Here is a 116307-nt window from a genome sequence, read left to right on the forward strand (position 1 = left end):
GACATACATAAGTGGAACGTCAAGAGGCAGTACAGAAGTTCAAGAAGAGAAGACAGGACTAATCAGATATCTTCTCGAATATCTCTGGACTAATAATTATAGTAATGAGTAACTTGATATTGCTTGATATGTTGAATTTGTGTTAAATGACAGCCATTTTAATTAAGAGCATGATATCTAGCCAGTGCATATGCATGCCTGTCAGAGAAAGGGAGCTAGAGCTGAACAGTGTGAAGTACATAGGTGCTCTGCCCCCCAGGTTTTCAGAGTGGGGGGGGCAGTTGCCCCCCAGCCCCCCTGGCTCTCACGGCCCTGTAATGATATGCAAAGCTCTACTGCGAGATATAATTATATTACAAGTCATAGTGGGTTTGGTAAAGATCATTAGTGGAACAACTTCGAAACAGATAACCTGTGTCTAGGCACAAAAATAGGGGTTGTGATAAAACAGGGAATGAGAAATGAGGAAATGAGGAAATAAGAAATAGGAAATGAAGAAATGAGAACGAGAAATGAGAAACAAGCTGTTAGGCAGAGCATATCTATGGGCAGAGCAAGTCTGAAGACAAGCTAACATCTACTGAGCTACCTGGTGACAAGTCTCCTGGTGCTCTGCCACCATACAGAACTTATGTTCCTCCGGTACACGGTGTGACACTCTCTACCTCTATATATCTACTTGTGTGCCATGTACGACTGGCATGGTTCAGACATCAGATCTACCTACGTAACGGTACTTACATGTACTGTCCTACAGTCCCACAGTCTCAAACAATTTACCTATGCATGGCTATACTGGCAATACATTCACCGATTTCACAATCCGGTGGGCAAGTGATAGTCAATGGACTGGACTCAATGTCAACATCTACATGTAAGTAACAGCAAAGAAACTTCCAAAACTGTTTGTCAAACCAAGTAAATTCTAATCTGCCAGTCCTGTCGTAAAGCTGCAGGAAGTAATGACATTAGTACACTGTACTGGTATCATATCCAATCTCGCTACAGGGTGAAGAAAGCAATTCCCATTACCATTCTCACAAACATCTGAAGCGATGGTAAAATTTAATTCTTACAATGTGTCTGACAACCTGTACTGTGTGGAGGTGCCACTATATATTTGATAACTAAATACTTAGTCACCTACTAGCTTCTTGGCTGATATCAGTCATTACTTTTGTGCATCCATATAATAATTATTATTATAACAATGTCATAATTATTGTGATGAAAATTAATGCCATGGTGATGATCATAACCATAAATTATTTTATTTCTCATTTCCTCATTTCCTATTTCTTATTTCCTCATTTCTCATTCCCCTGTTTTTATCACAACCCCCAAAATAGCGCCGACTCAGCACATTTATAGATATTTTGCACGTGATCTCAACTTCCTTCCAACCGCCTCTGGCCTTTCTCTTTTTGCGGCCTGGAATCGAGGCTAGTGCACTTGTGCACATGTCACAACTATCTTAATTGGTACTAACAGCTTGTGGGTTGTCTCATACATTCCATTACAGCCTCTACTCTCTCTATCTCTGCCAGTGTTACAGCCTCTACTCTCTCTCTGCCAGTGTGACAACACTGGTGCTGTGGTGGGAGGAGTGGTGGCCCTGGTAGCAATGTGGTGGTGATTGCAGTTGTATTGATGACGATAACTGAACTATACATTACTCAAATTCCTTCATAATGTCTCAAGTTTGTTTTGAATTGTATTTTTAGTTTATGCAGAGCATATGCAATTATATCAGCCTTTCTCACATAACGTTTACACCACACTCTGCCTGTTTTTCCTCTATTGTAATGCAAAAAAAAGGAAAGAGGTGGAGCGTTGTCAGAAGAGGTCCGACATGATCATGTTAAATTCCGAAGTTACATTCCGAAGTTACATTCATTTTCCCATGTAGATCTATACAAAATTATGTTCCTTGATAATTAAGTGCTTTTATCAGAATGAAAAACTTGGAGATATAATAATTTAGCTTGGTATTGGGCGCGGGGTGAACTGATGAGATATTTACTTTTTGTCACTGTGTTCAACCGTTTAGAGCACAGAGACTTTTGAGTAGTCTTGTGTACAAAATAAGGCGACTTGGATTCGAAGCTAAAAGTACTCCGGAGTGTTGTTTATCATCTCAGCATCTCAGCTAGAAAGCATGGATCATCAGTATGTGCCACATAAAATATCATTATGGGATATGAAACACTTTAACATCCGTGTAGGCATAGGTACACTTTACAGTATCTATGCCTACACTGTACTGTACGCCGTGAATAAAGCTGCTCAAGATAAGTGGTGAGTGTATTAGATCTAAACGCTTGTGTTCGGGGACTAGATCTATAATAATTAAAATGAATGTGTAGGTTAAAATTAATGATGGAGGACTTTGTAGACTAGTGCTGATAGTCAGAATTAGCTGTGTATCTATGTGCGTGCAATAAACTAACATTTGTGACATGAAGCTTTGTACAGTATGTTGTACTAGCTAGAGTGTGTAGACACAACCGTTGTTGGCATTCAGTGTTCCATATGTCCCTAGCTACGTTATTTCTTTACATAGGGCTAGGGTGCCGTTGTGAGTGTGGGTGTTATCACAGCGTAGCTTAGTGTTTGATGATAATGGTCCAGTAAGCATCACTGTATTGACAGATAGGAGGTGTTTGGATGGCTATAATAACTATAGGAGTCAATTAAGTTGCTATTATTTTGGTTGCCGTCTCCGTAATAGTTCACAATATTCGAGATTACTAGAAAGTGATTTGAGCTTGCTCGAGAGCACAACAGTAGTAGATCTATATACCTGATCTATATATACACTGACATCGAAGGAAAGGTTAAAGGTCAATATCCTAACGTAAACATTGTATATGCCACATGTGACGCATGTCCCATCTCCTCTGGTGTATGTGTGTAGTCAATCAGTACTGTGATTGTGATGCTATACACATGTTTCTATTAATGCAGCCAATGGAGAGTTTGTTGACTGGTCTTCTCTTGTTGGTCTCTACTCACTATCTCCTGGTGGATGCTCAAGGTGTGTGTGGGTGCATGTGTAGGGTTAGGTTAGAATATATAGTGCCAAATTCACAGCAAATACTAATAATCGTGCTACCTGATTTTGGCCCACGTGGATATATAATTATGTCTGTAACGGATGTGGGTTGGGCTCCCCCCGGGGGCGCTATAAGGCAGTAAAGAAGCAAACGATGCACTTGCCTAGATGGGCGTGGCCACCTCGTACTGCAACTCTGGCAACTCTGATCTGCAAGCCAGTGCTCGTAGGCTTTTAGCTGTCTCTATGCTCTATGTGCAGCAAACAGAAGGGAGGGACAGAAGAGCCAGAGCTAGGCGACAGTAGGCAGATCAGCAGAGGTCAGCTAATTATTATATCACAAAGTAGATCTATACTGAAATAGTGTCATGCCTGCCAGTGAAATTTTGGTGCACTCCCTATATATTAAGCCTATACTGTAGCACACGGGAGAACTTTTCATTTCTTATTATCAAAAATCAGAGCTTCCCGCAAGGCGCCTGCGTATAATTATGTATACGTATGCCCTAGTATACTTGTGGTGGCCATTAATTTACTGTTAGTTTGGTGATCTACACAGACCCACACAGCGCGCCCTCCCACCCACCCACCCACCCACACACACACACACACACACACACACACACACACACACACACACACACACACACACACACACACACACACACACACAGCTGATGGGGTTAGCTTTAGTCTGAGGGGAGAGAGCTACTCACACAATGACCTGGTCAATATAGAGGGTATAGGGACTGGTGATAATGGCCTCATAGCTGCCACTACATACAGGCCTTGCTGTACTGGCACTGGTAACTGGTTCTTGCCTGGAGCAAGCACAGCACTAAGCTCACAGGTAGCTCAAAGCTTCTATCAGAGCAGGAGTGCGAATGGAGAGTTGGTGTTGAATAGAGGGGACTTTGTACCTAACACAGCAGGTCTGTTCAGAGTCAATATCCCCAACACTAGTGGTGGCCTCACTGATGTCTATATTGGCCTCTACACCAACACTGGAGGTACATATGTATGACATGCTGTACATAGTATGTGATCTAGCGGCAACTAATTAACAGAGGGCAATAGGTGTTACATGTGTATGTGTTGTTTTGTGATTATACTTGTAGTGGCGTTGTCTCTTCATATTTAGCATGGATAGCCCACACACACCCACACACACACAGGGGAGCCCACTGTGACTAGCCTCACATACAACGCCTCCACACTCACCTTAACCTGTTTGTCCAGTGGGGGGCCGGCCACTACTGTCGTGTGGCGTAGGAACTGCTCCCCCCTCACAATAGGCACACCCTCACAGAGCCTCACAGACAGTATTGCGGGGGCGTACACCTCCACCCTCACACTTCTCACACCAGCTAAAGACGGTGTCTACAGCTGTACAGTGGAGAATAGGAGAGGGAGATCCAGTAGCACAGTCACTGTCGGAGGTAGGGTAGGGGTAGGGAGTGGGTAGGAGGGTAGGGAGGTGGGGGATGAAGGGTACAGTGTTTCCTGTGTATTATTGTTGTGTTTGCTTCCTTAGCTGTTACCTTTGATGTCACCATCACTCCAAGTGAAGCTACACCCATCGCTGGTCGACTTTTGACCCTCACCTGCAGCCACAACAGTAGTGAGGACCCCGCCTCTGTCAGCTTCCAATGGTTGGACACACAGGGGACACCTATCAGTAATGACTCCACTTTGACTTTTGACACACTGAGAGAAAGTCAGCGAGAGTACTATTGTGTGGTTACCGTGGGAACTGAAGTCAGCTGTGGCGAGTATTATAGTAATGTACAAGGTGAGAGTACATGTACTATTATAGTAATAACGTACGTATATGATACTAACTAGCTGCTCCTTCGTCTAGTTCCTGTGTTTGGTGTTGGTATCAGTGATGTTTCTGGAACTGTTAGCATGGCAATAACACTCACCTGTACCTTCTCCGACTCCTCTGTTACCATGGCAATGTACTACTTCTTCAAAAGGGGTGTTTCCGTGGGTAGTAGCTCCACCCACATGTATACCATCCCCATGGCTCGGGTGTCTGATGCTGGGAATGACTACACGTGTCAGGTGGTCATATCTCTGGATTACCTTGACCTCTCCAGTCCCCTCACTCTGAGCAGCAACCAACCAGCCACCTTATCATTGAAAAGTGAGCGGTAGTCTTGTATTGTACCTGTAAACCATTATCCAATATAATTATATATATACAAGTTTTGTGATTAGTAGCAATTTTAACAAAACAAAGGCTATATGATTATACACGTATATGTATTATTTAGAACACACCTAGCCAAGATTAATCTGCGTGCCGAGGCCATCCGAGTGCACCAGCATTAAAACGCGTGACTTGGCTAGGTGTGTTCTAAAGGATTTAGTGCTGTCACGTGAGCTCTAGCCTCGTGGCAGCTACATTTTAAATCAGTTGCTGGTGGCTAGCTAGCTAGCTAGACGTAATAGCAAGTTTTAGTAAGTTTGTAGATCCAGTAACTGATGCAAAGGAGAAGGAGATATGATCTAAAGCTATCTAGACTGACTGGGCATGTTCTCGACTGATTTCTCCTGCTGACCAACAGTCCCACTACTGGATATGCCTCCAGGTGATCTGGCTTACTGGATGGGAAACTTTGTGCGCAAACTAAATGGCAATGAGTATCTGGTTTGCTCTTTTGGAACGCTATGATATTCGAAGCACCTTTGATGAAACGATTACATGGATTTGGCTTAGGTACAGGTACTTCTTTGAAGCATATTTCTCCAGACGAAAAAGCGATGCTATGGTCAAGTCAGCAATTCGGTACATTTACTACACATGAAACAAGTCGAAACAATAACATTCAACTTTCTAATACTTTTCAGCTTTGCTTGTGTACATATTCAATCTGCTTGTATTATTATGATGACATTCAGATTCAATCTGCTTGTATTATGATTGTTTGATAAAAAGTGTGCATTAATAAACTTAAAGCACACTTAAGTGTGGATTAAGTTATTTAATCCATGGTCACCTGACTACTTTTGATTGGCTGGAGATCATGTGATCAGCACTAAATATACATAGCCTTACCCTTTTTTCAAATTTCAACCGGCCGTTAGGGTATCTTTGTGAGCCTGTAATTTGTGTTTAGAGATGTCTTAATTATCCAATGCTGCTTGTTCTGTCTATAGTCCAAGATCCCAATGTTGCTATCAGTGTGTCCCCCTCCACCCCCTACACCAGCGGGGATGCTACTATCAGCTGTATCACCACCATTAACACGCCTGGTGTTGACGCTATAATTAAAATGCTAAGAGTGGAGAACAGTGTAGAAACAGAGGTGGTCAGCACAACAAAGATAGCAGCAGGTCCAGTCATGGAGATCATTAGTGATTTCGTCTTCCAACGATTCTACTCCTACTCTCCTGCTAGTAGGATTGCAGACTCTGGTAGCTATGTGTGTGAGGGGACCATCACTCCTGAAGATACCGGACTAAGGTCCTTTATCACTGATGGTACTAGCAGGTCCACAGTCACAGCCATTGATGTTGTTGGTGAGTACCTTCTGCCCAATTGTGTGGATTCCAGAAAATGCTTAAGGCTATAATTATATATAGCGCTATGGCCAGGAGTTCTTTATGAACTCCTGCTGTAGCCCATGGTTTTTTGTGAAATAGGCTGTTTTTGGTCCCCCACCAGAACTTTGATCTGAGCACATCATATGTGATAGGGTTAATTGTCTAGAGCTACAGACTGATATTTTATTGCGATTATGACCTCCCAAAGTAGATTGCCAAATTGTCTTTTTTTCAGAACAATACTTTTGTCTAGATACAGAATATATTGTGGGTGAAAAACCTTTGCGAATGAGCCAAATCAGCAGAAAATTTGACCTTTTGCGATCTAACTATTGCGTTCTGGCAACTAGTAATAATTTAGGTTTTGCGATTTTATTGTTGCGAATTGATCAACCCTCGCAAAGTTTGCATATATATGTTGATACTCGTAAAACATTTTAGTAATACGGTAGGCTGTTTTTTTGTCTTTTTCTGGTGATATATACATTTCACTTCCCTGTATAGATCCAATACTGGACATTGCTGTCACCATGGTAACTGGTCGTATACTAGACATACCTCCGTACAACACCTATGTTCTCACTTGCACGGCTTCATCAAGAGTTCAAAGTACACTCACGGCCATCAACAAGACGATAGAGTGGAGTGTATTCTTTAACAGTGGAGCTGTTACCATAGTAACAGAGGGGGTGGTGACTAATGACCTCACCATGGCAACTAGTTCCAGCGTCCTGAGTATAGCAACAAGTGTGTCTGGAGAGTATGAATACAGGTGTGGTAGCCAACTAGAGCTGATGGGTGTGGCTGACAGTGTGGAGGGGGCGGGCACATCAAGTGTCACTGTGTATGGTAAGCGCACACACACTTGTACCATAGATCTATAAATTACATGGATATAAAACGACGGTAGTTTCCAGTGTTTTGGCCATCGGATGTAGCGGAAGTTTACAGTATAGTATACGATTATTCCAAATAAAAATGGCTACTCAAAGAGAGTCACTAGTTGTTCCAGCACTGAGAGCGTTAATTGAGAGAGTTTTGACGAATTTATGAATGAGAATAATGATGATGGAGGCTCTGAGATAGCCTTGAGTCATGACAAGGGATGCATTTTACATTATAGATCTCAGAATCTAATATAGAATTATTAGTACAGTAGAACCTCGCTAATCCGGACCCCTTTAATCCGAAACCTCGCAAATCTGGACAAAATGGCAAACTGAAAAAGAGGAGGGGCTGTCAGAATAGAGTACTGCGCATGCGCAATGTAAATTGCTTAGCTGAATCAGCAATGACAAACTGCTCAAGACAATGGCCACTGCAAAGAAAACGAAGAGAGCTCACAAGACTCACTGTAGTTGAGATAAAGACTATTCTAGCTAGCAGCTTCCCTTCTGGCCACAGTAATATCATAATACATATGTACAAAAGTAATGATATTTATAATCAATTAATAACATCTGTTAATCCGGAAATTTCATGTATTCAGATGGGGTCTGGTCCCGCTCTATTCGGATTAGCGAGGTTCTACTGTATAATTATATTGATTATAATATTACATGAATGAATGACGAGTATGCTTGGCTGTCGTAATTGTTGATATGGAGTAGAGGCTTTGAACTCAAACGACACTTTCTCATGTCGTTCTTTTGCCGGTCAATGAATGGTTTTCCTTCTCTCTTAATCTCGCCAACTTCTTTTTTGTGACGTGTAGTCTGGCTGTAAAAAACAAAGTTAACAGTATGACATTGTGTAACACTACGAAAGAATAATCTCTAGCTACTGTACTGTACTTCAGAATTATAAATCAACCACAATATTCATTGAAGGTGAAAAACATCTAGTACCGTATAGCGCGAAATTTTCGAGGGGCTTAATTTTCGTGGATTTCGTGGGTTAGCAATCCTACACGAAAATTAAGTCCACGAAAATCGTTCTTTACCTGCTATAACGTGCAAGATTTAAAGGCGTGGCTTCCGGAAAGCAGTCATTCCGCGAACATTGTGTGCAACGAAAATACTTTTAGAGGCCAATCCACGAAATATAAGTGCCTCGAAAATTTCGCGCTATACGGTATGTTATAGTTGTGACACATGCACGAGTGCCACATGGGATATATTGGCTCAGTAGTGACTAGGCCGAGGGCCACAGGCCTCGAGGGAAAAGGCACTACTGAGCCCCAATATATCCCAGTGCACACAGTGAGCTGTGTAACAACTGATTTGTTGCATTCCTTGTTGCATTCCTTTCCGTGTACACATCACTCCTTTTATAGGACAACTAGTTTGCAACTACTTGTGGTAGGCTGTGGAATGCACCAGACGCATGAAAAACGTTTTCTGCCTACCACTGAATCTGTTAACAGTGTTATACTATAAAAGGGACCGTCTCAGGTTATTGGGTGGAGGTTGGGCTTTAGGTAACTTCAGCCGTACTGTGCCAGTATCAGTTCACCATTTGACCTGTGCCATATATGGCAGATATTGGTACAGTGTTTCCTTTGATCTGCCCACTCAAAATGCAACAAATTTTGTTGATTTCTAGCCACAATGAGACAACAGCAATACTAAAACTTTCTGCAAGGCATGAAGATGCCTTTAATTGTAGGCATTGAAGGCTGATGGTCATATAAATTAAGTGACACAAAGAGACCTACTTGACGTACCTATTGTGACAATTTATCCAGAAAGTTACGGCAGATACAAAACTAAACCATATGGAAGGCACAACAATATATATTAGCTAACTGCTTGATGTAAAACAAATACAGCAATCTTCTTATAAGCCAAGATTTCGAGTCACAAAGGTTGAAACCACATTACACAGTAAAACATCCTGATTAATCAGCTGTAAAAGCACTAAGCGAGCTAATCACGGTTACTTTAGATAGTTAGTTGCAGAGTCAGTCGTGTTTTAGTTAAATTTGCAGCTCTTTTCATACAGCTATAGCTCTTTTTTACTCTGTCTAACTCATTGGCAGCGTGGCAATGAGTGTCCCAGAAAAAGTCCGCATACTGACCGTAGTTTCGTTTCATATCCATGTAATTTATAGTATCTATGCTTGTACCATGATGTGCTCTGACACTAAGGAATATCCATTGAAACTCTCAGGATACTCCAGGGTAAAAATCCCATGTACCCTAGGTACATACTTGTGGCCAGCCTAAAGCCCACCCTCCACCCTTAAAGGGCTCTCTCCAGAGGAGGTTGGACACATATCATCATGACGCCTTAATAATAATAATGTGATAATTATAAACCTTTATAGAATTCCTTTGAGGTCAAAGGTGAGAATGTAAAAGCTTATCAGTGCAAGTAAGAGCTAGAGAACGCTAAAGAGAAACAGATTAATGGTGCTCTGACCTCCTCTGCTCATATAGATCATAATCGGAATCCTGTTAAACAAAAATTGGAAAAGTGTCAAAAAAATCTAAATACTAGTCTAGATCCATCTTGGAATCTTTTCAGCAGTGTAGGGAAGGTGAGAGGGCGGTGGGAATGCTCCTAGATACTTTTGGCTACTTGCAGTGTCTCTGTACAGCCTACAAAACAGTGGAGCATCGAGGTGCCTAATGGTGCCTAATCGGCCATTTTAATTAGATTCTTATGAGCGCACGTGATAAAACCTAACGGTGATGACGCGCGTCCAACCTCCTCTGGGCTCTCTCTTTTATAGGACACTATACTGTGACACATTGGATCACATTGTGAAGATCAATTCTTCAGTATCCAATCAGATTCACTAAAACTACCGGACCCCATTGGAACTGGGGTGTTAAGTTGTAAATGTGGTTTGTCAAGTGCAAGCACACCCACACAAATGTGCACACAAAATGTGCACAGTACATGCATGGCAGGGATCAAAGCAGTTGTAAATGGGTTGGACAACAGCTTCTAATTGCTTCTAATCAATATGTGTTCATAGTACAAGCTATATACCTGTACCATGGATATCTGCGTGTGTATTGTTACAATAACAATACACACGCAGATATCCATGGTACAACTATTACATGTACAGCTATATATATATATATACTGCCGCCCACTCCACAGGCCCCTCCTCTCCTACCACGCCCATGTCACTGACTGTATCCATGGTGAACCATCAGTCGGCTAGCTTCGAGTGGGTGGTGATGACTGTTGCCTATGACAACGAGAGTTACATAGTGACATATGGCCTCGACTCTAATGACCTCAGCATCTTCAGTGCCACTCAACCTGGCTCCAGTGACATCAGCCTCACCAATAGTGTAAGGCAGTGTGTGTGTGTGTGTGTGTGTGTGTGCGTGCGTGCGTGCGTGCGTGTGCGTGTGTATGTGTGTACCCACCTTGCAGGTGTACAGTATATCTGTAGGGGGTCTACAAGTGAAGACAAGGTATTATTATCGTGTGGTGTCTACCAACTCAGCAGGCAGTACCCAATCAGAGCTGGCCACCTTCAACACCACTGGTGTTGGTGAGGGAGTGTGTTGGCTTCCTATAGCTACAACACTACATTTAACACTAACTTCTTGGTAGTGTGTGTGTATATAAATTGTACACTGCATGTACATGCATGTGCTACAGTAGCACAGTTGTGTGTATGCTTGACCACCGCTGCAATACTGCAGGTCCGACTGCTCCCCTCTCCCTGAGCTATATTATGACCACACCCACTAACCACACCTTCTCTTGGCTTCTTCCCAACGATACTGATGTTACTGTAAACCAATACACACTCACCTGCCAAGGAACACTCCGGTACCTAATTATAATGACTGTACAATAATGTACTATAATGTGTTGTACTACTGCTGACAGGAATGGGGACCCTCTGGATACTGTCATCATAGTAACCGTCATGACCAGTGTGAACTCTGACCTCGTCCCATGGGCCAACTACACATGCTTTGTAGTTGCTAGTGACAAAGATGGCTCCTCCCCTAGTAGCAACAAGATCAGTTTCATCACTCCTGAAACAGGTGTTTCTTTACTTGAATAACCTCCCCAACCAGCAATCACCTACACACACATCACACATCACGCTCACATTCCCTACCCCTCACAGCTCCTAGTGGACCCCCTGGTAACTTTTTAGTTGGTTTGAATCCTACCGGAGGGATGATACCATTCACCTGGACTTCACCACCTTCTAACCAAAGAAATGGATTCATCATTACATACTCTCTGGAGTGTAGTGCAGGACCAACAGATACCGTTGTCACAGTGTTCCCGCCATCTCCTAGCAACCAGTACACGGCCATCAACTACTCTGCCCTCACTACCTACACTTGTAGTGTACGAGCTAGGAACAGTAAGGGGGAGGGGCCACCAGCCACACTAGACGTTACCACAGGAGAGGATGGTACATATCATGCATGTGATAGGTTCGGGACATTAATTGTGTATTGCCTTTGACCCCTGTAGTTCCTGGAGCTCCTCCGATGTCGTTCACTGCCACCGCTCGTACTGACGGGACGGTGCTCTTTAATTGGAGTCCACCCCCCTTGGCACAACAAAATGGCGTCCTCACTGACTACATTTTGACCTGTACCCCGCCACTTTCCTTCAACTATGGTCCTAACGAGGTGGGCGGGACTGGTGAAGGGTTTTCTCCTGCTACACGCTACACATGCACACTCACTGCCAGCACAGCAATCGGAGATGGTCCATCAGCCAGCGTAACCGTAGTAACATGTAAGTATATAAGCATGCCTAAAGTTATATAGTAACTGTGGATCCTCCCACTTCTTGTAGTTCCGTCAATACCAGCTGTGAGTGTTATCTCTCTATCAAGTACTCAGCTGGGGGTCAACTGGACCACACCCCTTAATGCACTCATCACAGAGCATATTATATATCGGGATGGAGTGGAGTTTGGCCGCTCCCAGGGGTCAGAGTTTATTATCAGTGGTCTACGCCCATACACCGAGCATAATGTGGGGGTCAGTGCTAGTAACGAGGCAGGAGAGGGGTCAGTCAGCGAGGGACAGATTGTCAGGACACTAGAGGATTGTGAGTGCACGGGTATCAGTGTGTGTATTAGGAGCCTTTGTGGATCATAATAATTATACAGTAAGTATTTAGTGCTGCTCTAAGAAAACAAATTATCGTTAGTTTGTGGAGACTTTTATTGATCATCATTATTACAGTAGGGTTAGCAGCTTTTCCCCCCACCATCATAACTTTGAATCACCATCCCTATTACCCTCCACAGTGGGCGTGTGTAGTGTATAGCATTATGCTGTTACCCCTCACAGTGCCTGGGCGTGTGGAGTGTGCCCCTCGCTGGGTGTCTAGCTCCTCCACTTTTGTCACTGTACGTTGGGCCCCCCCCACTCAAGAGAACGGCATCACCCTCGCCTACCACATCCGATTGGTCCGTTATGGCAACTCTGACTCCACCCCCCTGGCCGAGGCTAACATGACTAGCTCTGATAGAGAGGTGACACTAACCCCCCGTGATGACTTGGTAGGGGGTGTGCCCTACACTGTCCAGGTAGTAGCTGAGAATAGCATCGGACGTAGTACTGAGATATGCCAATCCATTGACTTCATTGCTCAACTTGGTGAGTGGAGATTGATAGCTACTAAATTTTTGAAATTGGTTGATCCAAATTATAGTCATGGCTATAGTCTTTGCGAAATGCCTCATTTTAAGCATGGCTATGGCCTTTTTGTTTTGGTAAAGTTTGATGTCCCCCCCACAGAGCCCCCGTCCCCCTCTAGCCTGGGGGTCTCACGTACTGTTGATACTATAACACTGTCCTGGGATGTGCCTACTCTACTGGAGGCTAGAGGCTATGTTAGCTACACAGTGACCTTTGGACCCAGCGTGGGGGCCCGCAGGAGACGACAGACACCTGATGAATGTAGCCTGTCACCTTGTAATGTCCCCGTGGAGAGAGGGGGTGTGGTCATCAGTGGCCTAGACCCTGGAACGAACTATGACCTCACAGTTACACCATCCAATGAGGACAACATTACTGGAGTGGCTGCCACGGCAACAGCTCCAAGTAAGTCTTAATAATGTCTCCTGTGCCGGTAAATACAATGTGCAGGATGGTGGTATTTTGCACACTATACTATAGACGGCAGTCTTACTATTATACCTGTGTTCCTTGCCCGGCCCCCTACAGCATTGTTGTGTGCCCACTATTGGCATACATGTACATGTACTATACAGTTTGTAGTCGTGAGCCTAAACCCCGGCAATGAAGAAAGTTAGACTGGCGGCAACAGCCCCTCGCGTGTGTAGTGCGAGGGACTGGCAAACTGCCTATCAGTCACTCGTCTCAGTTGCAACGAGCATTGAAGCCTATCAGATTGCTCAACGTCATATTAGCCCTGTAATTGTAACCGCACTTACACTTCAGGGGATTCAGTACATTCCATGGTAGCTAAATCTCATACCAAAATTTAACCACATTATCTATAATGATATTCATGTTTGGTAGTGTCATAATTATGATCTATACACTTCCGCTGAGACGAGTGACTTATAGGCAGTTGGCCAGTCGCTCTATTGCCGCCAGTCTAGAAGAAAGTTAACATATAATTTGTTATATCTCATAGCTACAGTGAATACACAACCCACAAATCCCCCACCCACCTGTTCTGACCTGATTGCTCTGACCAATGGAATGATCAGTTACAACATGGGACCTGCTAGTAGTCCGAGACCAGTGAACACTGTGGCCACCTACACCTGTGACACTGGCTACACTCTTGATGGAGGCACTACCAGGACTTGTGGGAGTTCTGGAGTGTGGAGTGGGTCAGCTCCAACGTGTCAGCGTAAGTAGAATGAACTCTGTACTGTTTGTGTACGTCGAGTGTATCTATTCCCATGCAGCAATCTGCTCTGACTCACCCTCTCTGCCTAATGGAGTCATTTCCTATAATGGTGGATCCACTGACATCAGACCTATCAACACCATAGCTACACACAGCTGCAACACTGGCTACACTCTCAATGGAGACAGTGTCAGAGTGTGTCAGAATGATAGAACATGGAATGGCTCACCTCCAACTTGTCAAGGTGAGGACAAAATTTATAGTAGTTAGTTGATCCCTGTTTACAGTTTCCTGTGGCCCCCCTCCCTCTATTACCAATGGGTCTCCTGAGACACCTACCAGCACAATAATTGGAGGAGAGGCGACCTATATCTGTGACACTGGATTAATTCTGATTGGCTCTGATACCATCACATGTTTGAGTACTGGAAACTGGAGCAGCTCACCATCTTGCCAGAGTAAATAGCACTTTCTGCATTTATAATTATGATTATGATTATTATGACCCCCATGCATAGTCCCTCCCCCTGTGTACTTGTCCCTCTCCTCCACGAACTACTTGTCTGGGCTCTCTGAGATCCCCCTGTCCTCTGTGGGAGAGGGGAGTGGCCTCGTCTGTCATACTGACCGTGCTGGCTGCTGTGAGGGTGGCACTGGAGATTGGTACTATCCTAACGGCTCTATTGTTATGGAGGATGGAGTGTTGTATGTTAGCAGAGGTCAGATGAGTGTCAGTCTGATGATGAGTGGAACAGCTACTGCTGCTGGTGGCCTCTACTGCTGTGTGGTGCCTACCAGTGGAGGGATGAGCACAGCGTGTATTGTGTTAGGTTAGTGCTAACAACAATCATTGTCTCATGCAGTCCATGCATCCATTACAGCCTCTACTAAAGAGAGATTTCTCTGTCAGTGTGACAGCACTGGTGCTGTGGTGGGAGGAGTGATGGCCCTGGTAGCAATGGTGGTGATTGCAGTGACTGTAGTGATGGTGACCTACCTAGTGCTCCGGTACAAGAGAGGAGGGAAAATGTGAGGTGCTTTGTGTGGTTTTGTGTACGTTAGGTTAAGTCAGAGATTGAAGAGAGAGGGATATAAAACTTGATGACATGTACATACAATCCGTGTTGCCCAAAATGGGCGTGGCACATTAATTGTCTTTACTGCAAGTTCTATGTAAATCATGTAAAATACTTTGTGGGACTGTATCTCTAGACTTGCTGCTACATATAGAACAAAGTTGATATTAATTTAAATGCAAGAGTGGACTGTTGGGAAGTGCAACAGCTCCTCAGCTAAGATAGCTTGTTCGATCACTTCAACTTTTTTGACCTCTTGTACTTGTCCTGGAGCAAAAGTTTGCAAAATTGTACACTAAAAATCGATTATACTTTCAGTATCAGAGCGACCTAGCCTTTGAGACAGGCACCATACCTAAAATACATAGCTAACATTAAAACCCATCACTGAACTATCTTATGAAAACCACCTTGCTTTCTGCTACAGTCCCACAAAGGCTAGTATAGCCAATAAACCAGGGAATCTGGCGTTTTGGATTTTATTGCCATCAAATATATTTTAAAACAATCTGTGGCTAGTCAATTATATGATCATAATTCTTCAAGTGAGTCATCCAGCTTCCCATGGGCCTGTTTTGTTTTATTTACAAATTAAACCGGCAAGGCGGAGTGCCTAAACTTTTTACTCTGTTTTACATTGAGCACATAAGCTCACGTGATCTAGTTTCATATCCCCTTCTTTTCAATCTCTGGTTAAGTATAGACATACTTTGCAGTGGCGGATCCAGACAGGTTCCATGGGTTCCATGGAACCCCCCTTTCACACAAGAACACACTGGAGATCAACTTACTAGCTACCAACTCAGCTTGAATGATGTGATCTGTATAGTTACTAGGCTGATGTCATGCAATTGATATGTGGGCAGGGCTCTCCAACTCTGTAATGTGCATGCTGATTGCTCAGGAAAAGGAAAAGTGATGACCTTTTTTTAACTGTTTTGGAACCCCCTCTCAAATTCATGGATCCGCCACTGCTTTGTTCAGTGTAAACAAGCTTCGTATGAACTAAAAAACTGAAAGCTTTTATTGCATCATTTGTTTTCTCCACACACAGGACTGTTCCTCGAGATATCCCCCTTACTGACCAGGGTCAAAGTGCAACTGCTACCTACGAGACCGACCCTGCCACTTACGAGGAGATCCCAGCCTCCAGAGAGGTCAAAGATGACTACAGCTACTCACAGAATGATGCCTACTTGACTGTGAGTGGGAGTGAGGCTGAAGGAATATACGATAACTGAACTATCACATGACTCAAACTCATTCATCAAAGTTAATTGTTTAGCTAGCTCATGCATAGCATGCAGATATACGTAAATCAACCCCTCCCCTTCTCACAATGTTTCTCATCTCAAAAAATTTGAGTACTGACAAAAATATAATGTTATTTTATGATAGAATAGAACTACTGTTCCAAAATTATGCGGGTGGGTAAAGATTGTTAACGAAACAACATCAAACGGATAGAAGGAAGCATATTTTCACAGGTAGATTTGCATGTTTGCGATTTCACTGTTTAACTTTGCTGGTACTACTGCTAATTCTTGCTCAAGTTGTGATCTATAATGCACCTATCAACGTGTTGCCCCACTACCCCCCCCGGGACATACGGGGGAATTTGACTCTAATTTGACTTGAAATATTGGCCCCATACTGGCTGGGGATTTGACCTGGCTTTGCGTAGTAAACACTGCTTTTATAACTTGTTTTGATGTGTGGAACTGTTGACTGGGGGATATGAACACAGAATCCTTCCCCCTGGTGGGCCATAATTATATGTGGGAAGGATTCTGTGTTCATATATACCGTATAGCTAGAAATTTCTGCGGCCAAAAATTCTGTGAATTCTGCGAAATATTATCTGCAACTTCTTATTAACCACGCTTAATTTAACAGTTGAAAGTGAAATATTATCTGCAGAAGGTCTTTTTACAGCTATTCACAGAATTTTGGGGCCGCAGAGATTTCTAGTTATACGTACCTCAATGAGAGATGAGATTTAATTGAAATTTTCGAGTACACATTTTTGCGATCATTTGCAGTAATAGCAGAAATTACCATTGTTCTGTGCCGTTTTTATTCTATTTTAACGTTTGTCTTGAACTCCCTTTGGGTGGGTAAATATCGTTAATGGAACAACTTCCAAACAGACAAACTGGAAAAGGAGAGGTTGCATGCAATGGAGACTCAAGGTATTCAGCTTCTGCTACTGTTGCTGTTGTGTACTGTGTCCACTTGCTGGGGAAAAAGAAAAGGTATATTGTAGATGATAAGCCTATTTCTAGCAGCTAGTTCTATATTGTCAGTTTTTGTCAGTCAGTATAATTATTAAAAAACCAGTAGGTTTTACATAGGATTGGCAGTGTTCAAACTGTTCTATCTCTAGCCAAATCAATAAACTGGCTGGACAGATAGTTTATTTGGCCTTCACTCTGTGTGTATGTCTCAATTTATTATTCATGTATGAATGTTTTAAATTGCAATTCCAATCCGTTATAACGTCATGAACATGTGCAACTATAGTGTTGATACATTACATTGTAGCATCACAATTGACATTTAATACTCTAGGAATAATTATTGAGGATATGTATAATTATACTGTGTTCCAGATCCATGCATGCATCTATATATACCATCAGCTTACATCTACCACATTATCATCCATACGTGTCACTATGCATGGATGGACTGTGTATATATATGCAGGGCCGTAGATAGCTTAGGTTTGCAGGGGTGGCAAAATAACAGCTGAAAATTTTTACTAAAAAAAAGGTCAACTGTTATTTCATATCCTCTGAGTATGGCAACTTCCAACTTGCTGTGGCACCAACCTAGACCAACTAAAACAAGGTAGCTTGAGCTAGAAAGGTATACTCCTGCTTCCAGAGGCGCAGTGGAGCTCAGAATTTTACCTAAAAAAAGGTCATCACTCGTTCTCAACAGTCAGCATGTGCATCAGATAGCCCTGCCCACATCTCAATTTCAATAAAAGCATTGGGCATGTGCAGATCAGTAATTTTGGCAGATCTAGAATGCCAGGGGGGCAGTTGCCCCCCCTGCCCCCCCCCCCCCCACTGTCTACAGCCCTGATATGCCTGTGCTCAATACTGTGTTAGGGAACATCAAATCATTATGATTATGCCCGCAAATTCCAATGTAGGGATCGGTCATCACCCCACCTAAAATTACCAGCGAAAAATTACATGTAAATGACGGATTGGAGTTATGCTCTTGTCTGATTTCTTGTTTTCACACTTTTTGGTGTATCCCCCGACCAATCATAGCATATTGCAAATGTTTATCTAATCGGATAGAGTTTACATTTCTCCTACTTTATATACACCTATCTCACACCCTACACATGCATTGATCACAGAACCCACCACCTGCTCTGACTTACCCTCACTGACCAATGGGATGATTACGTACAGTGCTGGATCCCCTAACAACAGACCTGTCAGCTCTAGTGCTGTGCACTTATGTAACACTGGCTACACTCTCACTGGAGGGAGTTTCACTGAAGGTACCACCAGGGTCTGTGTGAGTGGAGGGAACTGGTATGGATCACCTCCAACTTGTCATGGTGAGTTAACTCTTGTACAGTTTGTGTGTTTGTGAGTACAATAGTAAACACAATACAAAGACTGTGTGAATCAAATTTCGGGTTGTGTGATAAGTAAAGGTAGTTATGTTGAGAATCTCACACCCTAACACATTGACCACAGAACCCACTACCTGCCCTGACTTACCCCCACTAACCAATGGGATGATTACGTACAGTGGTGGATCTACTAACAACAGACCTCTCGAATCTGGAGCTACACACAGCTGCAACACTGGCTACACTCTCACTGGAGGTACCACCAGGACTTGTGGGAGTGATGGAATGTGGAGTGGGTTAGCTCCAATTTGTCAGCGTAAGTGGAATGGACTCTGTAGTGTTTATTTGTTGAGTGTATATCGTCTCCCATACAGCTAACTGCCCTGACTTACCTACACTGACCAATGGGATGATTATGTACAGTGCTGGATCCACTAACAACAGACCTTTCCTCTCTAACTCTGTGCACTCCTGCAACATTGGCTACACTCTCACTGGAGGTGCTTTCACTGTACTTACCACAAGAGTCTGTGTGAGTGGAGGAAACTGGGATGGGTCAGCTCCAACTTGTCAAGGTGAGTTATGAAACAGTTTGTGTACACCCAAGGAAGACTGTATAAATCACAAGTATTGAACATTATGGTTGTTGGAGCCTGGGTGAAACACTCGTACACACTGGCACAAGTATTGTGATTTTTTACATACGTGGTAAACGAACATGGTGGTTGTTTGTGTTCTGTTGGAATTGAATGCTATTTCATACTGTGTGTGCATGTGTGTGTGTGTACGTGTTCTGGTTGTAAGCTTGCAAAAACGACTATATTATATCCATACTTACCACAGGACCCACTACCTGCCCTGACTTACCCCCACTTACCAATGGAATGATTACGTACAGTGGTGGATCTACTAACAACAGACCTCTCGAATCTGGAGCTACACACAGCTGCAACACTGGCTACACTCTCAATGGAGGTACTGTCACCAGGGTCTGTGTGAGTGGAGGGTGGAGTGGGTCAGCTATAACTTGTCAAGGTAAGTGGAACTGAATTTGTACAGTATATTGTTGAATGTGTGTTCACTGTAGCAGGAACTTGTTTTGATTTCCCACCACTAATGAATGGAGTCATTGCCTACACTGGTGGACTTACTGACATCAGACCTATTAATACTTTCGCTACCTTCACTTGTGACAATGGCTACACTCTAACTGGAGAGGGTTTCAGAGTTTGTCAGAATGGTGGTACCTGGAGTGGAACAGCTCCAACCTGTCAAGGTGAGTTCCACTACATCTTAACAGTTGCTTTACCTTTCTTGATACAGTGAACACAGGACCCACTAAACCACCCACCACCTGTCCTGACCTCACTGTACCAGCCAATGGAATGATCAGTTACAATATGGGGACTGCTAGTCTGAGAGCAGTAGAAACTGTGGCCACTTACACCTGTGGCACTGGATACACTCTCAATGGAGGGAGCACCACCAGGACTTGTGGAAGTGATGGAGTGTGGAGTGGGTCAGCTCCAACATGTCAGCGTAAGTAAATGGACTTGTATTAATTGTTTGTTGCATGAGTGTATCGACTCCTGTGCAGTGATACCCTGTTCTGACTTACCCCCTTTGACCAACGGGATGATCACCTATAGTGCTGGTGAATCCACTGGCATCATACTAGTGGGCAGTACAGCTACTCACTCTTGTGGCAATAGCTACTTTCTGGTCGGAGAGGCAGTGAGGACTTGTGGGAATGATGGAAGGTGGAGTGAAACAGCTCCAGTGTGTCAGAAGCGTAAGAAGAATTGAATTTGTAGTATTTATTTGTTGAATGTGTGTTCACTGTTTCAGGAACTTGCTTTAATTTACCACCACTAATGAATGGAGTCATTACCTACACTGATGGACTTGTTGACAGCAGACCTATTAACACCATTGCTACCTTCACTTGTGACAATGGCTACACTCTCACTGGAGGGAGTTTCAGAGCTTGTCAGAATGATGGGACCTGGAGTGGGTCAGCTCCAACCTGTCAATGTAAGCTAGTAATAATAATACTGTATAGCGGATTTGTGCAAATTATGAACCGGCCAATAAAATTTATACAGCTCAGGATAGTTACATTGAACGTATTGCAGTAGAATAAATTCTTTTCGTATGATGCTCTACAATACCAAAATGTTCACCATACGTTAATAACCTGCTCTAACAGACTAACAATCCCCCACCCCCACAGTACCTCCTGTCTACGTCTCCATCACCAACTATGCTGCTATGAACTCACAGGTTGCCATAGACACCATCGGATATACCACTGAGACAGCATTGACTTGCAGAACCGACTCAACTATTTGCTGTACAGGACAAGATAATCCCAATAGTGCCAATGGATTAGGAGATTGGTTGTTTCCGAATGGAACAGCTGTCGTACGAACCCAGGACATTACTGATTCAGACACTGATCTACTGTACAGTGTTGGAGATACAGGTGCACTCAGACTCCATCGTCGAGGGTCTGTGTCAGGCCCCACTGGCTCCTACTGCTGTGTGATTCCTGACAACACTGGAGTAGATGTGACATTCTGTGTGCAGTTAGGTAAGTGGGTCTGTGTTATGTTTCTTATCCATTGAATGATGTTGAGATGAGCGCAGCATGTATTGTGGTTCTTGTCATACATTCCATTACAGCCTCTACTGATGAGAGCTTTCTCTGTCAGAGTGACAACACTGGTGCTGTGGTGGGAGGAGTGGTGGCCCTGGTAGCAGTGATTGCAGTGACTGTAGTGATGGTGACCTACCTAGTGCTCCGGTACAAGAGAGGAGGGAAAATGTGAGTTTGCCACGGTTTAAAGTGGTTTTTGTAGAGTGTTGTTAGTTTAAGTAGACACACTTTGTTGTGTGTAAACAAGCTTCATATGAACTAAACAAACTGAAAGCTTTTATTGTCATAATCACTACTAATAGTAATATCATCTGTTCTCTCTACACACAGGACTGTTCCTCAAGATATCTCCCTTACTGAGCAGGGTCAAAGTTCAGCCGCTACCTACGAGATCGTCCCTGCCACTTATGAGGAGATCCCAGCCTCCAGAGAGGTCAAAGGTGACTACAGCTACACACAGAACAATGCCTACTCGACTGTGAATGGACGGGAGGCTCCTGCTGCTGGAGGAATACAATAACTAAACTATCACACGATTTATTAAATGTCTCGTTTAGTTTGTATTTTTACTTGATGCAGAGCATGTAGATATTATTAAGATATATATTATTATACGTACTTCATCAGCCCCTCTCCTTTTCACTGCATTTTTCACCTCATGGCGTTTAGTACAACGTTATTTTACAGTTGATAAAGCAAAAACACTATTTTTCCCTATCAAAAGTGCATGAATTATAATTATTCATGCACCCCTGGCCCTATACATTGTTGTATATATAACTGGCCTGAAAAGTCAGATCTAAATCATCGACATCAGCACAGGCTTGTGGGTGGGTAAGTATCGTTAATGGAACAAAACTGTGGTGAAGACTTGGAGGTTGCATGCAAATGGCTCAAGGTGTTCAGCTTCTGCTGCTGTTGTTATTGTGTGCTGTGTACACCTGCTGGGGACAAGGTACTATTTTGTTGATAAGCTATTTCTAGCATTTAGTTCCTTTAGTCTGTTAGTGTATTAAATCCTGTTCCATTTTTATAATCTCTTGTACTTACACACCTATCTTACCACTGCTTTAGCCACATGCTCTGATAATCTCCCGGCCCTCACCAATGGATCTGTAACCTATACTAATGGACAAGCTAACAATAGGCCAGTGGGTGCTACAGCTACTTACACCTGTATTGGTGGCTACACTCTGGTTGGAGTGTCAGTAAGAACCTGTGAGAGTGATGGAGAGTGGAGCTCAGTAGCAGCTCCAGTGTGTCAGCGTAAGGAATGACTGAATGTGTAGTACCGGGGCATATTACTAGAATGTTTTGCTGGTGAAAAAAAACTTTTGCGAATGAGCCACATCAGCAGAAAAGTTGACCCTTTGCGATCTAACTATTGCGTTCTGACAAGGATCATGTGCATTTACTAGGTTTTGCGGATTATTGTTGCGAAGTGATCAACCATCGCAAAGTTCACAAATGTTTGATACTCGCAAAACATTCTAGCAATACGGTAACGTGTACGTTGAGTGTACCTGATCCCATAGTGATAACCTGTTCTGACCTGCCCTCACTGACTAATGGGATCATCATCTATGGTGGTGCTGGATCCAATAACAGCAGACCAGTAGACACTGTGGCCATCTATACTTGTGAGGCTGGCTACACTCTCACTGACGTCAGCACCAGGACTTGTGGGAGTGATGGAGTGTGGAATGGGTTTGCTTCAAATTGTTGGCGTAAAAGTGGAATGGACTTTGTAATGTTTGTTTGTTGAGTGTATCGTCTCCCTAACATAGCTAACTGCCCTGACTTACCCTCACTGGCCAATGGGATGATTATGTACAGTGCTGGATCCAGTAACGACAGACCTTTCAGCTCTAGTGCTGTGCACACGTGCAACACTGGCTACACTCTCACTGGATATACTCTCACTGAAGGTACCACCAGTAGAGTATGTGTGAGTAGAGGGAAATGGAGTCAGTCAACTCTAACTTGTGAAGGTGATCTCTGTAACTCTTGTACAGTTTGTGTTTATACGCATAAACCCGAATTATTGTGTGAATCAAATGTTTGGTTGTGAAGTGAACGTAGTTATGCAGAGGTGTATAGGATGTTTTTGTGTAGGGGTATATATATGTTGTGTGTGTGGAGCTGATCGACAGATCATGGAGTAGTTCAGCTCTTACTTGTCAATGTGCACAATGCTCTAATAACAGACTTGAGTAAATAGAACATTCAGTGTGCAGGTATATAGATATGTCCATTTGCTCTGCTTATACTGTTGTCTGTGACTGAAGTTATCACTATACCTCTGCAAGTAAGGGAACTATTATATAGATTGTTAGGTACGTAGGTCCTTGTGGGTTGTCTCATGCATTCCATCACAGCCACTATACTGACGAGAGCTCTCTCTGTCAGAGTGACAACAATCATAGTGCTGTGGTGGGAGGAGTGGTGGCCCTGGTAGCAGTGCAGAATCTATTATTTAATACTGATAATTTACACCAAATTTGCTAGAATTAATCTCAGGGAATGTAATTATTCGACTACCTTCCTCAGCACCCACTTAAAAAACCTTCCTACACCTCTGGAATATTATTATTATTGCGTTACTTCTGTATTTTAAAAATTTCAGCCATCTCACACCCTACACAGCGGACACTTATTAAATTTCTTGTATTAAACAGGTTATAGTGTCATTGTCGACGAGCTGATGATGGCAGCACCAAGTTCTCTAGCTCACACTCTTCACTTCATATTAATGATGATACTATAGTCTACCTAGATCTTTAATACCAAATATACCTCTTCCCTTGTTGTTCAGTCTTCAGAATAATGTTTTCTAAGCTTCAGAGAAGAGAGAAGCTTCAGCTAAGAGCCATTCCATTAATAATAAAACGGGAACTGGCTTCTAGTACACGATAGTACACGAATATAAATGTCACGAAAGTGAACGAGAATATCCATTCGTCAGAATCTAACGAACGACTGACGCATGCGCAGACAACTAGTACCAGGCCTAGTTGTTCGCCTAACCGTTATAAAAGCGAAAACTCGGCCTGGGATCGAGGCTAGGGCCTGGTGAACTTTCTATGTAGAAGTTGGTCGACACGCCGAAGATTTCTTGGCGTGTTAACCGCTGCGGTCAATTGGAAGCAAAAAGAAGGAAAAGAGGTTATGCAAAGCAGCATACGGTAAAGCTGACTGTGTGTGTGTGTCTGTCTGTGTGTCTGTCTGTCTGTGTGTGTGTCTGTTCCAGCTGTAACTGCTCAACGGTTGCAATGCGACGAAAGCTAACAGCTTCTATAGGCTTCTAGCCACGTTCTCTTGGATTTTGATTCGTGGATTAGCAAACTAAAGCTTCTTCCTCGAGTTATGGCTAGTTTGACTCACATTGAAGGCTGTTACAGTCTCTTCAGAATCTTTTATAGCATCATCTGTCCGCACAAACTTTCTATTCAACATATGAGTTAGCCTTGCACTAAAGCGCTAGCTTTTTGTTAGCTACAATACTCAGAAAATATCTGTTAAAACAGCTAGCTAGTAGCCATTGATCTCTTTGGACACACCCTTTAATTATTCCTGTGGATGTAATGCGCATGCGCACTAATTCCCCACGTGTGAGAAAATAATATCCAAGATCCAGATCCTCCGCAGAATCATCTTTGTCTTGAGGGCCTGGTAAGCCACAAAACACTACCATATAACAATATAATAAAGATAACAATATGCATATACACAGGTCTAGATATTATATACACTGAACTACAGATCCTGGAAGAATCAATTTTCTTCTTTCTTGAGGTCCTGGTAAGCCACATAATACAATAAATAATAACAACAATAGATGCATGTAAATAAGTCTTTTCTTCTCAGTGACTTTATATAGATAAGCTAACTTTAATATTATAAAAACTAATATAATACTAATACTTTTGAGCGAAAGCAAAAACATGGCGAGAGGATCAGTGGACCAAAGTGGCCAACTTGAATTTAGCACTGTGACCACAGAATCTGAAATTAGCTTTTGGCTATCAGCTCAGCTTTCAGTCAGTACAGTGGACCTAGGTGGCCAAGTTGAATTTAGCACTGTGACCACAGAATCTAATGCGTATGAAATTAGATTTTGACTATAAAATTATATCAGCTCAGCTTTCAGCTTTTGGCTTATCAGCTATCAGTGAACCAGATCAGATCATCACGCTGAATTTTGCATAGAAATTAACTTTTCGCGTTTTCGCAAGCAGCAAATTAAATCAGCTAAGGCTGTAGCTAGCTATCAGCTCTCTGCATGGCTATATATCTCGCTGGCCAGTCCCACATCTAGTTTGACCACGGCCAGTCCCACATCTAGTTTGACCACGCCCTCCTAATGAGGCTGCAACATTACTGCTAGGATTTTCTAATCATTAATTTTTTTATGCATCCATGACATAATAATTACATCAAAAATCAATCCATAACTTATTAATTAATTAGTATACGTAATTACCAAGTATCGTAATCTAGGGCGACAGGTTCTTAGTGAATCTGAATAAAGTTAAGTATGGCATGAAGGGAATGCTTATTGTCACACATCAGTTTGGTGTACTTCCAACATAATGATTAATACTCAGCTAGTTCAACCTGCAAACGTTTGTTTGTTTGATCACCTTAATTAAGGTTGTTCCTGGGATAAGGGCGTGTAAAGGGTGAATTTGCCTCACCACACTGCACGTTCCAGTCTCAATCAAGCAATACTCGACATGGGGACATGAGGAGCCTAAATCAAATCACCTATCGCTGCAGGTCACACATACATAGGTGGTTTGATTTAGGCTCCTCCTGTCCCAACTGTCGAGTATTGCTTGATTGAGACTGTGACGTGCAGTGTGGTGGAGCAAATTCACCCTGTACACGCCCTTATTTCCCAGGAAAAACCTTAAGGTGGTCAAACAAACAACAAACATTGAACAGTTGCAGGTTGAGTATTAATCATTGTGTTGGAAGATATCTGTATACACCGAACTGATGTGTGACAATATCCCTTCAAGATGCCATACACTTAACTTTATCCAGATTCACTAAGAACCTATCACCCTAGATTACGATACTTGGTAATACTTTATTGAGTTATGGATTGATTTTTGATATGTCATGGATGCATAAAAAATTGAAAGTCACATGGTTAGGTTAAAATCCTAGTATAGTTAATGTTAGCAGCCTCATTTTAATTTAATTGGGGGGCGTTGCCAGACTAGATGTGGGACTGGCCATGCAGAGAGCCGATAGCTAGCAGAGGAGGTACGACATCCGCGTGTCAAAGGAAACGTTTTAGACACACATTCCTTAGGTCAAAGTTCAGCGTGATGATCTGATCTGGTTCACTGATAGCTGATAAGCCAAAAGCTGAATGCTGAGCTGATAGTCAAAATCTAATTTCATATGCATTAGATTCTGTGGACACAGTGCTAAATTCAACTTGGCCACTTAGGTCCACTGTATACTGACTGAAAGCTGATAGCTGATAGGTGAAAGCTGAGCTGATAAGCCAAAAGCTGAAAGCTAAGCTGATAGCCAAAAGCTAATTTCAGATTCTGTGGTCACAGTGCTAAATTCAAGTTGGCCACTTTGGTCCACTGATCCGAGAGGCATCAGCACAGCGCCAGCTTGAACACTAGTTTATGCTGTAAGACTATAATCCCAGAAGATCACAGAAAGAGAGAGAAGTTCCATGGGTAGTTGTACAGAAGCAAGAGCTTAGTTGTAGATATTTAGCTTCAATGATGTCTCCTACTAGATCTATACCTGAAACCAGCATTCTATATTCAAGTGGCAGTACTGCAAACAAGATTTGATTTGCATCTTTTGCTCTGAGAACTGAATCCATGCCATTGAGAACCTTGAAACTCAAACATAGCATGCCTAGTTTAAGCTCAGTCTAGGTCTTTCTAGTGACTCTGAGTAGTTGCTATAGCCTCTCTCCTTCTTGCATGTGTAGATCCATCCTGATTTAAGCACTGAGCACCGAGGACTCTCAGTCTCAACTACATAATTTATTTGCAGAACTCTGGTTTTCACATTACTCTGGTTTTCACATTATTGTAACCACACTGTGGTCATCAACCATGAATAATATTATTTGTGACCACTATTTACTATCACCCTCATCTTGCCCTCATGATAGGAAGTTCTCCAGACCCAATTTTTAATCGGGACTGGTGCGAGACTAGTGTTCACTAGCACTAGTGTTTTCTCTTTTGGCCTATTAACAAAAGATGTCACTAAAAGCGGCCATTGTGATACTGGTAGTTCTGCTGGTGACCTTGTCTTTGTCAAGTGGTGAGTGGTTGGTGATTGTGATGGAGAAAATGTTGTTTATGGAGAGCCCAAATTTTGTCGCCTATTTGGGAGGTAATCATATTTTTTTATCATTGATATAAATATAAAAGCGTGAGGTTTTGTCTTCATCCTGCAGATCAGATAACAGGTGAGAACATTGGTAGCAATGTGACTGTGTACTGGTCCAAGGTGGTGCAGCCATGTGTCATTACCTCAACCAGATGGGCCGCCATATTTGGTAACCATGGTGAGTTGAAACCTGTTTTTCTCAAGTGTGTTAGTTGCATGTTTTCAGTTTGTTAAGATTTTCACTCATTCAGATGATTTAAGTGCGTCCGGTGGTACAAGAAAAGACCTTCTGTCGTTTGATACGAAATATACACTCTCCTATTCTCAGTTTGGGCCCGGTGAGTGATCACATGACGATCACATGACAGTATGAAGTATATATCCCCTTCTTTTAGTCGAACCTTCACGGACTTACAAACTACTATCTCCTAATCTTCAGCACAGAAACAGCCAAAGTATAATTACCCGAGGCGCGTGGGCGGCCACGGGTATAGTAGTCTGTTGGTTTGTTTGTTTGTTTGTTTGTCTGTTTGTCACGAGTGTATCTACTCACCTGGATGCCACAGCACTGCGTTTACAGCATGGATAGCCTTCACACAACAATATCTTGGTTTAAATAGTGACAGATTGTGATGTTAAAGCTTCTTTGTCGAGCAAAAGCTAAGAAGCTTGAACAAGCTTGTGACTGGGTCTGCTTATCTGGATGCTCTAGCACTGCGTTTACAGCATGGGTAGCCTCCACATAACAAGTCAGTACTTCTAATAGTGGCAGCTTTCGGTGTTAAAGCTTCTTTGTCTAATAAAAGCGAGCAAAATGTAGCTTGAACAGAACTTGCGCATGCGTTACTTATAACTGAAGTGATCCTGTACCAGGTCCAGAAACAATGGAACAGGGTCACTAAAGTAGAAAGCTGTATATACCAGGAACAATGGAACAGGGTCACTAAAGTAGAAAGCTTGCTTTAGCTGACTGGGATCCATACAGGACAGACCTGGAGCCATACTTCTCTGAGACTCTAGGCTTCTTTGCTGTGATCCTAATCCACAGTGCATATTATCTATAGTACTACTTGTTCTCAAATGTTTCAGCATGCCTCCAGTCTGGTTTAGTTTTATTGCTCCTGAGTTGCTGTGCAAGTCATGCATGATGATGATAACAACATCACTATAATTATGCTATATCATGTCACCAGCCGAGGGTTTGCACTTCAGTGCTCTAGTTTATTATAGGAGTTAGTTTGATTTAGATACCTGTATAAAACAGTATTGTATTGGATTACATACCTGTATTGATGTCATGTGACATACTGTGTAGACGCCCTCCTGAATACTGTACATGCTCGACAGTGGAGGAGGGAGTTACCAGGAGCTGGTGTATGACGATCAAATCAAATGGTGAGTCTTCACTTATACGATAATTATGTGTTAAGATAATCTCCATCTTCTTCTAGGGTTGTGGATACGTCCAGTGAACTAACTGCCAAATATGGAGACATTCCTGCCATTGCCTTTTTCCATATCCCAAGGTAAATACCATTACCTTATAGTGTTCTCATAATACTGTGTTTTGTTTGACCCCTCTCCCCTTACCTGTGTGCATGTCACTGTCCCTACCCCCCTTGCAGTACTGGATACCAGAAGGTCTACTACCCTAACTTGTGTCAAGTCACTGCCAACGATACCGTCTCTCCACAGACACAGGCAAACAGTGAGTGTGTTCCTATCTCTAGTCTCATCCCCACACCCAATATATTCGCTCTCATTAACTGCCTAGAGGCCTGTGTAGGAGGCTAAAAAAAGACTGACTTCAAAATATAATTTATAACACATTAATTTTATTCCCCCCCCCCCACACGCACACACATTGTAGAGTTGATATCGACTCTGTTTGCTCAGGCCAATGTACGCATGACTGTGGTGGGTCATAACTATGGCAACGACTGGTGCTGTCCCGTCCTAGGCTCAGATCACATGATCTGCTACGCCAGACACACTGGCTATGGGGGCTATGGAACGTGAGCTAGTACACAGTAGTACAACTATGATCAATCTCTGTACATCACTTTGACCTAACAATTACGCCCTTTTGGTCATTTCATGCATTAATTTTGCCTCTGTTTATCCTACTGGGCTGGCCCTGCCCAGTTGGTGTGATATACATGTAGCACAATTAATAGTTTTCAGTTAGTTAAGTACTGCATGATTACATAAGTCTGAATGCCTTACACCCCCTCTAGGTGGATGAGGGGATCACGTGTGTTGGTACTCACGGAGCAGGGACAGTACAGCACTTACGTCAGGATGGAAGATGGCAGGGTCATCTGATCCATAATTATGGACTAATACATGACTGTTAGTATTTATAGCTACACTGATCAATTCTCTGGATGAAGTTCATAATTTGCAAATGATATTTCAAATAGTAACCGATCTTCGCCAGATACCTATAATCGGCGGCTATTGCTCGAAGCACAAGACGATTTTGCTAACTACATGGACCTACAGATGGGTAAGAAAGTAACAGCTACCAAAAATTTAGAAAGAATAACTCGACTGGTGGTCATGAGAAGTGAGCTGCCGAATTGATCAATTGTCGTCAGTGAGACATTTATCTCCGTCTTTGCACACTTACTAAGCACTGAAACTACCAACACTAAACAATACTTCTTGGCACAACTCTAACTAGTGAGCACTACTTGCAGCAGATCGAGCCCCACCCAGCTAGGCATGACAAAAATGTTGCAAATAATGCTGATTCAGCAATAATTATGCACATACCGTATTCTAGTGTGTAATTTTCGTGGGGCAAAATATTCGTGGTTTTCGTGGTTGGAGGTCTGACCTAGCCTCGATCCCAGGCCGAGTTTTCGCTTTTATAACGGTTAGGCGAACAACTGGGCCTGGTACTAGTTGTCTGCGCATGCGTCAGTCGTTCGTCAGATTCTGACAAATGGATATTCTTGTTCACTTTCGTGACATTTATATTTGTGTACTATCGTGTACTAGAAGTCAGTTCCCGTTTTATCATTATTTGGAATGGCTCTTAGCTGAAGCTTCTCTCTTCTCTGAAGCTTATTCTGAAGACTGAACAACAAGGGAAGAGGTATAAAGCTTTGTCAAGCTTGTTAAGGTCAGATATTTTTGTGTGGGCCCTATGGCCGGCTATGCTATCAAGTCTTGTTCATGTTTGGCAAGAATGTAGGTAGACTATAGTTTCATCATTAATATGGTGGATCAAGTGAAGAGTGTGAGCTAGAGAACTTGGTGCTGCCATCATCAGCTCGTCGACAATGACACTATAACCGAGAAATTTAATATGTATAGATCTACACGTATTTAAAATGTCTACTTCTCTGTACAGGAGCAATGGCTAATATCCAGCTATCTCAACAGTGCTCCTCTTGGCTATACTAACGGACGAGACTGGACAGTTTGAGGTAAGGGTTTAACCGTCTTTGGTTTCTTTTAATATTGTCCTATACTCACAGACACAGGACTGGAGTATGACCTGCTCATTCGAGCGTTGCTGGGTAGCTCAGAGACATCAAGAGAATCTACGTTTTCTCAAGCAATGAGTTACGAGTTGGGGCCTAGAATCAGAGAAGTCCAGCAGCCTGCTAAATCTTTTTGAAACGTAATTTGAAGGCATTCAATCATCCTGAAGTTGCCCTGGGTCACTGTAATTGTGCTGCAGCACAACTGGCAACTCCCCAGGCCTTTGTGAAGCAGCTCCCTATGTGCATCTTTTGTGTACTCACTCTGTGCATTTTCTGTGTACAAATTTCTATTATTGATTTATTAAATATTTTTGCCGACCACAAATATACAATGAAAATTTGACGCATGCGCAGACAACTAGTACCAGGCCCAGTTGTTCGCCTAACCGTTATAAAAGCGAAAACTTGGCCTGGGATCGAGGCTAGTCCCCAATGGTGTCCGTTTTATGGAGGTTCCACTGTAGTCGGGCGCCGCCGCCCTCTACCGTTGTTCTTCAAGGAGGGCGGCGACGCTCGACTAGGCACCGGATCTGCACCGGATATGGAAACGCCCTAATTTTATATTATTTTCCTAAGCTAACCCGAACCCCTCCCCCTTCAAAATTACATCCGGTGCCGTATATGCCACCTGACGTACCTGTCTCAAGTAGCAAGCAATGGAGACTCAAGGTGTTCTGCTTCTGCTTCTTTTATTGTGTGCTGTGTCCACCTGCTGGGGACAGCAAGGTAATCCTGTGATAATGATTGTATTGGTGGTAGGTGCTATTCTGGGTGAGTAGATTGCACAAGTCACCATAATTATCATGCATGTGAATCTAAATGGTTAATAGATTGTGCTGTCTCCACAGCCACCTGTCCTGACCTCACTGTACCAGCCAATGGAGTGATTATCTACAGCTCTAGTACCTCACCACGCCCTCAGGGAACACTGGCTACACAGAGCTGCTTGAATGGATACGTACCCTCCATTACCAGCACTGCTACCAGAGTGTGTCTATCTAACAGATTGTGGACTGGAACAGCTCTCACTTGTGAAGCGGGTAATTTTATTGAGTCTAAGCTAGTTTCGATGGTAGATAGATTGTACTGCCCCCCACAGCCATCTGTCCTGACCTTATTGTACCAACCAATGGAGTGGTCATCTACAGTCCAGCTACCACCACCAGACTAGAGGGAACCATGGCTACACAGATCTGCTTGAATGGATACGTACCCTCCACTACTAGCACTGCTACCAGAGTGTGTAGAGCTGACAGATTGTGGAGTGGAGCAGCGGTCACTTGTCAATGTAAGCTAGTACAATGAACTCTAACAGACTTACAATCCCCCACCCCCACAGTACCTCCTGTCTACGTCTCCATGGGAACCACCAACTATGCTGTTATGAACTCACAGGTTGCCATAGACACCATCGGAGATACCACTGAGACAGCATTGACTTGCAGAACTGACTCAACTATTTGCTGTACAGGACAAGATAATCCCAATAGTCCCAATGGATTAGGAGATTGGCTACTACCGAATGGAACATCTGTCACAAGGAATCAGGACATTACTGATTCAGACACTGATCTACTGTACAGAAGTCGAGATACTGGTTCACTCAGACTCCATCGTCGAGGGTCTGTGTCAGGCCCCACTGGCTCCTACTGCTGTGTGATTCCTGACAATACTGGAGTAGATGTGACATTCTGTGTGCAGTTAGGTAAGTGGGTCTGTGTTCTGATCCATTGATTATGCTATGTTTCAGTGACTGAAGTCATCACTACCTCTCCTCCCATTACAAGTAAGTCAGTGGTACTATTATTGAGATGAGCGCAGCATGTATTGTGTTAGGTACTAACAGCGTGTGGGTTGTCTCATACAATCCATTACAGCCTCTACTGCTGAGAGCTCTCTCTGTCAGTGTGACAACACTGGTGCTGTGGTGGGAGGAGTGGTGGCCCTGGTAGCAGTGATTGCAGTGACTGTAGTGATGGTGACCTACCTAGTGCTCCGATACAAGAGAGGAGGGAAATTGTGAGTTTACCATGGTTTAAAGTGGTTTGTGTAGAGTCAGTGTCATTAGTTTAAGTAGACACACTTTGTTGTGTGTAAACAAGCTTCATACAAACTAAACAAACTGAAAGCTTTTATTGTCATAATTACTACTAATAGAAATATCATCTGTTCTCTCTACACACAGGACTGTTCCTCAAGATATCTCCCTTACTGACCAGGGTCAAAGTGCAGCCGCTACCTACGAGATCGTCCCTGCCACTTATGAGGAGATCCCAGCCTCCAGAGAGGTCAAAGGTGACTACAGCTACACACAGAACAATGCCTACTCGACTGTGAATGGACGGGAGGCTCCCGCTGCTGGAGGAATACAATAACTGAACTATCACACGATTTATTAAATGTCTCGTTTAGTTTGTATTTTTACTTGATGCAGAGCATGTAGATATTATTAAGATATATATTATTATACGTACTTCATCAGCCCCTCTCCTTTTCACTGCGTTTTTCACCTCATGACGTTTAGTACAACGTTATTTTACAGTTGATAAAAGCAAAAACACTATTTTTCCCTATCAAAAGTGCATGAATTATAATCATTCATGCACCCCTGGCCCTATACATTGTTGTATATATAACTGGTCTGAAAAGTCAGATATAAATCATCGACATCAGCACAGGCTTGTGGGTGGGTAAGTATCGTTAATAGAACAAAACTATGGTGAAGACTTGGAGGTTGCATGCAAATGGCTCAAGGTGTTCAGCTTCTGCTGCTGTTGTTATTGTGTGCTGTGTACACCTGCTGGGGACAAGGTACTATTTTGTTGATAAGCTATTTCTAGCATTTAGTTCCTTTAGTCTGTTAGTGTATTAAATCCTGTTCCATTTTTATAATCTCTTGTACTTACACACCTATCTTACCATTGCTTTAGCCACATGCTCTGATAATCTCCCGGCCCTCACCAATGGATCTGTAACCTATACTAATGGACAAGCTAACAATAGACCAGTGGGTGCTACAGCTACTTACACCTGTATTGGTGGCTACACTCTGGTTGGAGTGTCAGTAAGAACCTGTGGGAGTGATGGAGAGTGGAGCTCAGTAACAGCTCCAGTGTGTCAGCGTAAGGAATGACTGAATGTGTAGTACCGGGGCGTATTACTAGAATGTTTTGCTGGTGAAAAAAAATTTTTGCGAATGAGCCACATCAGCAGAAAAGTTGACCCTTTGCGATCTAACTATTGCGTTCTGGCAAGAATCATGTGCATTTACTAGGTTTTGCGGATTATTGTTGCGAAGGATCAACCATCGCAAAGTTCGCAAATGTTTGATACTCGCAAAACATTCTAGTAATACGGTAACGTGTACGTTGAGTGTACCTGATCCCATAGTGATAACCTGTTCTGACCTGCCCTCACTGACTAATGGGATCATCATCTATGGTGGTGCTGGATCCAATAACAGCAGACCAGTAGACACTGTGGCCATCTATACTTGTGAGGCTGGCTACACTCTCACTGACGTCAGCACCAGGACTTGTGGGAGTGATGGAGTGTGGAATGGGTTTGCTTCAAATTGTTGGCGTAAGTGGAATGGACTTTGTACTGTTTGTTTGTTGAGTGTATCGTCTCCCTAACATAGCTAACTGCCCTGACTTACCCTCACTGGCCAATGGGATGATTATGTACAGTGCTGGATCCAGTAACGACAGACCTTTCAGCTCTAGTGCTGTGCACACGTGCAACACTGGCTACACTCTCACTGGATATACTCTCACTGAAGGTACCACCAGTAGAGTATGTGTGAGTAGAGGGAAATGGAGTCAGTCAACTCTAACTTGTGAAGGTGGGCTCTGTAACTCTTGTACAGTTTATGTTTATACGCATTATTGAAGATTGTGTGAATCAAATGTTTGGTTGTGAAGTGAACGTAGTTATGCAGAGGTGTATAGGATGTTTTTGTGTAGGGTATATAATGTTGTGTGTGTGGAGTTGATCAACAGATCATGGAGTAGTTCAGCTCTTACTTGTCAATGTGCACAATGCTCTAATAACAGACTTGAGTAAATAGAACATTCAGTGTGCAGGTATATAGATATGTCCATTTGCTCTGCTTATACTGTTGTCTGTGACTGAAGTTATCACTACCTCTACAAGTAAGGGAACTATTATATAGATTGTTAGGTACGTAGGTCCTTGTGGGTTGTCTCATGCATTCCATCACAGCCACTATACTGACGAGAGCTCTCTCTGTCAGAGTGACAACACTCATAGTGCTGTGGTGGGAGGAGTGGTGGCCCTGGTAGCAGTGCAGAATCTATTATTTAATACTGATAATTTACACCAAATTTGCTAGAATTAATCTCAGGGAATGTAATTATTCGACTACCTTCCTCAGCACTCACTTAAAAAACCTTCCTACACCTCTGGAATATTATTATCATTGCGTTACTTCTGTATTTTAAAAATTTCAGCCATCTCACACCCTACACAGCGGACACAGAACCCACTGATCCTCCACCCATCACCTGCACTGTACTGACTGCTCCGACCAATGGAATGATCGGCTACAATATGGGGACAAGATCAGTGGGCACTGTGGCCACCTACACCTGTGACACTGGCTACACTGTCAATGGAGACACCACCAGGGCTTGTGGGAGTGATGGAGTGTGGAGTGGGTCAGCTCCAACATGTGAAGGTAATGAGTACAAGCTAGTGTGTTGATGGTTGTGTTGTCTCCACAGCCACCTGTCCTGACCTCACTGTACCAGTCAATGGAGTGCTCTAGCACCTCACCACGCCCTCAGGGAACAGTGGCTACACAGAGCTGTACTGAGGGGTTCGGACTGTCTGGTGGGATAGAGAGAATGTATCAATTTGACAGAACGTGGAGTGGAGTGATCATCACCTGCCAACAATGTAAGTTGGTATGCTAGTCATTCCACCATCAGCTCCTGTATACGTCTCCATCCTTTTACTACATTATGCTGTGTTTCAATGACTGAAGTCATCACAGTCATCACTACCTCTCCTCCCACTGCAAGTAAGTGGCACTATTATTGAGTTATTAGGACTAGATTGATACAAATTAGCAGCTTGCAATCCATTACAGCCTCTACTGATGAGAGCTGTCTCTGTCAGTGTCCCCAGAGTGACAGCACTGGTGCTGTGGTGGGAGGAGTGGTAGCCCTGGTAGCAGTGAGTGCAGTGACTGTAGTGATGGTGACCTACCTAGTGCTCCGGTACAAGAGAGGAGGGAAAATGTGAGTTTAAGTTGTTTGTGTACATTAGTTTAAGTAGACATATTTTGTTAAAAGCTTTTATTCATAATTTCTACTAAGTATAATCTATGTTCTCTCTTGACACAGGAGTGTTCCTCATGTTCCTCGAGATATTCCCCTTACTGACCAGGGTCAAAGTGCAGCCGCTACCTACGAGACCGTCCCTGTCACTTATGAGGAGATCCCAGCCTCCAGAGAGGTCAAAGGTGACTACAGCTACACACAGAACAATGCCTACTCGACTGTGAGTGGGCGTGAGGTCCCTGCTGCTGGAGGAATATATGATAACTGAACTATCACATGACTCAAAGTATAATTGTATTGCATGTAGAGATATACTACGTTTTTCATCAGCCCACACATAAAAATTTGATGGCTTTTATATACATTTGTAGTACAACAAAATGTTTTTGACAGATTTATGTGGGTAGGTAAAGATCGTTAATGAAACAACTTCCAAACAGGTTGGAGTTAGTCTCGCGCCAGAGGAGGAACGCCAGGGTCAATAGGGTCACGTTTAATGAAGGATTAAACATTCTTGTTCTGGGTTCTTGACCTTTGCTGCATATAGCAGCTTAGCGCTTCTGTTCATTATTTGCCTGCTTGGAAAGCTTACTATACCTAGATCTATCCAGTGCAGTGCAGCCATCCCCGGATGTTTTCTATTTGAACGCTAGGTCGATAACATGGGTCTGGTGAACTTCCTATGTAGAAATTGGTCTACACGCCGAAGATTTCTTGGCCCAACTTACTACAGTTTCCAGCTAGATGCAACTGACAATAATATTATAATAGCTTATTATTTTATGCTGTAAGACTATAATCCCAGAAGATCACAGAAAGAGAGAGAAGTTCCATGGGTAGTTATACAGAAGCATGAGCTTAGTTGTAGATATTTAGCTTCAATGATGTCTCCTACTAGATCTATACCTAAAACCAGCATTCTATATTCAAGTGGCAGTACTGCAAACAAGATTTGATTTGCATCTTTTGCTTTGAGAACTGAATCCATGCCATTGAGAACCTTGAAACTCAAACATAGCATGCCTAGTTTAAGCTCAGTCTAGGTCTTTCTAGTGACTCTGAGTAGTTGCTATAGTATAGCCTCTCTCCTTCTTGCATGTGTAGATCCATCCTGATTTAAGCACTGAGCACCGAGGACTCTCAGTCTCAACTACATAATTTATTTGCAGAACTCTGGTTTTCACATTATTGTAACCACACTGTGGTCATCAACCATGAATAATATTATTTGTGACCACTATTTACTATCACCCTCATCTTGCCCTCACGATAGGAAGTTCTCCAGACACAATTTTTAATCGGGGCTGGTGCGAGACTAGTGTTCAGTGTTTTCTCTTTTGGCCTATTAACAAAAGATGTCACTAAAAGCGGCCATTGTGATACTGGTAGTTCTGCTGGTGACCTTGTCAAGTGGTGAGTGGTTGGTGACATACAGCATATCAAATGCGATAAACACTTATACATGTCGATGCAGTCTGTGTATCAAGCTTTAGAGTGTTAAAGGCGTCTCCTACACTGTACACACACACACAATAAACATTGACACCCCACCTCCCACACACACGCTAGGAGCGGGGCTGGTTCTAAACCTGGACGAGCCCACTCAAGCAATACCGGGCAGTGTGCGACTGAACGTGAACGGATCTCGTACTATAAGCTTGGTGGGGGGAAGCTCGTACGTCATTAGTTGTCAACTCCCCTCTGGCGGCTTCCAACAATCACAGGTACGTAAATAGGTGGAGTTTTATATCGTCAGAGTTAGTTAAAGGCACATCATTTCTGATTACGGTGTCTTACATTACACATCACCAGGAGTGTATGAAGAGGAGTATGCGACTCCCACGCACATTCCATTCTACATCTAGGACTGATAAATGTGGGCTGGAGGTACAAACCACAACAGACCATGTGCATGATGCTGATACCACTACACCTACGCACCCACTTAAGATGCGGTTTGATAGTGACGTGGTATGACATACTCATACCGTAACCTGGTTTACACTACAACTGCTACAATTGGATACTCCTCTTCATACACTCCTGACATCACATAACACTTCACTGTGGTGTACAAAGCAAATTTCTCATCAGTTTACAACAATTGTTTCCATGTACTGTAATTTTTTGTACAGAGATCGAAGGAAAATCTATGCTAACAAATGTCATAACTCAGAGGAGGTACGACACGCGTGCCTCGATTAGGCTAATTGCCTCTGCAATAACGTTGAGCGTGGGCGTAATTATGCCTCGATTATCTACCCACGCTCAACGTTATTGCAGAGGCAATTACAGTAGAACCTCGATTATCCGGCCCTCCATTATCCGGAACCTCGATTATCCGGCTTGGCAGTTTTCTTTTTAATCAGATTAAATAAAAAAAATGAAAAAAAATGGGCGTGTCCCTCAAATGCGCATGCGCGTTGCAGCTGTTACCATGGAGACATGCCTGCTTATCTTCTGCGCATGCGCAGACAACCATATGGCACTGCTGTTTATCAATAAAGTGGGTGGATCAAGGCGTGGTTTGTCTATTCGATTATCCGGCATATTCACTTATCCGGCCTGCTTCTGGAACCAAGGTGTCCGGATAATCGAGGTTCTACTGTAGCTTAATCGAGGCACGCGTGTCGTACCTCCTCTGGTGAGGATCTACAACTGTAGTAACTACAGACAGTTTTATTCTTGCAACTGTAATGTCCAGAGCTATTCTTGCAACTGTGGTGTTATTCTTGCAACTGTAATGTCCAGAGCTATTCTTGCAACTGTGGTGTTATTCTTGCAACTCAATGTCTAGAGCGGAAGTACCTGTCATGTGAACAATTACTAACAAGATTCTGGCCCAATTAAACAAATAACCACTAATTGATCTCATTGGTCAACAGCTGTATAGAAAAATATCATACAGCACCAGGCATGCACAGTTTTCAAATTTTTTGTTTGTTTTTTCATTTGTTCAAGAAAGTAAGTAAAGAGAAAAGAGCCACTCAAAGCAATGACAGAAACACAAAGCTGCTCTCCAACAAGCTAAGATAGCTAAGCTCCATGGGCGTGGTTTAGATACATTTTATCCAAGAAGAGCTTGCAACTCCAGTAAGGGGCGTCGAATGGTCCCAAGGAAGCTCTTGAGCATCTGTAGGAGTCGACGTGTTGCTCAACTAGCTCTTTGACGGCTGCAAAATCCGGCATAGTCTTGTTCTTTTTGCAGTCTGCATCGTGAATTGAATTGTTGCTAGGGGGAGGTCCCTTTATAGTGCTGCGGTCACGTGGTATAAGTTAGATTATGCCACACCTCATTTGGAGGAAGTGCACCCCATATATCCTCTTAGGTGTGGTATATCCTATACATCTTGCAAACAAAGGCTTTGTTCTCGAGTAAGGGCTAGTTTTGCTTACCAGTACATTGAAGGCCATTGCAGTCTCTCCAGAATCAGGAATAGCAAAATATGTTTGTAATTATACTTTGCCTTGTAGTAGCTGCAAGAAGCTGCAAACTACAAACCAGTTAATGCACCGTTTTACGCGAGGCATTAACTAGTACATATACAGCTCTGGTAGGTAATCAAAACCTCAATGTTAAGGTAACCAGTGTGTCATCTATGATTGAACCAGAGATAAAGGAAAGAGAGAGATTGGAAACGGAAGTACCCTCAAATGAACATCCGCTCTTCCTCGCAGTTCAATCGAGGCTATCTTTAGCAAGCCATCTGTAAGGGGTGTGGCTTGCGAGGTAGCCAAACTGATGCCTATTTCTACACACTGTGGAGAATAAACCACTAGCAGATGTGCTTTTTCTGTACAGCCCACTGATCGATCTATAGCTATTTTAGAAGTTACAACCAAGACGCTTATATGTTATAGCAATCAAAAACCCTAAAATATAGCACTTTGAAGCTTATAACTTGACTTGAATGTCTCCTTTTACTGGGTGTGGTCAGTCATGAGCTCTGACTATACATGGCTTACAGAATAGGCGTGTTATAAATTGCTGAAGGAGATGATGTCTCGAGGAAACACAACTTTTTTATTTCGAGCGAGTTACCCGGCAAAAAATGGGACAAAAACGGATGGTTTTCGAGGCCTCTGTGTAGAACCAATGTTAAATTGTCACGTGCATCACTTTCAATCTCTCATCCATGATTGACCATACACAAATACTTTACTATAATTGGAAAGCCAAGAATGCAAGCTTGGTGACGACTCTAGCATTTTTATGTTGTACAGGTTTGGTTTAGGGATGGCTCTGCTGTGGAGATCAGAGTGATGGGCAATAGGACAATGACAGCTGGCGTGTATGCTATATCGGAGAACAGCAACCGGTGGGATCTGGTCTTGAATGTGTTTGGCTCTAGCTCCACTGGACGGTATACTTGTCAAAGGATGGACGACCAAGTCTCCCTAGTCATTGGAATGAGTGAGTGACAACTGTTAAGGAATTAATTTCACATAATTCGCAATCAAAAGAACTGCAAAGAGAGTGAGTATGCGCATGCAATTCGAGTGTTATTCACAATCGATTAACCTCTCGCATTAATTTGAAACCCGATATATAACAACATCGTAAGTATGTGTATATTCTAGGAGATCATGCAGATAAAACTAGTATATGTAAAGTGCATGAAAGTGTATAATTATTATTTACTTGTGTGTTTTGGCCAAAGATCAGCAGATGTTTTGATTTAGGCATATATAGTATCCTATTATCTATTACTTTGTTGTCCACCACCTCTTAGATCATGTTTGTCATAAATACTGCAATCTGATTGGTTAGAGGAAATGTTCTATCCAATTTAGAAAATCATGTACTTTAATAGAAAATCATGTACTTCAATAGAAAATCATGTAGCAAAGATTTGATCAAGATAAGATAATAACCATAATAAAAGTACATAATAATAAGCAATACTTGATGTCAATGAGTGTTTCTTTGGTATTGTTTCCTTTCTTGCTTGTTCTACTTCTTTACTTGACTTTGGGGGAGCGAATTTCTTGCTTTCTTTGCCACTGGAGCAGTAAGTAGGTTCTCACTGGCTGTGAAGGAGAGCAAATAGTCTACGAACCTTCGTCTTGCAGGTCAGAGAGAGCAGATAGGAAGGTGGGGCTGGTTGCTGCAGCAGATATGGAGGTGGGGCTGGTTGCTGCAAAGACAGAGTTGGAGGTATGGCTGGTTTGGAAGGAAGCAGGGAAGGATGTGGGCTGGGTCTCAGTACATGTAGTTCGAAACCGTGTAATAGGCGACTCAAGAAAGCGTTCGGCACAGGAGGAGGCTCAGAATCCATTGTTTGTGCGTTCAAACCATTGTTGTCAGGCGTATGAGCGTTGTTGCTATGATCTAAAATGCTTAGACACTGTTTAGGAAGTTTCTACGTGATTTAGAAGCCCAAAGGGCGTTCTGTAGAACCCTGAGGACTTCTAAATCATGTGGAAACTTCCTAAACAGTGTCTAAGCATTTTAGATCATAGCAACCATGAGTATTTAGCCAATCAGATTTGAATGTTCTTATCTAATCTTTGCTACATGATTTTCTAAGTGAAGTACATGATTTTCTATTGAAGTACATGATTTTCTATTGAAGTACATGATTTTCTAAATGGATAGAACATTTCCTCTAACCAATCAGATTGCAGTATTTATGACAAACATGATTTGTAGTAATACTGCAATCTGATAGGTCACTGAGAGGTCCATTATTTCACTTATGGACCTGAGGTCTTCTAAGTAGGTCTATTATACTGATTATGCCTACAGGCAAGATGATGTCAAGATTAACTTGTATGGAACATGGCAACATCACACAGTTTATGTTGAAGTCATAGTAACGATGATACAGTGCATCATTAAAAATTAATTTTTTTTAAAGTTTTGCGTTCTGCAGTGCCGCTTTGCAGCTTTTATCTCTCTCTTGCAGCTACAATAGCTAGTGCTCTAGTGCAGAGCTAACTACTATGACAATAGCAACTTTTTATTTGCAATGCGTGATTCTCAAGAAACAGAAACTGCCTTCATCAATGTGAGTTTTTTTATGTAGACTAGCCAGAGCAAAGCTTTAACGTTGCTTGAGGCTTGTAGAAACTCTTGGTTTCAGAGTCTTCTTTGTGTTAATATAGCCTAGCTTGCTTAGCACTATTCTAAACCAGTTATAGGCCTCGTCAACGGTCACTATGGAGTTTTGAGACCCTCAGGCCCTTAGTATAGCACCCTCGCTACGCTCGAGATGCTACAGCCTCGGGCCTTCAGTCTCAAAACCCCATAGAGACCTTGGACTCAGTCTATAACTATTATATGGAAATAATTATGTGTTCTGCACTGTGTGTATACTGCATCGGGTTGTTTTGTTTGAGACACTGCGGCTGTTTTGGCAATTGTGCGTAATCAATTATGTTATTGTGTTGAGTAGTCTACATGCATGCATACGTACCACCAAGAGTAGCTATACAATAGAGAGAGAGTATCAAACGTAGGCATACTGTGCATCATGCAGATGTATGCGGAGAGTAACGTGACTTCCGCATACATACATCTGATATAACCAAAATTAGTGTTTGCTACATATATAGAATAACCACAAAAACTGGCCCCCAGACAATATAGCCTGACCCAGAGCAAAGGAAGTTGCATGGTCACATTGTCAATTAATCTTCTTGTAATTTCCAATTCCTACAGTAAATGCACAGAAACCATAGAAGGAACCCCAACCTACCCAACCCACTGACTCATTTCATTTTTGCATTCCCTAATCATTCTTGAGTGTTTATCTTAAAACTATCGTTGCTACACCTGCTACATTAAGACAGGAGTCAAAGAAACAAGGAAAGTGCAGCAACAACTTGTTTGTGGCTAATTTAGTTTTTGGCTCATTGCTCCGAGTTTGACTATTCTATTTACTTTATAGTATCACTGAGTGTTGTTAGTATCATTTCCTACTAGTATAAAAGGCTATGACCGTTTGCAGCTTTTTGGCTTAGCTATATAGGATAGCTACTTTTCTCTGCAAGTTTCCATATATCTTTTTTCTGTCTTCGTGCACACACATTCTTCCGTAAACATTTTGATATGTGACCAACTTCCTCTGCCCAGAGGAGGTTGGTCACATATATCACATGTGCTTCAGTAATTAACAATCCATGTTTAACCCCCCCCCCCTCTGAGAGCTTTAACAGAAGCATGAACATACATGTAAAGAATAGCTAGCTTACCAACTTAAAATTGACTATGGAAATAGGAGACTTACTATAGGTGGTTACCCAATTCTCCCAATTCTCTGGTCAGATAATTAAGGCAGTTCCTCACAATTTATTCTTTTCTTTCAACCCCTCCAACACACACACACACACACGCACACACACACACACACCATACACACACACACACGCACGCACGCACACACACACATACACACACACACACACACACACACACACACACACACACACACACACACTACTATCTATTTAATGCCTTGTGCTAATTCTACAGTGGTTTTCCTTACCTTTGCAGGCTATACTGCAAGAGCACTGCAACCACAATGTAGTAAATATAGTATTTTGGTTGGCTTCTGTTATGATTGTTAGTAACAAGCCAACAAAATTACTTGCTATGGCCTGCAAAATGCAAACTGTAACTGGTTTTAATTTGGCAATTTCAAAACTGCCAAATTAGTGGACTTAATTGCTGTAGTAGTCTAAGACGTCAAATTAAAAATCGCCAAATTCTAATAGCTCACTCGCCAAATAATTATAATAGCCGCTAAATGTTCCAGGTGTCTCATATTTTGTCTGACTGAAGTGATGGTAGCTCTGATGGTAGCTCAGCTAACTTGTTGCTTGTTCATTGTGGCAAAATGATATGAGCTAAAACTTGTATGTATAGCTATAGGGAGCGGAGGGCCTATATTTACTAGGCTCAAAATTGGATATTTCCGAAAGCAGTTTGTTGACCTCAAGCATTATAATTATAGAAGGAGTGCTGTGAAAGTAGAGTAGTAACCCCTTGAGTTGTGTGAAAAGTCTGCAATAGCCAGTATTTTACTCATCATTGATTTTTGTGATGTGTGGTGAACTAAAATAACACAGACAGGTAATCACTACATTGTGGTTGCAGTGCTCTTGGAGTATAGCCTGCAAAGGTATGGAAAACCACTGTAAGAACCAAAATTAGAGGTTAATGATTGTTTTGTGCTTGCCACCTATAGAAGAACCACATAGACCCATCCCCATTATCAGATACTACCACCACAAAACCTGGCCCAGACAATACCCTTATAAATTAAGCCTCCCTCAAGGTCAGATTTAGTTTACACAAGTACACAGCCATGCACAAGCTAAGTTGAAGTATTACAGCAGCCTATATATCAAGTCTAAGATAAGTTCTATACTTTATGTCAGCATTACCTCAAATGTGAATATAGCTTACAATCAGCATGGCCCCAAGTGAATAGCTTCCAATAATTATTCAGTATACTAGTTGTTCTGAATGCAACAGATGAATGGGGAGGGTTGGTGCACCGTTAAAGCATAGATAGAAGAGGAAGGGGATTGGAAACGAATCACGTGTGCCGAACACTCCTTGTCTGCCGGAAGCATGCATAGATCGAAGAGGGAAGTGATCACTATACTTAGAAAAAATTTGCATATTCAAGCTTTGAAGTGGCCACTGCTAATGAGGTGTCTATCCAACTAAGAAACCTGCTAGCAGGTCACTATCTGAGTTAGTGACCTGCTAGCAGGGCTCTAACTAGTACCCACAGGTTTCTAACTAAAACCACAGATGCATGAAATAATTAAATTCAGACAGATTACAATCAGCACAAAATTACAAATTGATTGTTATATTACTTCCACGCCTTCCATTCTCTTTGAGGTGGCGCTGTAACCCACAAATTAGTTGGTATAAAGTGTTAGGAGGGTAAGGTTGTTTACATCTTTGTTTCCTTACTTCTAAAACAAATCTTGAAAGCCAAAAATTCATTTCTGCCGAGGTGCTGAATGCGTTTTCTCCAGCTAGTAGTGCTTTATTTCTTGACATAGCCCAGTCAATCCATAACGTGACAGCCCATTGTGTACAACTCTTAGTTTTTTGCGGAATGCTGATATTTTTGTTTTTTTGGGGAAGCGTAACGAGAAACTGTAGCTGTAGTAGAGACAGCAGTGACAGCAGTGGTGGAAGTAGTACCAGTAGTGGAGTCAAAGCTTGCAGTTTGAGAACTGGTTATAGCAGCATCAATTAAATAGTCGACTTGAGTGAGCAAATCATCACTTATCGGAGTGAAATCCAATAGATTTTCTTCAAATTGGTTTAAATACTCGTTAGTTTGTTGCGTTGACAGGGCCTTGTAGGGATCGCCCATTTGGGAGCTGGTCACTTGTATTCCACCAACGATACGGTCATCTGGTTCATCAAAAAGTGACTCCCAATTAAGTCTGATGGGGTGCTCCACTCTCCAACTACAAAAGGTGCATCCAGGACCAGTACAGTCGTGGTACAGTGAGCTAAAATCTTTGGGCTCTCTAAATTTGAAAGACATCTCTTTTTACTAGCTTGAAACTCTCTTTTTGCATGAAACTAATCTCATTATACGCATTTTCTAAGCGAGATAGACCATGTGTAGTACGGCTTCTTAGCTGGATAGTAACCCTCGGGATTAGTGGCTTCTGCAAGTCACTAATTGTCCTGGCTGCGCCTCGGGTCAATTAGTGACTTGCCTCAGCCACTACACTCCCTCAGGTTTACTATCCAGCTAAGAAACCTACTACACATGGTCTAACTAATACTTATACTTCCTCAAAATAAAAATTGTGTTCCAGCCAGCTGATTTCGAGTATATGGTTTTCTAGTTCTCAAGAATGGCTTTCTAGCTCAGGTCTACATTTGCACTGTACAATGGAAAGTATAGTGCTCCGGCTCCATTTCAGAGTAAGTGGTGTTGAACTGTTTGTTAATAATAAATAATAATTAATTACTTTCCATTTACTTTCTTTCCTTTTCATGTAAATGCAGGTAGGTTTAAGGAAGCTTTTAAGACTGTTTTGACAGAGAGTACATAGATTCAAAGCTTCATCACCAGAGGAAGCAGTTGCCTTCAACACAGCTTCTGCGTTGATAGTTTTGTTGGAGGGTTCTGAACATAGTGTGATGGTTCGGGATTTTACTGTGAAATTCTACTCAGAATTGAAGTCGTGACACTCTGCAGCATCATTTAATTATCATGCACAGTTAAATTTATAGAATTGAACAATTATTTATCACAGTTAAGAATTGAACATGTGAACAATTGATTTCTCTATACAATATTATGCTGCCTTCTTTTGGGAAGGGGTTATTCTCATCACCTAGCTGCAATGGTCGTCTTCTGTTGTCTTTCAGCAGTTGCCTCTAATTGTTGCACATGTGCTGTTGATCACCCGAAGAGCCTGTGTTCTTAGCAAATTCACTAACATTCGGGTTCTCGTTGGATTTACCCCTCTGTCTTTGTTGGCCAATTTAACGGGGTCCTGGCACAACCTGTTGCTGATGACTCCAGGTACGTATTGTGAACAGATATCTAACCATCTCCACAAATGACCTCACTGCAGGTATTGTTATAAAAGTATAGTGTGGGCAATAATCAGTACAGCATGCTTACCAGCAATCCTAAATTCATTCTTTCGTGAATGACGATTCAAAATTTTCACGGCATTTCTGTAAGTGCAAACAAAGACAATGCAAAACTTCAAATACTCCTCTAACAGTATATTAGCAGAATATATTCAACTAGCCCTTTTTAGAGATGAAAAAAGGAGACAAAAAACACTCCTGAAATACTTTATTAGTATGAAAGTTTCACTTGTATCATTCAAAAAGTAATACTTACGCAAAGCACTAGGACCCAAGTATACAGTTTGACACAAGTACAAACTGCAAATCGGCTTTACGTACATATGTGCTAGAGGGAGACATAATTTTGACTATCACCTTACCCTACAAAACTGGCCTATTATTCTGCTTCAACTCTACTGAAGTGAGTTTCTAACTTACCAGGTATGAATACAGTTAAGCCACGGACATCTGGCCTAACCCAGAAGTCTAAGTTAGACTCTAACAACGTCTGCAAGAACTGAGTCAGAGAAAATCTTTGTTACAATCCCGCCAGAACGTGATTACGTAACAAGGCAAGGAGTGTTTCAACGGATATCATTGAAATTGTCGTTCGTTTCCAATCCCTCCCTTTTCTATCTATGGTTAAAGACTCTTTAACCCATCATTCTCGACTCTCAAGGTCGGGCATCTGTTTGCCTTTTCTACCTGTATGGTTTTATGCTGTTTGCTCTTTTGTTCCTTTTTTTTTCTTTTGCTCGCCTAACTAGATAGGATAATACAAGGTATCAAGGATCCACCACTATAATATTAGGACATCAGATGCCAACCTTTTTAAAGATTAATTTAAGTGAGCATTCCGTTTGAGCTAGTAACGCAAACAGTTGACACAATTTATCCCACACAAATGATACTTTTTGTATACCCTCAAACGCACACACACACACACACAGGCAACCCAGTGGCCATTGCTACTGTTCCCACCCTCTCCCTCACTCTTGGCAGTCAAACCCTTTTTCATGCCTTGATAACCTTTGTGTCAGGTTCCCCACATCCTACTATGGAACAGATCACATGGACAGTGAATGGAGCTCCCTCAACCGTCACTGGCCACGTCTTCCAACTGCCCCTCAATATTAACTGGGACCACGCAGGACTGTATGTGTGTAGTGTCACCACTGCTCAAGGAGCTGCTACCGCTGAGTTCACAGTCACTGTCAATGGTAAGTCTTAGCACATAAATGATTGTTGCCAGTGGGTGGCTTCTCTGTATGTATATAAGGAGGCGGCTGTACGATACTGTACTGGGTGCCTTATTTCTAACGTGATGCTAGCTATACAACCTCCCCTCTCAGTGCAACCCCAGGTGACCCTGTCCCCCGCGACTGTACCCCCGGTAGAGAAAGGCGGCTCCTTCACACTGACCTGTGCTGACCGTGAGGGTACACCCCCTCCAACCTTTGAATGGAGTAGAGACAATCAAGTCATCTCAGGTACCCTCCATCCTCCTAGCAGATCAATTTATATACTTGTACACTGTATTAGTACACTGTATCAGTACACACAATTCTGTTGCCTCTTTTATGTAGTAAATAGGCCTAAGAGGTGGTTATTTTTTTCCCAGTGGTAGTTGTTTTTGTCTAGTAAGAGGTATTGGAACCGAACAATTTTGTGTGAAACATTCCGCGTTTTAGAGTGTGACAAAAACTATGAAGGATTATATTTATAGTCAGTATCAAGGCCCCCGTAGTGCGTCTAAAAGTATACTAGAAGGACTATACTGCAAACGTTTATAAACAGTACATAGCATGAAGCCATTCTATATAGCACTTAATAACTAAGTCGAGCGATGTCCTTGCTGTTTCGGCTTCACAGCAGGGAAAGAGAAAAGTTGACATAGTTGACAGTTCAAGCTAAGTCAACGAAAAGAGACTATTTTTAAGACAACGGACTTAGAGCCGCTAGTACCAACCACCACTGACCAGTGTGGGGCATATCTAATTAAATGCGTGTATACCGTATAGCGAGTATATTTCGAGAGGACACATTTTTACAGAAAGACCATTACAGTAGAACCTCGCTAATCCGGACAAAATGGCAAACTGAAAAAGAGGAGGGGCTGTCAGTAGAATGGATTACTGCGCATGCGCAATGTAAATTGCTTACGTGAGCTGAATCAGCAATAATTTTACTGATAAACTGTCAAGACAATGGCCACTGCAAAGAAAACGAAAAGAGAGCTCACAAGACTCACTGTATTGGAGAGAAAGTTGAGATAAAGACTATTCTAGCTAGCAGCTTCCCTTCTGGCCACAGTAATATTATAATACATGTACAAAAGTGTATTCGTTAATGATATTCATAATCAATTAATGACATCTGTTAATCTGGAAATTTCATGTATTCGGATGGGGTCTGGTTCCGCTCTATTCGGATTAGCGAGGTTCTACTGTAGAAAAGTTTTCGTGGTTTTAATTTTCGCGGAATAGCAGCCTTTTTTGCAGCATGCATGCAATATTAAATTTGTGGGTATAAATGTTTGCGGTACATGCTTATAAGCAAAAACTGCGAACATTTTATACCTGCTACATATACAGGAGTTATAGAAGTTACCCCTCTCCCCCTCTCCTCGTGTAGGTGATGGTTCTCGTGTGCTCGTGACTGCCTCTGTTGAAGATGTTAGCTCCACCCTCACCATAATGTCAGTAGAGCTTGGTGATGCTGGGAGCTACAGTTGCACTGGGGCCAATGGAGCCGGAGCATCCACACGGCGCACTGACGTCATTGTGTTGTGTGAGTTGCTCATCTGTAGTAGTGGTCCATCACTATCAGTGCATACAATCACGATTAGATCAGCGATTTCTTTTGAGCGCCAAATTTTGTAAAATTCACTTGTCATACCGGGGGGGGGGGTTAGATTTGCACTTTATCCCCAGTATAGGGGGGAATTTGTTTGACAAGTGCATAATAATATTGTGTTTTTTCGGATTTTCGGAGCTAACTTTAAGAGGCCATAATTTATTGAGTTTGTTAAAAACTAAAGGATGCATCTGGTAGCTCTTTGATAGCTTATTAATATTACCTCCACCACAGATGCACCTATTCTTACTCCTATCTCTACTCGCACCATCTGGGTTGTTGGGCAGACGCTTCTGCTGGAGGCTTCGTTAGTGGGGGCTGTCCCCCGGACCATCGACAGCGTGGCCTGGACTAAAGACGGTGCTAATAGCAGGGGAACCCCCTCCAGCGAAGGGTCAAAGTACACTCTAACGGTTCCGGGGCTGACTTTGGGTGATGAGGGCATGTACGAGCTGACACTAACCAATGAGATTGGAGCAGGAATTCCGCTATCATTCAGTATCACTGTTAACTGTGAGTATAATCGTAATAAATTAACAGGGGCTCATTGGAGTATCCCCATTACCATAATGACTACTGCATTACCTAGGATACAGTGATGCAAAATAACATTGTTGTTGCATTGCTTTAGCAATCTAACAGAGTTACAATCCCCCACCCCCATAGTACCTCCTGTGTACGTCTCCATCACCAACTATCCTGTTATGAACTCACTAGTTGCCATAGACACCATCGGAGATACCACTGAGACAGCATTGACTTGCAGAACTAACTCAACTATTTGCTGTACAGGACAAGATAATCCCAATAGTGCCAATGGATTAGGAGATTGGCTATTTCCGAATGGAACAGTTGTCACTAGGAATCAGGACATTACTGATTCAGACACTGATCTACTGTACAGTGTTGGAGATACAGGTGCACTCAGACTCCATCGTCGAGGGTCTGTGTCAGGTCTCACTGGCTCCTACTGCTGTGTGATTCCTGATAACACTGGAGTAGATGTGACATTCTGTGTGCAGTTAGGTAAGTGGGTCTGTGTTCTCATCCTGTTACTGTATTATCCTGTGTTTCAGTGACTGGAGTCATCACTATATCTCCTCCCACTACAAGTAAGTAGTACTATCATTGAGATGAGCGCAGCATGTTTTGTGTTAGTAACAACTTGTGGGTTGTCTCATGCATTCCATTACAGCCTCTACTGATGAGAGCTGTTTCTGTCAGTGTCCCCAGAGTGACAACACTGGTGCTGTGGTGGGAGGAGTGGTGGCCCTGGTAGCAGTGATTGCAGTGACTGTAGTGATGGTGACGTACCTAGTGCTCCGGTATAAGAGAGGAGGGAAAATGTGAGTAGTTGGTTTAAAGTAGTTTGTGTCAGTAGACACACTTTGTTCAGTGTAAACAAGCTTCATATGAACTGAAAGCTTTTATTGTCATAATCACTACTAAGTAATATCATCTGTTCTCTCCACACACAGGACTGTTCCTCGAGATATCTCCCTTACGGACCAGGGTCAAAGTGCAGCCGCTACCTACGAGACCGTCCTTGCCACTTATGAGGAGATCCCAGCCTCTAGAGAGGTCAAAGGTGACTACAGCTACACACAGAACAATGCTTACTCGACTGTGAGTGGGCGTGAGGCTCCTGCTGCTGGAGGAATACAATAACTGAACTATCACATGACTCAAGTAGACTAGTAATTTATTTCTTGTTTACATTTCGGTTACTTTATACAGAGCACATAGATATACGTACTTCATAAGCCCCTCTCCTTTTCCTTTTTTCACCAATATCAGCTTTTTTAGTACAACAAAGTAATATTATACAGTATAAAGCTACATGTATAGAATCAAGATTTTTGGTAAGTCTGAAAGTTTGCATCCTAATGACAATTTATTGGCAAATCAGGTGCCTGGGAACGTTTGGGTGGGTAAAGATCATTAATGAAACAATTTCGAAACAAATAACTATGTCTCTGGAAAAGGAGAGAAGATTGCAGGCAATGGAGACTCAAGGTGTTCTGCTTCTACTGCTGTTGCTGTTGTGTACTGTGTCCACCTGCTGGAGACAAGGTAATCTAGTGATATGTATAACTAGTTTCCTGCTGTTAGTACAAATGTAGCTAGATCTATCAGAATTTTATGAAATCGTTAAAACATTTTAACTTGAATCACCTTGTATCACAACAGTCTCACTGACACTGGAATCTGGCCCTGTCATCACTACTAACAATGTAGATATCCACTATTGGAGAGGGTGCTAGTCTCCCTTCTCTCATCTGTCACACTGACCTCACTGCCTGTTGTAGAAGTGCTGCTGACAACAATGGTAATGGAGGACTAGGACAGTGGACGTATCCTGATGGGAGTGTGATACTGGGCAATGGTTACTCAGCGACTGCTGGACAACAATTCTACATTAATAGGAATGGTCCTCAGCTCATTGGACTGGCTCGTAGAGAGACTACCAACCCCCTCACTCCAACTGGGTCCTACTGTTGTACTGTACCAACTACTGAAGGAGATATGACCATCTGTGCTAACCTGGGTGAGTGGATAAAAGTATTATCATTGTATTATGTCAGCCAGTATGTGTTAATCTTCATGAGTTTATGAAACCATCATAACTCACTTGTATCATGCATAACCTTATCCCCCTCTTACAGTTGCACCTACTTCAGTCACATGTTCTGATAATCTCCCGTCCATTCCTAATGGAGGCATAACCTATGCTGGTGGGTCCACTAACAACAGACCAGTGGGTGCTACAGCCAGTTACAACTGCGTCAATCCCTACTGTCTGGTTGGAGTGTCAGTGAGGACTTGTGGGAGTAATGGAGAGTGGAGCTCAACAACAGCTCCAGTGTGTCAGAGTAAGAAATGGCCGAATGTGCACGTTGAGTGTGTACCTGTTCCCATAGTGATCTGCTCTGACTTATCCTCACCGACAAATGGGGACATTGACTATGGTGGTGCTGGATCCACTAACAGAAGATCAGTGAACACAGTGGCCACCTACACCTGTGACACTCGCTACACTCTCACTGGAGGCAGTACCACCAGGACTTGTGAGAGTGATGGAGTGTGGAGTGGGTCAGCTCCAATGTGTCAGAGTAAAGTAAATGAACTCTGTACTCTTTGTTTGTTGAGTGTATTCTCCTATACAGCTGACTGCCCTGACTTACCTTCACTGATCAACGGGATGATTATGTACAATACTGGATCTCCTGACAACAGACCTATCAATGCTGGAGCTATATACACCTGTAACACTGGCTACACTCTCACTGGAGGGGACACTACCAGGACTTGTGTGAGTGGAGGGATCTGGAGTGGGGTACCTCCAACTTGTCAAAGTGAGCTAAACTCTTGTACAGTTTGTGTTTGTGAGTACAATAAACTTTTGCTATTCCGGCTCTCTGAAGTACGGCCACCTCGATATATACTGGCCATTTGGTTTCACGGATTGCTAGCTTGCACAAAACTCGCCCTGAAATGCGGTCACTCGTTATTCCGTATCTCCCAAAAAATATACACTCTCCTATTCTCAGTTTAGGTCGGTGAGTGATCACATGACGATCACATGACAGTATGACTTACAAACTACTATCTCCTAATCTTCAGCACAGAAACAGCCAAGGTATAATTATAAGAGTTAGTTTGATTTAGATACCTGTATTGTATTAATTGGATTACATACCTGTATTGATGTCATGTGACACACTGCATGTGTAGACGCCCTCCTGGATACTGTACATGCTCGACAGTGGAGGAGGGAGTTACCAGGAGCTGGTGTATGACGATCAAATCAAATGGTGAGTCTTCACTTATAAGATAATTATGTGTTAAGATAATCTCCATCTTCGTCTAGGGTTGTGGATACGTCCAGTGAACTAACTGCCAAATATGGAGACATTCCTGCCATTGCCTTTTTCCACATTCCAAGGTACTTCTCATAATATACTGTGTTTGTTTGACCCTTCTCCCCATCTTTGTGTGTACCAACTGTCCCTACCCTCTCCTCCTCCTTGCAGCACTGGATACCAGAAGGTCTACTCCCCTAACTTGTGTCAAGGCACTGCCAACGATACCGTCTCTCCACAGACTCAGGCAAACAGTGAGTGTGTTGAGACAGTTCCTACCTCTAGTCTCGTCCCCACACCCAATATCCGCTCTTATTAACTGCTTATAGAGCCCTGTGTTGGAGACTAACAAATACTGGCTTTATTCCCTCCTCCACACACACACACACCCATTGCAGAGTTGATATCGACTCTGTTTGCTCAGGCCAATGTACGCATGACTGTGGTGGGTCATAACCATGGCAACAATTGGTGCTGTCCCGTCCTAGGCTCTGATCACATAATCTGCTACGCCAGACACACTGGCTATGGGGGCTATGGAACGTGAGTGCATAGTAGTACAACTATGATCAATCTCTGCATGTGTACATCACTTTGACCCAAAAATTACGCCCTTTTGGAAAACCTCATTTCAATTTCACTTCTGTTTATCATACTGGGCTGGCCCTGCCCTGTTGGTGTGATATAATAGGCATAATAGATTACCTCACACCCTCCCCCCCCCCCTCTAGGTGGATGAGGGGATCGCGCGTGTTGATACTCAAGGAGCAGGGACAGTACAGCACTTACGTCAGAATGGAAGATGGGAGGATCATCTGATTCATATGGACTAATACATGACTGTTAGCATTATATTTTAGGTATAATTATGTACACTGATCAATTTTCTTAGAATCTGCGATGACGATTCAATTATATTCTCAACTCTCATATTTGGCTATAATTATTTATTTCTTCCGTTAATTAATTACAAAATCGTTCAATTATTAAATTAACAGTCTGTTTTTAGGTAGCCTCCCCTTCACCGGCCTTCCTTCCAGACACAGTTATCTGTTTCCATTATTAAAGATCATTAATGGCATTAATGATCTTTACCCACCCAAAATTAGCACCCTAAAAACTAGCCTCGATCCCAGGCCGCACTTCCCACTTCTCTTAGCGAAGTGGCTAGCTAGACTGCATGCAATGGAGACTCAAAGTGTTCTACTTCTGCTACTGTGTGCTGTGTCCACCTGCTGGGGACAGCAAGGTAATCCTGTGATAATAATTGCTATTGGTAGATCTAGACTAGTAGGTGCTAACCTGAGTGAGTGGATTGTACAATGGTTACCATATCCATATCACCTTCTCACAGTGGTGTGTTTGTTCCTCCCTACCCCCACCAATGGAGTGATCTTCTACTCTGATACAATACTGGGTGATGGTACTGTGGCCACTTACACCTGTGACACTGGCTACACTCTCAATGGAGGTAGTACCAGGACTTGTGGGAGTAATGGAATGTGGAGTGGGTTTGCTCCATCTTGTCAGCGTAAGTGGAATGGACTTTGTACTGTTTGTTTGTTGAGTGTATTGTCTCCCATACAGCTAACTGCCCTGAATTACCTACACTGGCCAATGGGATGATTATGTACAGTGCTGGATCCACTCACAGCAGACCGATCAGCTCTAGTGCTACACACTCCTGTAACACTGGCTACACTCTCACTGGAGATGCCACCAGGATATGTGTGAGTGGCGTGTGGAGTGGGTCACCTCCAGTGTGTCAGCGTAAGTGGAATGGACTTTGTACGTGCAGTTGAAACTGTTCACTATTTCAGGAACTTGTTCTGATTTACCACCACTAATGGAGCTTCACCTTGTTTTATACAGTGAACACAGGACCCACTGAACCACCCACCACCTGTCCTTACCTCACTGTACCAGCCAATGGAAGGATAAACTACAATATGGGGACAGCTAGTCCGAAACCAGTGGACACTGTGGCCACCTACACCTGTAACACTGGATACACTCTTGATGAAGGCACTACCAGGACTTGTGGGAGTGATGGAGTGTGGAGTGGGTCAGCTCCAACTTGTAGACGTAAGTGAAATGGAGGACTCTGTATAATTATACTGTTCATTTGTTTAGTGTGTATCATCTCCCATACAGCTAACTGCCCTGACTTATCACTGATCAATGGAATGATTATGTACAGTGCTGGATTCACTAACAACAGACCTTTCAGCTCTAGTGCTGTGCACTCCTGCAACCCTGGCTACACTCTCACTGGAGGTACCTTTAGGGTCTGTGTGACTGGAAGGAGATGGACTGGGTTACCTCCAACTTGTCAGCAGCGTAAGTATAGAATTGAATTTGTACTGTTGAATGTATAATGTTCACTATTTCAGAACTTTGTTCTGATTTACCACCACTAATGAATGGAGGCATTATCTACATTGGTGGACTCACTGACAGCAGACCTGTTAATACCGTTGCTATCTACACTTGTGACACTGGATACACTCTCAATGGAGGTACTTCAAGGGTCTGTGTGACTGGTGGAATGTGGAGTGGGTCACCTCCTGTGTGTCAGCGTAAGTTATGAAATGTATAGACTATTCTTTTGTTGAAGTGTGCCTGTTTTTCCAGGTATCTGCTCAAACTTACCCCCACTGACCAATGGGATGATCTCCTATAGTGGTGAATCCCCTGACGTGGCCACCTACACTTGTGACACTGGCTACACTCTCAATGATGGAGACGCTACCAGGACTTGTGGGAATGGAGGAGTGTGGAGTGGGTCATATCCAGTGTGTCAGCGTAAGTTGAATGGACTTTGTACTGTTGTGTAGCTAGATCTTACCATGGCTAGGTCTACATGCAAGTATACCATAATTATGAGACTAAAATGTTTTGCGAGCATCCAACATAAGCAAATTTTGAGAGCAGTATTTGTATAGCAACACACTCCTTGCCAGAACGTAATAGTTGGATCACAAAGTGTCACATTTTCTTGATTTGTCTCATTCGCAATGGTTTTACACCAGCAAAATATTCTATAGTAATACGGTATTCTAGCAGTTAGTTCCGGTTCAGTGTGTTTATTGTTGAGTTTACCTGTATTGTATCCCATACAGCTGACTGCCCTGACTTACTCCCACTGATCAATGGGATGATTATGTACAGTGCTGGATCCACTAACAACAGACCTCTCAGCTCTAGTGCTGTGCACTCCTGCAACCCTGGCTACACTCTCACTGGAGTGAGCACGATCAGGTTCTGTGTGACTGGAGGGAGATGGAATGGGTTAGCTCCAATTTGTCAGCGTAACCGTAAGTGTCTGTACTGTTGAATGTATAATTTTTACTATTTCAGAGTTCCACTACATCTTAACAGTTACTTCACCTTTCTTGATACAGTGAACACAGGACCCACTGAACCACCCACCACCTGTCCTGACCTCACTGTACCAACCAATGGAATGATCAGCTACAATATGGGGGCTGTTAGTCTGAGACCAGTGAACACTGTGGCCACCTACACCTGTGTCACTGGCTTCACTCTCAGTGGAGGTACTTCAAGGGTCTGTGTGACTGGAGGAGTGTGGAGTGGGTCAGCTCCAGTGTGTCAGCGTAAGTGGAATGGACTTTGTACTGTTGTGTAGCTAGATCTTACCATGGCTAGATCTACATGCATGTATACCATAATTATGAGACTAAAATGTTTTGCGAGCATCCAACATAAGTAAATTTTGAGAGCAGTATTTGTATAACAACACACTCCTTGCCAGAACGTAATAGTTGGATCACAAAGTGTCACATTTTCTTGATTTGTCTCATTCGCAATGGTTTTACACCAGCAAAATATTCTATAGTAATATGGTATTCGTTCCGGTTCAGTGTGTTTATTGTTGAGTTTACCTGTATTGTCTCTCATACAGCTAACTGCCCTGACTTACCCACACTGACCAATGGGATGATTATGTACAATACTGGATCCCCTGGCAACAGACCTTTCATATCTACAGCTACACACTTCTGCAACACTGGCTACACTCTCACTGGAGGTACCACCAGGGTCTGTGTGAGTGGAGGGAGATGGAATGGGTCAGCTCCAACTTGTCAGCGTGAGTTCTGTAACTCTTGTACAGTTTGTGTTTGTGAGTTATAGGTACATAAACCCAAGGAAGATTGCATAGGTGGAATTGCTGTTGTAATATTTATGTTCACTATTTCAGGAGCTTGTTTTGATTTACCACCACTAATGGATGGAGGCATTGCCTACACTGGTGGACTTGTTGACAGCAGACCTATTAATACCATTGCTATCGTCACTTGTGACAATGGCTACACTCTCACTACTGGAGGTGGAGGGAGTTTCAGAGCTTGTCAGAATGATGGGACCTGGGATGGAACTACTCCAACCTGTCAATGTGAGTTCCACTACATCTTAACAGTTACTTTACCTTTCTTGATACAGTAAACAAAGTAACCACTGAACCACCCACCACCTGTCCTGACCTCACTGTACCAGCCAATGGAGTGATCAGCTACAATATTGGGACTGCTAGTCCGAGACCAGTGGGCACTGTGGCCACCTACACCTGTGTCACTGGCTACACTCTCAATGGAGGCAGCACCAGGACTTGTGGGAGTGATGGAGTGTGGAGTGGGTCAACTCCAGCTTGTCAAGGTAAGGAGTACTAATCTAAATGGTTAATAGATTGTGCTGTCTCCACAGCCACCTGTCCTGACCTTACTCCACCAACCAATGGAGTGATCATCTACAGCTCTAGTACCTCACCACACCCTCAGGGAACCGTGGCTAAACAGATCTGCTTGAATGGATACGTACCCTCCACTACCAGCACTGCTACCAGAGTGTGTGGAGCTGACAGATTGTGGAGTGGATCAGCTCTCACTTGTCAATGTAAACTAGTACAATGAACTACCAGAGTTACAATCCTCCACCCCCACAGTACCTCCTGTTTACGTCTCCATGGGAACCACCAACTATGCTGCTATGAACTCACAGGTTGCCATAGACACCATCGGAGATACCACTGAGACAGCATTGACTTGCAGAAATGACTCAACTATTTGCTGTACAGGACAAGATAATCCCAATAGTGCCAATGGATTAGGAGATTGGCTGTTTCCGAATGGAACAGTTGTCACTAGGAGTCAGGACATTACTGATTCAGACACTGATCTACTGTACATTGTTGGAGATACAGGTGCACTCAGACTCCATCGTCGAGGGTCTGTGTCAGGCCCCACTGGCTTCTACTGCTGTGTGATTCCTGGAAATACTGGAGTAGATATGACATTCTGTGTGCAGTTAGGTAAGTGGGTCTGTGTTATGCATTAATTGATTGTTGAGATGAGCGCAGCATGTATTGTGGTACTTGTCATACACTCCATTACAGCCTCTACTGATGAGAGCTCTCTCTGTCAGAGTGACAACACTGGTGCTGTGGTGGGAGGAGTGGTGGCCCTGGTAGCAGTGATTGCAGTGACTGTAGTGATGGTGACCTACCTAGTGCTCCGGTACAAGAGAGGAGGGAAAATGTGAGTTTGAGTTATTTAAGTGGTTTGTGTCATTAGTTTTAAGTAGACACACTTTATCGTGTGCAAACAAGCTTCATATGGACTAAACAAACTGAAAGCTTTTATTGTTATAATTACTAACTAAGTAATATCTGTTCTCTCCACACACAGGACTGTTCCTCGAGATATCTCCCTTACTGATCAGGGTCAAAGTGCAGCCGCTACCTACGAGACCGTCACTGCCACTTATGAGGAGATCCCAGCCTCCAGAGAGGTCAAAAGTGACTACAGCTACACACAGAACAATGCCTACTCGACTGTGAGTGGGCGTGAGGCTCCAGCTGCTGAAGGAATATACGATAACTGAACTATCACATGACTCATCGTTTAATTTGTATTTCTAGTTGATGCAGAGCATGTAGATATTATAATTATTATACGTGCTTCATCAGCCCACTATGTTCGTTTTCTTTTAGTAAACGTTATTTTATAAAAATTGATAAAGCATAAACACTATATAAATTGTACTACCGTGTAGCACGAAATTTTCGAGGCCCTTATATTTCGTGGAATGGCCTCTAAAAGCATTTCGTTGCAGTGGAATGACTGCTTTCCGGAAAAGCTACACATTTTAAACTTCAATTTTCGTATATACTAACCCACAAAATCCGCGAAAATTAAGCCCCTCGAAAATTTCGCGCTATAGGGTATGTTAACAGGCATGGGGTGGGTAAAGATCATTAATGGAACAACTTCCAAAGATTACTGTGTGTAAGAGGTTGCATGCAATGAAGACTCAAGGTGTTCTGCTGTTATTGCTGTGTGCTGTGTCCACCTGCTGGGGACAGCAAGGTAAATCCTGTGATAATGATTGGTAGTAGGTATGAGCTATGACTATGAACTTGGTTTGAACCTTGTATCACTCAACAGTTTCCCTCACTCTGGGATCTGGTCCTGTCATCACCACTAACAACACGGAGATCTTTATCACTGATATTGGAGAGGATGCTGTTGGTGGTCTGCCTTCTCTCACCTGTCACACTGACCTCACTACCTGCTGTAGGAGTAACGCTGACAACAATGGCATGGGGTCACTAGGACAGTGGACGTTTCCTGATGGGAGTGTGATGCTGGGAAATGGTGCCTCAATGACTACTGGACAGCAGTTCTACTTCGTAAGGAATGAACCTCAGGTCATCAAACTGTCTCGTAGAGATAACGTCAATCCCCTCACTCCAACCGGATCATACTGTACCAACTATTGGAGGAAATATGACCCTCTGTGTTAACCTGGGTGGGTGAGTGGATTGCACAATCGTCAGTAACCTGTACACAGTGGTGTGTATGTCCCTTCCTCCCCCTACCAATGGAGTAATCTCGTACTCTGACCCTACAATGGGTCTGAACACTGTGGCCACCTACACCTGTAACATTGGCTATGCTCTCACTGGAGACACCATCAGGTCTTGTTGGAGTGATGGAGTGTGGAGTGGATCAGCTCCAACTTGTCAAGGTGTTAAAATTGGATCGAGATACATCAGTGTGCTTACATGGGAAATTATTTTCATGCTATAATTTGATACTTTATCCCCCCACAGTCGCCACTGTCACCTGCTCTGATGATCTCCCAACCATCTCTAATGGAGGCATAACCTATATGTTTGGGTTCACTAACAGCAGACCTGTGGGTGCTACAGCCACTTACATTTGTTTTAGTGGCTACCGTCTGACTGGAGTGTCAGTAAGAACTTGTGGGAGTGATGGATTGTGGAGCTCAATAACAGCTCCAGTGTGTGAGGGTAAGGAATGAATAATGTGTACGTTGAGTGTATCTGTTCCCATATAGTGATAACCTGCTTTGACCTATCTTCACTGGTAAATGGAAACGTCCACTATGGTGGTGCTGGATCCCCTGGCAGTAGACCAGTAGACACTGTGGTCACATACAACTGTAACACTGGCTTCACTCTCACTGGAGGCAGCACCAGGACTTGTGGGAGTGATGGAATGTGGAGTGGGTCAGCTCCAACTTGTCAGCGTAAGTGGAATGTGTTTGTTTGTCGTGTGAATCTGTTTCCATTCAGAAATCACGTGCACTGATCTGCTCTCACCGCCTAATAATGGAGCTATTTCCTATAATGGTGGATCCACTGACATCAGACCTATCAACACCATAGCTACACACAGCTGCAACACTGGCTACACTCTCAATGGAGAGTGTGTCAGAAGGACAGAACATGGAATGGTTCACCTCCAACTTGTCAAGGTGAGGACAAATAGTTACCAATAGTTGTTAGTGGACTCCTTGTTGACAGTTTCCTGTGGCCCCCCTCCCTCTATTACCAACGGATATCCCGGACAACCAACCAGCACAATGATCGGAGGAGAGGCGATCTACACCTGTGACACTGGATTCATTCTTATTGGCTTTGAAACCATCATGTGTTTGAGTACTGGTAACTGGAGCACCTCACCGTCCTGTCAGAGTAAGTGCGGCAGTTTTTTTATTTTATTATTACCACCGCCCTATAGCCCCTCCCCCTGTGTACTTGTCCCTCTCCTCCACCAACTATTTGTCTGGGCTCTCTGAGATCCCCCTGTCCTCCATGGGAGAGGGGAGTGGCCTCGTCTGTCATACTGACCTTGCTGGCTGCTGTGAGGGGAACACAGGAGATTGGTACTATCCTAACGGTTCTGTTGTTATGGAGGATGGAGCGTTGTATGTTAGCAGAGGTCAGATGAGTGTCAGTCTGATGATGAGTGGAACAGCTACTGCTCCTGGTGGTGTCTACTGCTGTGTGGTGCCTACCAGTGGAGGGATGAGCACAGCATGCAATGTGTTAGGTTAGTGCTGACAATAATTACACTGTTGGGTTGTCATTGTCCCATATTCCATTACAGCCTCTACTGATGATCATGAGAGCTCTGAGTCTCCCTCTAGATCTGACAACACTGGTGCTGTGGTGGGAGGAGTGGTGGCCCTGGTAGCGGTGGTGGTGATTGCAGTGACTGTAGTGATGGTGACCTACCTAGTGCTCCGGTACAAGAGAGGAGGGAAAATGTGAGTTTGTTTAAAGTGGTTTGTGGTTTGTGTAACTTACGGACTAAACAAAAGGAAAGCCATAACTACTTCACTTATTTCTACACACAGGACTGTTACTCAAGATATCCCCCTTACTGAGCAGGGTCAAAGTGCAGCCGCTACCTACGAGACCGTCCACGCCACTTATAAGGAGATCCCAGCCTCCAGAGAGGTCAAAGGTGACTACAGCTACACACAGAACAATTCCTACTTGACTGTGAGTGGGCACGACAACACAGAGACTCCAGCTGTGGAAATATAAATTATGATAACTGAACTTCATTATGTTTTTAGCTCATGCAGATGTGAATATAGTTTCAGTGTACAATATTTAGCTACTGTAGGAGCTCCTCCCCTCATCCTCCTTCTCACAAATGATGCATGTTTAGACAACATTTTCAATGAAAGTGGTTTCACGATAAGTTCAAAGTCACATGACTACACAGCTGGATCATAGACTTGCCTGTTGAGGTCGTAGTGTCATTCCAGCACTGGAGGCTCCCTTGTTGGACCCGTACTGAAGACTGGTCACCATGTTCCCCTCTTGAATCACCTCAGACGAGAAGTCCCTCTCATTCTCTCAGCTTCTTTTAGCCGAAAAACATTCTTACGAGCAGTATACGGCTCAAGGCTATGATCCCAAACAGCACCTTCATATTAGTGTGTGTGCATGTTGACATTAAATGCATTTCTCTACAGTGGACACTATATACAGCCATTTCCTGAACAGTGGACTCTAATCTTTGATCTTTGATAATTACATTTGCCTGGTATTGTGGTAAGAGGTAATTAATTATTTTATGTGTCATTCACCATCACTATTGCTGCACAATCCTTATAAGAAATAATTATAATTATAATCAGAAATAGCCAAGGTATATATATATAGATGTGCATACCTGTATTGTTGTCATGTGACACACTGCATAGACGCCCTCCTAAATACTGTACATGCTCGACAGTGGAGGAGGGACTGCATGAGTTACCATGCAGGAGCTTAGTGGTGTATGATGATCAAATCAAATGGTGAGCCATTCACACAGTCTGTGTTGAGATAATCATTTCTTCCTTTAGGGTTGTGGATACGTCCAAGGAACTAACTGCCAAAGTAATTCCTGCTATTGCTTTTTTCACATTCCAAGGTAATCATATAATTATTACCATTACCTTATAGTGTTCTCATAATATCTGTGTGTTTTGTTTGACCCCTTCCCCCTACCTGTGTACTGTACCAGCTGTCACTACCCCCTCCCCCCACTCCTTGCAGCACTGGATACTAGAAGGTCTACTCCCCTAACTTGTGTCAAGGCACTGCCAATGATACCGTCTCTCCACAGACACAGGGCAAACAATGAGTGTGTTCCTACCTCTAGTCTCATCCCCACACCCAATATCCGCTCTCATTAACTGCTTAGAGGTCTGTGTAGGAGGCTAACAAAATACTGGCTTCAAAATGTGTATATAATAAGTCTATTTATTCCCTCCTCCCCCCCCCCGCACACACACACACACACACGCACACACACATTGTAGAGTTGATATCGACTCTGTTTGCTCAGGCCAATGTACGCATGACTGTGGTGGGTCATAACCATGGCAACAATTGGTGCTGTCCCATCCTAGGCTCTGATCACATGATCTGCTACGCTAGACACACTGGCTATGGGGGCTATGGAACGTGAGTGCATAGCAGACTAGTACAACTATGGTACACACTTTGACCCAAAATTATGCCATTTTTTCACTATTTGGGCTGGCCCTGCCCTGTTGTTGTGATATGCACAACTAAGAGTTTTCGGTAAAAATGTATTACATGACTACATAAGTCTGAATACCTTACACCCCCCCCTCTAGTTGGATGAGGGGATCGCGTGTGTTGGTACTCAAGGAGCAGGGACAGTACAGCACTTACGTCAGAATGGAAGATGGCAGGGTCATCTGATTCATAATGACTGTTAGCATTTATAGCTACACTGATCAATTTTCTGTTAAAAAGTACATAATCTGCAATGACATTCAAATATTAAATCTACATTCTCAACTCAGCGGTTAGGGTGGGAAAAGTGTGTGTGTTTGAGTGGCTAAGGTTGCTGGCCATGTGGGTGGGTAAAGATCATTACTGGAAAATAACTGTTTTGGATGTGTCTCATACAAGATGCAAAGAATGGAGACTCAAGGTGTTCTGCTTCAGCTACTTTTGTTGTGTGCTGTGTCTACCTGCTGGGGACAGCAAGGTAATCCTGTGGTAATGATTTGTTATGGTAGTAGGTGCACAATAATCCTATCACTTTCTCACAGTGATCTGCTTGTCCCTCTCTCCCCCCACCAATGGAGTCATCTCCTACTCTGATACAACACTGGGCAATGGTACTGTGGCCACCTACATATGTACCACTGGCTACACTCTCATTGAAGATACCACCAGGACTTGTGGGAGTGATGGAATGTGGAGTGGGTTTGCTCCAACTTGTCAGCGTAAGTGGAATGAACTTTGTACTGTTTGTTTGTTGAGTGTATCGTCTCCCATACAGCTAACTGCCGTGACTTACCCTCACTGACCAACGGGATGATTATGTACAGTGCTGGATCCACTGACAACAGACCTTTCAGCTCTACAGCTGTGCACTCCTGCAACCCTGGCTACACTCTCACTGGAGGTATCAGCAGGGTCTGTGTGAGTGGAGGGAGATGGAGTGGGTCAGCTCCAATTTGTCAGCGTATACGTAAAGTGGAATTGAATTTGTACTGTTGAATGTATAATTTATGTTCACTATTTCAGGACCTTGTTTTGATTTACCACAACTAATGAATGGAGGCATTACCTACACTGATGGACTTGCTGACAGCAGACCTATTAATACCGTTGCTACCTACACTTGTGACAATGGCTACACTCTCACTACTGGAGGGAGTTTCAGACAATGTCAGAATGATGGCACCTGGAGTGGGTCAGCTCCAACCTGTCAATGTTAGTTCCACTACATCTTAACAGTTGCTTCACCTTTCTTGATACAGTGAACACAGTACCCACTGAACCACCAACCACCTGTCCTGACCTCACTGTACCAGGCAATGGAATGATCAGCTACAATATGGGGACTTTTAGTCCGAGACCAGTGGACACTGTGGCCACCTACACCTGTACCACTGGCTACACTCTCAATGGAGGCAGCACCAGGACTTGTGGGAGTAATGGGACCTGGAGTGGGTTTGCTCCAATATGTCAGCGTACGTGGAATGGACTTTATACTGTTTGTTTGTTGAGTGTATCGTCTCCCATGCAGCTAACTGCCCTGACTTACCCTCACTGACCAATGGGATGATTATGTACAGTGCTGGATCCACTGACAACATACCTTTCCTCTCTAGTGCTACACACTCCTGCAACCCTGGCTACACTCTCACTGGAGGTACCATCAGGGCTTGTGTGAGTGGAGGGATCTGGACTGGGTCAGCTCCAACTTGTCAACGTAAGTGGAATTGAATTTGTACTGTATAATTTATGTTCACTATTATTTTCAGGAGCTTGTTTTGATTTACCACCACTAATGAATGGAGGCATTACCTACGCTGGTGGACTTGTTGACAGCAGACCTATTAATACCATTGCTACCTTCACTTGTGACAATGGCTACACTCTCACTGGAGGGGGTTTCAAAACTTGTCAGAAAGATGGGACCTGGAGTGGATCAGCTGTAAGCTGTCAATGTGAGTTTCCACTACATCTTAATAGTTGCTTTACATTTATTGATACAGTGAACACAGGACCCACTGAACCATCCACCACCTGTTCTGACCTCACTGTACCAGCCAATGGAATGATTGGCTACAATATGGGGACTGCTAGTCTGAGACCAGTGGGCACTGTGGCCACCTACACCTGTAACACTGGCTACACACTCAATGGAGACGTCACCAGGACTTGTGGGAGTGATGGAGTGTGGAGTGGGTCAGCTCCAACTTGTCAAGGTAAGGAGAACAAGATAATCTAAATGGTTAATAGATGGTGCTGTCTCCACAGCCACCTGTCTTGACCTCACTGTACCAGTCAATGGAGTGATCATCTACAGCTCTAGTACCTCACCACACCCTCAGGGAACCATGGCTACACAGAGCTGCTTGAATGGATACGTACCCTCCACTACCAGCACTGCTACCAGAGTGTGTAGAGCTGACAGATTGTGGAGTGGATCAGCTCTCACTTGTCAATGTAAGCTAGTACAATGTACACTAACAGACTTACAATCCCCCACCCCCACAGTACCTCCTGTTTACGTCTCCGTGGGATCCACCAACTATCTTGCTATGAACTCACAGGTTGCCATAAATACCATCGGAGATACCACTGAGACAGCACTGACTTGCAGAACTGACTCAACTATTTGCTGTACAGCACAAGATAATTCAGGAGATTGGCTACTACCAAATGGAACAGTTGTCACTAGGAGTCAGGACATTACTGATTCAGACACTGATCTACTGTACAGTGTTGGAGATACAGGTGCACTCAGACTCCATCGTCGAGGGTCTGTGTCAGGCCCCACTGGCTCCTACTGCTGTGTGATTCCTGACAATACTGGAGCAGAACTGGCATTCTGTGTGCAGTTAGGTAAGTGGGTCTGTGTTCATCCATTAATTTAATGATTATGCCATGTTTCAGTGACTGAAGTCATCACTACCTCTCCTCTCACTACAAGTAAGTGGCACTATCATTGAGATGAGCACAGCATTTATTGTGTTAGGTTGGTTCTGAGTTGTCTCATACATTCCATTACAGCCTCTACTGATGAGAGCTCTCTTTGTCAGAGTGACAACACTGGTGCTGTGGTGGGAGGAGTGGTGGCCCTGGTAGCAATGGTGGTGATTGCAGTGACTGTAGTGATGGTGACCTACCTAGTGCTCCGGTACAAGAGAGGAGAGAAAATGTGAGTTTAAGTAGTTTGTGTCATTAGTTTAAGTAGACACACTTTGTTCAGTGTAAACAAGCTTCGTATGAACTAAACAAACTGAAAGCGTTATTGTCATTTACTAAGTAATATCATCTGTTCTCTCCACACACAGGACTGTTCCTCGAGATATCTCCCTTACTGACCAGGGTCAAAGTGCAGCCGCTACCTACGAGACCGTCCCTGCCACTTATGAGGAGATCCCATCCTCCAGAGAGGTCAAAGGTGACTACAGCTACACACAGAACAATGCCTACTCGACTGTGAGTGGGCGTGAGGCTCCTGCTGCTAGAGGAATATACGATAACTGAACTATCACATGACTCAAGTAGAAAACATTTGTTTAGTTTATTTTTATTTGATACAGATATACGTACTTTACCTCTCCTTTTCACCCACAAAAATGTTATGGCACAAAACAATAATAATGTAGAATAAATTTATGATGGCTTTTAAAATAATGATAGAATAGAAAATTGATTAACAAGGAAAACTATGTGTGTAGGTAAAGATCGTTAATGGAACAACTTACAAACAGATACAATGAAGAAGTTGTGCATGCAATGTAAGGTGTTCAGCTTCTGCTGCTGTTGCTGTTGTGTGCTGTGTCCACCTGCTGGGGACAGCAAGGTAATTAAGTAGATATATTCTAGCAGTCAGTTCCATAGAGTTCTCGTCTGTGTGTTCCTGTTGAGTACCATAATCTCATATCTCGATCATATGTTGTTGAGTGTAAAAAGTGGGATTAAGTCATTAATTTCAGCAGCGAAATAACAAACTTTAGCACACAAAATGTGGTTTCAACATTGATTTAACTAACATACTACCATGTAAAATGTGGGCGTGTTTTGAGCTAATCACATGTGCAACTCAATGAATATCATTAAACTATTTTCACAGTCCCTATTATTCAAATTGTAAAAAAGACTGCCTATAAAAAATTATTCCGGAATATTTGGCACAGGCCTACCCACTCACTGATCAACAGGATACAGTGCTGGATCCACTAGCAACAGATCTTTCCTCTCTAGTGCTATGCACACCTGCAACATTGGCTAATAGTATATAATCTCACTGGAACTAGATCTACTTTCAATGCAGGCACCAGGTTCTGTGTGAGTGGAGGAATCTGGGATCAACACCATAGCTATGCATAGCTGCAACACTGGCTACATTCTCAATGGATACAGTGGAATAGCTCACCTCCAATTTGTCAAGGTGAGGACAAAATTACAGTAAATACCCAGTTTCCTGTGGCCCCCCTCCCACTATTACCAATGGATCTCCTGGACAACCAACCAGCACAATAATTGGAGGAGAGAGGCGACCTACACCTGTGACACTGGATTCAGTTTGCATGAGTTCTGGCAACTGGAGGCTGAGCTGCTCACCGTCATTGTCAGAGTAAGTCCCTCTCTAGTGTTGTCTCAAGTGTTGCCACGGCCACTATAGTACTAGTTGGGCGGATCTATGGGCGGATCTAGCAGAACGTGTGTAGTATAAAGGATTCAAGATTCATTGTCCGACCTCCTCTGGAATTTATGTGGCTTTCATGCACACAATGTAATCACCAACCTATGAATTAAATTATTTGTCACTGATTTAATAGATGATTTTGATATAGAATTAAGTTCTCCAGACCCTATTTTTAATCGAGGCTGCATGGTGCGAGAGACTATAGACCTCTAACACTATGACATCGTAGCTTGTCCAGATGTAATATGACATTCAACTGAACTGCAATAATTATAGGATTGAATTTCATGTGCACATTTCCTTTTCACTTCCTTATCAATGACTTCTATTAGTCTACAATTTGATATACCTGTGTGCATATGAATTTATTAAAAAAAAATATATATCTAAGCAATATCATCTACAAGCTATTAGCTAGGTAATACTATTACCAGTATAATGAGAATGTTCCCCTCAAGGTTATTAGTTTGCTGTCTGCTGGGAAGTGTTTCCCTAGTGTATGGACAGCAGACTTTAATAGGTGAGTTGATATAGGAAGTGCAGCTATAGCTATATGTGAGTTGATATATACAGTGCATTTAAATATATAACAGCAAAATTTTATCCTAGATCTATAGATTTACTGGTACGGTCCTATAGTAGCCGGTACATATTTGGTATCAGAAAGTGTATTAATGGTGCAGTGCAACTGGCAGACCCCTCCTGGGGCTCTAGCATTAACCACACTGAGGGAGATATCATCTCATTCTCTGATATTGGATCAGGAGATGGCAATATATCAAGACCCCTTGATCTGCTCTTTGAGTACCTATTATGGTGTAGATCTAGTGAGGTGGCAGTTTCCTAAATGTGACAGGCTCTGGGAAAACCTGACATTTGGAGCAGAATTTGGTATTGAGCTATAGCTAAATTTGTGCCTACAGTGTAAAATCTAAAATAAAATGTTATTGGTGTATAAGTATCTATAGTCCTTCTACTACCTCTCTGTAAAATCTGATGCTCTAAATCCAAATCTTTCCATCGAAGCGCCTCATCCAAACTTTCACTATTACCTTACTTTTCCTAATTGAGCAATCTTTGAGAGGCGTTTTTCTTGATACTACATTTTACAGCTTCAAGTTTCTAACGCGCATAACTCGGGTATGAAACTAGGTATGTGAACACTAAGCATATCATTATGTAGGCAATGCTCTGCTCTATCACTTGGTACATTAATCAACGAAATTTTAGTCTGCTCCAAATGTCAGATTTTCCCAGAGCCTGTCACAAATAGTCAAACATCATTAATTTTAATTCATGAACAAGTTACGCAATTAAGGTACGATCGCTCTCAAATACTGTTCAACTACTGAAATAGTTGCCGATATTTTTACTGAACGTCTCAGTCGCGAAACTTTGCAAAATCCGGAGTGGTAGAACCAAGTAAAGTGAGGAGAAGTGTTGAATGCACCCGTAATTAACACTAATTAGAGTGCCTTTCTGCTCATTGTTATCCTGAAACTCTGTGCAATTCATCGTTTGCTAGCTAGATATAGCTCAAACTGTTGTGCGCATCAGCCAATACATCTGCACAGTATAATTATAGTATAGCTATCATTAAAATAACTGAGTGTACATCTGTCCGTAGTTTTGTAGATGCTCACCACAGATATCCAGCGGGTTCTTCTGAAGCAAGTCTTTCAAAATAGCTAAAGCATGGTAAAAAGCAGAAAAAGGGTTACTTCCATGGTCATGCAGCTGCTGCATGCAACATATTCAGAGTCTATAGCTAGATAGTCTAGCTATTTCATACTAATTTATTGGCTTGTTCATTCTGTCATTGTGGAGCATGCATGCATGAACAGAGTTCTATAGCTGTCAGCTTTTATTGTAAATAATACAGTGCATCCAGCTTAGAGAGTAGATTACCACAAATGTGTGAGTATAGTTGTAAATGTTTGGAACCTTTGGTGCATTAACACTGAAAAACTACACCTTTTTGATACAGTGAACACAGGACCCACTGAACCACCCACCACCTGTCCTGACCTCACTGTACCAGCCAATGGAGTGATCAGCTACAATTTGGGGACTGCTAGTCTGAGACCAGTGGACACTGTGGCCACCTATACCTGTGTCACTGGCTACACTCTCGATGGAGTCACCACCAGAACTTGTGGGAGTGATGGAGTGTGGAGTAGTTTTTTCGAAATTTTTTTTTTGAGTGGGAGTGGGAGTGGTAGTGGGTCACCTCCCAATAATTGTTATGGTAAGTGGAATGAACTTTGTACTGCTTATTTGTTGAGTGTATCGTCTTCCAATAACACTGAAAAACTACACCTTTCTTGATACAGTGAACACAGGACCCACTGAAACACCCACCACCTGTCCTGACCTCACTGTACCAACCAATGGAGTGATCAGCTACAATATGGGGACTGCTAATCTGAGACCAGTGGACACTGTGGCCACCTACACCTGTGTCACTGGCTACACTCTCGATGGAGACACCACCAGAACTTGTGGGAGTGATGGAGTGTGGAGTAGTTTTTCCGAAAATCTTTTTTTTTTGAGTGGGAGTGGGAGTGGTAGTGGGTCACCTCCCAATAATTGTTATGGTAAGTGGAATGAACTTTGTACTGCTTGTTTGTTGAGTGTATCGTCTCCCAACATAACACTGAAAAACTAACGATTTTCTACTGTTTTGATGACATCGGCAGCCGCTATCAACCGCAAGTTTAACTAGTGTTCAAGCTGGCGCTGTGCTAATGCCTCTCGCCATGATTTGCTTTCGCTTAAAAGTATAGAAGAGAAAGTATAGAAGAGGAAAAAGTGTATAAAATAATCTGTCTAAAACTGACTTGCAATTGTATAATTATGGTATCATTGTTGTGTTTTGTGGCTGCTTATACCAGGACCTCAAGGATCTAGGAAGCAACAAAGAAGAAGATTTTGTTTTCAATTAATTATAAGCGGAAGTGCATAATTATTTCATAAAGTTAGCTTATCTATATAAAGTCACTGAGAAGAAAAGACTTATTACATGCATCTATTGTTGTATTATGTGGCTTTAATACCAGGACCTCAAGAAAGAAGAAAATTGGATCTGTAGTTCATGCAGTGTATAATTATAATATTTAAGAAGAAAAGACTTGTGTACATACATATTGTTATCTATAGTAGTGTTTTGTAGCTTACCAGGCCCTCAAGAAAAATATGATTCTGCCAGGAGGATCTGGATCTGGGGAATGAGCGCGCATGCGCATTACATCCATAGGAATAATTAAAGGGTGTGTCCAAAGAGATCAATTTCACAAATGGCTACTGCTAGCTAGCTGTTTTAACAGGTATTTTCTGAGTCTTGTAGCTAACAAAAAGCTAGCGCTTTAGTGCAAGGCTAACTCATATGTTGAATAGAAAGTTTGTGCGGACAGATGATGCTATGAAAGATTCTGAAGAGACTGCAACAGCCTTCAATGTGAGTCAAACTAGCCATAACTCGAGAAAGAAGCTTTAGTTTGCTAATCCACGAATAAAAATCCAAGAGAACGTGGCTAGAAGCCTATAGAAGCTGTTAGTTTTCGTCGCATTGCAACCGTTGAGCAGTTACAGCTGGAACAGACACACAGACACACAGACACACACACACACACACAGTCAGCTTTACCGTATCCCTCTTGCGGCTACGCCTCGAGGCATAATTAAGAGTGGGTATACAGCTATCGTACACCCACTTCTGTGGCAGCAGCATATATAGGATGTTTTTTTGGTATCAAAATGTAGCCCGTAAACTTACTACAGAAATTTGCAAGCTAAGCTATTAATTTTTGCAGAAAACTTGCAGCTCAGTGTTCAAGTGAGGAACTTTAATTTAGCTGACAAGGCAATAATTATTTATGGCTCGTTGTATTACAGGCTGCAGTATCCTTCTATTTTTTCTAAGAACTCTGAGGTCTTTCTTGCATCCTAAAATAGTTATAGCTAGATATACATATGTAGTCAAGCTAGATAAATTTCTTTATATCACATCTCTGAGCCATGTGGTTGTCAGCCACTTAGATATTCATACTCTGCCTCAAGTACCAGTGGAACAAAAACGTGTATTGTCATGATACCCAACCACTCGCAGAGGGTTGGACTACATGCTACTGCCATCCAAAACTAATTTCTGTATGCCATAATAAGTATAGCTGTAAGATAGGGGAGGGGGACCGCCAACACTATGACACCGCGGCGCCACTGAATTACTTTTTTGTTTTCATGATCCCATTCTTATACCTATAGTTATTGACTGTGGCGACCTCTTTGACCCCTCCAATGGAGCAGTGAACACATCCTCCGGAACAACCTTCATGATGACTGCTACCTACACCTGTAACACTGGATACAATCTGACTGGTGATATGACCAGGACTTGTGGGGCAAATGGAACTTGGAGTTGGACTGCTCTAACATGTGATCGTACGTTAAATTGTTTTCATGATCTCATTATTATACCTACGTATATAGCTGTTGACTGTGGCTCCCTCTCTGACCCTGGGAATGGAATTGTTGATGCATCCAATACCACCTTAATGAACACTGCTACCTACACCTGTAACACTGGATACAATCTGACTGGTGATACGACCAGGACTTGTCAGGCTAATGGAACTTGGAGTGGGACTGCCGCTTGTACTCGTAAGTTAATTGTTTTCATGATCTCATTATTATACCTACGTATATAGCTGTTGACTGTGGCTCCCTCTCTGACCCTGGGAATGGAATTGTTGATGCATCCAATACCACCTTCATGAACACTGCTACCTACAACTGTAATACTGGATACAATCTGACTGGTGATACAACCAGGACTTGTCAGGCTAATGGAACTTGGAGTGGGACTGCCGCTTGTACTCGTAAGTTAATTGTTTTCATGATCTCATTATTATACCTACGTATATAGCTGTTGACTGTGGCTCCCTCTCTGACCCTGGGAATGGAATTGTTGATGCATCCAATACCACCTTCATGAACACTGCTACCTACAACTGTAATACTGGATACAATCTGACTGGTGATACAACCAGGACTTGTCAGGCTAATGGAACTTGGAGTGGGACTGCCGCTTGTACTCGTAAGTCTTCATTGTTTTCATGATCCCATTATTATACCTATGTAGCTGTTGACTGTGGCTCCCTATCTGACCCTGGGAATGGAATTGTTGATGCATCCAATACCACCTTCATGAACACTGCTACCTACACCTGTAACACTGGATACAATCTGACTGGTGATACAACCAGGACTTGTCAGGCTAATGGAACTTGGAGTGGGACTGCCGCTTGTACTCGTAAGTCTTCATTGTTTTCATGATCCCATTATTATACCTACGTATATAGCTGTTGACTGTGGCTCCCTCTCTGATCCTGGGAATGGAATTGTTGATGCATCCAATACCACCTTCATGAACACTGCTACCTACACCTGTAACACTGGATACAACCTGACTGGTGATACAACTAGGACTTGTCAGGCTAATGGAACTTGGAGTGGGACTGCCGCTTGTACTCGTAAGTCTTCATTGTTTTCATGATCTCATTATTATACCTACGTATATAGCTGTTGACTGTGGCTCCCTCTCTGACCCTGGGAATGGAATTGTTGATGCATCCAATACCACCTTCATGAACACTGCTACCTACAACTGTAACACTGGATACAATCTGACTGGTGATACGACCAGGACTTGTCAGGCTAATGGAACTTGGAGTGGGACTTCCGCTTGTGCTCGTAAGTTAATTGTTTTCATGATCCCATTATTATGCTTATATATATAGCTGTTGACTGTGGCTTCCTCTCTGACCCTGAGAATGGAATTGTTGATGCATCCAATACCACCTTCATGAACACTGCTACCTACACCTGTAACACTGGCTACAATCTGACTGGTGATACGACCAGGACTTGTCAGGCTAATAGAACTTGGAGTGGGACTGCCGCTTGTACTCGTAAGTTAATTGTTTTCATGATCCCATTAATATATCTATATATAGCTGTTGACTGTGGCTCCCTCTCTGATCCTGGGAATGGAATTGTTGATGCATCCAATACCACCTTCATGAACACTGCTACCTACACCTGTAACACTGGCTACAATCTGACTGGTGATACGACCAGGACTTGTCAGGCTAATGGAACTTGGAGTGGGACTGCCGCTTGTACTCGTAAGTCTTCATTGTTTTCATGATCCCATTATTATACCTACGTATATAGCTGTTGACTGTGGCTCCCTCTCTGATCCTGGGAATGGAATTGTTGATGCATCCAATACCACCTTCATGAACACTGCTACCTACACCTGTAACACTGGATACAACCTGACTGGTGATACAACTAGGACTTGTCAGGCTAATGGAACTTGGAGTGGGACTGCCGCTTGTACTCGTAAGTCTTCATTGTTTTCATGATCTCATTATTATACCTACGTATATAGCTGTTGACTGTGGCTCCCTCTCTGACCCTGGGAATGGAATTGTTGATGCATCCAATACCACCGTCATGAACACTGCTACCTACAACTGTAACACTGGATACAATCTGACTGGTGATACGACCAGGACTTGTCAGGCTAATGGAACTTGGAGTGGGACTGCCGCTTGTGCTCGTAAGTTAATTGTTTTCATGATCCCATTATTATGCTTATATATATAGCTGTTGACTGTGGCTTCCTCTCTGACCCTGAGAATGGAATTGTTGATGCATCCAATACCACCTTCATGAACACTGCTACCTACACCTGTAACACTGGCTACAATCTGACTGGTGATACGACCAGGACTTGTCAGGCTAATAGAACTTGGAGTGGGACTGCCGCTTGTACTCGTAAGTTAATTGTTTTCATGATCCCATTAATATATCTATATATAGCTGTTGACTGTGGCTCCCTCTCTGATCCTGGGAATGGAATTGTTGATGCATCCAATACCACCTTCATGAACACTGCTACCTACACCTGTAACACTGGCTACAATCTGACTGGTGATACGACCAGGACTTGTCAGGCTAATGGAACTTGGAGTGGGACTGCCGCTTGTACTCGTAAGTCTTCATTGTTTTCATGATCCCATTATTATACCTACGTATATAGCTGTTGACTGTGGCTCCCTCTCTGACCCTGGGAATGGAATTGTTGATGCATCCAATACCACCTTCATGAACACTGCTACCTACATCTGTAACACTGGCTACAATCTGACTGGTGATACGACCAGGACTTGTCAGGCTAATGGAACTTGGAGTGGGACTGCCGCTTGTACTCGTAAGTCTTCATTGTTTTCATGATCCCATTATTATACCTACGTATATAGCTGTTGACTGTGGCTCCCTCTCTGACCCTGGGAATGGAATTGTTGATGCATCCAATACCACCTTCATGAACACTGCTACCTACACCTGTAACACTGGATACAATCTGACTGGTGATACAACCAGGACTTGTCAGGCTAATGGAACTTGGAGTGGGACTGCCGCTTGTACTCGTAAGTCTTCATTGTTTTCATGATCTCATTATTATACCTACGTATATAGCTGTTGACTGTGGCTCCCTCTTTGACCCTGGGAATGGAATTGTTGATGCATCCAATACCACCTTCATGAACACTGCTACCTACAACTGTAACACTGGCTACAATCTGACTGATGATACGACCAGGACTTGTCAGGCTAATGGAACTTGGAGTGGAACTGCCGCTTGTACTCGTAAGTTAATTGTTTTCATGATCCCATTAATATATCTATATATAGCTGTTGACTGTGGCTCCCTCTCTGACCCTGGGAATGGAATTGTTGATGCATCCAATACCACCTTCACGAACACTGCTACCTACACCTGTAACACTGGCTACAATCTGACTGGTGATACGACCAGGACTTGTCAGGCTAATGGAACTTGGAGTGGGACTGCCGCTTGTACTCGTAAGTTAATTGTTTTCATGATCTCATTATTATACCTACGTAGCTGTTGACTGTGGCTCCCTCTCCCACCCTGGGAATGGAATTGTTGATGCATCCAATACCACCTTCATGAACACTGCTACCTACACCTGTAACATTGGCTACAATCTGACTGGTGATACGACCAGGACTTGTCAGGCTAATGGAACTTGGAGTGGGACTGCCGCTTGTACTCGTAAGTCAAAATTACTTCATTGTTTTCATGATCCCATTATTATGCTTATATATAGCTGTTGACTGTGGCTCCCTCTCTGACCCTGGGAATGGAATTGTTGATGCATCCAATACCACCTTCATGAACACTGCTACCTACACCTGTAACACTGGATACAATCTGGCTAGTGATACGACCAGGACTTGTCAGGCTAATGGAACTTGGAGTGGGACTGTTCCAACATGTGATCGTAAGTCTATTACCAGTAAATAAGACTCTTCGTACTTGGAAAATGCATTAAAATCACTTGCGAATAATTATATGCATGGCTCTACTTTATTGTGCCATTCTTATACCCTGTAGCTGTCAACTGTGGTGACCTCACTGACCCCTCCAATGGAGCAGTGAACACATCCTCCGGAACGACTTTTAATATGAACGCTACCTACACCTGTAACACTGGCTACAATCTGATTGGAATTACGCCCAGGACTTGTCAGGCTAATGAAACTTGGAGTGGCAGTGAACCAACTTGTAATCGTAAGTTTTATATATCTCTTGATCATTGCGTACACTGCTGCTGTGGTACGTCCTTGTCTTCTCTGCAGTTGTCACCTGTCAAATCCTCTCTGCTCCCACCAATGGAATGGTTGATGAACCTAGAAACACCTTTGGAAGCAATGCCACCTACACCTGTAACACTGGCTACACTCTTAATGGAGACACTACCAGGACTTGTGGAAGTGATGGAGTGTGGAGTGGCAGTGAACCAACTTGTAATCGTAAGTTAGAACTCATTAGGCTGTGTCATTGATCAATTTTTGTCCGATCTTTGCATATAATTTCAAGCGCATAGCTCCTGATCCATGAAAATATATAAGTGTACAGTCATATATATTATATTATACATACCGTATATCTTCTAATTTATCGGACGGCAAAAAATTATTATTTTGGAAATTGTCCGGGTATAATTGGAACAGATTTTTATAGAGCATGCGAAGTGTCCGGAATAATTAGCAGCTGCATGCGAGCTAGATAAGTTTAATAGAACAGGGTACGACTGAATAGTTGTACTAGCTATCTAAAACTAGCTACTCAAAGCTATCTAACTGAAGCACTCTAAGTCTTACTTGCGGTATACCTTACTTGCCATCTATGAATGGTAACTCAACTTTTCAAGGTATTGTCCGGATATTTAGAACAAACGTAACATTAAAGTACTGGAGTGTCCGTTGTATTAGAACAACGAAAATTGCCCAAAAGAGTGTCCGGGGTAATTAGAAGTGTCCGATAAATTAGAAGATATACGGTACTTATATTATTCAATCAGATGAATGTGTTTACTGAATATCTGAACATCCATTGTGTCTGATTATCGGTGCCTTGCTCTACCCAGTTAAATATTTCGGATTCTAAAATATTCGTACAGCTCAGAATATAGTGATTGAAAAATACAAAAAAATTTCCACCATAAGTATGAAAATAAACCCGCTAGCTAACTGCAGCATGTACGTACTGTATTACTAACATTTGTGAATGAACCAAATCAGCAGAAAAATTGACCCTCTGTGATCTAGCTATTGCGTTCTGGCAAGAATCGTGTGTATTTACTAGTACTATAATTTAGGTGTTGCGATTTTATTGTTGCGAATTGATCAACCCTAGCAAAGCTTGCATATGTTCATAATAATACGATATAGATCTATCATCCTGATTCTCTAGTTGTTGACTGTGGAACCCCTCCCACTATTTCTGATGGCAGTAGGACAATAGCTGGTACAACATTTGGAGAGATGGCCACCTACACCTGTACCAGTAGTGGGTTCAGTATCTCTGGATCAGCCACCATAACTTGTCAGGCTAATGGGAGCTGGGAACCTGAGCCAGCCTGTACTATGGATTGTGAGTTATTGTCTGAGTGTATTAGGCTGGTCCAGTTACGTACTCTGTTCTGTGCAGCCATTGATTGTGGCCCACCTCCCTCTGTTTCTAATGGCTCTCCTGGAGCACCCTCACCTGACACAAAGCTCGATGGAGTGGTGACCTACACCTGTGATACTGGGTATGAGGTCTCCACTGGAGTCACCACAGCAATGGCTACCTGTATGGCCAACAGGGTGTGGGAGCCTGTACCAACTTGTCAACGTCGTAAGTTATATAATTATGTTTAGAATTCCATTACGTACGGCATTTATTTTTTCGATATACACTGCCACTCGTACAAAAATGGCGTAAACTATCATGTACTTCCTTCATGTACGTGCTCATGCATATGTGTAAAGCACTCGCATGCACTATTAGTTCTTCCTGCATGCAAGTAATGTCAGTGCATGAACGGTAGAATAGTGCGAAAATTCTCTCATGGTTGAAGTGAGGATTTTTTAATATAATTATTCTGCTGAGATATCTGAATCCGCTTTAGTGGATAATTGATGGGAACTGATCGTCCCGACAACCTTACCCTCACAAATGACATTACTGGTGGAAAAGAGCAAATTTGTTTGAGCCTGATACTCGTAAACACATTAGACTTTGAGACAACTCATTGACAGTAAGAGCTCCTGATAATGTCACCCTCTCAGCTTTTGCAAGCATCAGAGTGAACATGCTCAATTAATGATAAAGACAATGCTCCATCCATGGCTGCATATTTCACAACTATACCAAAAAACCCACTCAGCACTTGTGCTATATGTGTCAGTGCTGTACACAATGGTTCATTGATTGATTGTTCTGGTTGTAACTAATGAGTTCAGAGTTCAGAGTGGACAGTTCGGATGCAATCTTTACACAGGCGAGACTGCCGGACTTCAAGATTGCATCCTCACATGCACTCGTTCACATGCAGTCATAGCATCTGGCGTTAATCTGAATATAGAAAAAAATTTTCTCTATAGGCGTGGTTTGTGAAGCTGAACAGGATTCTGTATGGGAGCTAGTCTTCCCTACCACTTTGGCTGGCTTTTCTTATTCGCAGCAATGCCCACAAAATGGAAATGGAACAACTTTAGGTATGTAACACCATGCATGCATGGAACCAATAAATGGTCCACTGCTGCATGTAACACCTTATGAATGTTGTTTCACCATTGAGCATATACGATCAAGCATTCCCATGTGACTGTGTGTGTGCGTTGATGTGCATGTATAATTATTAGGTACTGCGACTCGTTTCTGTACACTGGGTGGTGTATGGGAAGCAGTGAACACAGATAACTGCACTAGAGAAGTAATCATCTCACTTAATAACACGGTAAGTCTTTGCTGTTACTGTAGTACTTTACACGAACATGCACTGTCATAAAAAGTACTGTAACTGTTCATGACAATTTTTGACGATCTTTCACCCAGCTATATAGTTTTCTATACTCTCCATTCAGGCAAATGAACTATTTGCATCTCAGAACAATGCATCTCAGAACGAAGTTGATAACCTTCTTGTTTCTCTTGTGGAGGCTACTAGTGTAAATGCAACTGGAGACTTCACCATATTCCCCCAAGACCTCAGTACTACTAATACGATCGTTCAGTCAAGTGTGAATTACCTCATTCAAAACGTAGAGATTGCTAGCCCCATGTCTTCTCTCAATTTAGTGAAGTAAGCTAATTATATTAGTGAAGCACTTTTAAATAATTGTGTCTTGTAGGAAGTTATGAACGTTCTCAACAATGTTCTGGATGAGAGGAATACAGAAGGATGGGAAAGATTACAAATGGTATAATAATAGCGATATAGATCATTAACTAACAATAAAACTACTTCAGGATTCTGCTGCTGAGAGTCAGCAATTGCTGTTGAATGCAGAGTTATATGGTCAGTATGTGTCATTGGCACTAAGGAGTGAAGCTGTGGATACAGGCAATGTGACGGAGATCACACTTGTGAGACAGAACATCGGTATGTGTGTATACTTCACCATTTGCTATATGTATTCGTATAGTGAATGATTGGCTATGCAATATGCTACCACATGCATCCTGATACCGGTATGATATCAATATCAGCTGTATATGTACTGGAACTATCATACTCCATAAAGCATGATCTTTCCAGTATCATAATCAAGGAGCATTCCACATGCTCTACTGTTGTCTTTCATTGTTGTGAAGCCGTCTTTTTTCTCAACTGGCCTGGTGTCTCTCACTCGCTCTTGCTCGCACAAAGTCAATTTATGTTGCTATGTATCCAGACCTGACCTTTTATCACACCTCGCGGATTCGCAAATGAAGTCCAAGTTAGATAAACCACACCCACTCGTAGAGTATGCGTCTTAGTAACCACCTTGGTTACGGTAGATTCCCTCGGCTTTGTTTCGTAAGCAGAAAGTGCACTAACTCTGTTATTATGCCTCAAGGCGTAGCCGCGCGAGGGATACGGCAAAGCTGACTGCATGTGTGTGTGTGTGTGTGTGTGTGTGTTCCAGTTGTAACTGCTCAACAGTTGCAATGCGACAAAAACTTACATCTGGTCATCGAATGCACAAGCTACAAAATCCGACGTTAGTCTCACTCTTTTTGGTAAATGCAATTTTGATGCTATAGGGGGAGATTTTTGTAAGTGCTGCGGTCCCGTGGCATCAGTCTGATAATACCACACCTATACTCGAAGGATATGCACCCTGTATATAATTATATCCTCGGAGTAGGTGTGGTGTTATAATTATGCATTTACTACATGTCCAGTGCTAGCTGCAATGGAAGTTGACACCACTAGTTTGGATGACATTATCTTTCCTGAAGTTGTTAAAGTCAGTGAAGAAACAGGCTCAGCTCAAACTGTGATACCAGCTACTCTTCTTGCAGAGAGAGGCGCTCTGCAAGGTATTAAACTTTCGTGTAACCATTGATTGTATTTTATCGATGTCTGTCTCAATTTTCAGAGGGGGGTGTTACAGCAGTCAACATTCTATTCTCCAACTTGGAGGATTTTCTTCCGAAAACCAACCTTGAAATGTACAGTACTAAGTCATGTTCTGCTCAGTCTCATTGTATATGCTTACACAGGAACACGACCAGACCAGTATCACAGGTTATTTCTAGTCAAGTCTTCTCCAATGTGAAGTTAAATAACTCCCAGACAAAGGCAACCTTCAGATTCACCACCCAGAAGGTAATTTATTTATACAGTTGGAATTACGAGTGACACTAATTGATATGCGTGCAGTTTTCTGAAGATGAAGTAGCCGAAAATGCCAAATGTGTATTTTGGAGTGTTTCTAGGTGAGCTCTCTCTTTCATTCTAATATGTACATATTGTTGGTCACATGACCACAATTATTATATATTAATTTTGTAAAATAGCAGGTGGTCCATGGAAGGTGTGACTACAGTCAGTGTGGATGAAGACGAGCAGATGAGAGTATATAATATTGTCTGTGAGAGCAGTCATTTCACAGCATTTGCTGTTCTAATGGATGTCACTGGAGCACTGAATGTGAGCCTTATATGTTAATTTTTACTTGGATCAGTCTTTATAATTATAATGCTTCGTCCTTGGTCTTTTGTAGGACACAACTTCAGAGATCAGGTTTGCTCTATCGCTGGTGACTTATGTTGGTTGTTCCATCTCCATCTTCTTTCTTCTGTTGTCTATCGTCTATTTCTTGACATTGAGGTAATTATAGGACTAGATATAGCTTTGATAAACCTTACCATGCTGTTAATGTTTAGAAAGGAACTGCTGATCAAGGTTCATAGCTTCATCCATCTCAACCTGTGTATTTCTTTGCTCCTTGGTTACTTGGTGTTCCTGTCAGGAGTAGAGACTGCTGTGGCCAACAAGGTATACTTGAGTTTTATATAATGTATGCATTCATTGTGCAGTATTTTAGCTTGTGCAGTTTATACACGAACAATAAGAAATGATCGGTATATCGAGGTCACTATAATTAATTCAGAGTGCCGGATTAATAATTAATAATTATGTCTACTGTAATTATGACTTGCAGGTAGCGTGTGTGTTTGTGGCTGCTCTCCTTCACTACCTGTTCACGGCTGTGTTCTTTTGGATGCTGTGTGAGGGAATCATGCTCTATCTCATGTTGGTAGTTGTCTTCAGCCAAATATCCAAGAAATGGTGGATATTCTTTATTATTGGATGGGGTAAATTATTTCATAATAGTACACTAATTAAGTCTTAAATCTTAAAAGCTACGAATGCACATAATTATATAAATATACCGTATACCTTCTAATTTATCGAACACTTTTCTGGGAAATTTTTGTTACAGCGGACATGCACTCTGGTCCTTTAATATATTACTGGTCGATAAGATACATTCCAAGCAACGTATAGCTTTATTAGTTTGCATGAGGATTAGCTAGTGCAACTGTTCAGTCGCACATGCATGCACTGTACTATTAGCTCGCATGCAGTTGTAGTATGCCTGTTCTGACAGCTCACGTGTACAATAAAGATCTGTTCCAGTTATACCCGGACAATTTTCTGTTGTAGAAAAATGTATACGGTATATATATAGTCGTATATACTGCATGCAGCTATATAAAAGTTTGCTTTCCTTGTGACTGTTGGCCCTTGATCACAATGAAAAGACCTCTCTACAAAATTTACGGAGCCAGTGAATTACTTATATACCCGGAGGGTTCATCCATTTCAGTAAAATTATGCATGTGCGGTGAACGCCGGTGATGATAATTATAGTATTGCATTAAGTATATGTTTCTTGCAGTTGTTCCAGTGATACCAGTGGCTATATCTGCTGGATTTATTCATGACCAGTATGGCACAGAAGAGTAGTAAGTTTCTATTGTAAATGGGAAACTCAACTCTAAATTCTATAAACAACTACAGCGTTTCCCCCAATAATTTTCCAATAGAATGCGTGTAATTATTTTACACCTAACAACTGACAATCCTTTTATATATTCAGTTGTTGGATTGCTGTTGGTGCCGGTGATAAAGGAGCCATATGGGCATTTGTTGTACCAATGCTACTAGTTGTTCTGGTGAGATCTCTAGCTTGCAATACCATTTGTACGCATGTCCTTTCAAATAACAGTAGCTGTTTTTAAGAGTACATCTGTGTGGAATAAACGAACTGTATATCATGTAGTATAGTGTATTCTAGAATGTTCTGGTAGATTGTCTTGTACTAGATGCTAGTTGTTATTAGAACCTTCTATAGTAGCTGTTTTGGAATTTTGTATGAATACTCTGTGTTGTTACAATATGAGAGGTCTTTAACTAAAAGTCACAACGATTCTACATGCACGATTCTATATACAATCTGCATGTATTCATTTTTAAGTTGACTGAAATGTACCTTATGACGACTACCCGCATACATACAGGTGAATATATTCTTCCTCTTGGCTGCTTTGCGCAGTGTCTATAGACAGAGAAAGTCAACCATGCAACGAAGTGCTGGAAAAAAGGAATCTTTACAGTTATTCTCGTGAGTGTGTCAACTCTCATGCATCAAGGCATTATAGAAGAATATAGGGCATGCATGCAACTCACTATCAGACTGCCTGAGTTAATTGCATGTCCTATTCTCTTTATAAGCCTGGTAAAATGTTGATCCTAATGCTTTGTATACTTGCATGCACATGCAGACAACTCTTCAAGGCCACCGTAATTCTCCTTCCATTACTGGGGCTCACTTGGGTGTTTGGTCTACTCTCAGTCAACAGCAGCACTATTGTGTTTGCATGGTTGTTCTCTATCTTTAACTCACTGCAAGGCCTGTTCGTATTCATCTTCCATGTGCTCAGGAGTGAAAAGGTGCTGTGTTATACACATATATATACATTGTGATTTAGCATTGTTATGTTTCTTCTAATTTTTAGGTCACAACCTTCGTAAAGCAGTCATTGTACAGAAACAAAATTAGTATTGCATAAACTTCTGCCTCAGGAAAAACAATCTGGTATAAATAGACTTATTAATTTTACTGATTCAGTCTATATATCCTAGGGATGTCCAGTAATTAATTACTTCCCCCAGGCACTATTCTTAAAATCTACTTACTCAGCAGAATTGAATTGATATGATGCATCTTGACAAAATTTGGTACATGCACGCAATAAAATTCAAAAATGTTGTGTAGTAAGCTTGACAGTATTGAGCTAGCTACCTAGATGGGCGTGGCTTCCGATAAGCAGTCAATCCACGAACATTGTGGAACGAAAGGCTTTTAGAGGCCATTCCACGAAATATAAGTGCCTCGAAAATTTCGCGCTATACAATAGTAGTTTTTGGCTGCTTTATAAATAGGGGTGCTTATACATGGCCGCATGCATGCATGGGAGTCCAAGGTGTATTTTTTTGTACACACCTCTAAGCATGCATGTGTGTGTGTGTGTGTATCATCATTATAGCAACCGATGCTTCTGCAATTCATTATAGCAATAATTTATTGGTGCCAGACTGTGCATGAAATACATGTATATAGTCATGCAGAGTAAAAATCCGACGAGTGTTATTCAGCTCAAGCCAATTGCAAGTCACTCTAGATTCAGCAAACACGATTCTACAAGACAAAGCCATTGAGACTGTATCTGAGTCTTGCTCAGAGATGTCATACATTGCTGGATATTGGAAAATTCAAAACTGGCATACAAATTTAATCTTTAATGATCATCAGATGAATGATGCCATACTCACAGGAAAACCTTGAAGCACGGCTACTTGCATAAATATACTAACTGTTTTTTCACTTAGTGCCGCTATATACTATACTAGCGAAATGATAATACGAAGTCCATACTCATTGTACATAATTTAATAAGACTTGTAGTTATAGTCACCTTTTTATTTTTGGTTCGTTGAAAACACGATGCCAGGAATTCAAGTGTAGATATTTTCTTTATATAAACTTAGCTACGTACTACCAGTATAGTCGGGCACCGCCGCCTCTACTGTTGCCCGGAAGGAGGTCGGGAATCACAGTTTTGTTCTGTTGGTGGAATTCCACCAACCCAATCAGATTGCAGTATCTCAAGTGGATTGATCACACCCACTCAAATTTACCACGTGTGAATTTTGCACACGTTGGATTGACTGAGAGGCGTGGCCAACACCCACTTTAATAAATGATATTCATCGCTATTGGCTAGCACCCACATAGAATAAATGATATTCATGATACTATTGCGTAACAGGCCAGAACAAAACTGTGGATTATTCCCGACCTCCTTCAGGGAGGGCGGCGGCGCACGACTACTACCAGTACATGCAGTGAGTTGATAGCTAGCTCTAGATTCTAGTCTTCAAGCTTGTCATCAAGGAGGGGGGTGCTCAAGCCCCCAAAGCTTCCCACTGGATCCGTTACTGCGTGACTGAATAGTGTTATTAGTGCCATCTGTTTTGTGTAGAACTTTCTGTCATTTTTTGTGAGCTATTCATTGATGGGAAAGGAATGATAATAAACCAGCCCAACCCCCATGAGCTGGTGTGCTTGTGATAGTCAAATCACACTGAGCTAGATTATCTTTAGATCTGAGTGGCTATTCTCTAGACTCCTGCCAGTACAATGGAGCTTTTGCTTCTAGCATTAGGTGAGATTTGCTGACCTTTAGATATCTGTGCTGCTACATTAAAAGGTCTATAATTATGCACACTGCTTATCTTTTGAAAGTCTGTTTTTTGTCTGTATAGTTTTCTGTTCTTTGTCAAAAAGTCAGGCTCAAACCTGTGGTGATATTGGGACCAATGTTGAGGGGTTCACTGAAAGCAGAGAACAGAAGTTCTTCCTCAACACTCAAGCTCCCGCTCCATGTGACGGGACAATCGATCAGTTTGAGTACTGCTATTACGTAACTGATCAGCAATTAGGAGGTTATCTGTTCACATTTGCTGTCTATAGGGAAACATACCCAGGGAGTAACGCATACACTCCAATTTCTGATCCATTCAACACTGGTACATCTTTTTTCAACCAAGGAGGGGACAGTTTTACATGCAAAACATTTCAAGCTGATCAGACTATCAAAGTTCAAGCTGGTGATATGATTGGTGCTTGCATATATGACCCTCCAAATGAGAGTGGCTTTCTTGGTAGTAGAACGCAACTTGACGTAGTTGGACAACAAGCTGGTTCCGATCGATTCCTGATGTGTCAGCAACTGATAACTCAGGATGTAGTAACTCAGCTGTTCCTGATTTCGTTAGTGGTCTCAGTAGAGCGAACTCGTTCGTTATGCACATCTATGCAATTATATTTGTAAGTCCTTCAAAATAGAACTATTCATTCATATTGTAATAATGATTCGTTCTCGAGTTTATATGGCTTACTTTAAAGGACATTGCAGACTCTTCAAATTTGTGTGCAGCAACATCAGTGGATATAACTTAGCTATTCTATACTTAGTTAGCTCTGCATGTGCTAGCTATTGATAGCTGCAAGGGTAAGAATAGAGCTGCAAAGCCACACTGGTTCAGAGCTTGCAGCCATGCACTAATAATTATAGATCTTGAACTTTTGGCATCTCTTTCAGTAGGCATAACTCGAGAACGAAGCATTGTTTTGTAAATCCACGAAAGAAAACATGGCTAGAAGCCTATAGAAACTCTTACTTGCACTTCATTGATCATTGAGCAGCTGTAGCAGTCTACACACACACACACACACACACACACACACACACACACACACACACACACACACACACACACACACACACACACACACACACAAACTTGTAGTGATTTGTGCACGCATGTCAGACCTCCTCCGCATATTTAGTGCATGCCATGGCAGCAAGCAGAGGCGGGTGACTCCTATCGGCCAGTTGGAGCGTCGCCCGGTTTCTTAAATTTCACGGAAACCGGGCGACGACCCAGCCCACCAAACTGAACTATTTTCTTGAGATCAAGGTTGATCAAAAGACACAGGACTTGTGGGAGTGATGGAGTGTGGAGTGGGTCAGCTCCAACTAGCTTGTGTGCGTAAGTGGAATGGACTTTGTACTGTTTCTTAATTGCTTGAATTATGTTCACTATTTCAGGACCATGTTATGATTTACCATTGCCTATACTCATGGACTTGCTGACAGCAGACCTATTAATACCTTTGCTACCCACACTTGCGACAATGGCTACACTCTCACTGGAGGGAGTTTCAGAGTTTGTCAGAGTGATGGGACCTGGAGTGGATCAGTTCCAACCTGTCAACATGAGAACAAACAAAATTAATAATAAATATCTTTGTTAGTTTCCTGTGGCCCTCCTCCCTCAATTGACAATGGATCTCCTGGGACACCAACCAGCATAATGATCAGAGGAGAAGCGACCTACACCTGTGACATTGGATTCATTTTGATTGGCTCTAAAACCATCACATGTTTGAGTACTGGAAACTGGAGCAGCTCACCATCCTGTCAGAGTAAGCGGTCATTTTTGCATATATAATTTTTATCCCAACCCCTCATAGCCCCTCCCCCTGTGTACTTGTCCTTCTCCTTCACCAACTACTTGTCTGGGCTCTCTGAGATTCCCCTGTCCTCCGTGGGAGAGGGGAGTAGCCTCGTCTGTCATACTGACCTTGCTGGCTGCTGTGAGGGGAACACTGGAGATTGGTACTATCCTAATGGCTCTGTTGTTACGGAGGATGGAGTGTTGTATGTTAGCAGAGGTCAGATGAGTGTCAGTCTGATGATGAGTGGAACTGCTACTGCTCTCGGTGGCCTCTACTGTTGTGTGGTGCCTACCAGTGGAGGGAGGGACACAGCGTGCATTGTGTTACGTTAGTGACATAGTGTGGATTGTTATTGCAGTTCATACATTCCATGACAGCCTCTACTGATGCATGAGAGCTCTGTGGATGCTCCATCTACTGATGATAGCTCTATGGGTGCTCAGAGTGACAACACTGGTGCTGTGGTGAGAGGAGTGGTGGCCCTGGTAGCAGTGATTGCAGTGACTGTAGTGATGGTGACCTACCTAGTGCTCCGGTACAAGAGAGGAAGGAAAATGTGAGTTTGACGGTTTAAAGTGGTTTATGTGGTTTGTGTCATTAGTTTAAGTAGACACACTTTGTTCACTACCAAATGGAACAGTTGTCACTAGGAGCCAGGACATTACTGAATCAGACACTGATCTACTGTACAGTGTTGGAGATACAGGTGCACTCAGACTCCATCGTCGAGGGTCTGTGTCAGGCCCCACTGGCTCCTACTGCTGTGTGATTCCTGATAATACTGGAGTAGAACTGGCATTCTGTGTGCAGTTAGGTGAGTGGGTCTGTGTTCATGCATTAATTATTGATTATGCCACGTTTCAGTGACTGAAGTCATCACTACCTCTCCTCCCACTACAAGTCAGTGGCACTATTATTGAGATGAGCGCAGCATGTATTGTGTTAGGTTGGTACTGACAGCTTGTGGGTTGTCTCATGCATTCTATTACAGCCTCTACTGATGAGAGCTCTCTCTGTCCCCCGAGTGACAACACTGGTGCTATGGTGGGTGGAGTGGTGGCCCTGGTAGCAATGGTGGTGATCGCAGTGACTGTAGTGATGGTGACCTACCTAGTGCTCCGGTACAAGAGAGGAGAGAAAATGTGAGTTTGCCACGGTTTAAAGTGGTTTGTGTAGAGTCAGTGTCATTAGTTTAAGTAGACACACTTTGTCGTGTGTAAACAAGCTTCATGTGAACTAAACAAACTGATTGTCATAATTATACTACTAAGTAATATCATCTGTTCTCTCACACACAGGACTGTTCCTCGAGATATCCCCCTTACTGATCAGGGTCAAAGTGCAGCCGCTACCTACGAGACCGTCACTGCCACTTATGAGGAGATCCCAGCTTCCAGAGAGGTCAAAGGTGACTACAGCTACACACAGAACAATGCCTACTCGACTGTGAGTGGGCGTGAGGCTCCTGCTGCTAGAGGAATATACGATAACTGAACTATCACATTCTTCATAATGTCTCAAGTTTTGAATTGTATTTTAGTTCATACAGAGCACATGCAATATCAGCTCTTCTCACATAACGTTTACACCACACTCTGCCTGTTTTCCTCTCATTGTAATTGAAAGAAAAAAAGGGAAATAGGTGGAGTGTTTTCAGAGGTTCAACATGATCATGTAATATTCCCATGTACATATTATGTTTCTTGATCAGAATGAAATCATGCTACAAAACTAATAATTTGGCTCTAGACCTCATGATAAGTCAATAGGTATAGGGAAGATATTCACTATTAAGGTGTGTGACTGTGTTCAGCCATAGTATCTAGTGTTCAGCTGCCTTGGAGAAAGTTCAGAGGAGAGCAGCCCACTGGATCTGTTCCAAGTGGGACAAACATAATTACAGCTGGACAAAATCGTACGACCAAGCCCGGACTGAGCTCCAATGGCCAACACTATCGCAAAGGCATGCAATACAAGATCCTAAACTCTCTGGACTGCATCAATTTCGAGAAATATTTCAGACTAACTACCACAAACACAAACACAATTCAAGGCATCACCACCTCACACTATTTTGTGAACAATCGAGAATAAACTGTTACAGGCATTCGTATTTCATGATCTAGGATTGGTTACATGGAGAAACAACCATTTCATTAATGCCCCCAAGACTCTTGCCCGAACTTATGGAACAATCTTCCAGAAGACATTGCAAGCTCAACTTCCTTAAAGTTATTCAAAACTAAGCTACATGACTTTTCAATTCATTAGAAAATGTACATTAGTATGTGTTTGTTTGTGTTCTCAGGGAGTACCTTAGTAAACTAGTGTTCAAGCTGGCGCTGTGCTAATGCCTCTCGCCATGTTTTTGCTTTCGCTCTAAAGTATTAGAGTGTTATTAGTTTCTATAATGAATTTTATATTAAAGTTAGCTTATCTATATAAAGTCACTGAGAAGAAATGACTTATTTACATACATCTATTGTTGTTATTTATTGTATTATGTAGCTTACCAGGACCTCAAGAAAGAAGAAAATTGATTCTTCCAGGATCTGTAGTTCAGTGTATATAATATCTAAGAAGAAAAGACCTGTGTACATGCATATTGTTATCTATATTGTTATATGGTAGTGTTTTGTGGTTTACCAGGCCCTCAAGACAAAAATGATTCTGCCAGGAGGATCTGGATCTTGGATATTATTTTCTCACACGTGGGGAATCTGCACTAGTCACACAATACGTCAAGATGACAGACACATGCACAAATCTCCCTATCTCATCCCTCCCCGCCCTTCTAGGTCGCCCTTCGATGCTATGGTCATGCTGTCAGCTGGATCGTTCTATGCATGGCCCCTCAAATTTCAGAATCAGGCTCCTAGTGGGCTGTGACGGGCTCGAGCTGGATGCGTCCAGGTTTAGATATCGCAACAGAGGAAATATCTCTCCCGGTGATGCATCGTGCAAACTATGCAACACTGAAGAAGAATCACCTTCACACTTTTTAGTAAGTTGCCCTGCTCTCTCAATGCGCAGACTTGCTCTCCTGCAGGATGCCCCATCCTGCATCAGTGTTCACCTCCCCCACGACTCAAGGGCACTACATGACACCCTCTACAATCTCCTGCAAGGCCTTGTCTGGCTGAAAGCTGCCCATGCGCAAGAGTGGCTCTTGCTCTTCATCAAAGATCTAAGGCAAACCCGCGCTGATCTCCTTCTCACAAGCACATTGGTTTAAAGCTCCACCCTCTTACTGCGTGTTATAATAATACCCATTTTCAATATTCTTTTTTGTCTGCCCAATGGGCTACTCTTCATTATTTGGAGGCTACAAAGAAGAAGAAGAAGAAGGGGAATGAGCGCGCATGCGCATTACATCCATAGGAATAATTAAAGGGTGTGTCCAAAGAGATCAATTTCACAAATGGCTACTGCTAGCTAGCTGTTTTAACAGATATTTTCTGAGTATTGTAGCTAACAAAAAGCTAGCGCTTTAGTGCAAGGCTAACTCATATGTTGAATAGAAAGTTTGTGCGGACAGATGATGCTATGAAAGATTCTGAAGAGACTGCAACAGCCTTCAATGTGAGTCAAACTAGCCATAACTCGAGAAAGAAGCTTTAGTTTGCTAATCCACGAATCAAAATCCAAGAGAAGGTGGCTAGAAGCCTATAGAAGCTGTTAGTTTTCGTCGCATTGTAACCGTTGAGCAGTTATAGCTGGAATACACACACACACAGACAGACAGACACACACACAGTCAGCATTACCGTATCCCTCGTGCGGCTACGCCTCGAGGCATAACAACCTTAAAGGGCGACTTGGATTCGAAGCTAAGTAAGTGTCTACTTGGAATAGCTAGCTAGCTAGTAAAGCTAACCTCGTGCATAGATACTATAAATTACTGTAATTTATAGTATCTATGCCTCGTGCCTGACTGACCTAGTACCTCGTACGTGCAGCCGGCTATTATAGTGTACAAAACTTTCTGTACTATTGATAATCAACACCAAACACAGAAACTAGACAAAGTGACAACAAATAATGGCACAGTCACTCCATCATGGATATGAAACACTTCAACATCCGTCTATGCCTAGCGCCTACACTGTACTGTACGGCCGAGGATAAAGCTGCTCAAGATATAAGTGGTGAGTGTAATGCTTGTGCATATGTTGGGGGACTACTGAGCGTTGTACATATTAGGCGTACCCTAGGTACGTTTAAGGTACGGTATTAAAACTGTTTGCTCATTAATTATTCATGAGCTAGATCTAGCAGCTAGCTAGAGTGTTAGTCTCGCGCACCAGCCCCGAATATTTTCTATTTGAACGCTAGGTCGATAACATGGGTCTGGTGAACTTAAATTAATATCAACAAGTTGTGTTGACACGCCAAAAATTTCTTGGCGTGTTAACCGCTGCGGTCAATTAGAGGGGAAAAGAAGTTATGCCAAGCAGCCTCTTGTTGCCCAACTTGCTTACAGTTTCCAGCTAGAGACAATAATGGCTTATTTATGCTCTAAGACTATCCCAGAAGATCACAGAAAGAGAGAGAAGTTCCATGGGTAGTAGTTGCACAGAAGCAAGAGCTGAGTTGTAGCTTCAAGGATGTCTCCTTGGCTACTATCTCTATATAATAGATCTATACCAAACCAGCAATCCATATATTCAAGTGTCAGTACTGCATAAGATTTGATTTGCATCTTTTGCTCTGAGAACTGAATCCATTCTCTATTAAAACATAACTGCCTGGTTTCAGCTCAGTCTAGATCTTTCTAGTGACTCTAGTAGTTATGCCTCGAGGCGTAGCCGCACGAGGGATACGGTAAAGCTGACTGTGTGTCTGTGTGTCTGTTCCAACTGTAACTGCTCAACGGTTGCAATGCGACGAAAAATAACAGCTTCTATAGGCTTCTAGCCACGTTCTCTTGGATTTTGATTCGTGGATTAGCAAACTAAAGCTTCTTTCTCGAGTTATGGCTAGTTTGACTCACATTGATGGCTGTTGCAGTCTCTTCAGAATCTTTCATAGCATCATCTGTTCGCACAAACTTTCTATTCAACACATGAGTTAGCCTTGCACTAAAGCGCTAGCTTTTTATTAGCTACAAGAGTCAGAAAAGATCTGTTAAAACAGCTAGCTATAGTAGCCATTGTGAACTTGATCTCTTTGGACAGACTTTTTAATTATTCCTGTGGATGCAATGCGCATGCGCGTTCCTCCCCACATGTTGGAGAATCCAGTGGCAGAATCAACTTACTTCTTCATGTTCTTTTTCTTGAGGTCCTGGTATAGCGGTAAGCCACAATACAATATAGACTAGATAACAATAGATTCATGTACACAAGTCTTTTCTTCTCAGTATTACCGTATTACTAGCGAGCATCAAACATTTGCGAACTTTACGAGGGTTGATCAATTCGCAACAATTAAATCCGCAAAACCTAAATTATTACTAGTAAATACACATGATCCTTTCCAGAACACAATAGTTAGATCGCAAAGGGTCAAATTTTCTGCTGATTTAGCTCATTCGCAAAGGTTTTTCACTCGCAAAATATTCTAGTAATACGATAGATACACACTTTCTGCTTGTTTATATACTATACTGTCTGTGCTTAATTCTCTCTTACTTTGTGCCTTTGACAAACTCACAGTATGCACTATTAACTGTGGACACCCCTTTCTTATGAAACAATCAAAGCACATTGCAAATTATTTACCTCTTCTATAACACTCTGAGCGAAAGCAAAAACATGGCGAGAGGCATTGGCAAGCGCACGCTTGCAACACTTGTTGCTATAGCTTCTCTCCTATTCTTGCATGGCAAACACGTATTTTTGTTTTGTGAGAGTTTCCTGGCCTGGAACGAAAAAACGCTTCGTGTAGCCCTCCAAAAGTATCCTATAAGAGCAAGAACACAGATCGAGCTATAGAAGTTTTTTTGGAAGTATAAAATTAGTTTTGTTGTTTCTAGTAACTTTATGATTCGCTCAGAGCTTCCACTGATGTTTTGAAGATTGATACTGCCATACAGATTGATACACCGATATATTTATCATGTATGTGCTTTCTATCATGGTTTCACAAAAATCATGGTTTCACAAAAATCATGAATATTCATGAGTAAACTGTTTACCATAACTTTCAGAGTGTGTAGCTAGTACTGATATAGTCAGAATTGTGTACATGCAACTAACATGAAGCTGTGTACAGTATGCTGTAGCTAGCTAGAGTGTGTAAGAAACCGTTGTTGGTATTCAGTGTTCCATATGATTAATGTCCCAAGCTACGTTAATGTCAATCTTTACATATTAGGGCTAGGCTGCCGTTGTGTGTGTGGGTGTTATCACAGTGTGGCTTGTGTGAGCCTCGAATCCAGGCCGATTAAAATCGCACGCGTTAGTTTATCCTCCAGAATCTGGGGAATCCCCTTTTTTTTCATCAGCTTAGCTCTCTATTGCGTTGTTCCAGAAGGCTTTCACACTAGTCTGAAGCCAGAAGAGGCTCTCATCTACCTCTATAACGGTTGTATGGTCAGGATGTCTTACTTTGGATCTATACAGGCTATGGGAAGTGTATGGTGCCTCAAACTGCTACTTGTGAAGACAATCCGGCTATAAGACCATCGTAGACGTAGATGAGAGCCTTTTCTGGCTTCAGACTAGTTTTCAAGCCTTCTAGACCAATGCAATAAATGTAAACACTGTATATGCATGTGACTGATGCACATGTCCCGTGTGTGTAGTCAGTCAGTACTGTGATTGTGATGCTACACATGTTTCTATTAATGCAGCCAATGGAGAGTTTGTTGACTGGTCTCCTCTTGTTTCTCTCCACTCACTGTCTCTTGGTGGATGCTCAAGGTGGGTGGTGTGTGTGGGTGTGTGGGTTCAAAGAAGCAAGGACATGTATGCGTGTAAGGTACTAATCTAGTAATGAGCAAAGGTGCAAATTCTAAGTTAAACAAAAGAGCACATGCGGTAATAAAAGATAAAGAAAGTTAGTCCAGTTAATTAGGGGTACAAGGTGTGCCTCGGCCGACACCAGGTCCACTGTAGGAATGGTCGTCCTGATAGCACGGCCCCGGGAGGACCGGTAGCCTCGCACACACTGTATGGTCGATCTTAGTAGACTGTACGATAATGAGCATCTTAGCTAGTTTATGACCTGGTGGTACGGTTGGTCCCATTTCTCCGCTAGGAGGGAAGCCAGTCTCTTGTAAAAATTAGCAGCTGATAGCCCACACTCACCACCCCCCTCACACACACTCACCACCCCCCCACACACTCACCACCCCCCCACACACACACACACCCACTCACACACACACACACACAGGAGAGCCTATTGTGACTAGCCTCACATACAACGCCCCCACACTCACCCTAACCTGTTTGTCCAGTGGGGGGCCGGCCACTACTGTCGTGTGGCGTAGGAACTGCTCCCCCCTCACAATAGGCACACCCTCACAGAACCTCACAGACAGTATTGCGGGGGCGTACACCTCCACCCTCACACTCCCCACACCAGCTGATGATGGTGTCTACAGCTGTACAGTGGAGAATAGGCGAGGGAGATCCAGTAGCACAGTCACTGTCGGAGGTATAGGGTGGGGTCAGGGGGTACAATTTTGACCAGCGTATTATTATCGTTGCTTCCTCAGATGATGTTGCCTTTGATGTCACCATCACTCCTAGTGAAGCCACACCCATTGCTGGTCGACCTTTGACCCTCACCTGCAGCCACAACAGTAGTGATGATCTCACCTCCGTCAGCTTCCAATGGTTGGACACACAGGGGACATCTGTCAGTAATAACTCCACTTTGACCTTTGACACTCTGAGAGAAAGTCAGCGAGAGTACTATTGTGTGGTTACCGTGGGAACTGAAGTCGGCTGTGTCGAGTATTATAGCAATGTACAAGGTGAGAGTACATGGACTATTATAGTAATATAACGTACGTATGATACTAATAATATTATTTCTGCCCCTTTGTCTAGTTCCTGTGTTTGGTGTTAATATCAGTGATGTTTCTGGAACTGTTGGTATGGCAACAACGCTCAGCTGTACCCTCTCTGACTCCCCTGTTACCATGGCAATGTATCGTTTCTTCAAAGGGGGTGTTTCCATTGGTACTAGCTCCACCCACATGTATACCATCCCCATGGCTCAGTTGTCTGATGCTGGGAATGACTACACATGTGAGGTGGTCATATCTCTTGATTACCTTGACCTCTCCAGTCCCCTCACTCTGAGCAGCAACCAACAGGCCACCATATCACTAACCAGTGAGTTTATTTAGGCTTAGTTTATACCTAGATGTGTCAACTTTTCTGTTAGTTTTTTTATACTATATAAGTACGTAAAAAACAACAACACCATATATAGCGCACTAATAATTGACTGGCTATACTAATGTTAGCTATACTTATTAAGATGTTGTACATAATTATACTAATTTGCACCTTACTCTTTCTACAGTACCGGACCCCAGTATGTTCATCAGTGTGACCCCCTCCACCATGGACACCACCCCCTTCACTCCCTACACTAGCGTGGATGCCATTATTAACTGTGCTACCACAACCGTTCTCATACCTGGTGTGGATGCTATCATTGTATTACTAAGAGTGGAGAACGGTGTAGAATCAGAGGTGGTCAGCACAGCAAGGATAACAGCAGGTCCAGTTGTGAATACATTGAATGTCTTTTTCCTACGATCGTACTCCCACTCTCCTGCTAGTAGGATGGCAGACTCTGGTAGCTATGTGTGTGAGGGAACCATCATTCCTGAAGATGCTGGACTGAGGCCCTTTATCACTGATGGTACTAGCAGGTCCACCCTAACAGCCATTGATGTTCTTGGTGAGTGCATGTACCTTCAGCCCAATTGTGTGTTCTATCAAAACTTGTGCAAACACACACAATAGCACTGTCAATCCTATATAATTATGTACAACCTAGCTACTGGTTGTACTAATACATAAGGCTATGTAGCCCACGGTTTTTTGTCAACATAGGCTGTTTTTCGTCCCTCCGGTCCCATAACTTTGATCTGAGCATGTCATGTGATAGGGTTTGTCTAGAGATCTCATTGTTGAGCTTTCTAGTTATGGCCTAGGTTGCTGTTTTTCAGACAATTAATACATGCGGCTATATACATGTATAGCCGATGTGGTCTTTTCAGGACTACATGTATGTATTTCACTCTTCTCTGTACAGATCCGATACTGGACATTGCTGTCACCATGGTAACTGGTCGTATACTAGACATACCTCCGTACAACACCTATGCTATCACTTGTACGGCTTCATCAAGAGTTCAAAGTACACCCACGGCCATCACCAAGACGATAGAGTGGAGTGTATCCTTTAACAGTGGAGCAGTTACCATGGTAACAGAGGGGGTGGTGACTAATCACCTCGCCATGGCTACTAGTTCCAGCGTCTTGAGTATAATGACAAGTGTATCTGGAGAGTATGAATACAGGTGTGGTAGCCAACTAGAGCTGGTGGGTGTGGCTGACAGTGTGGAGGGGGCGGTCACATCAAGTGTCACTGTGTATGGTAAGCACACACACACACACACATACATACTGCCGCCCACTCCACAGGCCCCTCCTCTCCCACCATGCCCACGTCACTGACTGTATCCATGGTGAACCATGAGTCGGCCAGCTTCGAGTGGGTGGTGATGACTGTTGCCTATGACAACGAGAGTTACATAGTGACATATGGCCTCGACTCTAATGACCTCACCAACAGCAGTGCCACTCAACCTGGCTCCAGTGACATCAGCCTCACCAATAGTGTAAGGCAGTGTGTGTGTGTGTGTGTGTGTGTGTGTGTGCGTGGGTGCGTGCGTGTGCTCGTGATACACTATATACCCCTACCTTGCAGGTGTACAGTATATCTGTGGGAGGTCTACAAATGAAGACAAGGTATTATTATCGTGTGGTGTCCACCAACTCAGCAGGCAGTACCCAATCAGAGCTGGCCACCTTCAACACCACTGGTGTTGGTGAGTGTGTGTGTGTGTGTGTGTGTGTGTGGGTGTGTGTGGGTGTGTGGGTGTGTGGGTGTGTGTGTAGTAGATTCCTAACAAGCACCAAGTCTCACTCCCTGGTAGTGTGTGTGTGTACATGTGCCTACTGTAGCACTGTTGTGTATGCTGCTTTGACCACTATACACTGCAGGTCCGAGTGCTCCCCTCTCCCTGAGCTACATTATGACCACACCCACTAACCACACCTTCTCATGGCTTCCTCCTAACAATACTGACATTGCTGTAACCCAGTACACACTCACCTGCCAGGGAACACTCAGGTACACATTATTATGAATAATATGCTAATTTATAATTTTGCTGACAGGATTGGGGACCCTCTGGATTCTATCGCCATAGTAACCGTCATGACCTGTGTGAACGCTGACCTCGTCCCTTGGGCCAACTACACATGCTTCGTGGTTGCCAATAACAACAATGGCTCCTCCCCTAGTAGCAACGAGATCAGTTTCATTACTCCTGAAACAGGTATTCAATAACCTTAGCAACCAGCAATAACCCCTAGCTCACGCACACATCACACTCACATTCCCTACCCCCCACAGCTCCTAGTGGACCCCCTGGTAACTTTTTTGCTGGCTTAAATCCTACCGGAGGGATAGTACCATTCACCTGGACTTCACCACCTTCTAACCAAAGGAATGGATTCATCATTGCATACTCTCTGGAGTGTAGTGCAGGACCAACAGATACCGTTGTCACAGTGTTCCCGCCATCTCCTAACAACCAGTACACGGCCATCAACTACTCTGCCCTCACTACCTACACTTGTAGTGTACGAGCTAGGAACAGTAAGGGGGAGGGGCCACCAGCCACACTGGACGTTACCACAGCAGAGGATGGTACATATCATGCATGTGATAGGTTCGTGACCATGTATTGACCTTTCACCCTGTAGTTCCTGGAGCTCCTCCGATGTCGTTCACTGCCACCGCTCGTACTAACGGGACAGTGCTCTTTAATTGGAGTCCACCCCCCTCTGCACAACAAAATGGCGTCCTCACTGACTACACTTTGACCTGTGCCCCGCCACTTTCCTTCAACTATGGTCCTAATGAGGTGGGCGGGACTGGTGAGGGGTTTTCCCCTGCCACACGCTACACATGTACACTCACTGCCAGCACAGCAATTGGAGCTGGTCCATCAGCCAGCGTAACCATAGTAACATGTAAGTATATTATTATTCCTAGAAGTTATATAATGACTGTGGCTCCTCCCACTTCCTGTAGTTCCGTCAGTACCAGCTGTGAGTGTCATCTCTCTATCAAGTACTCAGCTGGGGGTCAACTGGACCACACCCGTTAATGCAATCATCACAGAGCATGTTATATATCTGGATGGGGCGGAGTTTGGCCGCTCCCAGGGGTCAGAGTTCATTATCAGTGGTCTACGTCCATACACAGAGTACAATGTGGGGGTCAGTGCTAGTAACGAGGCAGGAGAGGGATCAGTCAGCGAGGGACAGATTATCAGGACACTAGAGGATTGTGAGTGCACGGGTATCAGTGTGTGTATTAGGAGCCTTTGTGGATCATAATAATTATATAGCGTTCTTTATTTTATTTGAGTATTTCTTTTAGTGCTGCTCTAAGAAAACAATTAATTACTATCGTTAGTTTGTGGAGCCTTTTATTGATCCATCATTATTACAGCCATCGTGTAGTTGTAGGGTTAGCAGCTTTCTTCTCCACCATCATAACTGTATAGCTGTTGAATCACCATCCCTATTACCCCCCACAGTGCCTGGGCGTGTGGAGTGTGCCCCTCGCTGGGTGTCTAGCTCCTTCACTTCTGTCACTGTACGTTGGGCCCCGCCTACTCAAGAGAACGGCATCACCCTCGCTTACCACATCCGATTGGTTCGTTATGGAAGCTCTGACTCCACCCCCCTGGCCGAGGCTAACGTGACTAGCTCTGATAGGGAGGTGACACTGACCCCCAGTGATGACTTGGTGGGGGGTATCCCCTACACTGTCCAGGTGGTGGCTGAGAATAGCATCGGACGTAGCACTGAGATATGCCAATCCATTGACTTCATTGCTCAGCTTGGTGAGTTGAAATTGACTAGTAATAATTATCATAATTATGATATCTACCTAATCTAGTTTTGAAATTAAAACTATCGACAATAGTTACCCCTAGTCGTTGTGAAATGTCTCATTTTAAGAAAAAATGCGTGCTATAGCCTTCTTGTTTAATATCCCCCCCACAGAGCCCCCGCCCCCTTCTGGCCTGGGGGTCTCACGTACTCCTGATACTATAACACTGTCCTGGGACGTGCCTACTCTACTGGAGGCTAGAGGCTACGTTAGCTACACAGTGACCTTTGGACCCAGTGTGGGAGCACGCAAGAGACGACAGACATCTGATGAATGTAGCGTGTCACCTTGTAATGTCCCCGTGGAGAGAGGGGGTGTGGTCATCAGCGGCTTGGACCCTGGAACGAACTATGACCTCACAGTTACACCGTCCAATGAGGAAAACATTACTGGAATGGCTGCCACGGCAACAGCTCCAAGTAAATGAAAACACTTAATAATATCTTGTGCCGGTATAAATGCAATGTGCAGGATGGTGGTATTTTGCACATTATAGACAGCAGTCTTACTACCTGTGTTCCTTGCCCCCCCCCCCCCCGTACAGCATTATTGTGTGCTCACCTATACAGTTTGTGACAGCTGTTCCATTTGACAACAGCTGTCACAACTACATTGTACCAGTGCCGGGAGGGATGAGCACAGCATGTATTGTGTTAGGTTGGTGCAAACAATGATAGTCTCATGCATCCATTATACAGCCTCTACTGATGAGAGTTTTCTCTACACTGGTGCTGTGGTGGGAGGAGTGGTGGCCCTGGTAGCAATGGTGGTGATTGCAGTGACTGTAGTGATGGTGACCTACCTAGTGCTCCGGTACAAGAGAGGAAGGATAATGTGAGTTTGAGTTGGTTTAAAAGTATTTGTGTGGAGTACGTGTTATTATAGTTTAAGTGTAAACAAGCTTGAAAGCTTTTATTGTCATAATTGGCTACGTAGTAATAATGTTCTCTGCACACACAGGACTCTTCTTCGAGATATCTCCCTTACTGACCAGGGTCAAAGTGCAGCCGCTACCTACGAGACCGTCTCTGCCACTTATGAGGAGATCCCAGCCTCCAGAGAGGTCAAAGGTGATTACAGCTTCACACAGAACAGTGCCTACTCGACTGTGGTGAGTGGGCGTGATGCTCCTGCTGCTGAAGGAATATACGATAACTGAACTATCACATGACTCGTCAAAGTTAATTGTTTATAGCTAGCTCATGAATAGCATTCAAATATACATGTATCACTCATCAGCCCCTTTCCTTTTAATTAATAAAAAATGGTTTTAATCTGAGGTTAGCCTCGATTGAAGATTTGCGGCGTGGGATCGAGGCCACTTAAACTATATTGCTTGTGTGGCGATCCTTGCCAAATCGATAGTCAAGTTGAAGATGCATAGAGGACGAGGTAGGAGACTCAACCCTGGCTTCCAGGCGAGGGCAGTGACTACCAGTGGTGTCTCAGAGGCCCTTCTCAAGCAGGCCAGACAGAGTGGACAACTGAACCTCTCAAATAGATCCCTAGAGGTACTCTGACTATGCAAATATCTATAGGCTAGGAGGCTACCTTGATCATTTTCGCTATTATTCTGATGTTTTAGGCTACATACAACACCCAGTATGTATGACGAACACGCACACACACAGAGTGTACCCTCATCGATATGGCGACTCAACCTGGACCCTCCTCCCGATAGCTCAACAACGTTTGGAACTGCCGGAGATGATCGTTGGTGGGATCAGGTGGACCTGGTGAAGCTGATACTCGCTGATAACCTTATCCGTGAGCTCTCGGAGGAGATACAGCACCTGCCCGCACTGACTGTGCTCGATGTGAGGGGTGTGTGGTGTGGAGAGTGTGTGTATGTGTGTGGGTGGGTGGGTAGGAGGGGGTGGTGTGTGTGTAAGATTTTTCTTGGGCCTGTTCGTTTATGTACATTGGCTATAATTATATTATTATTGTATTTGCTGTTGGAATCTTAACAGATGAATACAGTGAGTGGGCAGTATTGTTATATAGCGATTGATTACTGAACAACGTGGTTTGTGTTTCAATGTTGTCTCCACTATCACACAGGTACATGACAACCGATTGACTAGCCTCCCGGCAGCCATTGGAGGATTGGAAAACCTCAGCAAATTAATACTCAGGTGAAATATTTTATGCAGACATTAAAACCTACAAACTTTTGTTGAGAGGTTAGTAAGCATGGGCTCATATTTTAGTGTTCATAACTTAATTAAGATTCTGCATTTCCACAATTATTTTGAAGCCCCGTTTGAAAGGCTTATCTATAGCTCAGTGATTGCTTTCGAATCACATGTACCATACTGAGCGGTGTTATTATGATTTTCAAGTTTGATCAGTGTTTGAATTCCACTTCTTGCTTCAGAATGTATATAATTATCGTACCTTGAACTCCCCTCTCTCTCACACACACACACACACACACACACACACACACACACACACACACAGTCACAACAGTCTACCGTCCCTCCAACCGGCCGTCACTGTCCTCACAAACCTCAAACAGCTCAAACTGGACCACAATGCTCTCTCCGATCTCCCTGACAACCTGGGGCAGCTGCTACACCTCGATGAACTAGACCTCTCCCACAACAAACTAACAACGCTACCGTCTTCCATTGGAGAGATGAGATCACTCAAAACCTTATCAGCCTCACATAACCAACTGACCTCCCTGCCAGAATCACTCGGGAAACTAAGAGGTGAGAGGTCAGATATTGCAACGAGTATTATGTGTACCAAGCACATTTGATCGTAATTCAATTTTTGTACTGAATTCGTTTGCAGAGCTGAAGACGCTGTCAGTAAGCAACAACAAAGTGTCAGAGTTTCCACCGTGTAAGCTGATTAATACAACTTGTCATCATAGGAGTTATTTATTCTAAGCTCTGGGAAACAAACACATTGTTACTTTAATGGCAGAGAGTGAGATTTCCTACAAATTTAACGTTGTGTTTTCTGACCAGTAATTACAATTATGTTTGTTATCCCCTCTCCCTCATAGTGTCCAGTGTGTTGAAGCTGGAGGTGTTGGAACTGCAATACAACCGTCTCACAACACTGCCTCAGGTCCTGCCCGGGACATCACTGGTGGTGAGAGGACTGTGTGTGTGTGTGTGGGGGGGGGGGGGTACTTTGAGGCCGTACGGTTAGAGTATATAGTTATTGCTTGCAATTTTGCAACTGTTTTCGATGCTTTCCTTCCCAGCAACTTCACTTGGGCTTCAATCAGCTGACTAAAATTGATATGGACAAAATATCAACTTTGACCTCTCTCGTGCACCTTGACCTCCGAGACAATAAGATTCAAGTGTAAGCCCCCCCTCTCTAACCGTGTCACATGCTCCAACCTTGCCTCTCAGTGTACCTGATGAGATTGTTAAACTGACCACTCTGGAACGAATGGACCTCACCAACAACAACCTATCAATGTGAGCATACTATAATAATTATTATGTGTAATAAATAGGTTCGGGGACTCCTCAGCCATAACTTGAATTAACTTGAATTCCGTGGATCCAATTTCAACGATTTTATGATTTTCTAAAAGCTTAGAAAGAAATCTTTCAAATGGTATCATCAAATGTTATATTTGAGAGATAATAATATTTGTTGATTTGGTCATACCATAGATAATAGCCTATGGTCCAAAGCCGTAAAATGACAAATTATGGCCCTGAACTAATTTTGGATTTTAACACATGATTTGAAAGGTCTGTTTCCAAGCTTTCGTAAAATCATAAAATATTTGACTTTGGATCAACGGTACTGAAGTTATAGCTGTTGAAAGATTCCTCCCCCCCACCCCCATTCTTGCTGGCCCTTATTGCGCACGCTGTGTTAGGTAGCAGCTTAGCCTCTGAATAACTATATTATAACTATAGGTCATTTGTGCTGAATATAACAGTTTGTATATTTGAGTATGCACTTACATGTATAGCTGTGGTTCAGTTTTTGTCATTCATACTATATATGGGCAATCCGTCCCACAATGTATACTCATTATTAATACAAATCACATGCAATGAACTAACATTACATTTTAAGGAAGTTACTCTGCATATCTCCCACCACCTTCTCTCCCAAATGCAGGCTGCCGTATCTGATGGGGAACATGCCTCGACTCAAGAGTCTGATGTTGGAAGGTAACACACTGCGTGGAATCAGGAGAGATATACTCCATGTAAGATAAATTTCGTTGTGTCATTCTTTTTATTTATTGTATTTTTTTTAATTAGAGAGGGACAACGGAAGTGTTGAAGTATCTACGCAGCCGAATACCCTCTGGTACATACATTGTATATATAGGTTTGATTGCTGGCAAGTGTTACATATTGATCACATGACCTCACCCACAGATACGCCCATGGAGGAGCCGCAACACCACAGTACAAAGTTCACTCCCACCAAGCAACGATCGTCCGGGCAAGTCACCCCTCCAATCTCAAAGTGAGCTATTTTTATCTCGAATTGAACTGAATTGAACTGTACCATGCTGGAGAGAGGAGAGGGTTTATTTGAACAATCAAGGGATGCCCATACTAGTCAAGTGGTTGGTACTAACAACCACTTGTAGACAAAAATTAACATGTTTCTGAATTGACGATTGACAATTGATAACCATCACTTCAAAGTTCTAGAACGTATTTTATTTATTCATTTCAGGATTGACAGTGGAGTGGGTGATCTTGGTCTCTCTCCAGAGAAGAAAAAACTTGACCTCTCCAAAAAATCGCTCTCCAAATTTCCAATGGAGTAAGTCCATTATGTGCTTTTAGTATATTGACTGACTGTGAAGCTTTAGTGCAGTGTAAACTATGCGCATACTGTACATGTAGCATGATTCAAATTTGGTTCTAATAACTGAATTTCATAACGCAACTCTTTTCTTCAGAGTTTGTGAGCATCGCCAAATCATTGATCTCGCTCTCGGCCACAACAAACTAACAGCGGTACCTCCGGAGATAGGTCAGCTGACTCGCATCACAGTACTGGACCTACGCAGCAACCTGCTCTCTTCCCTCCCCCCCGAGCTAGCCGAGTGCTCGAGACTGGTGGATGTTGTCATCTCATTCAATAGATTCACAGAGCTACCTTCTGTACTCTGCAGACTGGGGAAACTGGAGAATATCATTGCTAATGATAATCAGGTTAGTATTGCGTGAGTGGAACAACAATCGTTGAAATCATGGTAGTCTAATCTGTTATGAACTGATTGTGTCTCCCTAGAGTGTTCAAATTCCCACTGATGCAAGCACCATATAGCGGGTTTTGGGGGGCAAAATATTCGTGATTGAGCAATATTAGTCATTAATTTCCGTGGGATAATATTTTCGTAGTTACTGCTTGCACTACAGATAAAGGTAGGCAAGGTCGCTTAATTCATTTGTGTCGTGGTCATGCAGACCTTCAACTACGAAAGCCACGAATATTTTGCCCCACGAAAATTACCCGCGCTATACAGTATACAATAGAGTATTGTATTGTATACTCTTTCTTCTTATCACTGCACCCACAATGACAAAGTTAAACAGACATGACACATGCTTCCACACCATTCTCTCTCTCAGATCAACTCCATAGACGTCACTCTCCTGAGTCAAATCCCTGGGCTCGCTTGTTTGGACCTGCAGAACAACAGTATTGGGCAGGTACCACCACAACTTGGGACTGTCACCACGCTAAAGTCAGTTCATGTAGACCACATGTATTTCATTTTGACCAGTAGGCAGTCGTAGCTCAGCTTTTTTGGTGACCCCATTTCAATGATTGTTCTGAAAGCTTAAAAAAAGAGCTCTTTCACAAAATACATCATTTTATGTGCATTATTAATGTTTACAGGCACCTGCAACTTGGAGGAAATTCATTTAGAGTGCCCCGTGCTGCTATTCTCGCTAAAGGCACGGATGCTATATTGGAGTACCTTAGGGACAGAATGCCTACTTCCTAGAGACTATCGCCAATCATAATATGAACTGTTGTATGTGGTACATGATAGATTTGTGTTGTACTAGACTATAGTCTAACTTTGAGTTTTAATGCATCTGTGTGTATGGCTTTATGTGTTATTATAAATTGTACAGACTATAGACATACATAATTATATTATGAGGGCGGATAATTAATGAGACGCCTATATTACGTGTATACGTAATAACACTGCGCATGTGCGGTGAGCTTGAGTTTTAGCCTCGTTCCCAGGCCTTGGTTTAGGGCGTTCTGCTGTCAATCAATATAGTTGAAGCGCATGCGTATCTGATCAGCAATTGTGGGTGTATCTCATTGAGGGTGTGTCACTCAGCATCTCTAGCAGCTCGCGATCGGCGCGGCACTGATACCACAGATAGTAGAGGAGACCACATCCCCTCTACTATCTATGCTGATACAGTACACAGCTATGTACAGTGTACCTTTCAGGATTAAGCACAAGCACGGCTAGCTACTGAACGCTGAAATACAAGCTAGACAGTGAGTAATTACTTACTGTATGCTAGACATTGTTGGTGGTATGAAATTGCTATAAAGTCAGCATGTACATTAATACATGTATATTAACGAGCTAGTATAAGTACTTTACTGGGTGTATATAGTATCTAGTTAACTGTGAACAGTAGCTTTTAATAGCCATACTTACAAATAATTATAATGATGTGAATGCAGCAATCGCCACAGCACTATAATAATATTAGATCTATCATAAGCTTTGTGCATATTAATAGGAACGTAGATGAAAGCTGGTGAGGCTTTTAACTGTACAAATATGCCGACTGTATAAATACCGGCTGCCACTCTACCCATATCTATGCAGCTCGCTCATGGCCACTCCAGCAGTCCCTGCTCACGATGGAGGACCTCCCCCAGACGCACCAGTGCAGCAAGCAATGAGGGAGAGAGAGCCCAGCCTCAAAGAAGGATTCATTCAGCCTTGTCAAGGCTACCTCAGGAGGAGGTCCAAGATCCTTAAACGGTGGAAAAAAGAATGGCTGGATGTAGTACCAGGTATACTGATAAGATAAGCGCTGCACCATACCCAGATAATGCAACTAGCTTGATATTATAGCTGATAAATAATTCTGCTAATTTTGATTTTGGTGACTTACCATTTGTAACGATGTTCACGCATTCACAGTGCATCCTTATTCTACTTATTTATTAGTACAATTGTGTCTACCATTTAGTACATCAGAATGTTGATTATTAAGATGTCATTGTTGATCACTATCAGTATATCCGGCACAAGGGACTATTATCGCTGGTATTCATAGTTCTAGAGTTACCATTAGAATGCAATTATGATTGTGAAGACCACCCCAAATAGTTACATGTCTACTATTCTTTACACTTCATACTTCATAGTTTTACACTGAAAGCTAAACAGTTTGTATTGTATGATTGCACTCTTACCTTTTAGTGATTCATGAGGTTAGGGAGGTTAGGGCTTTCCCGGTAGGGTTCCCCACTATTACCTTTTAGTGATTCATGAGGTTAGGGCTTAAAATAACTTCCCGTTAGGGTTCCCCACTATGACAATTGGGGTTTCAACTCAAATTCCTCACTATTACAACCTCTGATTAATGCCACTGATTGACATAGTTTACGCTCTCTTTTATGCACAGGACCGATGAATCACCAACTTGTGAAGCATGGCAAACGCCGCTCTGTTCTGCACAATTTTCAAACTGCAGCTCCGAATCTCCAAGTGGAAACAGTTAGTGACGATCCGAACAACAAAGAGTTTCTAACATTTCGATTGGTCAATATCGAGACCCAAGAAGAGTTAAGCCGCTATCGTGCAGAGAACATTGTACAGATGAGACGATTCATGGCTTCTCTTGGAGCCAAAGGCCCGGGAATGTTTACAAAAGAAGACGAAATAAGTAGAGCAGTTGCAATCGAAGCCATCCACGGCCTCTTTGACGTTATCCATCCTTCTGAAGACGAAGTCTATCAACGGCAGCAGATGTTCCAGAATCATAAGAAAACAGAGGGTGAAGGGGAAGTTATCAGCAGGCCGGCAGATGCACCACCTTCCTACAATGAAACTCTTCAGCAGCTTCCACTCGGATTCTATTTCCCAACAGACGGTGGAATTGTTTTAGGCGAAACGGCCGTACAAGTTGTCTATCCAGGCACTGCTATCCCCATGTATGATCCGAATGCACCATTGCCAAAGTCCTATCGAAGACCATGGCACGATACCTTTCGACCCCCACATGGCCCACCTGTGTTCTACCCTGTCAGTATCGGCTATGGAGCTGAAATTGGTCTCGCACCTGCACAGCAAGCACTCTGGGATCCTGTTCAAAAGATCTACTTCTTTCTTGACCATATAAACAAAGTGACCTTCTTTGAAGACCCTCGACCACCCTTGGATCCGATTCCAGTTGTTACTAAACAACAGACAAGTTATGGGGACAAAAGACGTGAAGCGTTGATTCCTCCCGGAGTATGCTCGGACCATTCCGTCATCAAAGCCACTACTCAGAGAGCTCTCTCAAAACCACACGGGCACATCCTCTATGCTTGTGGTGTTCATGGTCAGCACGGAGCACACGGCCTAACAGGAGCTACTGGTCATCCTGGAGCTCACGGAATACCCGGAGTATTTTCAGGCGCTAACGGAGGCCCCGGGGGACCTGGCGGACCGGGAGGCCCAGGCACACCTGGACTGAGGGGCCAAGATGGAACTGAGGCTAGTGATGTTATACTGAACATTTGGGGTGATCCGAATCAACTGAACGTTTCCGGTACATCATCATTTGTCGCTGAATTGGGTGGAACTCGAGTTGAAGAAGTGTTGTTTGTCAACTGCCGAGGTGGTAATGGTGGACACGGTGGTCGTGGTGGAGATGGTGGTGTCGGAGGTTTTGGTGGTCCTGGTGGAAGTGGTGCATGTGGACATCACGGTCATAGCTCATCTTCTGGTCCTGGTGGTAATGGCGGTCCTGGTGGTGACGGAGGGCCGGGTGGGGTGGGTGGACCTGGTGGATCTGCAGCTCGAGGTGGTGATGGTGGCCATGCTCAGTTTGGTGGTGTGTGCGTTCTACAATCGACTGACCCGAGACTCCTGATGCTTGTCGAAGCTGACTGCATGGAAGGAACCCCTGGAACAGGTGGTGATGGAGGCACCGGTGGTCAGGGTGGAATAGGTGGTAGTGGCGGTCATGGCGGTCCTGGTGGGTCCGGGGGCAGTGGTGGAAGTTATACGGATTCCAATGGCCATAGACATAGTTACTCAAACGGAAGTTCAGGTTTCAGTGGCCACGGTGGCAGAGCTGGATTTCCTGGACCAAAGGGGCCGAATGGAGAGAGAGCAATTGATGGGCAACCTACAAACAATGGTGCTATACTTTGGGTGATCGGTTCTCCTGAAGGTGGAGTGATGCATCAAGCAGCCACTCGATACGACGCTGAAGTTACCGATATTCGAGTTATCTCTGCAATTGATGACGGAATCTTCGAGCCGAACGAACGGATTCTTGTTTCTAGTGTTGTAGTGGTGAACAGTGGCGGTCTTCCTTTACCAACTAACGTTGATGTTTTCATGCCTTCAACAAAAACAATTCAATTTGAACCCACCCGATTTGAGCTCCCTACCGAACAGCTATTTCCAGGACAAAGCTTCACTGTGCCGATTACCTACCATGGTAGGATCTTTGACCAGCCACCTCCGAATGTTTGCGGACCATTTATTTCTTCTGCTCAGTTCCACCCACGAGCCGAACTACTTGGTAGACCATTCGAAAAGTCATTCCTCCATCAAAAACTTGTTGTTCAGTATCCTGTAAAGCTTGCTTATCTCAAGTGTTCTGAGAATCTCGGTCGAGGAGAAGTGTCCGTACTTGATATAGGAGTCCAAAATATTTCCACCATGCCGTACGGAGATGTTCCTGGCTCTGGAGGAAAAGTGGTGCTTCAAATTCACTTGGATGCAAGAATTATCCCAGTTGGATCTGCAAATGTGGGCATCAATGTTGTCCCTTACACCATCACCTACGATCCTATTGCCAAAGACAGCATGTACATTCAAGTCCACGATATTCCACCTGGAGCGACAGTAAACGTACAAGTCACAGTTCAAATGGAAAGTCGAGCAGAGCTGTTTGATCGGTGCTACTGGCAGGCTGACCTCTATCTCCGCGACAAGCTCATTGAGTACAATTTTGAAAAGATTCGAGTCACTCCGTTTTATCTCCCCAAAGACCCACCTGCTGACGTCCTCATGATCACCAGTGAATCCATCACTCGGAAAGAATTTGTTTTCTGGCAGCGTGTACTGGAGATTCTTGGAGTCACTGTGGACTTCTGGGACACCACTCGATACAGCGGCTTGTCTATCGACTCTCGTACCAACACACGACACCAGACCACATGGGAGGGCCGCTACACTGGCAGTTTGATGCTCTACCCTCACTGCAACCTGAATCTCCTCTATGGGATCGATATTGTGCGGCATTTCCACGGACAGGACTATCGCGACAACCCTTTGAAAGAGATGCACTCTAGTGCTGTATTTTTCATGCCTGAAACAGTTGCGAGGGGCAGACAGGGAGAAAGCAACTACGATCGAGGGGACCAAGCTGTACAAAGACATCTTAGTACTGTAGAAGGTGCAATTGAAGTTGAAGAGGGAACATACGGTGGCAAGCATTTATTCCGACCTGGCTCATGCTGCGTTACTCCAAGGCCGTATCTCAAATGGGAGAAAAAACATTTGAAAAAACTCGAAAAAGAAGTTCCAACTCTTTCCCCGGTGGTGATTGCGCGTACAGTCAACATTCAATCGACTGGCACCTTTAAGTATGACTACGGTACCGTTGATGTCCGTCGTATGACTATACTTCGCTCGAGCAAATTTCTCATGGTTGATGGAGCTGGTGGAAATTATGTTGACATGAGCTTGGATGACCCCAACCTCCACCCTGGAGCTACTGAAGTGCCACTGGCCAGCAACTATGCTCAAGTTTTCCTAGCCACTCTGTATGGAATACCCCTACGCGTCAAGATCAAGCTTCTAAAGAGCACTCCCGAGGAGTCTACTGAAAGCCCCGGTTCTCAAGTATCTTGCTTCCTACCAAACGGCCTCAGCCTGTCAAGACAGGACCTCATCATGATATGCATTGCTTGGGAGATTGCAGACGAAGTGTACAGCTGCTCTGGAAACGCCACTCGAATGCGAGAGCTTGCACAAGACGTGGAATCTAATACAGCTGTTTATGTAGCACACGGTCGAGTAATTCTTCGAGGAATGGAATTGATTGCAAAAGAAGTCAAGCTTCGAAAAAAGAAAGTGAGCAATGCTCAAGTGAGCCTAGCCATATCCGAGATTAACAGACACACTCAAAGCATCTCCCAAACTCTTCGTAGAAGTGGAGTGGATAACAGAAATTTAGAACCGCTTGTGAGCTTGGCCTATCTCCAAGACAATGATCGAGTTCATCGCTCTCACCAGCACTGGACTGGGGATGACCGTTGGAACCTGTGTGGACTCTAAACCGATAGACTGTTGAACATTGTTTGAAAATAGAATTTAGCTTTTATTAATTATTATCTAGCTGTTGAAAACACTGTTGAAGTTAGCATCTCTTATTAGTATCTAGTTTTAATGTTTTGTGCCCTTCTGCGTGTAAACTTTCATCATTTTAATTATAATGGTGAAATTGAAATGTGAACACATGGTACTACATAAAAGATTACCGTATAGCGGGTATATTTCGAGGGTATAAATTTTCGCGGATGGACCATTACAAAGGATTTCGCGGATTTTATTTTCGTGGTCTGAGTTCCAACCTTTTGGCGCATGCGCATATCAACATGCAGCTGTACCTCCACACCGTTAGCCTCGAATCCAGGCCTAGCCTATAACGGTGAGGCACCTCTTATTGTCGATAGGTGTGGTCAATAATACTGAACACGCCTGCTACTCAATAAAGATATAAATTTTCGTGGGTATAAATTTTCGCGGTAGAGGCTCAATCCGCGAAAACCGCGAACATTTATACCCTCGAAATATACCCGCTATACGGTATTTGGAGATGTCAGACCGGAAGTAGTGCGTGGGCGTATTTTCATACAATGGTAAGAAACGGAACCAGAAAGTGAGTGAACAAGAAGGGCTTTCCGCAAGCCCTGGAAGAGTCTAGCAAACAACAGCTGTTCTCAGGGGTAACAAATAGCGTAAAATTTTATTTTTATAACAGTTTTTTATGATTTTAGCATTTGATGCTTGTTCTGTGTGTGATTTTTTCTCAAAGGTGATCATCATTAATTTTTGTCAACCAAACATGAAAATGAACAAAAACACAAGTGAGCATGTCTTTCATCTCTAACTCTCTCCAGATTATGCAAAAAGTTGCTACAATAAGCTTTTATTTCTTGCGGAATCACATATTGCATGGATAGATGGGTGGAGTTGAGAATAGAAATGCAGTAAAATCAAGCCAAGTGTACCAATAGCTGTATTTATTTCTTAAAAGTTCTTAAAAGTTACTGAAAGTAATGAAAGCACCACGGGTGCTGATGCCTCGGTGGAGGTGCCAAAGCTACATAACATAAAGCTACTATAGCTAGCTTTTATACACACATTGATTATATAATTATCATGATGAATGTTGCTGCATGCAGAATCCAGAATCACAGGGAAACTCAAAGAGTGGGTAATGATCGACGATGATTGTTGTTAATAACGATCGACGCCAAAAATTCAAGTATAATGGTAGCTAGCCTCGATTCCAGGCCGATTCGGCCTTGAATCGAGGCTAAATGGTAGCTCGATCCCAGGCCGATCCGTCTCTAATTGAACGCTAGGTCGCCTCCTCGGCCTGGTATTGATTGTATCTGGGCGTGCTCTTATTGGCTCCACCTCGATCAGGCAGAGCTAACTACTAAGTAGAGTAGCAACACTCGGTGAACAAGTTTTGCTACGGACTCTTCTGAAAAGGCTGCAATGGCATTCCAAGTAAGCAAAACTAGGCATAACTCGAGAACGAAGCTTTATTTTGCAAATCCACAAATACCAAGCCAAGAAAGCATGACTAGAAGCCTATAGAAACTCTTACTTGCACTTCATTGATCCTTGAGCAGCTGAAACAGTCTACACACACAGACACACAGACACACAGACACACAAACACACTACCGTATACCTCGCTTGCGCATGCGCACCGAGGCATAATTATTAAAGCAATCTGAAAGTATCTGTTGAAAAGAAACAAGAAAGATTGGAGAGAATTCCAGGGACAACAATGTAATCTACCAAAACTATTAAATTGCAAGAACTGATTCAATTTGCACACGAAACAAGACAAGAGTAATCTACTGTATTAATTAGAAGCTGTCAACAGAGTTGTATCATAGATTTATGGCCTTAATTAAATCTACATCACACTAAAAACGAGTTATTTAGACTAAATGAAATTGACAGAAAAGTTGCTTTTAAAGATCAAGAAACAGATACAAGCGTAAGGTGGACATTGGATGAGAGTTCTGAAACATGATACAATATACTGAAAAGATAGCATGGTTACTTTAAATCCAAAAGAACTCTCTGAAGCAGGAGACATCATAGTAGATATCTATTCATACTGTTATAGGGACATCATAAAGATATACATTACAGAAACATTATAAACTTCATAATAGATATCAAATTGTTACAATGTTAACTCCTGAGTCCTGAGTGTCCATTTCATACTTTTTTAAAAGAGAATAGACCAAGCGGTTCAGCAGATAAGCTAATTTTAACAACAAATTTCATAAGTCCCGCCCAAGTACATTAAAATGCGGTAAATTTTTGTACGAATTTTTTCCTGACTAGTATAGTGTTGTTCTTCAAAACGCCTTATCTCTGCATTCCCTTGACCAAATCCAGTGCAGTAAAGTTTTTATGGTTTGCCTAGAGTGTTCAAAAGAGATAGACTAGTAATACATAGGAGTTAGAAATAGCAAAAATGAAAATCGGTCTGACATCAAAGAGTAAAGGTCCTTAGTGAAACAAACTGTAAATTCGGCTTAATTAAAAGTCAGCATAGCTATAGCCTATAGCATAGCTATTGTAAGAGTTACTCAACAATAATATAAGTTCATCGACAAGCTAGGGGTGATCGATAATTATGCCTTGGTGCGCATGCGCAAGCGAGGTATACAGTAGTGTGTTTGTGTGTCTATGTGTTTGTGTGTGTGTGTGTGTAGACATTTCAGCTGCTCAAGGATCAATGAAGTGCAAGTAAGAGTTTCTATAGGCTTCTAGTCATGTTTTCTATATGTGGTTTTCTATATGTGGATTTGCAAAATAAAGCTTCGTTCTCGAGTTATGCCTAGTTTTGCTTTATTACTTGGAATGCCATTGCAGCCTTTTCAGAAGAGTCCGTAGCAAAACTTGTTCACCGAGTGTTGCTACTCTACTTAGTAGTTAGCTCTGCACTAGAACGCTAGCTGCAAGAGTGAGAAGAGAGCTGCAAGGCTCTGCTGACTTGCAGCCATTAATTTTAGACTTGAACTTTTGGCATCGATCGTTTTTAACAACATTCATGGTCCATCATTACCCACTATTTGAGTTTCCATGTGATTACAATGCAAAAATGTTCATCATGCAGCTAGTAGTTTTATGTTATGTAGCTTTGGTACCTCCACCGAGGCAGCAGCACTGCGGTGCTGTCATTATTATGAGCGAGCATGCATAAGGCCACTGTTAGTTGCATATTTGTTTCAGATCAACCTCCCTCCTCGGTTTTGCTCACCTCCTCAATTAATTAAGTCATTATTGCTGATGTCAGCCATTATTTGAGGTCAAAGTCCTTTTTTTTGTTGACATTGCATTATTTTACCATGTGCCATGTGCAAGTTGCATTGTGCACCAAAAGCCAGTGCGTAAAAAAAATTAAACTATATTTTTATGATCAGACTCCGTCCTTTCGTGTAGTCTCATGAATCAGCCGCCGTTCTTTTGGAACCACCGTCTGAGCACTCTTGTCATGAAGTCATTTCAAAATGGAATGTTGATTGCTCACAAAACCAATGGAATGTAATTAAATCGTGATCTTACCCCCACACATATTTCCTAATTGTTATACAAATCACCAAGTGAAGGCATCTCTCTCTACTTGTGTTTTGCTGTGGTGCTAAATCTGTGCCCAAGGACCCCTGCTTGCTTGCTTATGCTTCGTAGCAGCTTCTATGTATGAAGTGTTTACCATGCGTAATGCATGCGTAATGATTATCCAAATGCGTTGAGCAAAATGCAGTTCTTTGCTGCCTCCAAGTTCATCACCTGACTGGACTTCTGCAATTTGATTGGTCAAGACGGAATTCCGTCTTGGCACATAAAACGATGACAAGAGTGCTCAGACGGTGGTTCCAAAAGAACGGCGGCTGA

The 116307-nt window shown here is 42.9% G+C and overlaps 16 protein-coding genes and 4 long non-coding RNA genes across 27 annotated transcripts; 18 read left to right on the forward strand and 2 right to left on the reverse strand.

The window, feature by feature from the left end:
* Positions 1–2132: 2132 nt before the first annotated feature.
* Positions 2133–16856, forward strand: LOC135334957 (receptor-type tyrosine-protein phosphatase delta-like). Of its 3 annotated transcripts, none has more exons than XM_064530337.1 (23): positions 2133–2298; positions 2968–3037; positions 3730–4065; positions 4231–4494; positions 4590–4847; positions 4917–5204; positions 6221–6583; positions 7112–7456; positions 10664–10860; positions 10946–11066; positions 11221–11350; positions 11411–11571; positions 11658–11954; positions 12017–12286; positions 12347–12604; positions 12850–13158; positions 13300–13605; positions 14165–14386; positions 14445–14630; positions 14674–14844; positions 14905–15216; positions 15268–15415; positions 16517–16856. In XM_064530337.1, exons 2-23 carry the CDS (start codon positions 2971–2973, stop codon positions 16701–16703), a joined length of 5196 nt encoding a protein of 1731 aa, XP_064386407.1. In that variant the 5' UTR covers positions 2133–2298; positions 2968–2970; the 3' UTR covers positions 16704–16856. The 3 variants fall into 3 exon arrangements, with proteins under 3 accessions (XP_064386407.1, XP_064386408.1, XP_064386409.1); XM_064530338.1 differs by having other exon boundaries at positions 15268–15420; positions 16517–16656; XM_064530339.1 differs by lacking the exons at positions 6221–6583; positions 7112–7456.
* A 2026-nt stretch (positions 16857–18882) lies between these two features.
* LOC135334753 (CUB and sushi domain-containing protein 3-like) lies at positions 18883–22350 on the forward strand. Its single transcript, XM_064530035.1, has 11 exons — positions 18883–19048; positions 19191–19382; positions 19441–19641; positions 19910–20101; positions 20154–20342; positions 20390–20605; positions 20664–20858; positions 20915–21100; positions 21300–21659; positions 21752–21893; positions 22056–22350. Exons 1-11 carry the CDS (start codon positions 18883–18885, stop codon positions 22243–22245), a joined length of 2229 nt encoding a protein of 742 aa, XP_064386105.1. The 3' UTR covers positions 22246–22350.
* Positions 22351–29729: 7379 nt separating this feature from the next.
* Positions 29730–30512, forward strand: LOC135335017 (uncharacterized). Its single transcript, XR_010394412.1, has 3 exons — positions 29730–29814; positions 29977–30121; positions 30344–30512. It is a non-coding gene; the product is annotated as an uncharacterized LOC135335017 (long non-coding RNA).
* Positions 30513–30950: 438 nt separating this feature from the next.
* Positions 30951–31911, forward strand: LOC135335019 (uncharacterized). Its single transcript, XR_010394414.1, has 2 exons — positions 30951–31543; positions 31595–31911. It is a non-coding gene; the product is annotated as an uncharacterized LOC135335019 (long non-coding RNA).
* Positions 31912–32213: 302 nt separating this feature from the next.
* On the forward strand, positions 32214–34155 carry LOC135334989 (uncharacterized). The gene is made up of 7 exons (XM_064530386.1): positions 32214–32329; positions 32452–32643; positions 32703–32891; positions 32943–33308; positions 33354–33389; positions 33481–33622; positions 33789–34155. The coding sequence occupies exons 1-7, from the start codon at positions 32260–32262 to the stop codon at positions 33976–33978; spliced, it is 1185 nt and encodes a 394-aa protein (XP_064386456.1). The 5' UTR covers positions 32214–32259; the 3' UTR covers positions 33979–34155.
* Positions 34156–36370: 2215 nt separating this feature from the next.
* On the forward strand, positions 36371–37216 carry LOC135335013 (uncharacterized). The gene is made up of 3 exons (XM_064530416.1): positions 36371–36647; positions 36717–36867; positions 36973–37216. Exons 1-3 carry the CDS (start codon positions 36602–36604, stop codon positions 37175–37177), a joined length of 402 nt encoding a protein of 133 aa, XP_064386486.1. The 5' UTR covers positions 36371–36601; the 3' UTR covers positions 37178–37216.
* Positions 37217–38182: 966 nt separating this feature from the next.
* Positions 38183–52214, forward strand: LOC135334973 (hemicentin-2-like). 3 transcript variants are annotated; one of them, XM_064530366.1, is made up of 11 exons: positions 38183–38322; positions 38479–38633; positions 41134–41323; positions 48436–48705; positions 48838–48975; positions 50120–50275; positions 50576–50854; positions 51008–51367; positions 51418–51453; positions 51537–51687; positions 51820–52214. In XM_064530366.1, exons 1-11 carry the CDS (start codon positions 38265–38267, stop codon positions 52007–52009), a joined length of 1983 nt encoding a protein of 660 aa, XP_064386436.1. In that variant the 5' UTR covers positions 38183–38264; the 3' UTR covers positions 52010–52214. The 3 variants fall into 3 exon arrangements, with proteins under 3 accessions (XP_064386436.1, XP_064386438.1, XP_064386437.1); XM_064530368.1 differs by lacking the exons at positions 38183–38322; positions 38479–38633; positions 41134–41323 and adding exons at positions 46634–46822; positions 46907–47429; XM_064530367.1 differs by lacking the exons at positions 38183–38322; positions 38479–38633; positions 41134–41323 and adding an exon at positions 48057–48332.
* Positions 41663–42285, reverse strand: LOC135335022 (uncharacterized). The gene is made up of 2 exons (XR_010394417.1): positions 41970–42285; positions 41663–41913 (listed from the first exon to the last, which is right to left on the reverse strand). It is a non-coding gene; the product is annotated as an uncharacterized LOC135335022 (long non-coding RNA).
* On the reverse strand, positions 47342–48112 carry LOC135335018 (uncharacterized). The gene is made up of 3 exons (XR_010394413.1): positions 47924–48112; positions 47532–47587; positions 47342–47475 (listed from the first exon to the last, which is right to left on the reverse strand). It is a non-coding gene; the product is annotated as an uncharacterized LOC135335018 (long non-coding RNA).
* Positions 52215–53221: 1007 nt separating the features above from the next.
* On the forward strand, positions 53222–53897 carry LOC135334754 (protein lev-9-like). The gene is made up of 4 exons (XM_064530036.1): positions 53222–53231; positions 53263–53454; positions 53509–53697; positions 53893–53897. The coding sequence occupies exons 1-4, from the start codon at positions 53222–53224 to the stop codon at positions 53895–53897; spliced, it is 396 nt and encodes a 131-aa protein (XP_064386106.1).
* Positions 53746–55036, forward strand: LOC135335012 (uncharacterized). Its single transcript, XM_064530415.1, has 6 exons — positions 53746–53981; positions 54077–54156; positions 54213–54287; positions 54376–54458; positions 54603–54747; positions 54936–55036. Exons 2-6 carry the CDS (start codon positions 54098–54100, stop codon positions 55021–55023), a joined length of 450 nt encoding a protein of 149 aa, XP_064386485.1. The 5' UTR covers positions 53746–53981; positions 54077–54097; the 3' UTR covers positions 55024–55036.
* Positions 55037–55389: 353 nt separating this feature from the next.
* LOC135334755 (E-selectin-like) lies at positions 55390–56297 on the forward strand. Its single transcript, XM_064530037.1, has 4 exons — positions 55390–55453; positions 55559–55735; positions 55792–55974; positions 56077–56297. Exons 1-4 carry the CDS (start codon positions 55390–55392, stop codon positions 56295–56297), a joined length of 645 nt encoding a protein of 214 aa, XP_064386107.1.
* An 84-nt stretch (positions 56298–56381) lies between these two features.
* Positions 56382–68292, forward strand: LOC135334965 (CUB and sushi domain-containing protein 3-like). The gene is made up of 16 exons (XM_064530355.1): positions 56382–56544; positions 56598–56783; positions 56839–57009; positions 57327–57521; positions 57609–57821; positions 65352–65543; positions 65600–65788; positions 65836–66048; positions 66105–66290; positions 66343–66528; positions 66577–66789; positions 66842–67030; positions 67082–67429; positions 67481–67516; positions 67598–67745; positions 67882–68292. The coding sequence occupies exons 1-16, from the start codon at positions 56391–56393 to the stop codon at positions 68075–68077; spliced, it is 3015 nt and encodes a 1004-aa protein (XP_064386425.1). The 5' UTR covers positions 56382–56390; the 3' UTR covers positions 68078–68292.
* LOC135334704 (sushi, von Willebrand factor type A, EGF and pentraxin domain-containing protein 1-like) lies at positions 61134–63192 on the forward strand. The gene is made up of 8 exons (XM_064529981.1): positions 61134–61251; positions 61337–61537; positions 61585–61776; positions 61823–61957; positions 62054–62224; positions 62271–62582; positions 62640–62799; positions 62890–63192. The coding sequence occupies exons 1-8, from the start codon at positions 61134–61136 to the stop codon at positions 63080–63082; spliced, it is 1482 nt and encodes a 493-aa protein (XP_064386051.1). The 3' UTR covers positions 63083–63192.
* Positions 68293–69625: 1333 nt separating the features above from the next.
* LOC135334990 (CUB and sushi domain-containing protein 3-like) lies at positions 69626–74192 on the forward strand. Its single transcript, XM_064530387.1, has 6 exons — positions 69626–69762; positions 71230–71490; positions 71576–71839; positions 73506–73682; positions 73731–73901; positions 73949–74192. The coding sequence occupies exons 1-6, from the start codon at positions 69681–69683 to the stop codon at positions 74164–74166; spliced, it is 1173 nt and encodes a 390-aa protein (XP_064386457.1). The 5' UTR covers positions 69626–69680; the 3' UTR covers positions 74167–74192.
* On the forward strand, positions 74169–81196 carry LOC135334756 (sushi, von Willebrand factor type A, EGF and pentraxin domain-containing protein 1-like; the record flags this gene model as incomplete). Its single annotated transcript, XM_064530038.1, has 23 exons — positions 74169–74337; positions 74383–74553; positions 74603–74773; positions 74823–74993; positions 75041–75427; positions 75477–75647; positions 75697–75867; positions 75915–76301; positions 76351–76521; positions 76571–76741; positions 76791–76961; positions 77007–77177; positions 77221–77391; positions 77447–77620; positions 77734–77910; positions 77979–78152; positions 79096–79275; positions 79333–79521; positions 80271–80384; positions 80532–80626; positions 80754–80971; positions 81021–81089; positions 81139–81196. Coding segments are annotated over 22 exons (3984 nt in total), but the record flags the coding sequence as incomplete, so codon positions are not given.
* A 5087-nt stretch (positions 81197–86283) lies between these two features.
* LOC135335003 (uncharacterized) lies at positions 86284–90493 on the forward strand. 2 transcript variants are annotated; one of them, XM_064530404.1, is made up of 9 exons: positions 86284–86892; positions 86993–88282; positions 88342–88718; positions 88767–89078; positions 89129–89307; positions 89444–89565; positions 89616–89651; positions 89743–89893; positions 90050–90493. In XM_064530404.1, the coding sequence occupies exons 5-9, from the start codon at positions 89138–89140 to the stop codon at positions 90243–90245; spliced, it is 675 nt and encodes a 224-aa protein (XP_064386474.1). In that variant the 5' UTR covers positions 86284–86892; positions 86993–88282; positions 88342–88718; positions 88767–89078; positions 89129–89137; the 3' UTR covers positions 90246–90493. The 2 variants fall into 2 exon arrangements, with proteins under 2 accessions (XP_064386474.1, XP_064386473.1); XM_064530403.1 differs by having other exon boundaries at positions 86993–87557; positions 88080–88282; positions 88767–89307.
* Positions 90494–92125: 1632 nt separating this feature from the next.
* Positions 92126–102198, forward strand: LOC135334963 (fibronectin-like). 3 transcript variants are annotated; one of them, XM_064530352.1, is made up of 20 exons: positions 92126–92333; positions 92489–92585; positions 92768–92899; positions 95548–95617; positions 96093–96356; positions 96418–96678; positions 96755–97042; positions 97236–97619; positions 97977–98321; positions 98369–98565; positions 98655–98775; positions 98951–99080; positions 99128–99288; positions 99366–99662; positions 99719–99988; positions 100050–100307; positions 100561–100869; positions 101033–101338; positions 101618–101753; positions 101880–102198. In XM_064530352.1, exons 4-20 carry the CDS (start codon positions 95551–95553, stop codon positions 102076–102078), a joined length of 3993 nt encoding a protein of 1330 aa, XP_064386422.1. In that variant the 5' UTR covers positions 92126–92333; positions 92489–92585; positions 92768–92899; positions 95548–95550; the 3' UTR covers positions 102079–102198. The 3 variants fall into 3 exon arrangements, with proteins under 3 accessions (XP_064386422.1, XP_064386423.1, XP_064386421.1); XM_064530353.1 differs by having other exon boundaries at positions 92493–92585; XM_064530351.1 differs by lacking the exons at positions 92126–92333; positions 92489–92585 and having other exon boundaries at positions 92592–92899.
* Positions 102199–102248: 50 nt separating this feature from the next.
* Positions 102249–107014, forward strand: LOC135334977 (leucine-rich repeat-containing protein 40-like). The gene is made up of 15 exons (XM_064530373.1): positions 102249–102430; positions 102551–102736; positions 102981–103054; positions 103383–103636; positions 103722–103772; positions 103939–104027; positions 104143–104246; positions 104297–104365; positions 105027–105117; positions 105173–105221; positions 105293–105383; positions 105600–105689; positions 105829–106084; positions 106505–106620; positions 106776–107014. The coding sequence occupies exons 1-15, from the start codon at positions 102296–102298 to the stop codon at positions 106882–106884; spliced, it is 1764 nt and encodes a 587-aa protein (XP_064386443.1). The 5' UTR covers positions 102249–102295; the 3' UTR covers positions 106885–107014.
* A 211-nt stretch (positions 107015–107225) lies between these two features.
* LOC135335300 (uncharacterized) lies at positions 107226–112580 on the forward strand. The gene is made up of 3 exons (XM_064530751.1): positions 107226–107402; positions 107743–107933; positions 108551–112580. The coding sequence occupies exons 2-3, from the start codon at positions 107750–107752 to the stop codon at positions 112426–112428; spliced, it is 4062 nt and encodes a 1353-aa protein (XP_064386821.1). The 5' UTR covers positions 107226–107402; positions 107743–107749; the 3' UTR covers positions 112429–112580.
* The last annotated feature ends 3727 nt before the right edge of the window (positions 112581–116307 follow it).

This window comes from Halichondria panicea, chromosome 4, assembly GCF_963675165.1.
Source record: "Halichondria panicea chromosome 4, odHalPani1.1, whole genome shotgun sequence".
Taxonomy (NCBI): Eukaryota; Metazoa; Porifera; class Demospongiae; order Suberitida; family Halichondriidae; genus Halichondria; species Halichondria panicea.

What these genes read in the sequence shown, in the direction of transcription:
- LOC135334957 (XM_064530337.1), top strand. Translation starts at nt 2,971, where the DNA reads ATGGAGAGTTTGTTGACTGGTCTTCTCTTGTTGGTCTCTACTCACTAT. An exon ending in ACCTGCCAAGGAACACTCCG is followed by an intron (nt 11,351 to 11,410) that starts GTACCTAATTAT and finishes TACTGCTGACAG; the next exon opens with GAATGGGGACCCTCTGGATA. An exon ending in CTCACCTCCAACTTGTCAAG is followed by an intron (nt 14,631 to 14,673) that starts GTGAGGACAAAA and finishes CCCTGTTTACAG; the next exon opens with TTTCCTGTGGCCCCCCTCCC.
- LOC135334753 (XM_064530035.1), top strand. Translation starts at nt 18,883, where the DNA reads ATGATTACGTACAGTGCTGGATCCCCTAACAACAGACCTGTCAGCTCT. An exon ending in AACAGCTCCAACCTGTCAAG is followed by an intron (nt 20,343 to 20,389) that starts GTGAGTTCCACT and finishes TTCTTGATACAG; the next exon opens with TGAACACAGGACCCACTAAA. An exon ending in TACAAGAGAGGAGGGAAAAT is followed by an intron (nt 21,894 to 22,055) that starts GTGAGTTTGCCA and finishes CTCTACACACAG; the next exon opens with GACTGTTCCTCAAGATATCT.
- LOC135334989 (XM_064530386.1), top strand. Translation starts at nt 32,260, where the DNA reads ATGGAGACTCAAGGTGTTCTGCTTCTGCTTCTTTTATTGTGTGCTGTG. An exon ending in CACCTGCTGGGGACAGCAAG is followed by an intron (nt 32,330 to 32,451) that starts GTAATCCTGTGA and finishes CTGTCTCCACAG; the next exon opens with CCACCTGTCCTGACCTCACT. An exon ending in AGCTCTCACTTGTGAAGCGG is followed by an intron (nt 32,644 to 32,702) that starts GTAATTTTATTG and finishes TGCCCCCCACAG; the next exon opens with CCATCTGTCCTGACCTTATT.
- LOC135335013 (XM_064530416.1), top strand. Translation starts at nt 36,602, where the DNA reads ATGACTGAAGTCATCACAGTCATCACTACCTCTCCTCCCACTGCAA. An exon ending in TACCTCTCCTCCCACTGCAA is followed by an intron (nt 36,648 to 36,716) that starts GTAAGTGGCACT and finishes AATCCATTACAG; the next exon opens with CCTCTACTGATGAGAGCTGT. An exon ending in TACAAGAGAGGAGGGAAAAT is followed by an intron (nt 36,868 to 36,972) that starts GTGAGTTTAAGT and finishes CTCTTGACACAG; the next exon opens with GAGTGTTCCTCATGTTCCTC.
- LOC135334973 (XM_064530366.1), top strand. Translation starts at nt 38,265, where the DNA reads ATGTCACTAAAAGCGGCCATTGTGATACTGGTAGTTCTGCTGGTGACC. An exon ending in CACTGACGTCATTGTGTTGT is followed by an intron (nt 50,276 to 50,575) that starts GTGAGTTGCTCA and finishes CCTCCACCACAG; the next exon opens with ATGCACCTATTCTTACTCCT. An exon ending in TATATCTCCTCCCACTACAA is followed by an intron (nt 51,454 to 51,536) that starts GTAAGTAGTACT and finishes ATTCCATTACAG; the next exon opens with CCTCTACTGATGAGAGCTGT.
- LOC135334754 (XM_064530036.1), top strand. An exon ending in GTCAGCTCCAATGTGTCAGA is followed by an intron (nt 53,455 to 53,508) that starts GTAAAGTAAATG and finishes TCTCCTATACAG; the next exon opens with CTGACTGCCCTGACTTACCT.
- LOC135335012 (XM_064530415.1), top strand. Translation starts at nt 54,098, where the DNA reads ATGCTCGACAGTGGAGGAGGGAGTTACCAGGAGCTGGTGTATGACGAT. An exon ending in GCCTTTTTCCACATTCCAAG is followed by an intron (nt 54,288 to 54,375) that starts GTACTTCTCATA and finishes TCCTCCTTGCAG; the next exon opens with CACTGGATACCAGAAGGTCT. An exon ending in TCCACAGACTCAGGCAAACA is followed by an intron (nt 54,459 to 54,602) that starts GTGAGTGTGTTG and finishes CACCCATTGCAG; the next exon opens with AGTTGATATCGACTCTGTTT.
- LOC135334755 (XM_064530037.1), top strand. Translation starts at nt 55,390, where the DNA reads ATGGAGACTCAAAGTGTTCTACTTCTGCTACTGTGTGCTGTGTCCACC. An exon ending in CACCTGCTGGGGACAGCAAG is followed by an intron (nt 55,454 to 55,558) that starts GTAATCCTGTGA and finishes ACCTTCTCACAG; the next exon opens with TGGTGTGTTTGTTCCTCCCT. An exon ending in GTCACCTCCAGTGTGTCAGC is followed by an intron (nt 55,975 to 56,076) that starts GTAAGTGGAATG and finishes TGTTTTATACAG; the next exon opens with TGAACACAGGACCCACTGAA.
- LOC135334965 (XM_064530355.1), top strand. Translation starts at nt 56,391, where the DNA reads ATGATTATGTACAGTGCTGGATTCACTAACAACAGACCTTTCAGCTCT. An exon ending in GTCACCTCCTGTGTGTCAGC is followed by an intron (nt 56,784 to 56,838) that starts GTAAGTTATGAA and finishes CTGTTTTTCCAG; the next exon opens with GTATCTGCTCAAACTTACCC. An exon ending in GTCAGCTCCAACTTGTCAAC is followed by an intron (nt 66,291 to 66,342) that starts GTAAGTGGAATT and finishes TATTATTTTCAG; the next exon opens with GAGCTTGTTTTGATTTACCA.
- LOC135334704 (XM_064529981.1), top strand. Translation starts at nt 61,134, where the DNA reads ATGGGTCTGAACACTGTGGCCACCTACACCTGTAACATTGGCTATGCT. An exon ending in GTCAGCTCCAACTTGTCAGC is followed by an intron (nt 61,777 to 61,822) that starts GTAAGTGGAATG and finishes GTTTCCATTCAG; the next exon opens with AAATCACGTGCACTGATCTG. An exon ending in CACCTCACCGTCCTGTCAGA is followed by an intron (nt 62,225 to 62,270) that starts GTAAGTGCGGCA and finishes ACCGCCCTATAG; the next exon opens with CCCCTCCCCCTGTGTACTTG.
- LOC135334990 (XM_064530387.1), top strand. Translation starts at nt 69,681, where the DNA reads ATGAGAATGTTCCCCTCAAGGTTATTAGTTTGCTGTCTGCTGGGAAGT. An exon ending in ACCTCCCAATAATTGTTATG is followed by an intron (nt 71,491 to 71,575) that starts GTAAGTGGAATG and finishes TTCTTGATACAG; the next exon opens with TGAACACAGGACCCACTGAA. An exon ending in GACTGCTCTAACATGTGATC is followed by an intron (nt 73,683 to 73,730) that starts GTACGTTAAATT and finishes CTACGTATATAG; the next exon opens with CTGTTGACTGTGGCTCCCTC.
- LOC135335003 (XM_064530404.1), top strand. Translation starts at nt 89,138, where the DNA reads ATGCATGAGAGCTCTGTGGATGCTCCATCTACTGATGATAGCTCTATG. An exon ending in TACCTCTCCTCCCACTACAA is followed by an intron (nt 89,652 to 89,742) that starts GTCAGTGGCACT and finishes ATTCTATTACAG; the next exon opens with CCTCTACTGATGAGAGCTCT. An exon ending in TACAAGAGAGGAGAGAAAAT is followed by an intron (nt 89,894 to 90,049) that starts GTGAGTTTGCCA and finishes TCTCACACACAG; the next exon opens with GACTGTTCCTCGAGATATCC.
- LOC135334963 (XM_064530352.1), top strand. Translation starts at nt 95,551, where the DNA reads ATGGAGAGTTTGTTGACTGGTCTCCTCTTGTTTCTCTCCACTCACTGT. An exon ending in GTATTATAGCAATGTACAAG is followed by an intron (nt 96,679 to 96,754) that starts GTGAGAGTACAT and finishes CCCTTTGTCTAG; the next exon opens with TTCCTGTGTTTGGTGTTAAT. An exon ending in ACATCAGCCTCACCAATAGT is followed by an intron (nt 98,566 to 98,654) that starts GTAAGGCAGTGT and finishes CCTACCTTGCAG; the next exon opens with GTGTACAGTATATCTGTGGG.
- LOC135334977 (XM_064530373.1), top strand. Translation starts at nt 102,296, where the DNA reads ATGCATAGAGGACGAGGTAGGAGACTCAACCCTGGCTTCCAGGCGAGG. An exon ending in TCTCAAATAGATCCCTAGAG is followed by an intron (nt 102,431 to 102,550) that starts GTACTCTGACTA and finishes GCACACACACAG; the next exon opens with AGTGTACCCTCATCGATATG. An exon ending in ACGCAGCCGAATACCCTCTG is followed by an intron (nt 105,222 to 105,292) that starts GTACATACATTG and finishes CCTCACCCACAG; the next exon opens with ATACGCCCATGGAGGAGCCG.
- LOC135335300 (XM_064530751.1), top strand. Translation starts at nt 107,750, where the DNA reads ATGGCCACTCCAGCAGTCCCTGCTCACGATGGAGGACCTCCCCCAGAC. An exon ending in ATGGCTGGATGTAGTACCAG is followed by an intron (nt 107,934 to 108,550) that starts GTATACTGATAA and finishes TTTTATGCACAG; the next exon opens with GACCGATGAATCACCAACTT.